The 129145-nt window shown below is 33.4% G+C and overlaps 2 pseudogenes; both read left to right on the top strand.

Moving 5' to 3' along the window:
- The first annotated feature begins 9257 nt into the window (after window positions 1-9257).
- On the top strand, window positions 9258-44914 carry LOC149556888 (putative methyltransferase At1g29790; annotated as a pseudogene).
- An 8232-nt stretch (window positions 44915-53146) lies between these two features.
- LOC149556887 (putative methyltransferase At1g29790) lies at window positions 53147-81817 on the top strand (annotated as a pseudogene).
- Window positions 81818-129145: the final 47328 nt, after the last annotated feature.

Here is a 129145-nt window from a genome sequence, read left to right as displayed (position 1 = left end):
AATTGGTAAAAGATGAAATGTCCATTTCTAGAGTTTGTTTTTGTAGAGGAGGCCACTAGTTTTAGTTATGCAAGGATTTGTCTCAGGCACCTAGTTTTTAGTTTCATTTAGTTGGGGCAATCCATATTGATTTCCAGTGAAATGGTAAACTGAGTGAATGTAAAAAAGTAGCTATGGGCAAGTTTTTTCACATCTAGGGTAGTTAAATTAAAGCATTATTAGCATTTCATGATGCTTTAGATATTTTAGTAATAGAATGGTTTTCATCATTGAACAAGAATATTTTGAGTTTGTTACAAAATAATGATGAAAACCAAATCAAATCTCATGGGTAGAAAGATGAGAGAGGTTTTACAATAGAAAAGAGTGAGGGTTCAAGTGGACACATGTCATCTTCAAATCAGATCTAGAATGCCATTCTCCTTCTATATCTTTCTCTTTCTCATCCATTGTAGAGGTTGGCAATATTCAGTGTGAAACCACATTGTTGGATCTAGAGTTGTGATTCCACCATATCGTTCAACAATTTCTTTTGTAATGAACAACAAGAATTAAGCATGTAGATAGTTCTAATATGTTAGGTAGTTTTACATTTCATTTTCATGCATCTTATTGTATTTGTTTCAAAGAAATGAATGAAAATGTAGCGACAAGTTAATCTTCATTTTGATATCTTGTCTCCCATTCATGTTGTTTGTGATCTTTTGTGTTTTGTAAACAATGGGTATGAAGATTAGTTGCAATATGTTGATTTATTTTTCTTATGACTCAAGGAGTTATGTAAATGATTGATTCATGATCATAGGATTGCAAATCTCATGGAGGGATAGGTCGAGTATGAGATTTAGAAAGATGTAGATGTCTGATTCATAAGGTGGATAGATAGATTAGGAAGTCCTAATGTATGGGATATGTCAATGACTTTCAGGGATGTATGTTAGGGTTTTGTGTGATTACCCAATAGATAAGGCACTGATCAACTACAAGATTAGAATGTTATGTTTGTGTGATGTTTTGCTGAAATCAACATCATTAATCAAATATTTTTCCATTTAAATGTTGAAGAACTGAAATCTTATGCCCTCATTTAGCTTAGAAATTTCTTTGGTCATGTTATTAGCTAGTCCATGTTTGAGATCTTTGCATAAGTATTAGAAGATTAAGGGTTTTGATATGCTTTGTCAATTTTCAAGTGTATGTTTTAGCATTGGTACCATATAAGTGAATCAAAGGTACACCCACCTAGGTTTTGTAAAGCCTAAAGTAGAAGAAGGGTCTAGCCTTATAGTTGGCCCAATGTCTGAAAGGGTATGTTGAAGATGGGAAGTAGCTACCCCTAGGTGTATCTTGTTCTCATCAGGGTAATTTGAAATCATGTTGTTTCAAAACACCAACAACAAAAATGGTCACCCTAGCTACCTATAGCTCTGCCTCTAAGGTCTAGATCCTTGCATCATGGTCATCATCTCCCCTAGAAGGCTTCTCTGCCTATGCCTATAGCTAATCTAATCTCTCATGTCTCAATGGATGCTCCTCCTCCTCCTCCTCCACCTCCTTAGTGGCCTACATCTACCTCTTCCCAGATTGAGAACTATCCCTGACCTCCATTTGTCTCCTACCTTTGTCTCCACCTCCACCTTTTCCATCACCTCCTTCATATCCCCCTTATGAAGGTAGGGCATACAATTCTATAAATCATTGAAAAGGATGTATTTGCATCTTGTATAGGTAAGTTGGTTCTACCCCTGCATCAAATACATCTAGGCAATAATCCCAAGGAGTTTTCACCAAGGTTGTTGTCTCTCAGATAGTCATCTGATAGTCCAGAATGGGTAACCAGCCTTGTACCTCATTTGAGTGAAAATGAGCATAGGTAGTAGTCTCCACTAAGATCACCTATTGCTCTATAAAATGACACCATACCTAGCTGATCACAAATATCTCCATGATCTTTGAGTGCCTACCCACTAATGGTCTACTATATTGTATATACTCTAGTACATAGGCATTAGACCATCTATGACACTCTTGAAAATACATTGTCAACTCATCAAAAATCTACCTAGAATAGGTAACATCCCCACTATGGGTCTATGGGACAAATCCTATACATCCAAAAATGTAGGGCTGACTCTACTCCTGTGGCTACACTCATGGTCAGATAACAACAATGTGTTCCCATGCGTAGATCTATGTTAATGCCACTCCACATGCCCAGGAGTGACCCTCATGGTACACTATCTCATGAAGCTCATGATACATTTTTGCAAGAGTACCTAGCCTTCATGCCATCCTATGAGGCCACACAATCAAATTTTCTATGAGCCAACCCCATCCCAATGGAAAGCCCTTCTAGCTCCTATCTGTCACCAATACCTAAGCAACAAAAGAATATAATAAACATGGGAGTGGGTAATCATCCCCATTCTCATCAATGAGTCACTCCCAACTCAAACAATGGTCTAAGAAGGTCACATCATGAAACATCTATTGCATTACTACTCGCCCCTCTACCAAGGTCTGATCATAGTACACCTGTGACATATTACCAAACCTATCATTTATATACCTCACATTAATATCAAAACTTGAAAGCATAACAAAGCAATCAAACATACAACTCATCAGATCACCATGGCAAGGAACTCAAAGGATGTGATACACATCCTCTAAGGTGACCAAGGCCTCTCTAGTCAGCAAGTAAAAGGTTTTATGCTCACTACGCCACTACTTAGCAAGCACAATTAGCAATCCATGATTCACCTATATATGGGGCATCTGTGTAACCCATCTCAAGCCCATGCTAGCTATGGTAATAGTCTCATCATCTATTAGATACTATACAACATAAAACCCCACAACTTTGGGGGCTCTGATAAGAAGGGTTGGAAACACTATCTACAACACAAGACATGCAAACATCAGTAGCACATCAAAAAAATGACCAACACACAAAAATTCAATGTAAAACTACTTCAAAACGCTATGCGACATTTCCTGCTATATGTAGGTGATATAAAATGTTGATTAAATGTCGTGTGACATTTTTTTATATACATATGTGATACATTTATGTCATGTGACATTTCACACCAGTTTGTGCAACAAATGGGTATGTTCCATACGACACAGTCTTGACTAGTTGTGCGATACTTTTTTCAATGCAAAGTATCATGCGATGTTTTTTGAAGTAACTGTGCGATACTTTTTAAAATTTCACACAATATACCTCATTTCACTTCTAAAATGTGTGAATAAAGGTCAAATAAGCTTAAAAAGTGATAAAAAGTTGAAAACTTACTAGTGCCTCATAGTTGGCTAGCCGATTGTGCAACAAGCTGTGCTCAAAATAATGTCTGTGGTTCAAAATGCCCACTAACACCATTTTCTCTCTCCAAATCACTCTAATCTCTCAAAATTCACAAAAGACAAAATGAATTTGAAAATGACACTTGAACCCCTTTTATATCGTTCCAACCTCATTTTGACCTAATTTTCAAACTCCTCAAAATTTTGTACAAATTGCACCCCTGGTTAATTTTGACATCTTGGATCCATTTTCGAGATTAAAATTGGAATTTGAGTTCATCTTGATAGTCAAAATTTAATTTTAAAATTATACCTTCTTCTAAGCAGTTAACTGACCTTTTTAGGTCTAATCTTCAAATCTTCACTAGGGTATCTTCATTTCTCCATGTCTTCATCACTTTTATGCTTCATATCTACTTCAATTAAGCTTTTCATGTCTAAAATCACTTTTCTACTTCATTTGACCTAATTTTTCATTCTTTATTCTTCATGGTCAAACAATCTAGGGCATTTGGTCATTCCTTAATAGTCATTCTTTGGTTCTAATCATCTATTTGTCATCTTGGACATTGCTATATCTAAATTTGTTCATATCTTGCTCATTTTTGCATCCCCTTACCTCATTTAAATTTTGATCTTGAGGGGGCATAAATGCTCTATCATCACTTGCTACAACTATATATTTCTCAAGAGCATATGATTGATCTTTTCATTTTCTCTCGATCTATCTACTTTATTGGGTGTTAGAATTCTTCTTGAATTCTAACATTGTCTTTTCCTAGTATTTAGTACTATCATTATCAAGTTATACATTCAAGATTTCCTATCTCCTTCTAAATTTCATTCTTCAGAATTAGATATCTCTATCTATTGTTGCCTACTTGGCTTCTATTTTCTTTGACATAATGTGTTCCTAGATCGATTGCACATTAGGAAAAAAGAGGCAAATGTAATCACCTAAAAATGGTCATCTAGATTATTAGCCCCTTTCTTAGCATTTTAGATAATTTAATTAATCATTTACCTAGACCAAATTGCTAATAATCAATTAATTTGATTATAACCTATAGTTTGATTGTGCTATTCTAAGTTCATCATTTTATTAAAAGAACATGTCCTCTTTTAATTAAATAAAAAACCCCATTCATTCAACCCACTTAAAGTGCACACATAAAGTCATTTTTCTATCTTTCAAATTAAAAGAAAAGGCTTTATAAATTTTGTTTTATATGGGAAGTCAACCTCTATTTTATTGGTTGACTTGCTTGTGCACATGGATCATTCCTATTTTCAAACCCCACCGCCTATCATCCATCATCTTGACCTTGATCTCTACCATTCATACGACTTTAAAACAAAGAGCTCTCCCCTTGTGAAAAGATCCATCCACCTTTTAAATATTGTTATGTTGCAGGTTTTCTAATAGGTCTCTTTGGAGCTTTGTGGAGAACTTCCATTTTCTTGTCTTCATTCTCTCATTCCATCACATTCTAGCTTAATATCATGTTGCACGTTAGTTTAGTTTCTCTTCTATAATGATTTATCTCACATAGCTTAACTAGGTTGGTGGTAACACTCTCATATATGCTTAGCATAGCTGCATTTTGCATACTCATTCTAGTTTAGTCTTCATTTTCATTTCATTTTTGAGGCATCCTTCATAGACATTTGCACTCTTGCATCTCATCTTAAGAGAATCTCTCATTGCATAGTTTACTAGCAAGAAGAGCATTCCTAAGGCTCATTTGAGAGCCGTTACATTCAAATCATACTCTCTTTCACTCCATGGATAGGGAGCTCTAAGACGACATCCAAGTATTCCAAACTCATGGAATCTCTTAGATATAATGGTTTAGAGTGTGATACATTTATAGTGTACATTATCATGATGCGCTTAAAGTATTTTTCAAGAGAAAAGGGAGAAGGAATACATGAAAGTAACTACCTAATCTATTCTAAGGAGGTGATGCATCAAAATAGGGTGTTCAGACCAATCTCTGGCCATTCATGCACAATACAGTGATCATGACCATCCAAAGATATATAGATTCAGACTTGCTTTAATCTGTTAGGTACATACAGATCAGACAACCAAATGAGTGACACAAGGAAGAAGACTTTGCTTCTTATCATTTATAGGCCAAAAGAGATACAAAATTTTAGATTATAGATATCAATAGTACATCAAAGAGAGGCATACAAAGCTTGCATAGTACATCAATGGCTAAAAGAGATAAGATAGGATGTCATATAATTCAGAGGCAAAGAGGGCATTTAAAGTAGCATGCCAAGGAAATACTAGAGAAATAGAGAAGATCCAACCCTAGGAAAGAGTACAAAATCTACCTTTATAGTGTAAGCATAACTTAGATAGCTTCCACCCTAAGATAAAAATTCAACCACTACATTCAAATTTACAAAGAATAATTACTACAAAACTAGAAAAGATCTTATCACAATGCAAATCTAGATGCAAGAAGATCATTTATCCACCAAACAATCTTTGAGAAGACAAGAATAACAACCATTAACCTTCTAGATAAGTAGATGGTTCAACCAGTGGCGATGAAGTGTTCTTTTTCATTTATTAGACTTGGGGAACAATGAAAATGGTTTTAGGAGATCAAAAATATTGGATCTATCATCAAAGAGCTACTTCACTTTTCATCAACTTTCCAAATCACATGGAAAGCATAGGTCAACCATATTCAATTGTCACTATGTACCTTTCCTGCTACCTGATTGGTGTAAGGAAACTTGCAAGAAAGAATATAACCATTTCCACATAACCCATAACATATCTAAAATAAATATGTAATTGAAATTCATATGCAAGAGAATAAACAATAGACCCACAAAAATATGACACAAGATATACCCTAGGAAAATCTCATTGAGGGAAAAATCGAGCCTCCAAAAGTATCCATCACCATGTATTATTCAGCAAAAAACACCATTGCAATACAACCATGGAAGCCTTCATAGTCATAGCCACAACCAAGAAATCTATGTGAACAAGCATGAATCCATGCATCCCATGCCATGCTTCCAACCTTCACAAATGTTCCCTTGGCTAACCTATCAAGCCTTGTCCTAGTCGACTCTTTCCTTTTTCCCTTCTCACACCAACAACTACCATTGTGCCTACTTATATAGTAGCAAGTCTCACAAAACCACCATGTGGTATTACATAAACCATGGGCTAAAACCATGTGCAACCTAACCCCTTGACCCCATATTTAATATTGGAATTTAAATTCATTTGCCTAATATTAAATAATTACATAAAATATTATCACAATCCTACAATACAAGTCATCAAGTATATCCCATGGAAATCTTTACATGTTGCATGTCTATCTAGGTCTAGAATATTACATAGTAAAATATAATAATATTATGCAATGTGTCACTAATACATTTGGCATCGATTTGTGATGGCTATGTGTCACAATTACGATAGAAATGTGTCACCACTGTGACAGTAATAGAAATGTGTCACCACTTATGATTCCTGTGGAGGAAGTGTCTACACTCATCAAACACCTACTTTCCTAAACTTTTTGAATGATGAGATTTCATTTTTGGACCACAAACTAGACATGCAAATTTTCCCTTTGTTTGAAGACCTACAAGAAAATGATATAATTGGATTATTAAATATGTTGATTTTTATAATTAGAATTATCGTGCGCAACTTGAATTCACTATAACATACCACAAAACTGTGTTAGCCCTGGGGCATCATGTATTGTCCATGCAAGTATTGCATGGAATTGAAATTGTCTTTGTCCTATTGGTCTAGACACGTCATACATAGTGACACCATTCCATAACTCCACCAACTCATCAATAAGAGGCTCAATATATACATTCATATCTTTTACATAATATTTACCTACTTGAATGAATAGTAACATTACATAATTATTGTGAACATTTTACTGCAAGATTTGTAAGTACATGTAAATTAATAACTATCAAATGATAAGATACCTAGAACAATCATTTCCAACATAATGTGCTCCCTCTTTATTGACATCCATGAAGGAATTTTATTGTTAATAACAAAAATAGGCCACATCGAGTAAATAGATCTCATCTGTCCAAATGGATTGACACCGTCCGCTGCCAATGAAAGCCTGAGATTATGAGGTTCTTATTTGAAGTGTTGCCACTTTTCCTCTATGTGCATAAATATCGAACCATCCATAGGGATTCGAATAATGTCATCTTGACTTCTATTGTGTGCATGATAATCCATAAATTGAGCCAAGCTACTACACCTGAATACTTGTCGCATCCGTAGAATAATGGGGATGTAACGAGGAACCTTTTAGGCACCTTTATTGTTAGTCAATATGTTTGATATCTACTCGTATGACATACAAGGCATTATGTTGCAAATTCATGTTCTTTATAATATATAATATGATCATTGGGACAAGCATGTATTACTTCATACTCCATTCCAATATCTTTCATAACAGCAGATAATTCTTGAAATGAGCGAGGTATAATATTTGATGGTGGTAACAGAAACTCGCCTATCAATCTACAACAAAAAGTATAAGTTGTTAATATAAACAATATTAGTGGTACATTATTCACCCTTTGTTAACTATAAAGACATATATGACATACCTTAACATATGTGACATTGTTATATTGGATAAACCATTCATAACCTTCAAGTTCAACAACAAGAATACAATAGAGAGAAGTGTTGTTTGGGAGTCTTTGTATAGGGGCTTGTATGCCTTCTCAAGTAGAGGTACATTGAGGCTATCATCATCATCATGATTAGATATGCTTGGACTAAATGTGTCATGGATCAATGTATTTATACCATCATCTTCAATTGTGTTTTTTGGCACATGATCATCATCTTCCATTGGATCATTATCTTCACGTTGGATATTCGCACCTCCATGTTCCTCCACTTCAAAAACCATATTCTTCGAATTGTTGTGGTTCATATCATGTACTTCCCTAGGGAGATCAACCTATATAAAATTGATTAACATAAATAAACCATGATAATAAACTCATCATCAAGTGATTTCATATGTATATAAATTGTTAAAATGATATAATGAACAACTTACAAGTGGATGATAGTCATGCCCCCCTTCAATGTGACCATTCTCCCTACAATGTCTCTTAATTGTTTTGATTAGCAGTCTTCTATGGTTTAAGCCCTTACAAATTTTGCAAGGACAATAACATTTTCCATCACTTTTTCTTTTCAAGTTAGACCACAATCTAGCGATTGTCTCCCTATTTTGTTCTTCACTTATATTATCTGACATGATCGTTCTTCGCAGGAAGCAAAAATTGAGCTATGAAAACTTTGGTCTACAACTTTCACAAACTAAGCAAAACTGTCAAAAGTACAAAAATCTTCTTAGACCTAGCTAAATACTTTAATATTTTAAAAATACTTTCTTTGACTTTATTCCTAAGACATTTAACCCAATCACCTTTTATAACATTCAGTCAATTGCTCTAGGAAAATTTGTGGATAAGATTATTTGTAAAACTTTGACCAACTGCTTGAAGATCTTATTTCAAGAGACCTTACAAAATTAAGCCACTAAAAGAAATTTCAAATGATATAAGCTAAAAGTCTTCTTAAAATATACATTAGATTAAAAATATACAATTTTCATACCCGAGCACGTGGTTATAACTCGTGCAACGACCTTCTTGATTAGCTGTAGAAGCTCTCTAGCAATCAAATTATACAAGCTACAAGGCCTAACAGCAATTTCAAAACATATAAGTGACAAGGCAAGACATATTACATGACATGGCAAAAGGAACAAAATTTACAAGCTTTAGCAAGACATATTAAATGACATCATAGTCCAAGAGAGATCACAATTGCAATTAAAAGATATATAGTTAGATAGGGACATCCATAGGGCATATTGAAAAATGGAGCAATGAGATCTGGTGGGGGTGAAATAGGTGGCCAAACACAAATGAACAACATAGCAGTGACAGATGCAGATGGAGATGCAAATGAGATGGATCGATGGTGGGCAGTGTCAGTGGGGTCGTGTTTTGGAGTTGGATTTGCCAGCGTGATTGCAATGTTGTGCTTTCACCTAAAATCAAGGTACAAGTGTTTTACTTTGATGGATAGTTTTATCCAATATTTTTTTGAACACTGAATTCATGAAGGTTTTATGTTGGTCCTAATGTATTTGAATTTTTTATATTTAACTTCTTACATACAGTTAGAAGTCCCACGAAGTAGTTGTTATATGGGTTGAACTGATTCTTCCTCTCCTTTATTTTATTGACCAAATTTCTCAAAATTAATTGTTCACATATTGCATTTGATTCCAATTTTCCCTAAATGCTTGCAATTGATTATTAAAGATATAAAATTTTGTTAACAATCAAGATAATTCTACACAATCATATTTTATTCAAGAAGCAACTTCTTATCACTTTGAAAGGTGACCAATATTTGGTGGATCTACACAATAAAATATATAATTCTTGCATAATTTCAATAATAAGTATAATGTATGTGAGAATTTCAAAATACATTTCAATTGCCCCAAATACATATTCTTGATAGAATCTTCTTAACAGTTTGCATTTCAAGAGTGCAAACATAAGAGCTTATTTGTACTGAATTAAATATGATTAATGTTGTTTTTTAATATTCTTTCTACTAAAAATTGTTTTGGAGCTTTGGTTAGCAATCTGTAGCAATATATTACAAAGATTACAACAAGTAAAACATGGAGGCTCTTCAATATATTTCCAGTGACAAGAAATTTGTAACTGTCTTGTTAACTGGCTCTATTCTGCTATCTATATGTCTTGCCAATAATATTTTAGTATTTGTGGACTTTTCAAAGAATGCACTAAGTGATGTCACTCCTACAAATCTGGTCAAATGTTCTCAATTGAGAATTTTGAATTTGACTCAAAATTATTTCAAAGGTGGGGTACTAGAAGAGTTAGGGAATCTTCCTCTACTTGAGACACTAAACCTGAGTAAAGAAAAAATTGCAAGCTATTATTCCTCCTCCTATTGCAAATTGCACAAAACTTTGAGTATTTGACTTGCAAAACAAAATTCAGGGGTGTATCTCAATTTGGATTGGAGAACTAGCAGAGTTACGATTTCTCAACTTGTCTTTTAATGAGCTGTAAAAAATTCTCTCACCAAAGTTGTTTACATTCAAGAATCTTCAAATTATAGATTAATCTCATAATAATTTATGAGGACTGATTCTTGAGAGTTCAGGGATGTTGAATGATACGGCAAATGTGACACAAAGTGAAAAACAAAGCTCTCTCTATCTTCATCTAGGAACTTGATCGTTACTGCCATTTTTATTGTAAACTATCCCTTTCTGGCCTCTTTAAACCTCTTATTTATGAATCCTTCATCAAACCACCAAAAATTACATATATTTGGTGCTTTAATCGTTGGTAGTCCATTCTTCTTTTCACCCAAATTTACCCCAATTCTTGGAATGGACTTTGCAAAAAGCTTCTCCATTCCACCCAATGCCCAACTGCAGAGCCCATACCATGATCTTGGAATGGATGTCGGTGTTTTTTTTGTGATGTTTCTCAACTTGGTGGAATAGCTCCCTCAGCAAAAGAAAAACACTCTCCATTAATTTATTGTCCATAAAATTGAACATTTTATCAACCCTAGTCTTCTTACTCGTCCCATGATAAGAATTTTGTTGTTTGGTGCAAGTGAGAGTGAAAGCAATTTCCATCACTCCAATTGCAAAAAGCCTCTCAAACAAAAATGTGGTTACCAAATCTAGCTTGTATCGAGGATTCAATTTTGGGGGCACACAAGACAAACATTCTCAATCATTATCAACCTAATTGATGGTACTTACATGGCACTTTTGGCAAGGATCGCTAAGAACTCCCATCACATCACTATCGTTGCCTGCATGCCTCATTAAATGGATGAAGCTGGTGGTGGCCAATAAAAGAAAGGAAAGAAATAATCACAATGGATGAAGTTGATAGGTGCCCAATCGGACATGGTGTTGACCTCTTTATTGCCTTGTCTTCTCAAATGTGATAATTTGCATCTAGAGAAGCTAATTCTGCATTAATTTGATCTATGTAGTTCTACAAGTGTTAAGCTGCCATGTCCCTTTTATTATTGCATTTACAATTATTTGTGAATCACCCTCAACATGAAGTTTTCTAGCTCCTAGCTGCTTTGTTACTCACACTATTGAGATAGTAGCCTCTAGCTCTGAAACATGCTTTCTACCATCTAAATCATACTCCATGATCCATCATCAAGATGAAAGAGTTTAACGAACCAAAAATTGGATCATGGTGTATGATTTGAAATGTTAATTATAAAAATAATGTTACACAATCAAATTCCAAAAACATACTACAGAATTCAATGTGGATTGTGGAAGCCTGCTATCTTTAATTAGAAATATACTTATGAGCTCTACATTCATTTACTTTTTTCAAAGTTTACCTCAATTATCTTTTATTCAATTTGCTGCATATATGCATCTGATTAATTATTTGGACCTCTTGCAACAAAACAAAATTTTAGTTTACATAAGATGACTTTTGTTCAATGGATTGATATACGTTTAGATTATTGGTATATGATTTATTTGCTAAGGAGAGATCAAGGGTTTTTCTATTCATCATTTTATGGAAATCCTAGATAAGGATAACTATGACCCTTGACAAAATAGTTGCTTGACACATCTTAAGTTGCTTTATCTTTTGTATTATCTTTATAGACTTATACCAGAACCAACTATACCTAGGACACAATCAACATGGGGAACTAATATCAACCATTTTGTAAGACTAATTAATTCCAATGTTGATTCAGACATTGTGTGTTGTATTAGACCTTCATTACCCATTCACGCTTGGACCATAAATCTCTCCATTCCCAAATAATCTTGGTACAAATTGCCTCATTCCCCTTGATTGTTAATGTTTTTCCTAGAAGTAAGGATAAACAACAACAAAGAACACAAAAAAGGTACCAAAGACACAAGACATTTATTGTGGGAGAACACTTCAACTTGAAGGGAAAAACCCAACCACACTAGGAAAATATATCTTTTATTGATATAAAAATGTTCAAGTACAATGCTTTCAACTTGATATGTTATCTCAACACACAAAGCAATCACATATATATAATTGAGAGACTCTTCATATCACAACCAATGTTCTCTTCAATTTCCAAATACAAGTCTCTTCATATTTCCAAATGCATGACACATGTCACTTCATATAATATTATCTCAAATATCCAACTATAAATAGAATCCATAGGTATTATCTCAATTTCAATACATAAAGAAAAATTAGAGATAAAGATTTCTATCACAGCTAAAATCTTTAACATTGATGATGCCAGAGTTCATTGCAAGAAAAAACAAGTGTGTGATACAATGTTTTTAAGGTCAGGTGCATTAGTAAGTACAAAAATATTACATAAAAAAAGCCAAGAGATTGCAATAAATTGGGAGGAAGAAGAAACCAATGAATGTGTACAAGTTTATTTCTGAGCATTTATAATAGGTTGCTAGGAGTAACTTAAATCTCACCATTCATCTCTATTGGGATTATGCAGATGCCTGTTAATTTCCACAATACCTCTTAATTTCCACTTGCAATAATATTCTTCCTTGTGGAGAAACTTGGTTTCTTCTAAATCAATGTGGTATTTTATATTGAAACAATGCTTAAAAGTGCATATTAGTTTATGTATTCATGTGTAATGTCAGAATTGTGTTCTTTATTCCTGAGAGCAATAAAGTGGATAGTTTCTCCAATATTAAGGGAACCATATGAACAATCAATTCTATAGACAGCTAAATTGAAAATTCACAAGTGGTTCTCTCTAGACTCTAATCTTGCATAGCAAAGATCACATTCCTAATCATCTAGTGAATTAGGCATTATATTGATGCTTTTTCCTCTAATATTTTTTAGATCTCATTTGAGATTTCCTTTGACATAAGTTTATGGAGTTGCAGTGTGATAGAAAATTGCCTTTAATAGCCCTTCCTTGATATTATTCATTTTCTAAAGCTTGATTTTTCCATTTCTATCAAGTGTTCATGAAAAACAACATATTTACCTTTATCTTTAGACATCTTATCATCACCATGCTACCCAAAAAACAATTCTACTAAACATTAATGCTTCAAGAGAATTTCAAGTCTACATTGAGGTACAAATTAACCAGAGATGTCTGACCTAAGATAAGTGTTTGAAAATAATCAATACAAATCTAAGTCGATTGCTAGGGAATTTAAAGAAGCCAAAAGATGAAACAAGGGAACTGTGGATACTCACAAAATAATACAAGACCTAAGGAGAAAAATTGAGCAAAACCTACGGCGGGTTGGCTTGTGAGGCTTTCCACTCTATCTGCTTCTTTAGTAGCTCCATTGCTCCCCTTCACTAGCAAAACCAAAGCCAACTCAGTCCAAAAATGGCCTTGCCTCAAACTTTCCCTAAATCATCCATCCATTTGTTGACATTGCGTCTGGTAGTGGAAGGGGTTCAATATCAAATGAGGTGTTGTTGTATAACAAATGAGCAATGTTTTCTTTTTTTTTTCTCTTATATCCTGTTAGCGTCGTAATTGTGATGTCATTGGGCTATAATTGAAAAAAAGAGCCAAAAACACATTACATTTTCCTACTATCGCAAATTGACATCGCAAATTGACCCCTAATATATTAGTGTGTGCAACACCCATTATCTCAACAATTGGTTCAGTGTTCCTCTCTGTCTAGCTTGGCAGGTGAAATTCTTTATATGTTTTGGTCAACACTAAACTCACAATCCTATGAGCATCAACTATGGTCAAAACCCTTTATATCACCTTTCATTCATAACCCTGACTTGTACAAGCCTACGATAGCCAATACCTCGTAGCATCGAGCACATCCTTCATTCTTTTTACAATCCTTCAACAAAAACAAGACCCTACAATCTCATGATAGAAAGGTGACCCTTAATACCCCTGGCATAAGGTTATGGTACCATTATTCTTTCCTTGCAATACCACATCATGGTTGATTTGACCTTTACTATCTTATAATCACAGTCCATCATAATATCGGTAGCCATGGCAATAATCCTTGTGATCCTATGACCACAGTTTGACTATCATTTATTGTGACCTTGGGAGGTGTCCTCTGTGCTTGTGACCTTATAGTTCTAAGTTCATACATCCAACTTTCCCTTTTGTAGCGTCAGCAACCTAGGAAGTCAACCCCATGATCCTATGATCATTGACCCTTGTGGCATCAGAACACATCCTTAAGACACCTATGATCTTACGATCGCTTACTCTCATAACATCAAGCAAGATCCTTCTTTGGCTTGTGATCTCTCAACTATCTACAATGTCATGACAACCTAACCACTTGACCAATAGGAGCCTCACAACATCTTTTATCACTACTTGATTCGCCCAAAGATCCTCTAATACATGAGCTATCATAAGATCGGGACCATACCATCTTGTCATGGCTCTAGGATTTAAAATATAATATAAAATTAAATTTTGTGACCATTGGTTGGGTTTAAATATTTTGAAATCACTCCTTAGTGGGAAGGCACTTTTGGTCAACATTTCTAATGACTCAAGGGGGACGCAAGCCTACTTGGCATATTATTAGTGTAAATAATTATTATTTACACTTTACTTAGGATAAATGAATTATTTAATTATTTCTTAGGTTAGACACCTAGGAGTTTGCATACTCATATGAGTTGTCTTGTTGACAACATAGGAGTAAGCAACTCCAATATAGCACGTGGTGTCTACATCACTGGAGTCTACATAATTAACTAAGTTGTCATGATTGACAACACAGTTGTTCACACTCTCAATTTAGCACATGGTGTCTATAACATAATTTTACATGATACACCTTTGTAGGCTTATCCTCTCATCATCTCACTAACTCCTATGCTTAATGGAGGATAACCCATTCCTAGTAGACATGTGCTTAGTTGTGAGGCTTATCATATTGCTAACTCCTAGACATTCTAGATGCATCATAGAGGCATTTATATACAGGCACCTCTAGTGTAGATATCATATCAATTATAATTAATTGAATATCATATTGTTATTCTAATCATACTCTATTGTCTTTTTGTACTAGTTATTGTGCTTCTTGGACTTGGGTGAATTTTGCCTTAAGGACAATTCTTACACAAGGATCAATTGAGCTATGGAGTCTCCAAAACCATGAAACCTCATCAAATTCATCACTTCTACCTCATTCTAAGCCATAGACATGCCCTTCTACCTCTGTAACTTTGCAAAATTGGAACCACAACTCTTTGCAAAAAAACATATGCTTGGCACCTCTTGAAAAATAGAAAAACAAAAAGCAACTACTCTAATTATGTATAGGAAACCTCATCATTTTTTCATAAATAGGGCTTGAGATATATTTGATTTACTAGAATAGGAAAAATATCACAATTAGGTTTGCTTAACTAGGAAGCATTGGCCTATTTACAATTGATAATCACATAGGGACCACTCCATAAGGCATCAAATTTTGAGTGTCTCCCGACTTTTTCTTTGTCTATGTCCCATTTGAGAAAAAGATCACCTTCCTTGAAATTTGTGACCTTAGCCTTCTTATCAAAGCTCCTCTTTATTTTTTGCTAATGTATTTGTAAGGTCTATATGGCCTAATTTCTTTTTTGCTCTAGCTCTATTAGTTATGCCATTCTTATAGACATAGCATCATTTTCAATTAGTTCCAATTGATGAGCTAGCTCAAGGGTAGGAAACTCCAATGAGATAGGAAGTCTAGCTTCCCTTCCATATACTAACATGAATGGAGAATTTCCAATAGCCCTCTTAGGAATTATTCTATCAGCCCACAGGGCCGTCCTCAATTTTTGTTGCCAACATCTTTGATTATCTTAAATAGTCCTCTTGATGATTATGATCAAATTCGTATTGGATGACTCAGCCAAAAAATTACCTTAAGGGTAGTAATTGGAAGATGTGCTTAATTAAATGCCATGATTAATTTCCCATGCACAAATCTAAGCTCCTATAAATTATTTTGCATTGTGTGATATTATAGTGGAAGGAGCACCAAATGTGGTGATAATTGCATTAAGGAATTGCACAACTAAAGCCCTTGTAAAGTAATTTGTTATAGCCAAAATCTATATGTGACCAAAACTAGAAGGAAAATTAATAGGACCAATAAAATATAATCCCCATTGAGCAAAAATATTATTGACTTGGATGGGGTGAAGTGAAGGGCTGCAAGTCTCTATTTACTTGAGAAGAAAGCACACTTCTCACACTTCCTTACATGTCTGTAGGAGTTATGAAATAAGGATGGCCAGTAGTAACCAGCTCTCATGATGCTCATTGTAGTGGTTCTTGTTGAAAATTTTCCACCATAAGGACCATCATGAAGCTCCTTAATCATTCTCTTTGATTGCTCTACATCAATACATCTTAGCAAAGCTCCATTGAAGTCCTTTCTAAAAATAACACCATCAACTATAGCATAAGGAATAGATTAAAATTTGAACTATCTTCTTTTTGCTTTATCCAACCCTTGAGGATATCCATTCCCAATTAAGAAGGTCTTCATGTCATCTATCCAACTCCTTGGATTATCATTTCTCACCTCCTACTATTTTGCCAACAACAAGACAACTTCCTCATCAGGTTCGTGAGATGAGATCATCTATTTGTACAACCACTTTCCTCTTACTAGTTTGGTAATTTAGATGTCCACATCATACTCCATCACCTTAGTGACCCAACCTACCCTTTTCTTGCTAATATCTCTGCTCAATAGAAAATCTTTAACACTTGCATTAGGGACAAGCAACTAGATTTTTCTATGAGATAGAAGATGTATGAATTTCTTCAAAGCTCTTATGTCTACAAGGGCCTACTTTTCCACATACTTGTGCTTATTTTCATACTCTTTCAGCCCTTCACTAAAGAAAGCAATAGGTTGCTCTTTATTCTTATCATTTAATTGAGTCAAAACAATAGAAATACTTGACTCACTTCCTAAGGTGTAAAGAATGAAATCCTTATCAAAATTTGGATTGATGAGAGTATAGGTTGAAGCTATGGATTCTTTGATTTCTTCAAAACTTTCTTTCCCTTCCTTGGTCCATGAGAATATCATGTTCCTTTTAAGCATGGTTGTAAGAGGTTTCACCATGGTAGCTAAATTAGGAATGAATATTCTCACAAAATTTATTCTACCAAGGAAATTTTGCAACCCTTTCTTCTGACTAGGAAGGGAAAGGACAAGCATTTCCTTTGTTATTTCTAGATCAATGGTTAGATCATCCTTAGATACAATGAGTCCTAATAATTTCCCTTGATTAGTGGAAAAGACACACTTTCTTGGATTCAAAGATACTCCATAATCTCTAGATCTTATGAATACTTGTTTGAGATGACCAAAATGCTCTACTACATGTTTTGAATATACTGCAATATCATCAAGATGGACCAACACAAACCTTTCAATCATTTTTTTTCTCCATTTCCTTTTGAAATGTGGCACTTGTAGTTTTTAGTGAAAAAGGCATTTTACTATAGGCATAGGTGCCCCATTTGGTAGTGAAAGAAGTCTTATATTTGTCAACTTCTTTGACTAACACTTGATTATAACCTGAGAATCCATTTAAGAAAGAGAATCTCTCTAAACTACTAACTTTGGATAATATATGTTCCATATAAGGGAGAGGATGATGATCTTTAAGGGAGGCTTGGTTAAGATCCCTAAAATCTACACATAGTCTAATTTCTCATTCTTTTTGCTAACAAGGACAAGGTTTTCCACCCAAGAGGAGTTCTTAATAGGGAAAATGATATTGGCCTCAATTAATTTGGACATCTCATTTTTCATTAGTGGCTCAATCTTGGGATTTACTAGTCTGCTTTTTCCTAACAAGCTTGGCATTATCAACTACTATAAACTAGGGTCAAAACCATTTAAATCATCATATGTCCAAGAAAATACATCATTAAATTATTTACATAGATAAACATAACTTTCTCACTCAATTTAAGAACATACCTTCCCCATGTTTAGTGTCCTTCATCAGTAATTGGAACTGGCATATGATCTCCTTTGTTTGCAGCAAGATTCATGCCTCTATCTCTTGCTTGGTCATTAGGATTGAAGACACTCTTTAAGGTAATGAGACCCTTAGGAAACTTATTGGATCTAAGTTTGATGATTTGATCACCATATTGCTAATGCAATCTCGACTAATTTCTATTTGAGAACTTTGCTTCATTCTAGAAGAAACTCACAGTTTATGCATTATATTCAAAGACCTGCCAATTGATATTATTATCAGGGAAAACGGGTCTAACCACCACTTTAATCTTCTTCGTGTTCACATTTTTTAGGCTCCTTGGGAAATCATAAGATGCACTCACTATTGCAAGTCTATTAGCATGTCTATTTCCTTTCCTATGGATGCTATGAATATTAAAGGCATTGAATCTTTCAAGCAAATCCCATATTCTATATTTATAAGATCTAAGCAAACCATTCTTAGTAACATTTTGATTCCTCACTTGATTGACCACCATCTCACTGTCTCCATATACACTTAATGCTTGAATTCCTCTTTTTTGAGCAAGTAAGAGACCCTAAACCAATGCCTCATACTCGAGCACATTATTGGTACAACTAAATTGAAGCCTAAATGAGAAGTAGTACCTTTCTAGTGCAGGAGAAACCAACATCACACCAGCCCATGATCCATTTTTATTTCTTGATCCATCACAATACATACTCCATATCCCACTTGTGTCTTCCTTGATTTTCATTAAGTTGGGAACAAGAGCATTCTTTTCTAATATACAATAGGTTTCAGGGCCTGCCTCTAAGGTTTCTAACATAGGATCAAACTGATGTGCATTAGCCCTATTAAGGTTGGTGTTTGAAGTTTGGGGGTGGTCAATCGGTCTATTCTGATTATGAGAATGGTTAATAGTTATATTTTGGTTGTAGGGGACATGACTCTAGTTTGGGGGTCTACCATGAATGGGACCTTGACTCTATAGTTGGAGAGGCTTATTATTTTGAGCTTGTTGCCTCTTCATAGTCACCAACTCATTTCCCATCTTTTGTACTACTACACTATTATCCTTCATCTTCTTTTCTTGATCCTACATCCTCCTATCCAAATTTTGCATCAATGCTTGCATCATGGCCTTAATCCTATCAACTCCATTAGAGGATGTGGAGGGTATTGGGACCACAACAAGAGGCTGACTTACAAAAGAAATATGAATCAGGGCTATAGTAGGCTGATGATTGGGTATTGTTGAGATGTCATTTTGCATAGTGCTTAATGGAAGGAATCATTTTGAACTCCTCTCTTGAAAACCTAATCTAGGATCTGTACACTCGAAAGTGTCCCACTCTAAACCCTTCTATCCAAATGATTCCATGAGTTTGGAATGCTTGGATGCCAGCTTAGAGCTCCCTATCCATGGAGTGCAAGAGAGTATATTTCAAGAATAAGAAGGCTCTCAGATGAGCCTTAGAGATACTCTTCTTGCTAGTAAACCATGCAATGGGAGGTTCCAAAGACAAGATGCAAGAATGCAAATGTCTCAAGGAGTTCCTCAAGAATGCAATGCAAATGAAGATTAAGCTAGAATGAGAATGCAAAATGCAGCTATGCTAGAATATGAATGAGAGTGTTACAATACCATTATTAAGCTATGTGAGATTAAGCTACATGTAAAAATGAAAGCTAAGCTAAGATGCTATGGTATGAGAGAATGTAGACAAGAAATAGAAGTTCTCCACAAAGCTCCAAAGAAACCTGTTAGAAAACCTGCAGCATAACAATGTTCAAAAGATCGATGGATTGAGGGGGAAAGCTCTCTCCCTTTTAAAGATGTATGGACGGTAGAGATCAAGATGAAGATGGTGGATGATCAACGGTGGAATTTGAAAAGAGGAGTGATCCATGTGCACACACAAATCAACCAATAGAATATAAGTTGACTTGTCATATAAGACAAAAGTCACAAAGCCTTTTCTTTTAATTGCAAAATAGAAAAAAGACTTTATGTGTGCACTTTAAGTGGGTTAGAAGAATGGGGTCTTTTATTTAATTAAAAGGGGACATGTTCTTTTAATCAAATAATGAACTTAGGATAGCATAGTCAAACTATAGGTTATAATCAAATAAATTGATTATTAGCAATTTGGTCTAGGTAAATGATTAAATTAATTTAGCCAAAATGCTGAGAAGGGGGCTAATAGTCTAGATGACCATTTTTAGGTGATTACATTTGCCCCTCTTTGACTAATGTGTGATCGATCTGGGAACACATTATGTCAAAGAAAATAGAAAGCCAAGTAGGTAGTGGTAGATATAGATGTCTGATTTCGAAGAGTGAAATGCAGAAATAGATAGCAAGTCCTAAATGCACAGCCTGATAGCAGTAGTACTGAACACTAGGAAGATGATGTTAGGATCTTAAAAGAATTCTAACACCTAGCAAAATGAATATATTGAGAGCAAGTGATAAGATCAAACAAATGCTCCTAAGAAATAGATAGCTGTAACAATCAGCAATAGAGTATTTTTGCCCCCTCGGGATCGAAATTGAAATGAGGTAAGGGGATGCAAAAAATTGGCTAGAAATGAGAAAATTAGAATATAGCAATGTCCAAGATGACAGATAGATGATTAGAACCCAAGAATGACTATATTAAAAAATTGATAAAATGCCCCAGTTTGACTAGAGTTGACCTTGAAGGACATAGCATAAAAATTAGGTCAAAACGAGTAGAAAGGTGATTTTAGACATGAAATAGTGAATTTAAGTAGATATGAAGTATGGAAATGATGAAGACATGAAGAAATGAAGATGCCCCAGTGATGATTCAGAGATTAGACCTCAAAAGGTCAGCTAACTGCTCAGAAGAAAGTAGAATTTCAAAAGACAATTTTGACCATCAAGGTGAACTCGAATTTGGATTTCGATCCCGAAAATGAATCTAGGACGTTGAAATTATTTAAGAGGTCAAAAATTTTATATAATGTGATGATAAGATAGAAAAGAGATGAAGCGAAAGATTAAGAAGGTGAAAAGACATGAACAAGAAGAAAGTAAAGAAATATATGAAAGGAGTTAGCTGATATGTCCACAAAAAGATGAAGAGAGAGCTCTCCCCATATGCAAGAATGCAAGACTAAGCTATAAAATGAACCTAAAATGCAAGCTAATATGCAAAGTGGTTTACCAGCAAGAAGTGCATAACATTTAGACTCTTAATTTCATCATTGAGCATTTATTAGGGACATCATGAGATCATACAACCATCACTAGTATAACTATGAGGATATGAATATGATCAATATGAGATAGGTATGTGGAAATCCAATCTAAGCATCAGAGACATGTAAGTCAAGATAACTACACGATTAGATTCCCTAAGTTTAATTTAGCAAGATTACACCTGTATCAAGGCATAAGCGCCGGGATAAACCCTGAGTGCGGTCTTGCAAAAACAATCAAGGATGATACATTTATAAGTCAAAGTGTTGAATAGGACAAGCATGAATGCTTACAACACTATAGACAAACAAAAGTATACCCACAAGCAGAAATCAAGAAAATATGTCCCATGCCCCCAGTCTTCTAGTCAATGACATCCTTGAAAGACTATTAGGGAGGGAACACCTGGCAAAGAAATCATCATAGACAGCACACAAAGTAGATAAAGATCAGCATAGCTCATTCGTTTAAGTGTTAAAGTGTGTGTGTGTAAGTCACTTGGCCATTTCTTCCAGACTTGATTCTGATAGTGAGATATCGCGACATCGGAGACCATAGGTAAACTATCTGTAAAGTGTTAAAAAACACTTGATGTCAAAGTGGGGGAAGTGTTGAGAAACACTATTTTGTGAGTTGTCAAAGAAACCCTAATCCACAAGAATACCTCAATAGGCTAAGTAGCTATGCCCCCAAGATGAGGACAAGAAACAATTCCAAGCCAGGAAATGTGTAGCGAAGTGGATGATTGAGATTGATAGACATAGGTGCAAGGGTTTCAAGTAGCACCTGTTTCCAGGATTTCACCACTTTGACAGTTTTTTTTTTTCAGAACCTTTTTCAATTTTTTTGTATTTTTCAATTTTTGATTTTTTTGGTGATACATCAAAGTGAGGTTTTCACTAAGATGATCATTTTTTTAGGACATTTTCTAATTTTTAGGATTTTTTCAGCATCATATATGATTTTTTTTGGAATTTTTAGAATAATTTAGAGATCACTAGTTCTCAAGCAAGATCACATTATTTTCTCCCAATGTCTAGCAAGTTGTAGGACATGATGGAGCAGAAAGTTGGTGGATAGACAAAGATAGATAAGAAAGGAGTATGAAGCAAGTGAAAGTGATCCTCGAGGGCTGACTCCTCAAGAGTACCCAAGCTAGGGAAAGAGGTGAAATAGTCATATGAAGCATGTTTTGGATAAGCAATGGAAGAAATGAGCAAGATAGCATGTAGGATAAGCAGTGGAAGCCAATGAGGAAGATAGAATGAAAGCGTGTAGTCCAAAAGAGTAGCCATGTCAAGAGACCTATAAGAACCATGTTTCATTTATTATGATCAAGACCAAAGGGTCAACTAGATAGTATAGCAATGAGATAGAGCAATAAGAATAAAGCTCAAGATAGAGGCTATAAGTGAATGGGAGAGCACAATAGAAAATCTGGTGGATAAGATAGCCAATATGCAAAGATAGCTCAACATTGTCAAGATCAAAGAGAGAAGAGGGGATAGATGGATGATGAAAGAATTACACATGATGCCTGTTTGCCGGGTTTTCATCATGGTACTTATCTAAGGTGCCACAAGAAGTAGTTTTCACCATAGGATAAATTTATTTCTCTTTACTTTTGCTACCAAGGTGCCACAAGATGTGGTTTTCACTAAGGCACATTTTCATTTTTTCTTTTTCTTTTTTCTTTTTCTTTTTTTTTGAATTTTTTTTTGGATTTTTAGAAAGAGCTCAAGCTGTTTGTGTATAGTGCTCCTATAGAAAAGATAAGTCATGATAAGCTGAGACCATAGACTTGTATGCTCAAAGATGTTGATAGGGTGATGAAAGGGAAATAGTAGTAGGAAGAATATATGGAGGATAAGAGTTCATGTATAGAAAGTTAGGTGTAAGCTTTAGAGGATTTCATGTGGGTAGCTAAAATATTGGACAAGATCAACATTGACACACACCTTGAAGGGTATTGGAACAATGGAGGAATCATGGATGAAGTAGCTTGAGGTTTAGATGCATGAGGTGGTAGAAGAGATTTGGAAAAAGTTGGAGTGGAAGGCTTTGGAATATTTTTAGGAAGATTTTTGGAAGAAGATGGAATGGAAGCCTTTGGAAGTTTGAATGTCAACTTTGAAGTATTTTCAATATTCAAGTCTTTTAAAAGAGACTTGGGAATCCATATAGCTTTAGATTTTCCTTGTTCTTTGGGTGCTTGAGATTGCATTTCTTCAATGATGGATTTAGGAACCCACATTTTTTTTGGTTTAGCTCTTTGAGTAGTGGACCTTTGCGGTCTTTTTTGTGCATTCTCCTTCTTAGCATTCACATGTCGATTAGATGGGACATAGTGATCTTTCTTTTTCAATGGATTCTTATGTTTATTCTCACTTCCAAAGGACTTGGGATTTGTGGATGAATACGACTGATATGACTGGTTTAGATGTATAGATGGGTGAAAAGTCATCAAGGATGAGTGTCTTTGTTGATCTTGAGGTATGATGGGAGAGCTAGGGAATGAGGTAGGAGTGAATGTAGGAGATGGAGGAACATAAGGCCCCAAAATGGATGGAAGGTTTGAATGCTTTAGCTTAGATGGATAAGGACCAAGGATAGATTTAGAAGATGCAAAAGGATAGTGGGAAGGGATATCAACATCTTTAGAATGAGCAACATGGTCAAAGCCATCAATAGACTCATAAGTACCTTTGATAGGAACAACATTTTTAATAGAAGCACTTGAAGCTTGAGCACAACTTTGAAGTGGATATGGAGAAGTAGAACATGAGGGGATGCTTTGATCTTGACAAGTAGCTTTGGATAGCATATGAAGAGAACTTTTCTCATAATTTTCAGTAAGCTCGAGGGAGATGATGGAAGTGGTATCTTCATCATACTTAGGAGGTGGACAAGATATAGAATATGGAGGGGAAAAATCTTGAAAGAGATGAAAGGGTGCTTGATCTTGATCTTTCTTGACATTTATAGCTTTTTCTTTTTGAGAGTCTTCTTGACATGGAGCCACTTCTAAGGACAAGGGAGAATAAAGAGTGAATGGAGTAGTGCTTGGATTAGACATAGTAGTGCATGAAGGTTGAGGATGTTTAGGATTAGTAGCATGGAAAAGGTTTGCAGCCAAGTGAAGGCTAGCTTGAGTTTCTTTTAGAGGTAGCCCTTGAGGATACACACAGTCAATGTGGAAAGCATTAGGTTCTTTATTTGATGGAGGCATGTTGAAAAGCTTTGAAATGTTAGGAGATGCATGAATGTTCGAAGAAGTGGAAGATGTAATGGAGCCACTACTAGACATAGGTTCATCAACATAATCTTGCTCAAGAGAAGTATCCTCAACACATGAGACACTAGAGGTTCCAATAATTCCATTATCAATAAGATCTTGGATTTTATGTTTTAGCTCAATGCAATCTGAAGTACTATGCTCATTATGTTGATGATAAGCACAATAGATATCCAAGAATGGGTTTCCATATGAGCTAGACTTCAGTAACATGATGATCTTATTGCCAAGAAGTTTTTGCAAAGTGTCATCATAAGAATCTTCCAAGGGAGCAAAAGTTCTATCAAAATTATGTCTAGAGTCCTTTTGTTGTTTCTCATGTGAATGGTATGCATCCATGTCTTCATCATTATCTTGGTCAAAGATAGGTCCATCATGAAATTTTGGAATAGGCTCAAAGTAGGTATCACTTGCTTGTCCTCTAAAGAGGTCTTTAGATCTAGAAGATGAAGACATTTGATGTCTTGAAGTAGAGTATGTAGACCTAGAAGAAGAGGATGACCTCAAAGAAGGTGACTCACATGCATGTAAAGACCTTAAGGAAGATTCATGTAGTGATGCAATCTTCTCCTCTAACCTTTTCTCAAGTTTAAACTTCATTTCTGTCATGCGTTTAGAGAGATGAAGGTAAGAAAGATCATTTGTCTCTTCTAGTTCTTTGTATTGTGCATATAGATCTTGAAACTCTTTACTGACATGGAGAATATCATGATCATCTAGATTTTGTTGAACTTTGGTAGCACAAGGTTTAGATCCCATAGTTTTAGATGCAAAGTCAAGCATAAAAGAGCTTAGAAGATAACTTGATGTTGAAACTATAGGAGGTAGAGTGTTTACTTGCCAAGATAGTAGAGAGAGATTAAAGTGACTTGTCAAACAATATGTCCAAGAAACTTACGACATGAATGACTCAAGTCAATAGCTAGGCAAGATGCCCAAATAGCCAAATAGATAGAGCAAGCGGGGTGACAAGTGAACAACTCTCCAACCCAAGAGTGTAGTCAGAAATCAAGGTAACCATTTTAGCAAAAGGATAACTAGCAAGAAAACATAGACCATGAAGATAGGAAGACCATGAGCACTAAGAACAAAGAGCCACTTTAAGCATGTTCAAGAACTAGAGACATAGAAAGTAAAATTCAAATGATGAGACTCCTCTTAGCAAGCAACACAAGAAAAATGTTAAGACTTGATGCTTTGACTTGGTTGACAAAGTTTGACAATAGCTGATAGCATAGCAAGTTTGATGTTCAAAAGCAATTTCTTTCCAAGCAAGATAGTGACACATGGAGTAGTCTTCAAACAATCAAGCAAGGGACAAAGCAACCTTGCATGATACAAGCATATGTGAGGTCTTAAAAGAAAGCCGTAGAATTATTGTCATGTGTATGTTCAAAAGATTTTCATAGGTATAGCACATTCGAGAACACATCAAGCAATATCTACCTAGAAGTCATGGTTCATTACTCAACAACTTAGCCCACGCTTGATGCTCCTTCGCCTCACACCAAGTGGTTGCCCACAAGAGATATTGGCTTTGTCATGGAAATGCTATAAGCATAACCAAGGGAACACATATGGTGAGTGTAAATCTTGGGGTGATCCGGGTAGTCCACTAGGATCAATCCTTGCACCAAGAAGTTGAGTGGCTAAAAAGGGTAGTTACTAACTTAGGGTGTTTAGATAGGGCTTCCGTTCATAGTGTTCCTCTTGCTCCCAATTACGGGACACCTCACCTTGCGATGAGTAACCGATCTCGCGATCACAAGAGTACCTTAAGCATTCTTGCCTAGTGATCTCCTTATGGTCGAAATCCCATAAGCGATCACACTAGACGAAGATAAACACTACGTCTACCAAGGTTTTGTGTCCTTGATAGCCTTGAGTTTATAGTGGGTTGGAAGAGCCAGGTAATCGGCTTGTTCCCACTTGGGTCGTTCCTCTCAGGTTGTCCGAGAGCAGGCCCTCTAAAGGATTCTAAACTACACAAAGAGTGGATCAACTTTTGGAAGTCAAGATTTCTGATTCACCACGAGGGTGAAGAGCATAATCTCCTATTCCAATAATTTTCTCCCAAACATGCCAAAAATGTTCAGTTACCTCTTAATCTTGAAATCAAATGGTAAGTCAAGATTTCTGATTCACCACAAGGGTGAAGAGCATACTCTCCTATCACCAAAAGATCCCAATTGTAAGTTTTAATGTGCCTAAAAATAAACAACTAGTATATGCCGCACATGTAAAAGTAAAGAACAAGAAAAATTGGATTTTTATGCATTGGGCAGCCCTACAAACAATGTTAGTAGCCCTTGCACATTTGAAGCTTTGACATGCGTTCTTTTTATGCAATGTTTCAATTTTATTTTTTTCATAAGGATGGCAACCTGAAATCACAACTTGTTAGCAACAAAAGTTAGTATGAAATAACATAAAAATCTGCAATAAAAAGTTGTGAGTTGCTTCAAAAATCTAATTTATCTTCCAACCAAGTACATGCAAAGAAAGTGCAAGTTAATCACAAATGCTTTCATTTTTACTCTTTGGTTTTGACCTAGTCAACAAGATTGGACTTTTTTGCTATGATTTCGTATCCAAAAATGAAAATAAAAAGAAGAGACCCCTATTAAAAATCAGAGAGCTTTCCAAAAATGCAAGAAATTTTAAAAAATCTCTTCATTTGCTCCCTAGAGATTGATTTTGTTAAAACAGGCCAAATTTATCAAATCGAGTTTTTGATCCTTAATACGATCTCAAAATTCAAAACACAAAGAAAGAACCCCCATTAGAATTCAAAAAGCTTTCTGAAAATGTAAGTTTTTCTAAAAAATGCGCTGATTTGCGATCAAAAATGGCTTTTTATAAAAAATAAAGAAAAAATCATAACTTCCGAAAATCATGTCAAAATGCTTTGAAAATCGGACTAAGACATTTTGAGCATATACCCAACCTGAAAAAAAAATTTCAGAACCAAACTCTAAGCGGTTTAAAAGATATGATCAAATCTTTAAACCAACTAAGTTTTTGGCCTTCAAACCAATTTACTTATGGGTTGGCCTTAAAACCAAAGTGATAATTCTACAAAAGCATTTGATTAGATCCAATATGCTACTATAAAAAACCAGAGATAAAAAATGAAAGCAAATGGAGCTAGAACTTGATTCAAGCCCCACGGTGGGCGCCAAAAATGTACACTCGAAAGTGTCCCACTCTAAACCCTTCTATCCAAATGATTCCATGAGTTTGGAATGCTTGGATGCCAGCTTAGAGCTCCCTATCCATGGAGTGCAAGAGAGTATATTTCAAGAATAAGAAGGCTCTCAGATGAGCCTTAGAGATACTCTTCTTGCTAGTAAACCATGCAATGGGAGGTTCCAAAGACAAGATGCAAGAATGCAAATGTCTCAAGGAGTTCCTCAAGAATGCAATGCAAATGAAGATTAAGCTAGAATGAGAATGCAAAATGCAGCTATGCTAGAATATGAATGAGAGTGTTACAATACCATTATTAAGCTATGTGAGATTAAGCTACATGTAAAAATGAAAGCTAAGCTAAGATGCTATGGTATGAGAGAATGTAGACAAGAAATAGAAGTTCTCCACAAAGCTCCAAAGAAACCTGTTAGAAAACCTGCAGCATAACAATGTTCAAAAGATCGATGGATTGAGGGGGAAAGCTCTCTCCCTTTTAAAGATGTATGGACGGTAGAGATCAAGATGAAGATGGTGGATGATCAACGGTGGAATTTGAAAAGAGGAGTGATCCATGTGCACACACAAATCAACCAATAGAATATAAGTTGACTTGTCATATAAGACAAAAGTCACAAAGCCTTTTCTTTTAATTGCAAAATAGAAAAAAGACTTTATGTGTGCACTTTAAGTGGGTTAGAAGAATGGGGTCTTTTATTTAATTAAAAGGGGACATGTTCTTTTAATCAAATAATGAACTTAGGATAGCATAGTCAAACTATAGGTTATAATCAAATAAATTGATTATTAGCAATTTGGTCTAGGTAAATGATTAAATTAATTTAGCCAAAATGCTGAGAAGGGGGCTAATAGTCTAGATGACCATTTTTAGGTGATTACAGGATCAACTCCAAGGTTTCAAGTGATTTTGTGACCTACTAGAATCCACTCAATTGAAGATAAATGTATTTTTTTACAAGGTGGCCTTTGTTGGTTCGAAAAATTTGGATAAGATATAGAATCTTATTGCTATTTCAAAAGAATAAAACACACAAAAAGAAATATATATTTATATTTTTCTATTTTTAATGAATACAATCTAACAATGCAACTATATGAATTCCTAAATTAACCAAGTGTTTGTAAAAGAAAATAACAAAGATAGGGTAACAAGAAGTTTAAGTAAATAACATGGAAGTAAAATCCTAATAGACATAAGCCATAGAAACAACACATCTGTGAGTTAAGCCTTTGAAAAGATCAGTGGGTAACCAATGAAAATAGGAGCCAAGCTTTGTTAATTCCATTGATGCAATCATCGATGGGAATTCAGTAACCATAAGATGTTTCACTTTTCATCAAATTGCAAGCCCATGAAACGTGCAATCATGCAAGAGAAAAAGCTATGTATGAACAATACGGCGATCTCTTCTAGAACTAAGTACGTCAATAGAATTTGTACACCTATAGCACAACCCTAGAATTAAAAGATCACACAACCAGAATAATGCAATATAACTATTGACTCAATTACACTTCATGAACACACATTCACAAAATATAACACACTTAGGCAAGAATCACTACACTCTAAATGCAAGCACCAATAGCATATAGTATTGCATCAAAATAATGGTGGCCTAGAATACATATTACATTCCTAAATTTATAGGAAATCATCTCCTCAATTTGTGTTGAGAGTGAGAGATCTCTTTATGCAAATATATGCTTCTAAACTAATAAAACAAATCTATTTATGTACAAACTGACTCTCTAATAGGTGCCAAGTAGGACTCCATCCTTATTTATATCATTTAATGGATGCATGAGCCTTTACATGTCTTTAAAAAAAAAATCATGAGAAAATAAGAAGAAGAAAGCCATTAGATGATGTAGGAGTCTTTGGGGGTGCCAAAAATAGAAGCTCAACCTTCTTTGGATGTTTGTAGGAGTTAAAGTACCATTAGAATACATTTTCAATGCATGGAAAACTCTAAATTTGGAACTAGCAGTTAACTCTTGGTGAACCTCTAAATTCTTCAAAAAATTCCAGCGTACCTTTGAAGTAGTGAACCTAGTGCACCTAGCACACTTGCGCACCTTAGAAGCTCAATTCGCTAAAAAATCAAAGTTCTCAATTTTGAAAATGTTTTTTGGGTTTTTCTCCAATGAGGTCTAGAATCACTTTTTGTCTACTTAATTTTCCCCTTTTGATGATTTATACCCTCTTTATAGCCAAACATTTCCATAAGAAGTGCACCTCGAAAGCTCAGAAGCTTGGAAGCTCAATTCACCAAAAAATTGAAGTTCTCTGTTTTGAAAATGGTTTCTAGGTTTTTCTTAGATGAGGTCTGGGATCACTTTTTATGTACTTAATTTTCCCCTTTTTGATGATTTATACCATCTTTATAGCTGAACACTTTCATAAGAAGCACACCTCGGAAGCTCAAAAAAAATTTTGAACTTGTAAAAAAATGTAGAATTTTTAAATTGCAAGTTGTTTTCTTCTATTTTGAATGTTAAGGGGCCCTTCTTCTAGTGCCACTTATGTTGCTTCATCTACTTGAAATTCCAAGGCACCTGTGTTGAATTTTGTCATTAATTTTTTCATAAGATGATGAAACTATTCTAGCTCATGTGTCTAACCTCTGTATCTTTGATTTTTTCTTCTCTCCAACTGCCTAATCCTTCTAATTCAAAGACCAAGTGATCCAGATTATCCAGAATGATCAAATGTTTGAAACTTTTCCATATATTTTTAACAAGATTTTCTAGGTCTTTTTAACTAGCTTTTTTAGAGGTCTCTAGCTCAAAATTTCAAGTTGAAACTTTCATCAGTCCCTAAAATTGGGTAGGTGCTAAAATTAGATTTTTTTGTTCTTCTTTCCACTAGTGTAAATAGTTTTGAATTCTAACCTCTAGGTCAAAAGTTATGACCCTGAAAAATTAAGGACACATTTTTATCTACACAGAGAAGCAAACATTAATTAGCTCATGTTAAAAGACCCAAATGAGGACTCCTTAGGACTCAAACTAAAAAAATTGGGTCAACACTAGTGAGAATAGATAATTTTCCCCCAATAAGCTAGTTTTTTTGCACTAAAAATCACCCTTTAACACTCAAATTCTTCAGATCTAACCTCTAGGTTTTTGAGTTAGAGGAATAGGGCTTGACATAGATTTTAGGTGGAGTTACCAAAATAACCTAGGCCCTAGACTAGAGGTCTAGGAAACAAAACAAAATTACTAAGAGGTCCAAGAAATGGGGTGTGCATTGTGAAACCTCAATAGGTATGTCAAGGATGAAAGGCATTGGGGGCCTTGGAGCTAACTTCCCTCCCTATGTCAAAATATTTTCCACTCTTTTGGAAACCTCATAAGCATTTGGTAGAGTGTCCCCTTCCATATATTGTAGAGTAGCAGGTAATATCAATGTTGAAGGCTTTGAGGTAATACAAGAATGCATTACCAATAGAAGGCTTCACTACAGTAGATATTCTATCCTATGTCTTATGAAATATATAATCAAAACTAGTTTCATGGGGTGCCCTCTTGATTGTTGTTAGATGTTCTAAAAGTGATAGATGATCACATTTGTCTTCAAAATGCTTGCATAGGGCTTCCCCTAACCCATCCCAATCAGCAATAGAGTTATGAGGCAAACCTCTATACCATTCTAGCACTTTCTCTTTCAAGGATGAAGCTAGAAGTCTAATTGCTACATCATCCTTAGTGATTCTATGAATATTGCAAATGTTAGACACCTCTTGAATATGCTCAACAAGGGAGATGGAATTTTTTCCAATAAACTTAGGTATACTTTTAAGAGTTGATACTAGTATGTTGTGCCTTTAGGCTAATAGAAAGGGACTTCCACCATTAAAGGTGGTGAAAGCATGAGATCTAGCCATGTAAACATGTGATCTATTAATATGAGTAGAAGGTATTCTAGATTGAGACCCAACAACAAGAGGAGTGGAAATGGATATTGTAGGGATATGTGTTACTGTTGCACTCCTAACTGGTGATAGAGATACCATGTCCTTTCTTCTTAGGTTAGAAAAAGAAAGCTCTTGGTATTGGAAATTACCTCTAGAAGGTGCCCTTGTGTGTGTCTTGGGTATGAGTTACAACAAATTTAGTCTAAAACTAGATTGTGTTTGAAGCTTGGAGTTGACAAGTACCTTTGAAGAATGAGCCTCTTGAAGGATTTATACTGAAGGAAATACTAACTCCATAGCATGAAAATGGAATCTTTCTTTGAAGCCAGTGAACTTTAAATGTTTTAATATATGGTCCCACTGGGCGTGCCAAAAACTTGTTGTTAAAAAATCTTGCACCCTTGTTCGACATTTTTACCTAAGAAAAACCTTGTGAAACATGGAAACAACCTCCAATATGTGGGGCTTGAACTATGAGGTTGAGTCTCAGAAGAAAACTGACTTCCTCTACTATCAGGATGCACTTAAATTATTCTTGAAAAGAAAAAGGAGAAGGAATACATGAAATTAACTACCTAATCTATTCTAAGGAGGTGGTGCATCAAAATAAGGTGTTCAAACCAATCTCTACCAATACATGCATAGTATAATTATCATGACAATCCAAAGACATATGGGTTCTGACTTGCTTTAATCTATTAGCTACATATAGATCAAACAACCAAATGAGTGACATAAGGAAAAATTCTTCACTTCTTATCATTCATAGGACAAAAGAGATACATAAATGTAGATTATAGATATCCATAGTATATCGAAGAGATGTAGACAAAGCTTGTACAATATATCAGTGGCTAAAAGAGATAAGACAACATGTCATATAATTTAGAGGTAAAGAGGGAATTTATAGTAGCATGCCAAGGAAATACCAAAGAAATAGAAAAGATCCAACCCTAAGAAAGAGTACAACATCTACCTTTATATTGTAAGCGTAACTCAAATAGCTTCCACCCTAAGATAAAATTTAACCACTACATTCAACTTTATAGAGAATAATTACTGTAAAACTAGAAAAGATCTTATCACAATGCAAATCTAGATGTGAGAAGATCACTTATCTACCAAAAAATCTCTGAGAGGGCAATACTGATGACCATCAACCTTCTGGCTGAGTAGATGGATCAATCGATGACAATGGAGTGTTCTTTTGCATTTATCAAGCCTGGTGAACAATGAAAGTAGTTGCAGGAGATCAAAAACATTGGATCTATCATCAAAAAGCTACTTCCCCTATCATCAACTTGCTAAATCAAATGGAAAGCATAGGTCAACCTATTCAACTATCGCTCTATACCTTTCCTACTACTTGATTAGTTGGGAGTTCCTCTTTGTCCAACTTGGTGGGTGAAATTCTTTATATGTTTTGGTCAACACTGAACTCATGATCCTATGAGCATCAACAATGATCAAAACCATTTATATCACCTTCATTCATAATCCTAACTTCTATGATCCTACGATAGCCAATAACTCATAGCATCAAGCCCATCCTTCATTCTTTTTACGATCCTTCAACAACAACAAGATCTTATGATCTCACAATAGAAAGGTGACCCTTAACACCCCTGGCATAAGGTTGTGGTACTATTATTCTTTCCTTGCAATGTTATGACATGGTTGATTTGACCTTTATGATCTTACAATCATAGTCCATCATGATATCAATAGCCATGGCAATAACCCTTGTGATCCTACGATCACAGTTTGACTATATTTTTTCATGACCTTGGGAGGCATCATTATTTGTGCTTACAAATTTATAGTTCTAATATCATATGACCAACTTCCCATTCATAGCATTGATAATATAGGAAGTTAAACCTGCAATTCTATGATCATTGACCCTCATGGCATCAAAACACATCCTCATAGCTCCTATGATCTTAGGATCGCTTAGTTTCATAACATTGGGCAAGACCCTTCTTTGGCTTATGATCTCTTGACTATCTATGATGTCCCAAAAACCCAACCACTTGACCAATAGGAGCCTCACAACATCTTATCACTGCTTGATTTTCCTGACAATCCTCTGATACATGAGCTATCGTAAAATTGGGACCATACCATCTTGTCATGGCTCTAGGATTTAAATTATAATATAAAATTGAATTTTTTGATTGCTGGGTGGGTTTAAATATTTTTAAATCATCCTTCATGGGAAGGCACTTTTGGCGAACAATAATCACTAGGCAATTCGATCTCTACTATTCTCTCTCACTCGGTCTTCACTACACTCAGTCAATATTTCATTTTCTCATTCATATTTTTTGGTCATAACTATCACTTAATTGATATCATTTTCTCAATTATCTCTTAAGTTCCTTAATCTTTTGCTTCATTGATCTAGTGAAACTATTACTCGATCATGCTTAGTATTTTACTCACCTTCTTGTCTTATATTATACACATCAACTCAATTGTCTTCTCCACTTCATATTATGATCAAATAACACATTATCTTTCTAGATACTAATTGATCAAGTGTTTTTTATAATTCCATCATACTTACTCCTCTTTACTCAACAACTTGACAAGCTTACCTTGCTATCTCTTCTTTTCAAATCTTCTTCATCAATCAACTGATATGGCACTCTATATTGTTAGAAAAAATCTTACCAGTAAGGTTTGACATCAATGAAAACAAAATAATTATTCCAATTGTAGTTTCTAACAATCTCCCTCTTTGGCATTGATGAGAACACCTTGAGTTACATGCAAATGCAAAAGAATTTCTCATGATTTTTCACTTGCAACTATTGATCTCTAAGCCTATGTTGTCTGTTAGTGCCCAAACACTTAGTTATTTACTAAGCAAGGATGAACAGTCATTATTGTGACCAATTCATTTAGTAAAGCCTAAGCATAACAAAGGACTTGTTTATTTTGTATCAAGCAAGTAAGTGATTGCCAAGCGCCCCACTTTAGACTTAGCATATATTGTTGTTTAGTGTGGAGCCTGATCAGTCCCCAAGTGGGAGATTGTTAGATTGTGGTGACTGATCAGGAAAGTACTGTACATACTTCATAAAAAAAATTTTGGAAGTAGCCGACATGGTAGCCAACATATTATGGCCGACATGTTATAACCCTAAAGCGGTTTAACACTTGTATAAAAAGGGCTTAGGGTTGGGTATTTTTTAGATGTGGTGATACGAAATTGGTTCTTGCGGCGGTATTGAGCTGTAAGGGATTACGGATTGTAATCAAGTTGCTGGATTGTAATAAGATCGGACTTGCTGTTTGGTGGACGTAGCCCAGGGATTGGGTGAACCACATTAAATCTTGGTGCCTTGTGTTTATTTCTGTGTGTTCTATTATTTTTTGTTATTGGTTATATTTGCATATAGTTTTTATTTCTGTCCGTGGTTTATCCTAACAAGTGGTATCAGAGCCTAGTTATTTTTTCAGTTATCCTCTGCAGGAAAGTCTCACGGTTTAGTGAGAGTCTCACGGTTGAGTGGGAGCAATGGCAGATGATGGTAAGCTGAGGGTTGATAGGTTTAATGGGCAGAACTTCCAGTTATGGAAGATGCAAATGGAAGACTATTTATATTAGAAGGATTTATGGAAGCCGTTGGAAGGAAAAGCCAAGAATCAGGGAACTATGTCAGAGGCTGAATGGGATCTTTTGGATAGAAAGGCACTCGGAAGCATTCGGTTATGCTTGGCACCATCGGTGGCATTTAATATTACAAAAGCAAAGACGACAGAAGATTTGATGAAAACCCTAGCGACACTGTATGAAAAGCCCTCCGCTTCAAATAAGGTATTTCTCATGAAGCGTTTATTTAATATGAAAATGGCAGAAGGTGGATCTGTTGCAGATCATTTAAATGAGTTTAATACTATTACTAGTCAATTATCTTCTATGGGTATCAATTTTGATGAAGAAATTAGGGCTCTCTTGATTTTGTGTTCTTTGCCTGAAATCTGGAATGGCTTGGTAATGGTGGTGAGTAATTCTGTTCCTGGATCAAGTACCCTAAAATATGATGATGTGATCGGTGTTATTTTAAGTGAGGAAACTCGTAGAAAATCCTCAGGTGGATCTACATCAAGAAGTGCTTTAAATGCACAAAGCAGGGGAAAAATGACTGAAAGAGGAAGTAACTCTGGAAATTGTGGGAAATCAAGAGGAAAGTCAAAGGGGAGGAGGTCTCAATCGAGAGGACCAAATGATTGCTGGTACTGTGGGAAACCAGGGCACAAAAAGAAAGATTGTTGGACTCGAAAGAAAAATGAAGGAGATAAATCAGATGGAGACAAAGAGGCAAATGTGGTAAGTAATAAATCCAAAGAGGATGCTTTGCTTCTGTCTTTAGAGAGTGTTGATGATTCATGGGTTTTAGATTCTGGTGCTTCTTTTCATGCTACACCTCACAGAGGTTATTTCATTGATTATGTCCAAGGGGATTTTGGGCTTGTTTATTTGGGGGATAATGAACCTTGTCAGATTGTTGGAAAGGGAAAAATTAAGATTAAGTTGCAGAATGGGAATCATTGGCTACTACATGAGGTAAGACATGTTCCAAAGCTGAGTAGGAATTTAATTTCAGCAGGGCAACTCGGTGATGAGGGTTGTGTAATTACTTTTAATGATAAAAATTGGAAGGTTTCAAAAGGTTCCCTTGTAGTAGCAAAAGGTGTGAAAGTAGGCACCTTATATCTTTGTACAGGTCATATTAATCCTTCTACTTTGATTGTTTCAGAGAAAAATGAATATTCAGGAACAATTACTGCAGTTGAGCAGGGAGAACAAATAGCTGCTGTAGATTCTGATACAGCGTTGTGGCACAATAGACTTGGGCACATGAGTGAGAAAGGTATGAAAGTACTTCATTCAAGGAAAGTTTTACCAGGTCTAAAATGTGTGAATATGGATTTCTGTGAAAGTTGTGTGTATGGAAAACAAAAGAGAGTGAGTTTTGTAAAGACAGGGAAGGAAAACAAAAAGGAGAAATTAGAGCTTGTGCATACAGATGTATGGGGACCGGCTCAGGTATCTTCCCTTGGTGGCTCCCATTATTATGTTACATTTATTGATGATGCAACTAGAAAAGTATGGGTTTATTTCCTTAGACAGAAATCTGATGTATTTCAAACTTTTAAGAAATTAAAATGTCTCAGATCTGATAATGGTGGTGAGTATTGCAGTCATGAATTTGAAGATTATTTCTCCACTAATGGTATTCATAGAAAAAAAATTGTTCCAAGGACTCCACAGGAAAATGGAGTGGCTGAATGCATGAACAGGACTATAATGGAGCGCGCAAGGAGCATGAGGTTGCATGTTGGGTTGCCCTTACACATGTGGGTAGAGGTTGTCAATACTGCAGTATATTTGATTAATAGAGGTACCTCTACTCCTTTGGGCTGTGGTATTCCAGAGGAAGCATGGACTGGTAAGAAGGTGAGTTATTCTTTTCTCAAGACCTTCGGTTGTGAAGCTTTTGCTCATTAGACTCTGAAAATAGAACCAAGCTAGAAGCTAAATCAAAGAAATGTGTCTTTGTTGGATATGGCATTAATGAATTTGGCTATAGGCTTTGGGATTTTGAAAATCATAAAATTATAAGAAGTCGGGATGTCATATTCAATGAAAAAGTGTTGTACAAAGATCTGTTTCAGCAACATGAGAAGAAAGAAGATGATTATGTAGTGCTGGATGATACTCCAAAAGCTGATGTTCCAGCCATTCCTCATGATGTGCAACAATTGCAACAACAAATACCACACACACCAGTGAATGTTAGACGGTCAACAAGGCCAATTAGACCTCCACAAAGGTTTTCTCCCTCTTTGTATTCTATTTTACTTACTGATGCTGGTGAACCTGAAAGTTATGATGAAGCTGTGCAGGTGGATACTAAGATTCAGTGGGAGTCTGCAATGAAAGATGAAATGGACTCTTTGCTGAAAAATAAGACATGGGATTTGTGCAAGTTGCCTACAGGTAAAAAGGCTTTACAGAATAAATGGGTTTACAGGTTGAAAGAAGAGGAAGGAGGTAAGAAAAGATTTAAGGCCAGGTTAGTTGTAAAAGGATTTGCACAGAAAAAGGGAATTGATTTTGATGAGATATTTTCTCCTGTTGTTAAAATGACTTCTATTCGTACTGTTTTAAGTCTTGTGGCTACTGAAGATTTGCATTTAGAGCAGATGGATGTTACAACAGCCTTTCTTCATGGTGATTTGGATGAAGAAATATATATGGCTCAGCCACAGGGTTTTGAGGTCAAAGGTAAGGAGAACTTAGTGTGCAAATTGAAGAAAAGTTTATATGGCCTGAAGCAAGCACCTCGGCAATGGTATTTGAAATTTGATAGTTTTATGCATGAGCATGGATATAACAGGTGTCATTCAGATTACTGTGTTTATTTTAAGAGGTTGGATGATGATAGCTACATTATTTTATGTCTATATGTTGATGATATGCTTATAGCTGGGTCTAACATGCATCATATTAAGGGGCTAAAATGCCAATTAGCACATGCATTTGCTATGAAGGATTTGGGGGCAGCAAAACAAATCCTTGGTATGAATATTTGCAGAGATAGGAAGAATAGAACATTGACGCTATCTCAAGCTGATTATGTTGAGAAGGTGTTGCAACGTTTCTCTATGGAGAATGCTAAAGCTGTCAGCACACCTTTACCTGGTCATTTGAAATTGACTAACGAGATGTGTCCCAAGACACAGGAAGAGGAGGATAAGATGTCCAAGGTACCCTATGCTTCAGCTGTAAGAAGTTTGATGTATGCTATGGTATGCACTAGGCCAGATATTGCACATGCAGTGGGAGTCGTTAGCAGGTATATGAGTCATCCAGGTTTCGAGCATTGGAATGTTGTCAAGTGGATTCTCAGATATTTGAGAGGAACATCCAATAAGTGTTTACACTTTGGGGGCTCTACTACTGATTTACAGGGCTATGTTGACTCAGATTTGGCTGGGGATATTGATACCAGGCGGAGTACTATAGGTTATGTCTTTACTGTTGGTGGGGCAGCCGTGAGCTGGGTTTCTAGGCTACAGAAGATTAATGCTCTCTCCACTACAGAGGCAGAGTATGTTGCTGCTACAGAGGCAGCCAAAGAGATGATATGGCTTTAGTTCTTCTTGGAAGAATTGGGACATCCTCAGAAGGATAATTATTTCTTCACAGATAGTCAGAGTGCCATTCATCTTGCTAAGAATTCAGCTCTGCATTCTAAGACCAAACACATACAGTTGTGGTACCATTTCATTCGGTCAGTTTTGGAGGATGGACAGTTAAAGCTGGAGAAGATACATACCAATGAAAATCCAGTAGATATGTTGACAAAGGTTGTCACAAGGGAGAAGCCGAACTCCTCTTCAGCTTCAGTTGGTCTTTTAGACTAAATGTGAATAAAAGAACAGTAGTGTCCAGGGTGGTTTGATCCAGTGGGAGCCCCATGCGGCAGTTGTATTGCTACAGGATCAGTCTCCAAGTGGGAGATTGTTGTTTAGCGTGGATCCTGATCAGTCCCCAAGTGGGAGATTGTTAGATTGTGGTGACTGATCAGGAAAGTACTATACATACTTCATAAAGCGATTTAACCCTAAAGCGATTTAACACTTGTATAAAAAGGGCTTAGGGTTGGGTATTTTTTAGATGTGGTGATACGAAATTGGTTCTTGCGGCGGTATTGAGCTATAAGGGATTACGGATTGTAATCAGGTTGTAATTACTGGATTGTAATAAGATCGGACTTGCTGTTTGGTGGACGTAGCCCAGGGATTGGGTGAACCACGTTAAATCTTGGTGCCTTGTGTTTATTTCTGTGTGTTCTATTATTTTTTGTTATTGGTTATATTTGCATATAGTTTTTATTTCTGTCCGTGGTTTATCCTAACATATATGCAAGCCAAGTTATTTTAGTCGAGATTGAATAAATTAGGAAGATAATATTTGCTTAGTAATAGAGAACATATGTATATAAAACCCTAGTGCTAGTATGAATAACAATGATGATCGAGTGTTAGGATATTTAGATACCGAGTAATTCAATTTTGTCACATAAGTATGTAATTGTACAAACAATTTTGTGAACCATTCTAGCCAACTTCCATATGGGATTTAATATTTGTAGAAATGGATTGTGTGTCATCACAAAAGGTAATGATCCCAAGGAATATAAATCAACCAATCAGAAAATTAGTAATAAATGACAAAAGATGATGAATTTTAAACTGTCGATTAAGATCTAGAACTTTCACAAAACATCTATTTAAGGAGGACTCTAACCCTAGAATCAATATGTGTGTGTGTGAGTAATAGAGTAGAATGTGCATGTGTGAACAAACAAACAAGTGTAAGAAGAAAATAAGGATAGAACAAAGCAAGAAAGGTTAACTCTAGAATTAGTTCAAACAAGGGCAATCGAAGCAGTAAAGGACTAAAAGGAGATATCAGATTCAGAGATCAGATCAAACAATAGACAAAGGACATCCAAAATCAACTTGTAGAGAAAACTGAGGATCAGGTATTGAATCAATTTTGAATCAGGGAAAATCTCATAACCGAGTGACCCTAATAGGTTTAAGTAAACCTCCTAGCAGAGTCCTTACTTAATTGTAAGTAGGACTTAACAATCTTAAATATTTTAACAAGGTAGACCCTTCACAAAGTAGATCACATATTATGATCAAATATTGTAACCATAATAGGTTAACTTTATTGTTGCAATGGTGAAGATTTATGGGTTTCTTCCCCACCCCATTTTTACCTTCACATCAAAGTGTTTTTGGGTTACCGAATCATTTATATTATATGTTGAATCTTTCATGATGTGATGTGTTTCATTTACTATTCAACATCGTGGTTTTAATGTTCGATCTAAGATATGAGATGAATTAGGTGTGAATTCAATAATTTGGTTTTATGAGTTAAAGTTTAAGATCTTGATTCACGTCCCTCTCAATTTCATATTTCCCAATAATCCTCCCAACACTACTAGACTTTTGGAAAATAAATAACTGCATGACTAAACCTTTCTTTTAGTCACAAAACTAAAACTTTTAGTCACGTGAATAAAACTAATCAAGTTTTAGTAATGTTTTTCAATTTACATGTATAAGTTTCTAAATAAATGACTAGTTAAGTCATCAAATAAAACCACAAGGTTAAACAAGTATAAGTGACTAAATAAATGATTAAATGAGTGATTTAATAAATGACTAAACAACTGGTCACTAATAATGAGTAACCCAAACACATGATTGAATAAGTGATCAATGATCAAATTATCATACTAATACATTCTTTTATTTATTTATATTAATTGGTCAGTAATGGAGTTTGTTTCCTATCAATACATCATTATCAACTAACTTCCTCATTTTTTTATCTCAACTAATATTAAACTAGAAGTGAACTCAAAATCTCCCCAACCTACTCTCAAAATCCTCAAAATATATCTATGAACTCCTTAAATCTATTTATAGACTCAAATTTTATTTATAAATTAAAAAAATTATCTAAGCTCTTTAGTTATAATACAACATTTCATCTTACTACAAAAAATGTTCCATTTCTATAACTAAATAATTTGTACCAATATTAATTTAAAATGTCTAGAGAAACATGAGTATATTTGATACACAGGGCTTGATAAGTATCTTCCCTATAAGAATTTTTAGTAGGATATGGAACTCATAAAAATATAATGGAAGGATATTTTATTAGATTGTTAAAACTCTCTCTCTCTCTCTCTCTCTCTCTCTCTCTCTCTCTCTCTCTCTCTCACACACACACAAACACACACACACACACACACACACACACACACACACACACACACACTTTTAGTAATGAATCTTAAGTATCTTCTTTCTATGATTTTTCTTTCTAGGATCATAGAATATGTATAATTTATCTAAAACATCTTCATTCTCCTTGATTTCCAAAATGAGATCTTTATAATAATGTATAGACAAAAACTCAATAGCTCTCCTAAGGTTTGTGTCTATAAATATAAAATCTAGGCAATTCACTACATTTTTCATGATTTATACTACAAAAGAAATGCAATAAAATACCAAAACACTTTAAAACACTAAATAAGCTATAATTTTCAAGCATTTCATTGATTTATATTTAGAAATGAACACATACAACATGATATATATTGAAAAAGAAATATGTAAAAGAGTATGAGAACTTATCAAATACTAGTTAAGCTATAAACTTTAGTGACTAAAGTTGTTGATTGGGTGTCTCTTTCTTTATCTGAAATTTCACACTTCTTTCAAATACACATCTCACAACTTTGAATTGTCATTTTCTAGTTTGACCTAGTATGGACAGCTTGTATAAAGAGAAGTCACAAGATCAAATCTTACATGAGTGTGTGTATGCTTCATTTGTTATGAATAAATATTTTATGATTTAAATGATAAGTTATTTTATACTTTATGAAAATAACATTCAAAAGGAGAGAGTTACTATGTAAATATATTTTAAATACTATCATATATTTTTATTGTTATCAATAAAATTTATAATATTCAAAAGATAAATTATTTTTAAACTTTTTGAAAATAACATTAAGAAAATAGAGAGTCAACTAGTGTTGGTTTTAGAGAAACTTTTTAGTTTTTTAACATAGGGGAATTGATTGGAGTTCAAGATAAGGAGAAGAAAAAGTGTAAAAAACTAAAGCAAAAATTAAAATTTGATGAGTCTTTCTAATCATTGGAAATTTTTTTAATGTATATATTGCAAAGCCCTCAAAATTGGCACTTTTCTGATAGATTTTATAGACTGACAAAGCCTAGATTTCTCTAGATATATTTCATATGATAAGTTTTCTACCATTTTCATGGATTGGAGATTCCAATAGATTCATCTAGAAGAAGAAATTTAGGAATGTTATGGCTTTAAAATTTGGATGAGGAAAAAATTAAGGCCTGCAAAAACATTTGTTAAATTTGATTTGGATATGACCAAGGTTTTCTTTTACCATCCAAAATTTGGATCTTTTGTTAATTCCAACATAATAACACATTCCTTTTTCTAGATGTCTATTTTTTATTTATTTAATAAATTAAAAATTTCAACTATTTTTACAACCCAACTTTGCTCATTCTCATAGAAGATGCTTGAAGTTTTACTTTGAATTTTATATAAGTGGTTTCTGTTTATGAATTTAGATAACAGAAAAAAGAATTTTAAGATTTTCTACTCAAGTTTCATCACTTTGTATGGTATTTTATGTATTCTCTACTTGGCTTCCATTTGGACTACTGTCCAAAAAAAAAACAAAAACAAGAAATTGCCTTTTAAATTAGTCATTAGATATAAGCCCATTAGCCAATTTATATGCCCATCCCATGCATGGTACAAAATTATGATGCCTTGTACTTCATGTCACCTATCACCAAATGTATAACTTTTTAATTTTCCAACAAATTACAATGAAAAGCATTCTCCTCACATGTTCACTTTCATACTAATATTTTTTATATTTTTTTCCCTACATTTTTTCAAAGAACTTTAGGAGGTGAATATTAAATGTTAACATATTTTTGACAACTTAAAGACATATCTTTTTTATATTAAATCATTTATTTAGTAGTAATTTTTAATCTTTTAATTAAATTTATTTTAAAAAATTAAAATTAATATATATTTATTAAATTTAAATTTAAATTTTATTTATGTATATCCTTTTAATATATTTATTTTAAAAATATCAAAATAAACATATCTTTAATATTGAATTATTTTTATAGATTTTATAATGTTAATTAAATTGTTAAATAAAATTATAATCTTAATGTTAATTTATGACGATAGGGTCTTTCATTTTTTAGATAAAAAATAAAAAATAATGGTGTTCTTATTTTTTCCCTCATTTTCAATGTTTAGGGCACAATGTGAGCTTGGGGTCGAGCACAATCCATGCCTCCTATGTGCTGGTGGAGGACAAAGAAAAATATATGGAATGAAAAGATGAAGATCTCTACTCAGAGAACACAATCCTCACTTAGAAGCTCATGCTTCATGGATGCGAACCCCTTCCTTTTCATTTTTATTTTCCCTAGGTTTTCCCAAATTACCAGGAGGCATTTCTATCTCTTGAAAGCATGTGGAGAACTCCCCCAAATTCTTCCATCATCTGGATTGCCTACACCTGCAAGGACTCTGCTTACCTGATCCCAACATCAAGGATTGAAAAGATTGTTTCAATCTATAGTAGAGGAAGAAAACTTGATGGTTGGACCCTGACAAATCACTTGATTTCTCCATTATTGAAATTATTTCTCTGATTAAGAATACTATCAAAATTGGGCTCGATATTGGGTGCAACACCAATAAATTTGCAGTCCAAATGCATCAAAAGATTGTCTAAATTGTCATAAATTCCATGAATTTCTATGGCCCTTTCAATTATTTTATCTATTCTATAATTGGTGTGTTGTTTTACATCACCATTAATCATCGATCACACTTCTTTAGTAACACCTTGGACATTGTTCATTTCATGCATGTTCTAAGCAACTAGATTCCTACCAAGTTGTTGGAAATTATGATGTGTGACATTTAAAGGGTTTTGATGCCAAGGGGATTATTTGGCTAGTTCATTTCTTCTATCTTGATCATCACCTAGAGATTTATGTTTCCATGATTGAACATTTGGCATTCAATAAGCTCAAGTGGGTTGTTTGGAAAAAGATGGATAGATGGGATGATAAGGACAAAATTATATTTATGTTGTCATGGAGAAATTGATTGTGGGGCATTGATTATTATTTTCAAGGCATCTACACAGAGATTTTAGTTTGTGGGGCACTTAAGAAAATGAATTACTGTCTATGTCAAACATCTATTAGCCGAGTTCTGCAACAACTTGACTTACAAGTGAAAAAGATTACCATGTAATTTTGCATAATCCAAGAATAAGTTTGATGTTAAATAGAACAACATTATTATTATTATATAACATAAAAGATAAAAAGTTACAAATTTTAAGCTTGGCACCATAGTCATTTCTTTCTATTATATGTAATCTATCAATTCTAATTATTTTTTGAGGATTAAAATTATCACCAACAGTCATTTTAATCACATTTGTGAGCCTTCATTGTGCATCATTCATGTATGTTGATAGTTAGAGTTGTGTTCTAGACAATATTCTTTATTATTAACCATTTTCATTTTGTATTATTCTACAAAAAAAGAAAAAGTTCCATACATCTCAAGATATTGTTATGTATTATTAATCATTTTAATGTTATGTTATTCTAGAGAAAAAGAAGGTCCATAAAGTTTTCTGTCTACCTACTATATAGAAAAGTTTGGGTTCAAGTTTGGATTTCGCACACTTATTATGGAATTGGAGGAAGCTTGATTGGATTTTTGCATGCATTTGACTGCCATATGATATGGTATATCACTATAACTCATTTTTGAAGTCACATAGTTTTGCATAAAGAGAACTCTACTAGACTTATATTCTTATTCTTCTAATAGATAACTCTACAATTTTATAGATATTTCAGGATGTGGAGGATGTGGAAGATATTTTAGGATGTGGAAGAGGTAAATACAAATTAATTATTGTGTACAAAAAGTGTCACACTTTTATAAACCATTATTCTTGAGAATACCCATGAAAGACGGCATCTCAAGAGGTGACTTATAACTCTCTATTTATGATGTGCAAAGGCTATGAGATGGTGGCTCTTAAATGAACCAAACTATGCAATGCAATGCAAATGTAAGCTATTCTAATGAAATGCAAGCTAACAAAGAGAACTAAGCTAAAGCATAAAGGAAAAATAACTAAAAAGTATGCCATAATGTAAGTAGAATGAGAGCTAAGCTAAAATGCAAAAATGCAAGAATTCTCCAAGCCTCCAAAATCACCAAGAAAACCTGTAGCATAACAATAGCATGAGAGACTAAGATCCTTGAATGAGGAGAGAGCCCTCCCTTTTAAAGAAAAATGGACGGTAGAGATTAAGAGGCAAAAGAGGCATAATCAAGGGAGGAGAATGCATCTTAAGTGATTCATGTGCACAATCATCTCCACCAATCATGATGAGGAGTTGACTTTTGAGAAGGTTTCAAATTTGTGGAGGAGAACTAAATTTATTTTTAAAATAGAAGATTCCTCCCACCCAGAAAATTGTGCATTCATGTGTAGACAAAAATTCCTTTTCTTTTATATTTAAAATAGGAATAATGTTTTATATGTGTGCAACATAAGATAAGAGATGAATGGGAATTTTATTTAATTAAAAGGGGGACATGTTCTTATAATTAAATATAAACTTAGGATAAAGTGGTCAAACTATATGATAAAATCAAATAAATGGATTTTTATATATTTGATCAAGGATAAGCATTAGATAAATTATGCAAAAATACTAGAAAGAGGCTCATAGTCTAGATGACTATTTTTGGGTGATTACAATTATCATTAGTAACCAAATTGTCTTATGGATTTGTAATATTTAGAGTCTTTAATTTTAAATGTTCTTCAATGAATTGCCAATATAAACCCTCCTTCCTTTTATTTTCTTTTAAAGAGTAAAAGGGATATCTTGGGTCTCTCACTTATGAAATATAAATACCACATACATACATCAATCCACTAACACTAGAACTATAATTTCATTTCTTAATCCATATAATTCAAAAAAAAACTATCAATAAAAAATTTAGCATCCAAAAACCACAAGGGATACTGCAACTACTAAAAATCAAGTAGAGGGCTACACTCCAACATGAGACCTGTCTAAAACTAACATTTGCACAAAAGGAAGGTGGAACAATTAGGCCAATAGAAATATATACAATTATCATATGATTATTTTCATCTAAAATGATTTAATTTTATAAACTATAAACAAATAAATTTTTTGTTCTTCTTATATATATATTTTAAAACGAATCTTAATTATCTCTTATTTCAAAACAAAAAATATATTTGACAAATTAATATACGAAGAAAATTACTCGCTAGGCATGGATATGCTTTTTTAAATTGGTTGATGCATGTGGTCACTTGTGACCTATTGTAATATGATTCATTGAGCCTAAGCCAATCTACACCTAGCACTGGAACCCATGTCTTTGCTTCTCTATCAGAAACAACTGATAAATCTACACCTGATCTACTACATCTGTCCTCGCTAGTGATGCTTTCCTTGTTACTATAGGTTTCGTAGCCTTTGTTGTTGGTATTTATATTTCCTCCACCACTTTAGCCTCTACCTATGACTCTAGCTTTGCTGGCCAATCTAATTTTGATGGCCTATAGCTTATGAAGGCATTTATGGATCCTGCCTATGCATTGGTTAGATAAGGCTAGTGAGTGGTAGATAAGGCTAGTGGCTTTCTGGCTACGGTAGATCTCAATAGTGGTGGGTGGCTATTTATCTTATATAGAAATGTCTAGGCTCTTCAATATCTAACAAGCTTATATCAATATTAGACTCATTTTTAATTTATTTTTAAGATTTGTTAAAATGTAATTAGTCCATGTATTAGACAACTTAATGATTTTACAACTCTGTAATTTGTAGATCTTACGCATGATCAATTAAATCTTTGTTTTACCATATTCTTGTAGAAAATGAGAGGAAGACCAATGTTGATCATCCTATAAGAATACAAACTATGAGACTAATTTTCTCATAATAATTAACATACCAATACAGTTTACATTATAATTTTTAATTATAAAATAAAATATGATTTTTATTACAACTACTAAAAGCTATAACAATTAATCATTTAATATATTTAATTCATTGATATGCTTCTTCATAGTATGGGCTTGATTTGGCCACATTATTTATGCTAATCCTAACGAGTGATGGGGAAGATCATAAAATATTTACCACTCCCCATTATGTTTTTATAATATAATATTTCAAGAAATGAGCAATTATATGTATACTATAAATACTAGCGCTTACTAGACATGTTTTATACAATGTTAGTAGAGACTAATTTAAATGCATAATAAGAGAGTACATAGTTCAATATTTGATAAATATATTAATATATCTTTTTAAATATTTTTAATTTTTAATTTTTTTTCTAACACAATCACATTGAGAGACATTTTGGATAAAGTTCAAATCTATCATAAAAAAATTAAATTTTCTCAATATAATATTTCTATAGTGATTAGGTTTTTAATAAATATGGATTCTCTTTCTCTAATTTGTCAACTGTGACTTTAGAACAAAAAAAAACTTGGAAGCAAGTGGCATGAGATTTCAATTCAAACCAAAAAAGCTAGTAATATAAGACTTTTTTTAGATCTCTGGTAAATCTCTTTAATAGTTCAAAAAATCCTCAATTAGAACTGAAACCCATTTACTTCTTTATTTTTTCCATTCTACAACTCTTAGGACTACATAGTGTAAGGCTTCCTTCAATTGATTTTTTCAATTTAAATTTTTATTTCTAGTGTAAGGCTTGCTTCAATTATAAATTGAGAAAATTAATCTCAATTGAATAAGAGTGAAATGAAATATCACAAGGAATTTTTTTATCTTGATTTGATTGCTCTCTTATGCGGTTGAATAATCACAATAAAACTACCTTCCTATTAACTATCTTTTAGATAACTTTCCCCTTAGATTCACTAATGTTATATTTTTTTAAAACACTAAAAGATTATTATATAACACCTATCAACGCACAATTTTTTAAATAAAATGGCATCCATATCAATTAATATCTTGTGAGAGTCGGTGGATTTTCAATATATCTTCAATAACTAGTTTGGGTTTCTGAAATCCAATTTGGATTCTTGAAGACTCTAAAAGTGTTGTAAAGTGCCTTGGGGTGAGCTAATACCCATTTTCTTAGCAAGGTGAACCCACAATAGTGGGTTACACTTTTTTGGACGAAGAAATCCCTCCAAAAAAGTGCGCACAGGAAAAATCATCTAAAGAGTTTTGATAGAAACAAAAATTAAAAGTTTCTATCGAAATTTTAGTTTCTATCGAACCTTAGTTTCGATCAAAACTAACTAAATTTCTTAGTTTCGATCAAAATTGAAAACTCATGAGTGGGTAAGGAACCGCACACGGGTTTCTTGTTTCGATCAAAATTGAAATAAAGTTTCGATCAAAACCCTAAGCCGCATGAGATAAAAGGGGGCGTAGGCTATTGTCTACTCATTATTTCGATCAAAACAAAGAGAGAGGTTGGCATCCTACCCATCAACCATCCGAAAAAGGTATGAAATACTTGTTTTTTCCCTTCTTATGTTGTTTCAATTAAAATTTATGTGTTTTTAGTATTTAAATATATGTTTCTTTGTATATTTTATTATTTTTTATGTATGCACTTTCTATATATGCATGCATATGTATATATTCATGTGTGTGTGTGTGTGTGTGTGTGTGTGTGTGTGTGTGTGTATATATGTATGTATGTATGTATATGTGTATATGTATATGTATATATATGTATATATTTATGTGTATATAAATGCATATATATGCATATATATGTATATATTCTAATGCTATCACTCACCATAACACTAAATCATTTTCCTATTCGTAACATTAATTTTAACCATATCCTAAAACCTAAACCTAACCTAGGTAACAATAACTATATCTCTAACCTAAATATGACCCTATATAGAACTATATCTTCAACCAAAAATCTAATGTTAACATTAAGTATGAAACAAATCCTAACCTCAACTCTAGATCCTTACTATAATATTTATCCTAACCCTTAGGCTAACCTTAACCATAAATAAACCCATATACATTGTAAATTTTAGATGTGTTAGATTGAGAGTTTTGAGCTTATTTCCATGATGTTTGATCTTTTCTCAACTTATCAAATATTTATAGATAGATATAGACATTTTCATGATAAACATTACATGTACTATGAATCTTGGCTTCATTAATAAATATGATTACATTAAGATGTCCTCTTGATTCAGTCATCACCACTATATTTTTAATATATTTGATATGAAATAAAATTCTATAAAATAATAGATAATATATTAATATTACCTTCTTTTATTTCTTTAATAAAGTTTATTTAAGTACACTCTAACTATTTTACCTAATCTAAACTCTAAAATTAGCCATAACCATGACCTTTAAAAAAATATCTAACACTAATTCTAACTTCAACTATAAGCTTTACTCCAATTTTAATCATAACTGAAATGCTAACCCTAATTTTTTAAAACCCCAATCTAATTATTTCTCTAACCTAAGATGATGCTAAAATTAACTATATATCACTAATCCAAACCCTTACAATGTGGTCTAAAACCTCAAACATAAAGCCTAACGTTGACCCTAGCCATAACCCAAACATAAAACCTAGGTATGTCATTTTAACCCAAACCCTATTCATGACCAACCATGATGTAAACCCTAACCTTAACCTTAAATAATATTTTCAAACAATATCTAAACCTCAACCCAACCAAATTTCAATTCTCTCCCTAACTAAGAAATAATATAAACACTAATCATAACCCTATCCCTAATAAAAGCCATAACTCTAACCCTACATGGTGCATTATATGAATCCTAACACCAGCCTTTATTATAGCCTTAACCATAAACCTTGACCTTAACTACAATCTTAATCATAACCAAAGTTATGCTAACAATAATCCTAAGAAAAGTATTTCTCTAACCTAAGAATAATTCTAAACCTAACTATATCACTAATACAATTTAACCTAACCCAAACCTTAATCATAATGTCAAACCTGACCTTGACCCTAAAGCTTAATATTAGTAGTAACACTTACGCTAGCCATCCCCAACCTAACTATATTTTTATTCCAACTTTTAACTCTAATTTTCTAACCATGATTTAAACAACCACACCATAACCTCAATGCAAAACCCTAAACCTAAACTTTATCCTAGTGTGTGTGTGTGTGTGTGTGTGTGTGTGTGTGTGTGTGTGTGTGTGTGTGTGTGTGTGTGTGTGTGTGTGTGTGTGTGTGTGTGTGTGTATAGATCTATATGCATATATGTGCATGATATGTATATTTGCACATATCATGCACATGTGTGTGTATATATGTGCATATGCACATATACACACACACACACATGATCTATATGTGAAAATATACATATCATGTGTATATGCATATATCTATAAATACATATATATGCATATTTACTTCGTGGACCTAAATTAAACTTGACAAGTTTATGTGCACACTTATGTTTAAAACCTTTGAACATTCAATCTAACTTAGATAGAAATATAACTTGCACACATAGTTCTTAAAAGGTCCTTGAGTTACAAACATTATATATAACAACATGTGTGTTTTAAAATTTAGTTTTTTGAAGGTACATCTTCATTTATGTTTTAGGTCTTCTATATATATGTACACATGTACACATGTTTAATTTTATTAAAACAATTTAGATACAAGTTTTTTAATTTTGTCAAATTGTACATACATATGTTAATATAAATTTCAAGTTTATTAAATGCCGTACATTTTAATTTAAATTTTTAGGTTTACACATTATACAGACACCTACATACATTGACACATGGCTGATCAATAGCCTTTTATCCCCCCGAGCAGCCTGTCCCCCTCGAGCAGCCTATACCTGAGCCTGAGTAGCCTATCCCAAGCCCTAAGCAGCAGCCTATACCTGTGCCCGAGCAACCTATCCCGAGCCCTGAGAAATATCCTATCCACCCTTAGCAACATCATGTCCCTTGTGATCAGCTACCTATCCCACCTCAGGAGCTCTATGATCGCACTAACTAGGAGATTCATAGACTTTAGGAATCCCTGACTAGTGGCACATGCTCTAGTGTCTATAGTGGTACATGCCAGAGTATCTTACGTAGCCTAACATTTATTTGAGATGAGATTCATGGCGCTACCCCATATTTTGCACAGACTATACAGACTATCCTTGACAGTAAGAGACGAGAGGTCTCCTCTGGTCTTTCACTCCAGGAGGTGCAGGGCTTGGTGCCCAAAGATGTCCTCAAGAGGGAATGTTTCCCTCATTATCTTTCACAAAAGTATGTGAAGGGGTATTCTCCCCTTAAGTTTATAGATCCAAAGATGGCTGCATTGATATACCCACGCTTCCTTGCTGCCCATGGTCGTTATCCAAATAATGACCAAATTTCACTCTATTTTTCCTAGCAACTTTATGTAGAGGTTCACTTATGCAAGGCGGTGAACTACACAAATTTACCAAGACATTTAGGATAGGAGTGTGGTAGACTGGCTGATAGGCAGCCAAGTCATCCCTCACCGGCACATAGATTGATTGTCGAAGAGAGGGTGTCTATTATTTCCCCTATGTTAGGTCCATCAGCTAATGAGGCCATGCATAGCACTTAGTTACGTGGTGTCATTCAGGGAGTTGGAGATATTGCAATAGCTATCAAATCTATTTCCAATGATGAGGTTGGTCAGTATTTGATGTCTTGTCAGCGTTCCAGATCATCATCCTATGCTTCATCTTCAAGAGACTTGTACAGTGCAGTAAGCATCCCTTCAGTGGCTAGCTTAGAGGGTCTCACTAGAGTGTTGGCATGAGATACTATGATTGGTCTAGGTGAGGATCTATTAGATACATATAGATTTGTATTAGAGCATCTTGGCATACCCATATGAGATGTTCGAGATCATGTCCATGGTAGTACTAGGACACATCCTCAGCCATATTCCTCTCATTGATTAGGTAGTGGTCATGGTGGTAGTGCACATGATGATCCATCTACTAACCACTCTTTTGCTCTAGAGAGACATATACATACCACAGACCCTTCAGCCAATGTAACAGGGCAGGCTCAGAGTTTAGATGTGGGCCGATGTTGATTTGAGCTTGTCAACCATAGGATGGATGGACTTGTTGACACATGATGATTCTACTTCTATGCCATCTCATCTACATAGTCCACTTGGCTCATCATTATTAGGACATGTGCCAATCACTAGTTATGGGGCTCACATAGATGTAGAGATGGACCTTGATGTGACACAAAAAAATCTGGATGCATTAGTGGACATGATCGATGCTAGACAGTCTGAGCATTATCAAATGCCACCATCTACACAAGTAATTTTTTTTTGTTCATGCTAAAATTTCAATCCTTTGAAACTAATTTAATTTACACATGTGCATGCGTGCACATGTATGTATATCATGCACATAGATTTTTAATCATAGAGAAATCTTAATTTGATGTGTTGCAGGTGCACATGTACAATATAGGGGGACATGCCTCTTTTTACACCAGCTTTGATGCCAGATCATGTACATTGTCAAGACTCATTGGATGATGTCAGTAGTGGATAGCTAATGTTTATTTATGTTTTGATTATGTGTACATGTATTTCAATATCACTTTCTCTTAATTAAATGTATGTGTGTATTGATATCACTTTCTGTTGAATTTATATATAGGGGTCAGCAAATCCTAGTGAGCACCTTGATAGTCAGTCTTCAAATTGTGTTGTGAGGAGGCATGGCAATGATAGTCTTGCACCTGATGATCTATAGTTTTTATTATCTAGATGATTTGTTCTAGACTTTCATCCAGAGAGACATTCATATATTAGATAGACACTTTATATACAAACATGATGCATGTTATATTTATATTTGATTTGATATAGATGTACCTAGATCTGCATGTCTACATGTGTGCACACTATTTATATATGATATTATCTTCTGATAGATCTCTAGATAGATACATGTTTTTGTTATTTGTTCTTGAGATGATTGATACATGTTACATTGTGTTGTGGAATCTAATACATTATATGTCTAGATCTAGTATATTATAAATTGTTTCTATCTAAGATATGTAAGTAATTTATTTAGAGATCTACACATGTAATATATTGATTAAATTTAGTTATATATATAAATAGTTCATGTAATTTAAATGTCTGGTAATATATCATGTATTAAATCTTCAAGTATCAGGTAATTAGTTGTACATAATTCCTAACTTGAGTAAATCTATAGAACTCATCCCTTTTATTTGTACACATATCCTAGAATTTTATCCCCCTAAGCCCAATCTTCTAATTCAAGTCCAACTTAAAACATGTACATGTTCAAAATTTAGTTAAACAAATCGCAATTTGAACTTGAAAGCTCAAATGTCAAGTAATTAGTTAAATCAAAAGCTCACATGTCCTAATTAGTTAAATTGAAAGTGTACATGTGTTCTAAAATTGACAAGTTAAATGAAATAGAAAGTTAAATGAATTCAAGACATTGAGTTAAAAATGAAAGAGTAAAAGTTCAATTTAGAAAATTAGTTATTCCATTAAATTTCAAATTGATCAAATGATTGTTCAACCAAATTTCAAGTTGTTCTTGAGTTACATTGAAATCCCACATGTTAGGTAATTAGTTAAATCAAAAGCTCACATGTCCTGAAATTGAAAGCACATTTCCTAATTAGTTAAATTGAAAGCATACATGTGTCCTAAAATTGACAAGTTAAGTGAAATAGAAAGTTCAATATAATTAATTTTACAGACTCCTAATTTCATCCCCTTAAGATAAGTGGTGTTCGAATTTCTTTCCCTCAAGGTGCACATGTCATGTAATTAGTGTACACACATACATATAAGTTCATAATTTCTATAATTAGTTACTTTATGACAATTTGAATTCAAGACATTGAGTTAAAAATGAAAGAGTAAAAGTTCAATTTAGAAAATTAGTTATTCCACCAAATTTCAAATTGATCAAATGATTGTTCAACCAAATTTCAAATTTTTCTTGAATTGGATTTCAAATTAGGAGTTGTTTCTATCTCATATCAAGTGGATCAGCTCGTTCTTGGATAACATTTAATATTTTCTCATGATCATCAATATGGAGCCTCCACTTACGTATTTTAGGTCCTTTGACTAGATGAAGAGTTAGACTAGTGGCAATAACATGGTTACTATATTGATATACCTTATTGTTAGGTTGATAATCGGTGAAATGAATCCCATTTTTAAGTACTTTTCTTTGCTTCAAATATGGGGTACAACAACAAAACTTGCACATGTACACATTTAAAAAATACATCAATCTTGAATTTAAGTCAAAGAATTTGAATTCATAAAAAACATAGATACTTGACATACATGTACATAATTCAACTATATACTAACCTATGGGAAAAATAATTTCATCACTTATTTCAGTCTTTGTTAGCTTCTCTCTTTCCATGGTGCAACATAATAAATAATAGCTAACACCTTCTACATTTTTCGATTCTGCCATGACTACAAAAACATTTCCTACACAAACTTATATATGTCAAAATTCTGGATACATGTCATGTACATAAGTACATATATATAATAAAAATTAACCAAAATTATGAAAAATTTATACATGTACATGATCCAGGTATATATATAGTTCATACATACCAACTCTGATCAATCCTAAAATATGGTTATAATCACTAGAAATCAATGGAATATCATCATAGTTTTCGTCCTCAAACTCATTCATATTAATAACATCTAGTGGCACCAAAGTCCATTCACCTACATATCCACGTTCTTGATTAATGCAACCATCATAGTCTTCATCAATACAATCAAGACAAAAACATGAGTATTCTCCTATGTACAATGACCACACATTACTATTTGTACTCATAATTGAATGCAAAGATCATGTCTTCTCTACCCTCTTGCATGCATGCATTGATCTTCTATCAACGCCTGAATGTAGACAAGGTCCATAATTTAGTTAGAGATCATCTAAGGTAACATATTAAATATAAATTTAAGATTCAATTAAGAATATGAACAAATTAATTTATATATACCTGATACCTCCCAAAACACTCTAAATGGTATGACTCAATCCGCTTGTGATGATGTGTTATCTATATTTGTTGGCACCGAAAAATGTGTTTTGCACCACTCAACCACATCATGAGCATTATTAATGTGATATCCTTTATAGTCCAATTGATACTTTCTTAAAGTACATTTGATACAAGCTCTTGTACCATCATGCTCACCCTTTCCATGTCCACTCTCAAAAAAACTCCAAATGTATGGTATATTAAGGTATCGATGATATCTACATAATGCATAAAATGGTCTAGCTGATTTAAATTGTGTTGCACATCCATCTGACCATACAAAATGTTTTTCTATTTTAATGTTTTTATTTTTCAAATATTTTGAGCTTGTTGCCTCTTCATAGTCACCAACTCATTTCCCATCTTTTGTACTACTACACTATTATCCTTCATCTTCTTTTCTTGATCCTACATCCTCCTATCCAAATTTTGCATCAATGCTTGCATCATGGCCTTAATCCTATCAACTCCATTAGAGGATGTGGAGGGTATTGGGACCACAACAAGAGGCTGACTTACAAAAGAAATATGAATCAGGGCTATAGTAGGCTGATGATTGGGTATTGTTGAGATGTCATTTTGCATAGTGCTTAATGGAAGGAATCATTTTGAACTCCTCTCTTGAAAACCTAATCTAGGATCTGTACACTCGAAAGTGTCCCACTCTAAACCCTTCTATCCAAATGATTCCATGAGTTTGGAATGCTTGGATGCCAGCTTAGAGCTCCCTATCCATGGAGTGCAAGAGAGTATATTTCAAGAATAAGAAGGCTCTCAGATGAGCCTTAGAGATACTCTTCTTGCTAGTAAACCATGCAATGGGAGGTTCCAAAGACAAGATGCAAGAATGCAAATGTCTCAAGGAGTTCCTCAAGAATGCAATGCAAATGAAGATTAAGCTAGAATGAGAATGCAAAATGCAGCTATGCTAGAATATGAATGAGAGTGTTACAATACCATTATTAAGCTATGTGAGATTAAGCTACATGTAAAAATGAAAGCTAAGCTAAGATGCTATGGTATGAGAGAATGTAGACAAGAAATAGAAGTTCTCCACAAAGCTCCAAAGAAACCTGTTAGAAAACCTGCAGCATAACAATGTTCAAAAGATCGATGGATTGAGGGGGAAAGCTCTCTCCCTTTTAAAGATGTATGGACGGTAGAGATCAAGATGAAGATGGTGGATGATCAACGGTGGAATTTGAAAAGAGGAGTGATCCATGTGCACACACAAATCAACCAATAGAATATAAGTTGACTTGTCATATAAGACAAAAGTCACAAAGCCTTTTCTTTTAATTGCAAAATAGAAAAAAGACTTTATGTGTGCACTTTAAGTGGGTTAGAAGAATGGGGTCTTTTATTTAATTAAAAGGGGACATGTTCTTTTAATCAAATAATGAACTTAGGATAGCATAGTCAAACTATAGGTTATAATCAAATAAATTGATTATTAGCAATTTGGTCTAGGTAAATGATTAAATTAATTTAGCCAAAATGCTGAGAAGGGGGCTAATAGTCTAGATGACCATTTTTAGGTGATTACATTTGCCCCTCTTTGACTAATGTGTGATCGATCTGGGAACACATTATGTCAAAGAAAATAGAAAGCCAAGTAGGTAGTGGTAGATATAGATGTCTGATTTCGAAGAGTGAAATGCAGAAATAGATAGCAAGTCCTAAATGCACAGCCTGATAGCAGTAGTACTGAACACTAGGAAGATGATGTTAGGATCTTAAAAGAATTCTAACACCTAGCAAAATGAATATATTGAGAGCAAGTGATAAGATCAAACAAATGCTCCTAAGAAATAGATAGCTGTAACAATCAGCAATAGAGTATTTTTGCCCCCTCGGGATCGAAATTGAAATGAGGTAAGGGGATGCAAAAAATTGGCTAGAAATGAGAAAATTAGAATATAGCAATGTCCAAGATGACAGATAGATGATTAGAACCCAAGAATGACTATATTAAAAAATTGATAAAATGCCCCAGTTTGACTAGAGTTGACCTTGAAGGACATAGCATAAAAATTAGGTCAAAACGAGTAGAAAGGTGATTTTAGACATGAAATAGTGAATTTAAGTAGATATGAAGTATGGAAATGATGAAGACATGAAGAAATGAAGATGCCCCAGTGATGATTCAGAGATTAGACCTCAAAAGGTCAGCTAACTGCTCAGAAGAAAGTAGAATTTCAAAAGACAATTTTGACCATCAAGGTGAACTCGAATTTGGATTTCGATCCCGAAAATGAATCTAGGACGTTGAAATTATTTAAGAGGTCAAAAATTTTATATAATGTGATGATAAGATAGAAAAGAGATGAAGCGAAAGATTAAGAAGGTGAAAAGACATGAACAAGAAGAAAGTAAAGAAATATATGAAAGGAGTTAGCTGATATGTCCACAAAAAGATGAAGAGAGAGCTCTCCCCATATGCAAGAATGCAAGACTAAGCTATAAAATGAACCTAAAATGCAAGCTAATATGCAAAGTGGTTTACCAGCAAGAAGTGCATAACATTTAGACTCTTAATTTCATCATTGAGCATTTATTAGGGACATCATGAGATCATACAACCATCACTAGTATAACTATGAGGATATGAATATGATCAATATGAGATAGGTATGTGGAAATCCAATCTAAGCATCAGAGACATGTAAGTCAAGATAACTACACGATTAGATTCCCTAAGTTTAATTTAGCAAGATTACACCTGTATCAAGGCATAAGCGCCGGGATAAACCCTGAGTGCGGTCTTGCAAAAACAATCAAGGATGATACATTTATAAGTCAAAGTGTTGAATAGGACAAGCATGAATGCTTACAACACTATAGACAAACAAAAGTATACCCACAAGCAGAAATCAAGAAAATATGTCCCATGCCCCCAGTCTTCTAGTCAATGACATCCTTGAAAGACTATTAGGGAGGGAACACCTGGCAAAGAAATCATCATAGACAGCACACAAAGTAGATAAAGATCAGCATAGCTCATTCGTTTAAGTGTTAAAGTGTGTGTGTGTAAGTCACTTGGCCATTTCTTCCAGACTTGATTCTGATAGTGAGATATCGCGACATCGGAGACCATAGGTAAACTATCTGTAAAGTGTTAAAAAACACTTGATGTCAAAGTGGGGGAAGTGTTGAGAAACACTATTTTGTGAGTTGTCAAAGAAACCCTAATCCACAAGAATACCTCAATAGGCTAAGTAGCTATGCCCCCAAGATGAGGACAAGAAACAATTCCAAGCCAGGAAATGTGTAGCGAAGTGGATGATTGAGATTGATAGACATAGGTGCAAGGGTTTCAAGTAGCACCTGTTTCCAGGATTTCACCACTTTGACAGTTTTTTTTTTTCAGAACCTTTTTCAATTTTTTTGTATTTTTCAATTTTTGATTTTTTTGGTGATACATCAAAGTGAGGTTTTCACTAAGATGATCATTTTTTTAGGACATTTTCTAATTTTTAGGATTTTTTCAGCATCATATATGATTTTTTTTGGAATTTTTAGAATAATTTAGAGATCACTAGTTCTCAAGCAAGATCACATTATTTTCTCCCAATGTCTAGCAAGTTGTAGGACATGATGGAGCAGAAAGTTGGTGGATAGACAAAGATAGATAAGAAAGGAGTATGAAGCAAGTGAAAGTGATCCTCGAGGGCTGACTCCTCAAGAGTACCCAAGCTAGGGAAAGAGGTGAAATAGTCATATGAAGCATGTTTTGGATAAGCAATGGAAGAAATGAGCAAGATAGCATGTAGGATAAGCAGTGGAAGCCAATGAGGAAGATAGAATGAAAGCGTGTAGTCCAAAAGAGTAGCCATGTCAAGAGACCTATAAGAACCATGTTTCATTTATTATGATCAAGACCAAAGGGTCAACTAGATAGTATAGCAATGAGATAGAGCAATAAGAATAAAGCTCAAGATAGAGGCTATAAGTGAATGGGAGAGCACAATAGAAAATCTGGTGGATAAGATAGCCAATATGCAAAGATAGCTCAACATTGTCAAGATCAAAGAGAGAAGAGGGGATAGATGGATGATGAAAGAATTACACATGATGCCTGTTTGCCGGGTTTTCATCATGGTACTTATCTAAGGTGCCACAAGAAGTAGTTTTCACCATAGGATAAATTTATTTCTCTTTACTTTTGCTACCAAGGTGCCACAAGATGTGGTTTTCACTAAGGCACATTTTCATTTTTTCTTTTTCTTTTTTCTTTTTCTTTTTTTTTGAATTTTTTTTTGGATTTTTAGAAAGAGCTCAAGCTGTTTGTGTATAGTGCTCCTATAGAAAAGATAAGTCATGATAAGCTGAGACCATAGACTTGTATGCTCAAAGATGTTGATAGGGTGATGAAAGGGAAATAGTAGTAGGAAGAATATATGGAGGATAAGAGTTCATGTATAGAAAGTTAGGTGTAAGCTTTAGAGGATTTCATGTGGGTAGCTAAAATATTGGACAAGATCAACATTGACACACACCTTGAAGGGTATTGGAACAATGGAGGAATCATGGATGAAGTAGCTTGAGGTTTAGATGCATGAGGTGGTAGAAGAGATTTGGAAAAAGTTGGAGTGGAAGGCTTTGGAATATTTTTAGGAAGATTTTTGGAAGAAGATGGAATGGAAGCCTTTGGAAGTTTGAATGTCAACTTTGAAGTATTTTCAATATTCAAGTCTTTTAAAAGAGACTTGGGAATCCATATAGCTTTAGATTTTCCTTGTTCTTTGGGTGCTTGAGATTGCATTTCTTCAATGATGGATTTAGGAACCCACATTTTTTTTGGTTTAGCTCTTTGAGTAGTGGACCTTTGCGGTCTTTTTTGTGCATTCTCCTTCTTAGCATTCACATGTCGATTAGATGGGACATAGTGATCTTTCTTTTTCAATGGATTCTTATGTTTATTCTCACTTCCAAAGGACTTGGGATTTGTGGATGAATACGACTGATATGACTGGTTTAGATGTATAGATGGGTGAAAAGTCATCAAGGATGAGTGTCTTTGTTGATCTTGAGGTATGATGGGAGAGCTAGGGAATGAGGTAGGAGTGAATGTAGGAGATGGAGGAACATAAGGCCCCAAAATGGATGGAAGGTTTGAATGCTTTAGCTTAGATGGATAAGGACCAAGGATAGATTTAGAAGATGCAAAAGGATAGTGGGAAGGGATATCAACATCTTTAGAATGAGCAACATGGTCAAAGCCATCAATAGACTCATAAGTACCTTTGATAGGAACAACATTTTTAATAGAAGCACTTGAAGCTTGAGCACAACTTTGAAGTGGATATGGAGAAGTAGAACATGAGGGGATGCTTTGATCTTGACAAGTAGCTTTGGATAGCATATGAAGAGAACTTTTCTCATAATTTTCAGTAAGCTCGAGGGAGATGATGGAAGTGGTATCTTCATCATACTTAGGAGGTGGACAAGATATAGAATATGGAGGGGAAAAATCTTGAAAGAGATGAAAGGGTGCTTGATCTTGATCTTTCTTGACATTTATAGCTTTTTCTTTTTGAGAGTCTTCTTGACATGGAGCCACTTCTAAGGACAAGGGAGAATAAAGAGTGAATGGAGTAGTGCTTGGATTAGACATAGTAGTGCATGAAGGTTGAGGATGTTTAGGATTAGTAGCATGGAAAAGGTTTGCAGCCAAGTGAAGGCTAGCTTGAGTTTCTTTTAGAGGTAGCCCTTGAGGATACACACAGTCAATGTGGAAAGCATTAGGTTCTTTATTTGATGGAGGCATGTTGAAAAGCTTTGAAATGTTAGGAGATGCATGAATGTTCGAAGAAGTGGAAGATGTAATGGAGCCACTACTAGACATAGGTTCATCAACATAATCTTGCTCAAGAGAAGTATCCTCAACACATGAGACACTAGAGGTTCCAATAATTCCATTATCAATAAGATCTTGGATTTTATGTTTTAGCTCAATGCAATCTGAAGTACTATGCTCATTATGTTGATGATAAGCACAATAGATATCCAAGAATGGGTTTCCATATGAGCTAGACTTCAGTAACATGATGATCTTATTGCCAAGAAGTTTTTGCAAAGTGTCATCATAAGAATCTTCCAAGGGAGCAAAAGTTCTATCAAAATTATGTCTAGAGTCCTTTTGTTGTTTCTCATGTGAATGGTATGCATCCATGTCTTCATCATTATCTTGGTCAAAGATAGGTCCATCATGAAATTTTGGAATAGGCTCAAAGTAGGTATCACTTGCTTGTCCTCTAAAGAGGTCTTTAGATCTAGAAGATGAAGACATTTGATGTCTTGAAGTAGAGTATGTAGACCTAGAAGAAGAGGATGACCTCAAAGAAGGTGACTCACATGCATGTAAAGACCTTAAGGAAGATTCATGTAGTGATGCAATCTTCTCCTCTAACCTTTTCTCAAGTTTAAACTTCATTTCTGTCATGCGTTTAGAGAGATGAAGGTAAGAAAGATCATTTGTCTCTTCTAGTTCTTTGTATTGTGCATATAGATCTTGAAACTCTTTACTGACATGGAGAATATCATGATCATCTAGATTTTGTTGAACTTTGGTAGCACAAGGTTTAGATCCCATAGTTTTAGATGCAAAGTCAAGCATAAAAGAGCTTAGAAGATAACTTGATGTTGAAACTATAGGAGGTAGAGTGTTTACTTGCCAAGATAGTAGAGAGAGATTAAAGTGACTTGTCAAACAATATGTCCAAGAAACTTACGACATGAATGACTCAAGTCAATAGCTAGGCAAGATGCCCAAATAGCCAAATAGATAGAGCAAGCGGGGTGACAAGTGAACAACTCTCCAACCCAAGAGTGTAGTCAGAAATCAAGGTAACCATTTTAGCAAAAGGATAACTAGCAAGAAAACATAGACCATGAAGATAGGAAGACCATGAGCACTAAGAACAAAGAGCCACTTTAAGCATGTTCAAGAACTAGAGACATAGAAAGTAAAATTCAAATGATGAGACTCCTCTTAGCAAGCAACACAAGAAAAATGTTAAGACTTGATGCTTTGACTTGGTTGACAAAGTTTGACAATAGCTGATAGCATAGCAAGTTTGATGTTCAAAAGCAATTTCTTTCCAAGCAAGATAGTGACACATGGAGTAGTCTTCAAACAATCAAGCAAGGGACAAAGCAACCTTGCATGATACAAGCATATGTGAGGTCTTAAAAGAAAGCCGTAGAATTATTGTCATGTGTATGTTCAAAAGATTTTCATAGGTATAGCACATTCGAGAACACATCAAGCAATATCTACCTAGAAGTCATGGTTCATTACTCAACAACTTAGCCCACGCTTGATGCTCCTTCGCCTCACACCAAGTGGTTGCCCACAAGAGATATTGGCTTTGTCATGGAAATGCTATAAGCATAACCAAGGGAACACATATGGTGAGTGTAAATCTTGGGGTGATCCGGGTAGTCCACTAGGATCAATCCTTGCACCAAGAAGTTGAGTGGCTAAAAAGGGTAGTTACTAACTTAGGGTGTTTAGATAGGGCTTCCGTTCATAGTGTTCCTCTTGCTCCCAATTACGGGACACCTCACCTTGCGATGAGTAACCGATCTCGCGATCACAAGAGTACCTTAAGCATTCTTGCCTAGTGATCTCCTTATGGTCGAAATCCCATAAGCGATCACACTAGACGAAGATAAACACTACGTCTACCAAGGTTTTGTGTCCTTGATAGCCTTGAGTTTATAGTGGGTTGGAAGAGCCAGGTAATCGGCTTGTTCCCACTTGGGTCGTTCCTCTCAGGTTGTCCGAGAGCAGGCCCTCTAAAGGATTCTAAACTACACAAAGAGTGGATCAACTTTTGGAAGTCAAGATTTCTGATTCACCACGAGGGTGAAGAGCATAATCTCCTATTCCAATAATTTTCTCCCAAACATGCCAAAAATGTTCAGTTGCCTCTTAATCTTGAAATCAAATGGTAAGTCAAGATTTCTGATTCACCACAAGGGTGAAGAGCATACTCTCCTATCACCAAAAGATCCCAATTGTAAGTTTTAATGTGCCTAAAAATAAACAACTAGTATATGCCGCACATGTAAAAGTAAAGAACAAGAAAAATTGGATTTTTATGCATTGGGCAGCCCTACAAACAATGTTAGTAGCCCTTGCACATTTGAAGCTTTGACATGCGTTCTTTTTATGCAATGTTTCAATTTTATTTTTTTCATAAGGATGGCAACCTGAAATCACAACTTGTTAGCAACAAAAGTTAGTATGAAATAACATAAAAATCTGCAATAAAAAGTTGTGAGTTGCTTCAAAAATCTAATTTATCTTCCAACCAAGTACATGCAAAGAAAGTGCAAGTTAATCACAAATGCTTTCATTTTTACTCTTTGGTTTTGACCTAGTCAACAAGATTGGACTTTTTTGCTATGATTTCGTATCCAAAAATGAAAATAAAAAGAAGAGACCCCTATTAAAAATCAGAGAGCTTTCCAAAAATGCAAGAAATTTTAAAAAATCTCTTCATTTGCTCCCTAGAGATTGATTTTGTTAAAACAGGCCAAATTTATCAAATCGAGTTTTTGATCCTTAATACGATCTCAAAATTCAAAACACAAAGAAAGAACCCCCATTAGAATTCAAAAAGCTTTCTGAAAATGTAAGTTTTTCTAAAAAATGCGCTGATTTGCGATCAAAAATGGCTTTTTATAAAAAATAAAGAAAAAATCATAACTTCCGAAAATCATGTCAAAATGCTTTGAAAATCGGACTAAGACATTTTGAGCATATACCCAACCTGAAAAAAAAATTTCAGAACCAAACTCTAAGCGGTTTAAAAGATATGATCAAATCTTTAAACCAACTAAGTTTTTGGCCTTCAAACCAATTTACTTATGGGTTGGCCTTAAAACCAAAGTGATAATTCTACAAAAGCATTTGATTAGATCCAATATGCTACTATAAAAAACCAGAGATAAAAAATGAAAGCAAATGGAGCTAGAACTTGATTCAAGCCCCACGGTGGGCGCCAAAAATGTACACTCGAAAGTGTCCCACTCTAAACCCTTCTATCCAAATGATTCCATGAGTTTGGAATGCTTGGATGCCAGCTTAGAGCTCCCTATCCATGGAGTGCAAGAGAGTATATTTCAAGAATAAGAAGGCTCTCAGATGAGCCTTAGAGATACTCTTCTTGCTAGTAAACCATGCAATGGGAGGTTCCAAAGACAAGATGCAAGAATGCAAATGTCTCAAGGAGTTCCTCAAGAATGCAATGCAAATGAAGATTAAGCTAGAATGAGAATGCAAAATGCAGCTATGCTAGAATATGAATGAGAGTGTTACAATACCATTATTAAGCTATGTGAGATTAAGCTACATGTAAAAATGAAAGCTAAGCTAAGATGCTATGGTATGAGAGAATGTAGACAAGAAATAGAAGTTCTCCACAAAGCTCCAAAGAAACCTGTTAGAAAACCTGCAGCATAACAATGTTCAAAAGATCGATGGATTGAGGGGGAAAGCTCTCTCCCTTTTAAAGATGTATGGACGGTAGAGATCAAGATGAAGATGGTGGATGATCAACGGTGGAATTTGAAAAGAGGAGTGATCCATGTGCACACACAAATCAACCAATAGAATATAAGTTGACTTGTCATATAAGACAAAAGTCACAAAGCCTTTTCTTTTAATTGCAAAATAGAAAAAAGACTTTATGTGTGCACTTTAAGTGGGTTAGAAGAATGGGGTCTTTTATTTAATTAAAAGGGGACATGTTCTTTTAATCAAATAATGAACTTAGGATAGCATAGTCAAACTATAGGTTATAATCAAATAAATTGATTATTAGCAATTTGGTCTAGGTAAATGATTAAATTAATTTAGCCAAAATGCTGAGAAGGGGGCTAATAGTCTAGATGACCATTTTTAGGTGATTACAGGATCAACTCCAAGGTTTCAAGTGATTTTGTGACCTACTAGAATCCACTCAATTGAAGATAAATGTATTTTTTTACAAGGTGGCCTTTGTTGGTTCGAAAAATTTGGATAAGATATAGAATCTTATTGCTATTTCAAAAGAATAAAACACACAAAAAGAAATATATATTTATATTTTTCTATTTTTAATGAATACAATCTAACAATGCAACTATATGAATTCCTAAATTAACCAAGTGTTTGTAAAAGAAAATAACAAAGATAGGGTAACAAGAAGTTTAAGTAAATAACATGGAAGTAAAATCCTAATAGACATAAGCCATAGAAACAACACATCTGTGAGTTAAGCCTTTGAAAAGATCAGTGGGTAACCAATGAAAATAGGAGCCAAGCTTTGTTAATTCCATTGATGCAATCATCGATGGGAATTCAGTAACCATAAGATGTTTCACTTTTCATCAAATTGCAAGCCCATGAAACGTGCAATCATGCAAGAGAAAAAGCTATGTATGAACAATACGGCGATCTCTTCTAGAACTAAGTACGTCAATAGAATTTGTACACCTATAGCACAACCCTAGAATTAAAAGATCACACAACCAGAATAATGCAATATAACTATTGACTCAATTACACTTCATGAACACACATTCACAAAATATAACACACTTAGGCAAGAATCACTACACTCTAAATGCAAGCACCAATAGCATATAGTATTGCATCAAAATAATGGTGGCCTAGAATACATATTACATTCCTAAATTTATAGGAAATCATCTCCTCAATTTGTGTTGAGAGTGAGAGATCTCTTTATGCAAATATATGCTTCTAAACTAATAAAACAAATCTATTTATGTACAAACTGACTCTCTAATAGGTGCCAAGTAGGACTCCATCCTTATTTATATCATTTAATGGATGCATGAGCCTTTACATGTCTTTAAAAAAAAAATCATGAGAAAATAAGAAGAAGAAAGCCATTAGATGATGTAGGAGTCTTTGGGGGTGCCAAAAATAGAAGCTCAACCTTCTTTGGATGTTTGTAGGAGTTAAAGTACCATTAGAATACATTTTCAATGCATGGAAAACTCTAAATTTGGAACTAGCAGTTAACTCTTGGTGAACCTCTAAATTCTTCAAAAAATTCCAGCGTACCTTTGAAGTAGTGAACCTAGTGCACCTAGCACACTTGCGCACCTTAGAAGCTCAATTCGCTAAAAAATCAAAGTTCTCAATTTTGAAAATGTTTTTTGGGTTTTTCTCCAATGAGGTCTAGAATCACTTTTTGTCTACTTAATTTTCCCCTTTTGATGATTTATACCCTCTTTATAGCCAAACATTTCCATAAGAAGTGCACCTCGAAAGCTCAGAAGCTTGGAAGCTCAATTCACCAAAAAATTGAAGTTCTCTGTTTTGAAAATGGTTTCTAGGTTTTTCTTAGATGAGGTCTGGGATCACTTTTTATGTACTTAATTTTCCCCTTTTTGATGATTTATACCATCTTTATAGCTGAACACTTTCATAAGAAGCACACCTCGGAAGCTCAAAAAAAATTTTGAACTTGTAAAAAAATGTAGAATTTTTAAATTGCAAGTTGTTTTCTTCTATTTTGAATGTTAAGGGGCCCTTCTTCTAGTGCCACTTATGTTGCTTCATCTACTTGAAATTCCAAGGCACCTGTGTTGAATTTTGTCATTAATTTTTTCATAAGATGATGAAACTATTCTAGCTCATGTGTCTAACCTCTGTATCTTTGATTTTTTCTTCTCTCCAACTGCCTAATCCTTCTAATTCAAAGACCAAGTGATCCAGATTATCCAGAATGATCAAATGTTTGAAACTTTTCCATATATTTTTAACAAGATTTTCTAGGTCTTTTTAACTAGCTTTTTTAGAGGTCTCTAGCTCAAAATTTCAAGTTGAAACTTTCATCAGTCCCTAAAATTGGGTAGGTGCTAAAATTAGATTTTTTTGTTCTTCTTTCCACTAGTGTAAATAGTTTTGAATTCTAACCTCTAGGTCAAAAGTTATGACCCTGAAAAATTAAGGACACATTTTTATCTACACAGAGAAGCAAACATTAATTAGCTCATGTTAAAAGACCCAAATGAGGACTCCTTAGGACTCAAACTAAAAAAATTGGGTCAACACTAGTGAGAATAGATAATTTTCCCCCAATAAGCTAGTTTTTTTGCACTAAAAATCACCCTTTAACACTCAAATTCTTCAGATCTAACCTCTAGGTTTTTGAGTTAGAGGAATAGGGCTTGACATAGATTTTAGGTGGAGTTACCAAAATAACCTAGGCCCTAGACTAGAGGTCTAGGAAACAAAACAAAATTACTAAGAGGTCCAAGAAATGGGGTGTGCATTGTGAAACCTCAATAGGTATGTCAAGGATGAAAGGCATTGGGGGCCTTGGAGCTAACTTCCCTCCCTATGTCAAAATATTTTCCACTCTTTTGGAAACCTCATAAGCATTTGGTAGAGTGTCCCCTTCCATATATTGTAGAGTAGCAGGTAATATCAATGTTGAAGGCTTTGAGGTAATACAAGAATGCATTACCAATAGAAGGCTTCACTACAGTAGATATTCTATCCTATGTCTTATGAAATATATAATCAAAACTAGTTTCATGGGGTGCCCTCTTGATTGTTGTTAGATGTTCTAAAAGTGATAGATGATCACATTTGTCTTCAAAATGCTTGCATAGGGCTTCCCCTAACCCATCCCAATCAGCAATAGAGTTATGAGGCAAACCTCTATACCATTCTAGCACTTTCTCTTTCAAGGATGAAGCTAGAAGTCTAATTGCTACATCATCCTTAGTGATTCTATGAATATTGCAAATGTTAGACACCTCTTGAATATGCTCAACAAGGGAGATGGAATTTTTTCCAATAAACTTAGGTATACTTTTAAGAGTTGATACTAGTATGTTGTGCCTTTAGGCTAATAGAAAGGGACTTCCACCATTAAAGGTGGTGAAAGCATGAGATCTAGCCATGTAAACATGTGATCTATTAATATGAGTAGAAGGTATTCTAGATTGAGACCCAACAACAAGAGGAGTGGAAATGGATATTGTAGGGATATGTGTTACTGTTGCACTCCTAACTGGTGATAGAGATACCATGTCCTTTCTTCTTAGGTTAGAAAAAGAAAGCTCTTGGTATTGGAAATTACCTCTAGAAGGTGCCCTTGTGTGTGTCTTGGGTATGAGTTACAACAAATTTAGTCTAAAACTAGATTGTGTTTGAAGCTTGGAGTTGACAAGTACCTTTGAAGAATGAGCCTCTTGAAGGATTTATACTGAAGGAAATACTAACTCCATAGCATGAAAATGGAATCTTTCTTTGAAGCCAGTGAACTTTAAATGTTTTAATATATGGTCCCACTGGGCGTGCCAAAAACTTGTTGTTAAAAAATCTTGCACCCTTGTTCGACATTTTTACCTAAGAAAAACCTTGTGAAACATGGAAACAACCTCCAATATGTGGGGCTTGAACTATGAGGTTGAGTCTCAGAAGAAAACTGACTTCCTCTACTATCAGGATGCACTTAAATTATTCTTGAAAAGAAAAAGGAGAAGGAATACATGAAATTAACTACCTAATCTATTCTAAGGAGGTGGTGCATCAAAATAAGGTGTTCAAACCAATCTCTACCAATACATGCATAGTATAATTATCATGACAATCCAAAGACATATGGGTTCTGACTTGCTTTAATCTATTAGCTACATATAGATCAAACAACCAAATGAGTGACATAAGGAAAAATTCTTCACTTCTTATCATTCATAGGACAAAAGAGATACATAAATGTAGATTATAGATATCCATAGTATATCGAAGAGATGTAGACAAAGCTTGTACAATATATCAGTGGCTAAAAGAGATAAGACAACATGTCATATAATTTAGAGGTAAAGAGGGAATTTATAGTAGCATGCCAAGGAAATACCAAAGAAATAGAAAAGATCCAACCCTAAGAAAGAGTACAACATCTACCTTTATATTGTAAGCGTAACTCAAATAGCTTCCACCCTAAGATAAAATTTAACCACTACATTCAACTTTATAGAGAATAATTACTGTAAAACTAGAAAAGATCTTATCACAATGCAAATCTAGATGTGAGAAGATCACTTATCTACCAAAAAATCTCTGAGAGGGCAATACTGATGACCATCAACCTTCTGGCTGAGTAGATGGATCAATCGATGACAATGGAGTGTTCTTTTGCATTTATCAAGCCTGGTGAACAATGAAAGTAGTTGCAGGAGATCAAAAACATTGGATCTATCATCAAAAAGCTACTTCCCCTATCATCAACTTGCTAAATCAAATGGAAAGCATAGGTCAACCTATTCAACTATCGCTCTATACCTTTCCTACTACTTGATTAGTTGGGAGTTCCTCTTTGTCCAACTTGGTGGGTGAAATTCTTTATATGTTTTGGTCAACACTGAACTCATGATCCTATGAGCATCAACAATGATCAAAACCATTTATATCACCTTCATTCATAATCCTAACTTCTATGATCCTACGATAGCCAATAACTCATAGCATCAAGCCCATCCTTCATTCTTTTTACGATCCTTCAACAACAACAAGATCTTATGATCTCACAATAGAAAGGTGACCCTTAACACCCCTGGCATAAGGTTGTGGTACTATTATTCTTTCCTTGCAATGTTATGACATGGTTGATTTGACCTTTATGATCTTACAATCATAGTCCATCATGATATCAATAGCCATGGCAATAACCCTTGTGATCCTATGATCACAGTTTGACTATATTTTTTCATGACCTTGGGAGGCATCATTATTTGTGCTTACAAATTTATAGTTCTAATATCATATGACCAACTTCCCATTCATAGCATTGATAATATAGGAAGTTAAACCTGCAATTCTATGATCATTGACCCTCATGGCATCAAAACACATCCTCATAGCTCCTATGATCTTAGGATCGCTTAGTTTCATAACATTGGGCAAGACCCTTCTTTGGCTTATGATCTCTTGACTATCTATGATGTCCCAAAAACCCAACCACTTGACCAATAGGAGCCTCACAACATCTTATCACTGCTTGATTTTCCTGACAATCCTCTGATACATGAGCTATCGTAAAATTGGGACCATACCATCTTGTCATGGCTCTAGGATTTAAATTATAATATAAAATTGAATTTTTTGATTGCTGGGTGGGTTTAAATATTTTTAAATCATCCTTCATGGGAAGGCACTTTTGGCGAACAATAATCACTAGGCAATTCGATCTCTACTATTCTCTCTCACTCGGTCTTCACTACACTCAGTCAATATTTCATTTTCTCATTCATATTTTTTGGTCATAACTATCACTTAATTGATATCATTTTCTCAATTATCTCTTAAGTTCCTTAATCTTTTGCTTCATTGATCTAGTGAAACTATTACTCGATCATGCTTAGTATTTTACTCACCTTCTTGTCTTATATTATACACATCAACTCAATTGTCTTCTCCACTTCATATTATGATCAAATAACACATTATCTTTCTAGATACTAATTGATCAAGTGTTTTTTATAATTCCATCATACTTACTCCTCTTTACTCAACAACTTGACAAGCTTACCTTGCTATCTCTTCTTTTCAAATCTTCTTCATCAATCAACTGATATGGCACTCTATATTGTTAGAAAAAATCTTACCAGTAAGGTTTGACATCAATGAAAACAAAATAATTATTCCAATTGTAGTTTCTAACAATCTCCCTCTTTGGCATTGATGAGAACACCTTGAGTTACATGCAAATGCAAAAGAATTTCTCATGATTTTTCACTTGCAACTATTGATCTCTAAGCCTATGTTGTCTGTTAGTGCCCAAACACTTAGTTATTTACTAAGCAAGGATGAACAGTCATTATTGTGACCAATTCATTTAGTAAAGCCTAAGCATAACAAAGGACTTGTTTATTTTGTATCAAGCAAGTAAGTGATTGCCAAGCGCCCCACTTTAGACTTAGCATATATTGTTGTTTAGTGTGGAGCCTGATCAGTCCCCAAGTGGGAGATTGTTAGATTGTGGTGACTGATCAGGAAAGTACTGTACATACTTCATAAAAAAAATTTTGGAAGTAGCCGACATGGTAGCCAACATATTATGGCCGACATGTTATAACCCTAAAGCGGTTTAACACTTGTATAAAAAGGGCTTAGGGTTGGGTATTTTTTAGATGTGGTGATACGAAATTGGTTCTTGCGGCGGTATTGAGCTGTAAGGGATTACGGATTGTAATCAAGTTGCTGGATTGTAATAAGATCGGACTTGCTGTTTGGTGGACGTAGCCCAGGGATTGGGTGAACCACATTAAATCTTGGTGCCTTGTGTTTATTTCTGTGTGTTCTATTATTTTTTGTTATTGGTTATATTTGCATATAGTTTTTATTTCTGTCCGTGGTTTATCCTAACAAGTGGTATCAGAGCCTAGTTATTTTTTCAGTTATCCTCTGCAGGAAAGTCTCACGGTTTAGTGAGAGTCTCACGGTTGAGTGGGAGCAATGGCAGATGATGGTAAGCTGAGGGTTGATAGGTTTAATGGGCAGAACTTCCAGTTATGGAAGATGCAAATGGAAGACTATTTATATTAGAAGGATTTATGGAAGCCGTTGGAAGGAAAAGCCAAGAATCAGGGAACTATGTCAGAGGCTGAATGGGATCTTTTGGATAGAAAGGCACTCGGAAGCATTCGGTTATGCTTGGCACCATCGGTGGCATTTAATATTACAAAAGCAAAGACGACAGAAGATTTGATGAAAACCCTAGCGACACTGTATGAAAAGCCCTCCGCTTCAAATAAGGTATTTCTCATGAAGCGTTTATTTAATATGAAAATGGCAGAAGGTGGATCTGTTGCAGATCATTTAAATGAGTTTAATACTATTACTAGTCAATTATCTTCTATGGGTATCAATTTTGATGAAGAAATTAGGGCTCTCTTGATTTTGTGTTCTTTGCCTGAAATCTGGAATGGCTTGGTAATGGTGGTGAGTAATTCTGTTCCTGGATCAAGTACCCTAAAATATGATGATGTGATCGGTGTTATTTTAAGTGAGGAAACTCGTAGAAAATCCTCAGGTGGATCTACATCAAGAAGTGCTTTAAATGCACAAAGCAGGGGAAAAATGACTGAAAGAGGAAGTAACTCTGGAAATTGTGGGAAATCAAGAGGAAAGTCAAAGGGGAGGAGGTCTCAATCGAGAGGACCAAATGATTGCTGGTACTGTGGGAAACCAGGGCACAAAAAGAAAGATTGTTGGACTCGAAAGAAAAATGAAGGAGATAAATCAGATGGAGACAAAGAGGCAAATGTGGTAAGTAATAAATCCAAAGAGGATGCTTTGCTTCTGTCTTTAGAGAGTGTTGATGATTCATGGGTTTTAGATTCTGGTGCTTCTTTTCATGCTACACCTCACAGAGGTTATTTCATTGATTATGTCCAAGGGGATTTTGGGCTTGTTTATTTGGGGGATAATGAACCTTGTCAGATTGTTGGAAAGGGAAAAATTAAGATTAAGTTGCAGAATGGGAATCATTGGCTACTACATGAGGTAAGACATGTTCCAAAGCTGAGTAGGAATTTAATTTCAGCAGGGCAACTCGGTGATGAGGGTTGTGTAATTACTTTTAATGATAAAAATTGGAAGGTTTCAAAAGGTTCCCTTGTAGTAGCAAAAGGTGTGAAAGTAGGCACCTTATATCTTTGTACAGGTCATATTAATCCTTCTACTTTGATTGTTTCAGAGAAAAATGAATATTCAGGAACAATTACTGCAGTTGAGCAGGGAGAACAAATAGCTGCTGTAGATTCTGATACAGCGTTGTGGCACAATAGACTTGGGCACATGAGTGAGAAAGGTATGAAAGTACTTCATTCAAGGAAAGTTTTACCAGGTCTAAAATGTGTGAATATGGATTTCTGTGAAAGTTGTGTGTATGGAAAACAAAAGAGAGTGAGTTTTGTAAAGACAGGGAAGGAAAACAAAAAGGAGAAATTAGAGCTTGTGCATACAGATGTATGGGGACCGGCTCAGGTATCTTCCCTTGGTGGCTCCCATTATTATGTTACATTTATTGATGATGCAACTAGAAAAGTATGGGTTTATTTCCTTAGACAGAAATCTGATGTATTTCAAACTTTTAAGAAATTAAAATGTCTCAGATCTGATAATGGTGGTGAGTATTGCAGTCATGAATTTGAAGATTATTTCTCCACTAATGGTATTCATAGAAAAAAAATTGTTCCAAGGACTCCACAGGAAAATGGAGTGGCTGAATGCATGAACAGGACTATAATGGAGCGCGCAAGGAGCATGAGGTTGCATGTTGGGTTGCCCTTACACATGTGGGTAGAGGTTGTCAATACTGCAGTATATTTGATTAATAGAGGTACCTCTACTCCTTTGGGCTGTGGTATTCCAGAGGAAGCATGGACTGGTAAGAAGGTGAGTTATTCTTTTCTCAAGACCTTCGGTTGTGAAGCTTTTGCTCATTAGACTCTGAAAATAGAACCAAGCTAGAAGCTAAATCAAAGAAATGTGTCTTTGTTGGATATGGCATTAATGAATTTGGCTATAGGCTTTGGGATTTTGAAAATCATAAAATTATAAGAAGTCGGGATGTCATATTCAATGAAAAAGTGTTGTACAAAGATCTGTTTCAGCAACATGAGAAGAAAGAAGATGATTATGTAGTGCTGGATGATACTCCAAAAGCTGATGTTCCAGCCATTCCTCATGATGTGCAACAATTGCAACAACAAATACCACACACACCAGTGAATGTTAGACGGTCAACAAGGCCAATTAGACCTCCACAAAGGTTTTCTCCCTCTTTGTATTCTATTTTACTTACTGATGCTGGTGAACCTGAAAGTTATGATGAAGCTGTGCAGGTGGATACTAAGATTCAGTGGGAGTCTGCAATGAAAGATGAAATGGACTCTTTGCTGAAAAATAAGACATGGGATTTGTGCAAGTTGCCTACAGGTAAAAAGGCTTTACAGAATAAATGGGTTTACAGGTTGAAAGAAGAGGAAGGAGGTAAGAAAAGATTTAAGGCCAGGTTAGTTGTAAAAGGATTTGCACAGAAAAAGGGAATTGATTTTGATGAGATATTTTCTCCTGTTGTTAAAATGACTTCTATTCGTACTGTTTTAAGTCTTGTGGCTACTGAAGATTTGCATTTAGAGCAGATGGATGTTACAACAGCCTTTCTTCATGGTGATTTGGATGAAGAAATATATATGGCTCAGCCACAGGGTTTTGAGGTCAAAGGTAAGGAGAACTTAGTGTGCAAATTGAAGAAAAGTTTATATGGCCTGAAGCAAGCACCTCGGCAATGGTATTTGAAATTTGATAGTTTTATGCATGAGCATGGATATAACAGGTGTCATTCAGATTACTGTGTTTATTTTAAGAGGTTGGATGATGATAGCTACATTATTTTATGTCTATATGTTGATGATATGCTTATAGCTGGGTCTAACATGCATCATATTAAGGGGCTAAAATGCCAGTTAGCACATGCATTTGCTATGAAGGATTTGGGGGCAGCAAAACAAATCCTTGGTATGAATATTTGCAGAGATAGGAAGAATAGAACATTGACGCTATCTCAAGCTGATTATGTTGAGAAGGTGTTGCAACGTTTCTCTATGGAGAATGCTAAAGCTGTCAGCACACCTTTACCTGGTCATTTGAAATTGACTAACGAGATGTGTCCCAAGACACAGGAAGAGGAGGATAAGATGTCCAAGGTACCCTATGCTTCAGCTGTAAGAAGTTTGATGTATGCTATGGTATGCACTAGGCCAGATATTGCACATGCAGTGGGAGTCGTTAGCAGGTATATGAGTCATCCAGGTTTCGAGCATTGGAATGTTGTCAAGTGGATTCTCAGATATTTGAGAGGAACATCCAATAAGTGTTTACACTTTGGGGGCTCTACTACTGATTTACAGGGCTATGTTGACTCAGATTTGGCTGGGGATATTGATACCAGGCGGAGTACTATAGGTTATGTCTTTACTGTTGGTGGGGCAGCCGTGAGCTGGGTTTCTAGGCTACAGAAGATTAATGCTCTCTCCACTACAGAGGCAGAGTATGTTGCTGCTACAGAGGCAGCCAAAGAGATGATATGGCTTTAGTTCTTCTTGGAAGAATTGGGACATCCTCAGAAGGATAATTATTTCTTCACAGATAGTCAGAGTGCCATTCATCTTGCTAAGAATTCAGCTCTGCATTCTAAGACCAAACACATACAGTTGCGGTACCATTTCATTCGGTCAGTTTTGGAGGATGGACAGTTAAAGCTGGAGAAGATACATACCAATGAAAATCCAGTAGATATGTTGACAAAGGTTGTCACAAGGGAGAAGCCGAACTCCTCTTCAGCTTCAGTTGGTCTTTTAGACTAAATGTGAATAAAAGAACAGTAGTGTCCAGGGTGGTTTGATCCAGTGGGAGCCCCATGCGGCAGTTGTATTGCTACAGGATCAGTCTCCAAGTGGGAGATTGTTGTTTAGCGTGGATCCTGATCAGTCCCCAAGTGGGAGATTGTTAGATTGTGGTGACTGATCAGGAAAGTACTATACATACTTCATAAAGCGATTTAACCCTAAAGCGATTTAACACTTGTATAAAAAGGGCTTAGGGTTGGGTATTTTTTAGATGTGGTGATACGAAATTGGTTCTTGCGGCGGTATTGAGCTATAAGGGATTACGGATTGTAATCAGGTTGTAATTACTGGATTGTAATAAGATCGGACTTGCTGTTTGGTGGACGTAGCCCAGGGATTGGGTGAACCACGTTAAATCTTGGTGCCTTGTGTTTATTTCTGTGTGTTCTATTATTTTTTGTTATTGGTTATATTTGCATATAGTTTTTATTTCTGTCCGTGGTTTATCCTAACATATATGCAAGCCAAGTTATTTTAGTCGAGATTGAATAAATTAGGAAGATAATATTTGCTTAGTAATAGAGAACATATGTATATAAAACCCTAGTGCTAGTATGAATAACAATGATGATCGAGTGTTAGGATATTTAGATACCGAGTAATTCAATTTTGTCACATAAGTATGTAATTGTACAAACAATTTTGTGAACCATTCTAGCCAACTTCCATATGGGATTTAATATTTGTAGAAATGGATTGTGTGTCATCACAAAAGGTAATGATCCCAAGGAATATAAATCAACCAATCAGAAAATTAGTAATAAATGACAAAAGATGATGAATTTTAAACTGTCGATTAAGATCTAGAACTTTCACAAAACATCTATTTAAGGAGGACTCTAACCCTAGAATCAATATGTGTGTGTGTGAGTAATAGAGTAGAATGTGCATGTGTGAACAAACAAACAAGTGTAAGAAGAAAATAAGGATAGAACAAAGCAAGAAAGGTTAACTCTAGAATTAGTTCAAACAAGGGCAATCGAAGCAGTAAAGGACTAAAAGGAGATATCAGATTCAGAGATCAGATCAAACAATAGACAAAGGACATCCAAAATCAACTTGTAGAGAAAACTGAGGATCAGGTATTGAATCAATTTTGAATCAGGGAAAATCGCATAACCGAGTGACCCTAATAGGTTTAAGTAAACCTCCTAGCAGAGTCCTTACTTAATTGTAAGTAGGACTTAACAATCTTAAATATTTTAACAAGGTAGACCCTTCACAAAGTAGATCACATATTATGATCAAATATTGTAACCATAATAGGTTAACTTTATTGTTGCAATGGTGAAGATTTATGGGTTTCTTCCCCACCCCATTTTTACCTTCACATCAAAGTGTTTTTGGGTTACCGAATCATTTATATTATATGTTGAATCTTTCATGATGTGATGTGTTTCATTTACTATTCAACATCGTGGTTTTAATGTTCGATCTAAGATATGAGATGAATTAGGTGTGAATTCAATAATTTGGTTTTATGAGTTAAAGTTTAAGATCTTGATTCACGTCCCTCTCAATTTCATATTTCCCAATAATCCTCCCAACACTACTAGACTTTTGGAAAATAAATAACTGCATGACTAAACCTTTCTTTTAGTCACAAAACTAAAACTTTTAGTCACGTGAATAAAACTAATCAAGTTTTAGTAATGTTTTTCAATTTACATGTATAAGTTTCTAAATAAATGACTAGTTAAGTCATCAAATAAAACCACAAGGTTAAACAAGTATAAGTGACTAAATAAATGATTAAATGAGTGATTTAATAAATGACTAAACAACTGGTCACTAATAATGAGTAACCCAAACACATGATTGAATAAGTGATCAATGATCAAATTATCATACTAATACATTCTTTTATTTATTTATATTAATTGGTCAGTAATGGAGTTTGTTTCCTATCAATACATCATTATCAACTAACTTCCTCATTTTTTTATCTCAACTAATATTAAACTAGAAGTGAACTCAAAATCTCCCCAACCTACTCTCAAAATCCTCAAAATATATCTATGAACTCCTTAAATCTATTTATAGACTCAAATTTTATTTATAAATTAAAAAAATTATCTAAGCTCTTTAGTTATAATACAACATTTCATCTTACTACAAAAAATGTTCCATTTCTATAACTAAATAATTTGTACCAATATTAATTTAAAATGTCTAGAGAAACATGAGTATATTTGATACACAGGGCTTGATAAGTATCTTCCCTATAAGAATTTTTAGTAGGATATGGAACTCATAAAAATATAATGGAAGGATATTTTATTAGATTGTTAAAACTCTCTCTCTCTCTCTCTCTCTCTCTCTCTCTCTCTCTCTCTCTCTCTCACACACACAAACACACACACACACACACACACACACACACACACACACACACACTTTTAGTAATGAATCTTAAGTATCTTCTTTCTATGATTTTTCTTTCTAGGATCATAGAATATGTATAATTTATCTAAAACATCTTCATTCTCCTTGATTTCCAAAATGAGATCTTTATAATAATGTATAGACAAAAACTCAATAGCTCTCCTAAGGTTTGTGTCTATAAATATAAAATCTAGGCAATTCACTACATTTTTCATGATTTATACTACAAAAGAAATGCAATAAAATACCAAAACACTTTAAAACACTAAATAAGCTATAATTTTCAAGCATTTCATTGATTTATATTTAGAAATGAACACATACAACATGATATATATTGAAAAAGAAATATGTAAAAGAGTATGAGAACTTATCAAATACTAGTTAAGCTATAAACTTTAGTGACTAAAGTTGTTGATTGGGTGTCTCTTTCTTTATCTGAAATTTCACACTTCTTTCAAATACACATCTCACAACTTTGAATTGTCATTTTCTAGTTTGACCTAGTATGGACAGCTTGTATAAAGAGAAGTCACAAGATCAAATCTTACATGAGTGTGTGTATGCTTCATTTGTTATGAATAAATATTTTATGATTTAAATGATAAGTTATTTTATACTTTATGAAAATAACATTCAAAAGGAGAGAGTTACTATGTAAATATATTTTAAATACTATCATATATTTTTATTGTTATCAATAAAATTTATAATATTCAAAAGATAAATTATTTTTAAACTTTTTGAAAATAACATTAAGAAAATAGAGAGTCAACTAGTGTTGGTTTTAGAGAAACTTTTTAGTTTTTTAACATAGGGGAATTGATTGGAGTTCAAGATAAGGAGAAGAAAAAGTGTAAAAAACTAAAGCAAAAATTAAAATTTGATGAGTCTTTCTAATCATTGGAAATTTTTTTAATGTATATATTGCAAAGCCCTCAAAATTGGCACTTTTCTGATAGATTTTATAGACTGACAAAGCCTAGATTTCTCTAGATATATTTCATATGATAAGTTTTCTACCATTTTCATGGATTGGAGATTCCAATAGATTCATCTAGAAGAAGAAATTTAGGAATGTTATGGCTTTAAAATTTGGATGAGGAAAAAATTAAGGCCTGCAAAAACATTTGTTAAATTTGATTTGGATATGACCAAGGTTTTCTTTTACCATCCAAAATTTGGATCTTTTGTTAATTCCAACATAATAACACATTCCTTTTTCTAGATGTCTATTTTTTATTTATTTAATAAATTAAAAATTTCAACTATTTTTACAACCCAACTTTGCTCATTCTCATAGAAGATGCTTGAAGTTTTACTTTGAATTTTATATAAGTGGTTTCTGTTTATGAATTTAGATAACAGAAAAAAGAATTTTAAGATTTTCTACTCAAGTTTCATCACTTTGTATGGTATTTTATGTATTCTCTACTTGGCTTCCATTTGGACTACTGTCCAAAAAAAAAACAAAAACAAGAAATTGCCTTTTAAATTAGTCATTAGATATAAGCCCATTAGCCAATTTATATGCCCATCCCATGCATGGTACAAAATTATGATGCCTTGTACTTCATGTCACCTATCACCAAATGTATAACTTTTTAATTTTCCAACAAATTACAATGAAAAGCATTCTCCTCACATGTTCACTTTCATACTAATATTTTTTATATTTTTTTCCCTACATTTTTTCAAAGAACTTTAGGAGGTGAATATTAAATGTTAACATATTTTTGACAACTTAAAGACATATCTTTTTTATATTAAATCATTTATTTAGTAGTAATTTTTAATCTTTTAATTAAATTTATTTTAAAAAATTAAAATTAATATATATTTATTAAATTTAAATTTAAATTTTATTTATGTATATCCTTTTAATATATTTATTTTAAAAATATCAAAATAAACATATCTTTAATATTGAATTATTTTTATAGATTTTATAATGTTAATTAAATTGTTAAATAAAATTATAATCTTAATGTTAATTTATGACGATAGGGTCTTTCATTTTTTAGATAAAAAATAAAAAATAATGGTGTTCTTATTTTTTCCCTCATTTTCAATGTTTAGGGCACAATGTGAGCTTGGGGTCGAGCACAATCCATGCCTCCTATGTGCTGGTGGAGGACAAAGAAAAATATATGGAATGAAAAGATGAAGATCTCTACTCAGAGAACACAATCCTCACTTAGAAGCTCATGCTTCATGGATGCGAACCCCTTCCTTTTCATTTTTATTTTCCCTAGGTTTTCCCAAATTACCAGGAGGCATTTCTATCTCTTGAAAGCATGTGGAGAACTCCCCCAAATTCTTCCATCATCTGGATTGCCTACACCTGCAAGGACTCTGCTTACCTGATCCCAACATCAAGGATTGAAAAGATTGTTTCAATCTATAGTAGAGGAAGAAAACTTGATGGTTGGACCCTGACAAATCACTTGATTTCTCCATTATTGAAATTATTTCTCTGATTAAGAATACTATCAAAATTGGGCTCGATATTGGGTGCAACACCAATAAATTTGCAGTCCAAATGCATCAAAAGATTGTCTAAATTGTCATAAATTCCATGAATTTCTATGGCCCTTTCAATTATTTTATCTATTCTATAATTGGTGTGTTGTTTTACATCACCATTAATCATCGATCACACTTCTTTAGTAACACCTTGGACATTGTTCATTTCATGCATGTTCTAAGCAACTAGATTCCTACCAAGTTGTTGGAAATTATGATGTGTGACATTTAAAGGGTTTTGATGCCAAGGGGATTATTTGGCTAGTTCATTTCTTCTATCTTGATCATCACCTAGAGATTTATGTTTCCATGATTGAACATTTGGCATTCAATAAGCTCAAGTGGGTTGTTTGGAAAAAGATGGATAGATGGGATGATAAGGACAAAATTATATTTATGTTGTCATGGAGAAATTGATTGTGGGGCATTGATTATTATTTTCAAGGCATCTACACAGAGATTTTAGTTTGTGGGGCACTTAAGAAAATGAATTACTGTCTATGTCAAACATCTATTAGCCGAGTTCTGCAACAACTTGACTTACAAGTGAAAAAGATTACCATGTAATTTTGCATAATCCAAGAATAAGTTTGATGTTAAATAGAACAACATTATTATTATTATATAACATAAAAGATAAAAAGTTACAAATTTTAAGCTTGGCACCATAGTCATTTCTTTCTATTATATGTAATCTATCAATTCTAATTATTTTTTGAGGATTAAAATTATCACCAACAGTCATTTTAATCACATTTGTGAGCCTTCATTGTGCATCATTCATGTATGTTGATAGTTAGAGTTGTGTTCTAGACAATATTCTTTATTATTAACCATTTTCATTTTGTATTATTCTACAAAAAAAGAAAAAGTTCCATACATCTCAAGATATTGTTATGTATTATTAATCATTTTAATGTTATGTTATTCTAGAGAAAAAGAAGGTCCATAAAGTTTTCTGTCTACCTACTATATAGAAAAGTTTGGGTTCAAGTTTGGATTTCGCACACTTATTATGGAATTGGAGGAAGCTTGATTGGATTTTTGCATGCATTTGACTGCCATATGATATGGTATATCACTATAACTCATTTTTGAAGTCACATAGTTTTGCATAAAGAGAACTCTACTAGACTTATATTCTTATTCTTCTAATAGATAACTCTACAATTTTATAGATATTTCAGGATGTGGAGGATGTGGAAGATATTTTAGGATGTGGAAGAGGTAAATACAAATTAATTATTGTGTACAAAAAGTGTCACACTTTTATAAACCATTATTCTTGAGAATACCCATGAAAGACGGCATCTCAAGAGGTGACTTATAACTCTCTATTTATGATGTGCAAAGGCTATGAGATGGTGGCTCTTAAATGAACCAAACTATGCAATGCAATGCAAATGTAAGCTATTCTAATGAAATGCAAGCTAACAAAGAGAACTAAGCTAAAGCATAAAGGAAAAATAACTAAAAAGTATGCCATAATGTAAGTAGAATGAGAGCTAAGCTAAAATGCAAAAATGCAAGAATTCTCCAAGCCTCCAAAATCACCAAGAAAACCTGTAGCATAACAATAGCATGAGAGACTAAGATCCTTGAATGAGGAGAGAGCCCTCCCTTTTAAAGAAAAATGGACGGTAGAGATTAAGAGGCAAAAGAGGCATAATCAAGGGAGGAGAATGCATCTTAAGTGATTCATGTGCACAATCATCTCCACCAATCATGATGAGGAGTTGACTTTTGAGAAGGTTTCAAATTTGTGGAGGAGAACTAAATTTATTTTTAAAATAGAAGATTCCTCCCACCCAGAAAATTGTGCATTCATGTGTAGACAAAAATTCCTTTTCTTTTATATTTAAAATAGGAATAATGTTTTATATGTGTGCAACATAAGATAAGAGATGAATGGGAATTTTATTTAATTAAAAGGGGGACATGTTCTTATAATTAAATATAAACTTAGGATAAAGTGGTCAAACTATATGATAAAATCAAATAAATGGATTTTTATATATTTGATCAAGGATAAGCATTAGATAAATTATGCAAAAATACTAGAAAGAGGCTCATAGTCTAGATGACTATTTTTGGGTGATTACAATTATCATTAGTAACCAAATTGTCTTATGGATTTGTAATATTTAGAGTCTTTAATTTTAAATGTTCTTCAATGAATTGCCAATATAAACCCTCCTTCCTTTTATTTTCTTTTAAAGAGTAAAAGGGATATCTTGGGTCTCTCACTTATGAAATATAAATACCACATACATACATCAATCCACTAACACTAGAACTATAATTTCATTTCTTAATCCATATAATTCAAAAAAAAACTATCAATAAAAAATTTAGCATCCAAAAACCACAAGGGATACTGCAACTACTAAAAATCAAGTAGAGGGCTACACTCCAACATGAGACCTGTCTAAAACTAACATTTGCACAAAAGGAAGGTGGAACAATTAGGCCAATAGAAATATATACAATTATCATATGATTATTTTCATCTAAAATGATTTAATTTTATAAACTATAAACAAATAAATTTTTTGTTCTTCTTATATATATATTTTAAAACGAATCTTAATTATCTCTTATTTCAAAACAAAAAATATATTTGACAAATTAATATACGAAGAAAATTACTCGCTAGGCATGGATATGCTTTTTTAAATTGGTTGATGCATGTGGTCACTTGTGACCTATTGTAATATGATTCATTGAGCCTAAGCCAATCTACACCTAGCACTGGAACCCATGTCTTTGCTTCTCTATCAGAAACAACTGATAAATCTACACCTGATCTACTACATCTGTCCTCGCTAGTGATGCTTTCCTTGTTACTATAGGTTTCGTAGCCTTTGTTGTTGGTATTTATATTTCCTCCACCACTTTAGCCTCTACCTATGACTCTAGCTTTGCTGGCCAATCTAATTTTGATGGCCTATAGCTTATGAAGGCATTTATGGATCCTGCCTATGCATTGGTTAGATAAGGCTAGTGAGTGGTAGATAAGGCTAGTGGCTTTCTGGCTACGGTAGATCTCAATAGTGGTGGGTGGCTATTTATCTTATATAGAAATGTCTAGGCTCTTCAATATCTAACAAGCTTATATCAATATTAGACTCATTTTTAATTTATTTTTAAGATTTGTTAAAATGTAATTAGTCCATGTATTAGACAACTTAATGATTTTACAACTCTGTAATTTGTAGATCTTACGCATGATCAATTAAATCTTTGTTTTACCATATTCTTGTAGAAAATGAGAGGAAGACCAATGTTGATCATCCTATAAGAATACAAACTATGAGACTAATTTGCTCATAATAATTAACATACCAATACAGTTTACATTATAATTTTTAATTATAAAATAAAATATGATTTTTATTACAACTACTAAAAGCTATAACAATTAATCATTTAATATATTTAATTCATTGATATGCTTCTTCATAGTATGGGCTTGATTTGGCCACATTATTTATGCTAATCCTAACGAGTGATGGGGAAGATCATAAAATATTTACCACTCCCCATTATGTTTTTATAATATAATATTTCAAGAAATGAGCAATTATATGTATACTATAAATACTAGCGCTTACTAGACATGTTTTATACAATGTTAGTAGAGACTAATTTAAATGCATAATAAGAGAGTACATAGTTCAATATTTGATAAATATATTAATATATCTTTTTAAATATTTTTAATTTTTAATTTTTTTTCTAACACAATCACATTGAGAGACATTTTGGATAAAGTTCAAATCTATCATAAAAAAATTAAATTTTCTCAATATAATATTTCTATAGTGATTAGGTTTTTAATAAATATGGATTCTCTTTCTCTAATTTGTCAACTGTGACTTTAGAACAAAAAAAAACTTGGAAGCAAGTGGCATGAGATTTCAATTCAAACCAAAAAAGCTAGTAATATAAGACTTTTTTTAGATCTCTGGTAAATCTCTTTAATAGTTCAAAAAATCCTCAATTAGAACTGAAACCCATTTACTTCTTTATTTTTTCCATTCTACAACTCTTAGGACTACATAGTGTAAGGCTTCCTTCAATTGATTTTTTCAATTTAAATTTTTATTTCTAGTGTAAGGCTTGCTTCAATTATAAATTGAGAAAATTAATCTCAATTGAATAAGAGTGAAATGAAATATCACAAGGAATTTTTTTATCTTGATTTGATTGCTCTCTTATGCGGTTGAATAATCACAATAAAACTACCTTCCTATTAACTATCTTTTAGATAACTTTCCCCTTAGATTCACTAATGTTATATTTTTTTAAAACACTAAAAGATTATTATATAACACCTATCAACGCACAATTTTTTAAATAAAATGGCATCCATATCAATTAATATCTTGTGAGAGTCGGTGGATTTTCAATATATCTTCAATAACTAGTTTGGGTTTCTGAAATCCAATTTGGATTCTTGAAGACTCTAAAAGTGTTGTAAAGTGCCTTGGGGTGAGCTAATACCCATTTTCTTAGCAAGGTGAACCCACAATAGTGGGTTACACTTTTTTGGACGAAGAAATCCCTCCAAAAAAGTGCGCACAGGAAAAATCATCTAAAGAGTTTTGATAGAAACAAAAATTAAAAGTTTCTATCGAAATTTTAGTTTCTATCGAACCTTAGTTTCGATCAAAACTAACTAAATTTCTTAGTTTCGATCAAAATTGAAAACTCATGAGTGGGTAAGGAACCGCACACGGGTTTCTTGTTTCGATCAAAATTGAAATAAAGTTTCGATCAAAACCCTAAGCCGCATGAGATAAAAGGGGGCGTAGGCTATTGTCTACTCATTATTTCGATCAAAACAAAGAGAGAGGTTGGCATCCTACCCATCAACCATCCGAAAAAGGTATGAAATACTTGTTTTTTCCCTTCTTATGTTGTTTCAATTAAAATTTATGTGTTTTTAGTATTTAAATATATGTTTCTTTGTATATTTTATTATTTTTTATGTATGCACTTTCTATATATGCATGCATATGTATATATTCATGTGTGTGTGTGTGTGTGTGTGTGTGTGTGTGTGTGTGTGTGTATATATGTATGTATGTATGTATATGTGTATATGTATATGTATATATATGTATATATTTATGTGTATATAAATGCATATATATGCATATATATGTATATATTCTAATGCTATCACTCACCATAACACTAAATCATTTTCCTATTCGTAACATTAATTTTAACCATATCCTAAAACCTAAACCTAACCTAGGTAACAATAACTATATCTCTAACCTAAATATGACCCTATATAGAACTATATCTTCAACCAAAAATCTAATGTTAACATTAAGTATGAAACAAATCCTAACCTCAACTCTAGATCCTTACTATAATATTTATCCTAACCCTTAGGCTAACCTTAACCATAAATAAACCCATATACATTGTAAATTTTAGATGTGTTAGATTGAGAGTTTTGAGCTTATTTCCATGATGTTTGATCTTTTCTCAACTTATCAAATATTTATAGATAGATATAGACATTTTCATGATAAACATTACATGTACTATGAATCTTGGCTTCATTAATAAATATGATTACATTAAGATGTCCTCTTGATTCAGTCATCACCACTATATTTTTAATATATTTGATATGAAATAAAATTCTATAAAATAATAGATAATATATTAATATTACCTTCTTTTATTTCTTTAATAAAGTTTATTTAAGTACACTCTAACTATTTTACCTAATCTAAACTCTAAAATTAGCCATAACCATGACCTTTAAAAAAATATCTAACACTAATTCTAACTTCAACTATAAGCTTTACTCCAATTTTAATCATAACTGAAATGCTAACCCTAATTTTTTAAAACCCCAATCTAATTATTTCTCTAACCTAAGATGATGCTAAAATTAACTATATATCACTAATCCAAACCCTTACAATGTGGTCTAAAACCTCAAACATAAAGCCTAACGTTGACCCTAGCCATAACCCAAACATAAAACCTAGGTATGTCATTTTAACCCAAACCCTATTCATGACCAACCATGATGTAAACCCTAACCTTAACCTTAAATAATATTTTCAAACAATATCTAAACCTCAACCCAACCAAATTTCAATTCTCTCCCTAACTAAGAAATAATATAAACACTAATCATAACCCTATCCCTAATAAAAGCCATAACTCTAACCCTACATGGTGCATTATATGAATCCTAACACCAGCCTTTATTATAGCCTTAACCATAAACCTTGACCTTAACTACAATCTTAATCATAACCAAAGTTATGCTAACAATAATCCTAAGAAAAGTATTTCTCTAACCTAAGAATAATTCTAAACCTAACTATATCACTAATACAATTTAACCTAACCCAAACCTTAATCATAATGTCAAACCTGACCTTGACCCTAAAGCTTAATATTAGTAGTAACACTTACGCTAGCCATCCCCAACCTAACTATATTTTTATTCCAACTTTTAACTCTAATTTTCTAACCATGATTTAAACAACCACACCATAACCTCAATGCAAAACCCTAAACCTAAACTTTATCCTAGTGTGTGTGTGTGTGTGTGTGTGTGTGTGTGTGTGTGTGTGTGTGTGTGTGTGTGTGTGTGTGTGTGTGTGTGTGTGTGTGTGTGTGTGTGTATAGATCTATATGCATATATGTGCATGATATGTATATTTGCACATATCATGCACATGTGTGTGTATATATGTGCATATGCACATATACACACACACACACATGATCTATATGTGAAAATATACATATCATGTGTATATGCATATATCTATAAATACATATATATGCATATTTACTTCGTGGACCTAAATTAAACTTGACAAGTTTATGTGCACACTTATGTTTAAAACCTTTGAACATTCAATCTAACTTAGATAGAAATATAACTTGCACACATAGTTCTTAAAAGGTCCTTGAGTTACAAACATTATATATAACAACATGTGTGTTTTAAAATTTAGTTTTTTGAAGGTACATCTTCATTTATGTTTTAGGTCTTCTATATATATGTACACATGTACACATGTTTAATTTTATTAAAACAATTTAGATACAAGTTTTTTAATTTTGTCAAATTGTACATACATATGTTAATATAAATTTCAAGTTTATTAAATGCCGTACATTTTAATTTAAATTTTTAGGTTTACACATTATACAGACACCTACATACATTGACACATGGCTGATCAATAGCCTTTTATCCCCCCGAGCAGCCTGTCCCCCTCGAGCAGCCTATACCTGAGCCTGAGTAGCCTATCCCAAGCCCTAAGCAGCAGCCTATACCTGTGCCCGAGCAACCTATCCCGAGCCCTGAGAAATATCCTATCCACCCTTAGCAACATCATGTCCCTTGTGATCAGCTACCTATCCCACCTCAGGAGCTCTATGATCGCACTAACTAGGAGATTCATAGACTTTAGGAATCCCTGACTAGTGGCACATGCTCTAGTGTCTATAGTGGTACATGCCAGAGTATCTTACGTAGCCTAACATTTATTTGAGATGAGATTCATGGCGCTACCCCATATTTTGCACAGACTATACAGACTATCCTTGACAGTAAGAGACGAGAGGTCTCCTCTGGTCTTTCACTCCAGGAGGTGCAGGGCTTGGTGCCCAAAGATGTCCTCAAGAGGGAATGTTTCCCTCATTATCTTTCACAAAAGTATGTGAAGGGGTATTCTCCCCTTAAGTTTATAGATCCAAAGATGGCTGCATTGATATACCCACGCTTCCTTGCTGCCCATGGTCGTTATCCAAATAATGACCAAATTTCACTCTATTTTTCCTAGCAACTTTATGTAGAGGTTCACTTATGCAAGGCGGTGAACTACACAAATTTACCAAGACATTTAGGATAGGAGTGTGGTAGACTGGCTGATAGGCAGCCAAGTCATCCCTCACCGGCACATAGATTGATTGTCGAAGAGAGGGTGTCTATTATTTCCCCTATGTTAGGTCCATCAGCTAATGAGGCCATGCATAGCACTTAGTTACGTGGTGTCATTCAGGGAGTTGGAGATATTGCAATAGCTATCAAATCTATTTCCAATGATGAGGTTGGTCAGTATTTGATGTCTTGTCAGCGTTCCAGATCATCATCCTATGCTTCATCTTCAAGAGACTTGTACAGTGCAGTAAGCATCCCTTCAGTGGCTAGCTTAGAGGGTCTCACTAGAGTGTTGGCATGAGATACTATGATTGGTCTAGGTGAGGATCTATTAGATACATATAGATTTGTATTAGAGCATCTTGGCATACCCATATGAGATGTTCGAGATCATGTCCATGGTAGTACTAGGACACATCCTCAGCCATATTCCTCTCATTGATTAGGTAGTGGTCATGGTGGTAGTGCACATGATGATCCATCTACTAACCACTCTTTTGCTCTAGAGAGACATATACATACCACAGACCCTTCAGCCAATGTAACAGGGCAGGCTCAGAGTTTAGATGTGGGCCGATGTTGATTTGAGCTTGTCAACCATAGGATGGATGGACTTGTTGACACATGATGATTCTACTTCTATGCCATCTCATCTACATAGTCCACTTGGCTCATCATTATTAGGACATGTGCCAATCACTAGTTATGGGGCTCACATAGATGTAGAGATGGACCTTGATGTGACACAAAAAAATCTGGATGCATTAGTGGACATGATCGATGCTAGACAGTCTGAGCATTATCAAATGCCACCATCTACACAAGTAATTTTTTTTTGTTCATGCTAAAATTTCAATCCTTTGAAACTAATTTAATTTACACATGTGCATGCGTGCACATGTATGTATATCATGCACATAGATTTTTAATCATAGAGAAATCTTAATTTGATGTGTTGCAGGTGCACATGTACAATATAGGGGGACATGCCTCTTTTTACACCAGCTTTGATGCCAGATCATGTACATTGTCAAGACTCATTGGATGATGTCAGTAGTGGATAGCTAATGTTTATTTATGTTTTGATTATGTGTACATGTATTTCAATATCACTTTCTCTTAATTAAATGTATGTGTGTATTGATATCACTTTCTGTTGAATTTATATATAGGGGTCAGCAAATCCTAGTGAGCACCTTGATAGTCAGTCTTCAAATTGTGTTGTGAGGAGGCATGGCAATGATAGTCTTGCACCTGATGATCTATAGTTTTTATTATCTAGATGATTTGTTCTAGACTTTCATCCAGAGAGACATTCATATATTAGATAGACACTTTATATACAAACATGATGCATGTTATATTTATATTTGATTTGATATAGATGTACCTAGATCTGCATGTCTACATGTGTGCACACTATTTATATATGATATTATCTTCTGATAGATCTCTAGATAGATACATGTTTTTGTTATTTGTTCTTGAGATGATTGATACATGTTACATTGTGTTGTGGAATCTAATACATTATATGTCTAGATCTAGTATATTATAAATTGTTTCTATCTAAGATATGTAAGTAATTTATTTAGAGATCTACACATGTAATATATTGATTAAATTTAGTTATATATATAAATAGTTCATGTAATTTAAATGTCTGGTAATATATCATGTATTAAATCTTCAAGTATCAGGTAATTAGTTGTACATAATTCCTAACTTGAGTAAATCTATAGAACTCATCCCTTTTATTTGTACACATATCCTAGAATTTTATCCCCCTAAGCCCAATCTTCTAATTCAAGTCCAACTTAAAACATGTACATGTTCAAAATTTAGTTAAACAAATCGCAATTTGAACTTGAAAGCTCAAATGTCAAGTAATTAGTTAAATCAAAAGCTCACATGTCCTAATTAGTTAAATTGAAAGTGTACATGTGTTCTAAAATTGACAAGTTAAATGAAATAGAAAGTTAAATGAATTCAAGACATTGAGTTAAAAATGAAAGAGTAAAAGTTCAATTTAGAAAATTAGTTATTCCATTAAATTTCAAATTGATCAAATGATTGTTCAACCAAATTTCAAGTTGTTCTTGAGTTACATTGAAATCCCACATGTTAGGTAATTAGTTAAATCAAAAGCTCACATGTCCTGAAATTGAAAGCACATTTCCTAATTAGTTAAATTGAAAGCATACATGTGTCCTAAAATTGACAAGTTAAGTGAAATAGAAAGTTCAATATAATTAATTTTACAGACTCCTAATTTCATCCCCTTAAGATAAGTGGTGTTCGAATTTCTTTCCCTCAAGGTGCACATGTCATGTAATTAGTGTACACACATACATATAAGTTCATAATTTCTATAATTAGTTACTTTATGACAATTTGAATTCAAGACATTGAGTTAAAAATGAAAGAGTAAAAGTTCAATTTAGAAAATTAGTTATTCCACCAAATTTCAAATTGATCAAATGATTGTTCAACCAAATTTCAAATTTTTCTTGAATTGGATTTCAAATTAGGAGTTGTTTCTATCTCATATCAAGTGGATCAGCTCGTTCTTGGATAACATTTAATATTTTCTCATGATCATCAATATGGAGCCTCCACTTACGTATTTTAGGTCCTTTGACTAGATGAAGAGTTAGACTAGTGGCAATAACATGGTTACTATATTGATATACCTTATTGTTAGGTTGATAATCGGTGAAATGAATCCCATTTTTAAGTACTTTTCTTTGCTTCAAATATGGGGTACAACAACAAAACTTGCACATGTACACATTTAAAAAATACATCAATCTTGAATTTAAGTCAAAGAATTTGAATTCATAAAAAACATAGATACTTGACATACATGTACATAATTCAACTATATACTAACCTATGGGAAAAATAATTTCATCACTTATTTCAGTCTTTGTTAGCTTCTCTCTTTCCATGGTGCAACATAATAAATAATAGCTAACACCTTCTACATTTTTCGATTCTGCCATGACTACAAAAACATTTCCTACACAAACTTATATATGTCAAAATTCTGGATACATGTCATGTACATAAGTACATATATATAATAAAAATTAACCAAAATTATGAAAAATTTATACATGTACATGATCCAGGTATATATATAGTTCATACATACCAACTCTGATCAATCCTAAAATATGGTTATAATCACTAGAAATCAATGGAATATCATCATAGTTTTCGTCCTCAAACTCATTCATATTAATAACATCTAGTGGCACCAAAGTCCATTCACCTACATATCCACGTTCTTGATTAATGCAACCATCATAGTCTTCATCAATACAATCAAGACAAAAACATGAGTATTCTCCTATGTACAATGACCACACATTACTATTTGTACTCATAATTGAATGCAAAGATCATGTCTTCTCTACCCTCTTGCATGCATGCATTGATCTTCTATCAACGCCTGAATGTAGACAAGGTCCATAATTTAGTTAGAGATCATCTAAGGTAACATATTAAATATAAATTTAAGATTCAATTAAGAATATGAACAAATTAATTTATATATACCTGATACCTCCCAAAACACTCTAAATGGTATGACTCAATCCGCTTGTGATGATGTGTTATCTATATTTGTTGGCACCGAAAAATGTGTTTTGCACCACTCAACCACATCATGAGCATTATTAATGTGATATCCTTTATAGTCCAATTGATACTTTCTTAAAGTACATTTGATACAAGCTCTTGTACCATCATGCTCACCCTTTCCATGTCCACTCTCAAAAAAACTCCAAATGTATGGTATATTAAGGTATCGATGATATCTACATAATGCATAAAATGGTCTAGCTGATTTAAATTGTGTTGCACATCCATCTGACCATACAAAATGTTTTTCTATTTTAATGTTTTTATTTTTCAAATATTCAAAAAATGTCTTAAAACAATGTTCCACAAAATGTGTGTCATGTTCTTTGTCATCACTAATGTAAAAGTGATACTCTTTTTTAATGACTCATGCTTGATGTATACTTTCCACACCATCCAGATCAATTTGTGCATGTCGATAAGACACTTGAACCATAATAGTAACCTGCTCTGTATAGTAGTATTCTACTTGAAGTTGTTTTTGAGATACGAAAGAGTAATTCTCTGCAAAGTCAACAATAGATAGAATTGTTCCAAGTGGGAAATTTTCTCTTAGTGTTTCAAATTGTTCTACTTGCCACTTAGCAAAAAATGCATGGTGTATATATGGTTGAATCAATTTATGAAAATTTGACACAAATTCTCTAGCTGATATCTCATCCTCTACATATTCTAACCTTGTTGATTCTTTTCCAGCTTTTGTTTCTGACTTTATGTACTTATAACTCTTACATTTTACCATCATTTTCGTATTAGTATCTTCTTCTCTCAAAGGAAATTTAGTCAAGTTACCACATGTTTCACAAGTTCCTCTTATGCAATCTATTTCACCTATTGCACAATCATTTGGTTTGTCACATAAGATCGATGTTATGAATTGACTCGGTCATTTAGGAAAAGAATTTTGAGAAGTTCCACCACTTTCTTATATCATCTTTTGAAACCCTTCATAGTACAAATCAAATTCAACATGATATCGACAACAACATGTTTCAAAAGATGTATTTATCTTCACAAAATAGGGCTTCAATCTTTCAAACATTGTTTGTCCAATCTTTATGTTAGGATTTAAATTACAAAATGAGAGATACAATTCATGTTGAGTGACATCCAACCAATGTTTTGCGTGTTGAATATATTCCTTAGGCCCAATCCTCTGCTTGATGATATCTCTTCTATTTGGTGAAGGACGAGTATTATCAATCCAAAATTGAATAACTAAGTTCTTAACTATTTCTCCAATCCAGTTAGATTGAGGATCTCTACACACTAGTGCCCAATTGCCTTCTAATGTACTATCATTCAAATTGTTTCTCCTTTTTAGATAATGTAGTACTATCTTTCACCTATACCTAAAATGAGATGATAATGAAGAGATCTGTCTATTTTGGGATGTTTTCTTATTTAAAATAGATGTCAGTATCACTCTTCGTGCAATGGATTTATCTACAGATCTAGTTTTTTTCCCAATGGAATGTAACCCTTCCTTAACACTTTCAACAATATCATTTTCTAGTTTAGAAGTCCTCCTCTTTTTTATACTTTTATCTATACCCAATAGTCTCAGTGGCTCTTTTAATTCATCTTTAAGAAGTGAAATTGTTAATAGTTGAGTTTTCTCCACTATTGATAGATTCTCAAATTGTGCAATTATGTCTTTAGACTTTTTATTCAATTTCCTCTTCGTAGTATGTGTAGGTTGATTAAAATATTCTCTCAATTTTTCCATATCCATTTCAATTAAATGATCTATGTTTCTATGATTAATTTTTCTCTTCAATCTTTGAGCTAGATTAACATTGTCATTTGATGTTTGATCTCAAACTGCACAAGAAAAAATGAAACAAAGTCTTAAGATACAATATCTTTAGGGGACATATATGTATACATATATACATGTTTAACTTGAGTGAAATATTATGTACTTGATTAAATTATCTAACCTTTAGATGGTCTTTCTTCAATATCCATTGCTTCATCTTCAATTTCCTCATTTCCAACATTTTCATCATCTACTAGAGTTGCACATGCACAAAATAACAAATAAAATCAAGTAGGTTTATAAGGGGAAATATAGCTCACTAAATTTAAAAATTAAACATATAAAGTTTTATAGAGACCTAGAAATCTAGAGAGATCTATATTATATACTTGCAAGAGATTCACATGTACCTATTTGAACTTGGGATGAACCTTCTCCAATGTCGGTAGGTTGTCCTGGTTGACTACGTCCTAAATAAATTCATTTATTTAAATTTAATCATAATCTAATAAACCTTAATGGACTATAAATTATTAACATAATTGAATAAACAAGGTAATTCCTATGCTAAATAAATTCATAATTTAAATTTATTCATAATGTAATATTTACCCTAAGGACTAAATATGGACATAATTGAATAAACCCTAATGGCCTAAATATGAACATAATTTCAAATAAACTCTTAATATTAAGTTAATAGTAATGCTAATTTAAGATAAATATCATATTCTTAATTGGATTTAAACCCTGATCCTAACTAATTAAATACATTGGAAAAAAGATTGTGCATGTGTACCTGATCTAAGATAGTATCTCGCTAGCGTTTTTCGACAATTTTCATCTTCTTGTTCCTTAGCTCTTCTTCATGCATATTTACTTGCTATTTTATCTTCATTGCCCATGTCATAAATTCTTCCTCCAAAATTCGAAAATAGGTTGAAGTTTGTCAAATATTTCTTTCTTCCCAATTCAAAAGCCAATAACTTGATTTCACATAAATGTAAATTCAAAAAAATGAAACTCATATTTATATTTTAAAAAAAATCTTTAAAAAAACCTCCTTATTAGCCGACTAGGGAAAAACCCCTAGGGGTATACTAGGCAAGATCCCACATCATGTTTCTATAGTTTTGATCAAAACTACCAAAGTACTTTCGATCAAAACTAGAAAGTAGTTTGTTAACTGCACAGTTAAACTGCCCATAGTTTCGATAGAAACTAAGTGATTTAGTTTCTATCAAAACTTCGGAAAAAAGTTTTGATAGAAACTAAGTTTCTATAATCGAAACTAGCTAGATAGAAGGCTATATGAATAGTTTGAAGTTTTGCATGACTGATCTAAACTAGCTTTCTAATGACTATGAATTTGGTGCTTTTCAAAATTTTTAGGTATATATTTTTTAACATGAATTGAATATAGGTTTATTATAAAAAATAAACTGAGATATTCGATGCTCATGGAAAAATAGTAAATTAAAAATTAAAATTTTAAAAAATAAGTACGGTCTCCGTACTTGAGTCACCTTTCAATCAATTTTTTTTTTTGAAATCGGATAAATATATAATAAGTTACATGTGTCAAAAGCCACGTATTCCTAAATTAGTGTTATGCCAACTTTAAACTACAATAAAATATGAAATACTAACGATAAAGATATAAGACCAACTCTACAGTATAAGTATGGATGTTAACAAACTAAATTCAAAAGAATCACATTGATATCTATTGTAGAAAAAAATTATCTGTGTCGAAAATAGTGTCACTCTTTAAAAATTAGGTTTTTGATATCATACCAATTTTCATAGGAGAAAAAATAATTCAATAAATTCAATTTTTAAAAAATTAAAATAAATATATTTAGAATGTAGACACAAAATCCTAAAAGACTCTAGTTTACTTCATCTTCAAATTCCTAACCATTAAACGGGAATTTGCATTTGAAAGTTAAAGTTTTCTTGAAAATTTAGAGTTCAGTGTCAGTTTAGGAAAAAAAGTGTAACCCACTATTGTGGACTCACTCAAGAACATGGTCTTTTTTATTATCAAAATAATATAAAGTAAGATCCAATATACGCTACCTAAATGCTAATTCATACTTTAGAGTTGAGAAATTCTTTGTATGTGCAACATTTGTTATTTATGAAATAGACATTTTGTAGTTGTAGCAAAGAATTGCATCAAAGATACATGATTTTTTAAAAGAACTAGATACTTGGCTAAGTCTATCTAGTATTTATTCAAATTATATTAAGTCCTCATGGATTCATAAAGTGGTGTTTAATTGCAAAGAATTGTCTTATTTACTCTTACATAAATATTTGTCTGTAATATGTCTATTATGGACATTAGAGAACCATTAGAAACAAACATCTTCCAAAATCAATTGACCCACCTGTAAATATCAATTTACCATACTTAGCTTTGAAAAATACATAGAATTGGTAAGTACCAAATAATAATGTCCCTTCACTTCTCCATACCAATTCCACTCTCTGTGAGGAATAACTACTCAAGATTGATGAGATGAAAGATGGTCAGATTTCTTATCTACTTCTAATAAAGGAGTACTATTTCTTCTACCAAAACCCCTGATCAGTGGTGTTGGCACTAGATTTTTTAGGCAATGTAAATTATATCGACAATTTCCATCAACCAAATTTTATTTCACAAGTAGCATTGTGATAATTTTTTAGCAGACTTCACCTTGATGTAAAAGCCTATAAGCTAATAAATTAGGGCCTACGCATTTGGTAGAAATAATTTTTCCTAAATTCATCTTAAAGAAGTTTTCCCCCTCAAATATGTCTTTCTTTTTACTATTTTTTGGCTCAAACATAGCCAAAAAGTGGTATTTTCCATCTGAGCTTCATTTTTTTTATTTTTCTCTTTGATCTATGACTAAGGTACTTGATGTCTAACTCAGTTATATTAATCACTAGTTTTCTAGTGGAAGAGACTATTGGTTTAACAATGTTTAGATACCAAGCAATCTCATAGTCATTTTAGAAAGATGGAAGTCTGGATCTTTGATTTTTCATAGACCATTAAACTAGATTGAGGTGGACAAGTGCTGGTGATGAGGAAGCTTCAAGGTTATTAATGTGGAAGTTATTGTCTCTAGTGACATGAGAGTTTGAGTCTATAAGAAAATTTACAAAGGAATCCAAATTGGGATTAATCCTAGGAGCACCAATGTGATCCACTAAAGAAAGTTGGGAGCCAAACTAATAAACCCTACAAAGTATTCATTAACCATGTTAGTTTGGTTAACATAAGTGTGTACCACAACAACCCCCATTTCACAAGATATGTCAGAAATAGAATCCCATTCATACTCATTTGAATCAATAGTTTGATTGTGCACCACAAGATGAGAAATGTTTCTTTTGACTCTTTCTCTATTAGGATCTTCAGTATCTGACTCATTGAACTTAGGCAATCTAGAAGTGGAAGCTTCAACACTATTATCAGTAGGTACAAACTCTTCTCCCCAAAGAGAGAAGTCAATGGAACAAAATCCTCCTGTGGGAGGGTAGTAGTCATGGGTTGAACCTTGTCATCTGAATCATTAATTGTGGGAGGTTCTTCATCATAGATAGGAATGTTTCTTTCAACACCATAGCCTAGACCCATTTTTTATTTCCTTTTGTGTGACTCATAGGTTCAATAAGAGCATTCTTATTATCACTCAAAGTTTTGTATCTAGGGTAACCCATTTTCTTAAGGAATTAATAACACTTCCCATATATGTTAGTGGAAATTTGTATGGCAAGTATGACTTAATTAACTGGATCTTCTTCCCTCTATATCCAATCTCTTATAGCTTGGTCTTCTTTTTCTTCTTCTAAGAGAACCAAAGACTGAACAAATGTGCCATAGATAGTCATAGCTAAACAGGTGGGTTTCATGTCAGGAGAAGGTTTCCCATAAGATCGAGAAGAAATCAGTAACACATAATTAGATTCCAAGGTGTATTACCCAACACTAGTACTCATCATCTTTATCATCTTCTCACATTCATAAAGTGAGGATCTAATATAACTAGCAGGTTTATTATGTGGCACTAATGACTTAGCAATAATGATCACATTAATAAACATAGAGTTATCCCCTAGAATCATGATCTCAACACCATTGAAGATAAATTTTATGCATTGATGATAATTTAATGGTACAACTTTCTTATCATGAGTCCATGGTCTTCCTAATAAAAGGTTATATGCAAGTGAAATGTCAAGGACTTGAAATACCACATCCTTCTCCATAGGGCCAACTCAAATAGGTAGCACAATAAGATCTTTAGAATATTTTTCAACCTCATCATAAGCCTTTATGGTATTTTTATGCCTAGGGTCAATAGAAAATTCAACTAATCCTAACTATTGAACCACACTAAAAGAAACAATGTTCAACCCTGCACCATTGTCTATCAATACTCATCTGACTCAGATATAATAAATTTGGACTTCAATGTGTAGGGATAGGTTATGAGGATGACTCAATTCTTTGTCATCTTCTTCAAAGAACATAAGGTAATGTGATGAGGAAATATGATTCACTGTAGCTTGGAACTTATTTGCATCAATATCCATGGGAACACTAGATATGCACAAAGATTTTTTTAGGATCTCCTTATGCAAAGGAGACAATTCTAGAAACTTAGAGATAGATATATGAGTGTGGATTCATCACAATTGACTCACAAGGTCATAACTGGACACAATGGAAGTAGTAGGTTTATTAGAAGAGGAAGCTTGTTTAAGATCATTAGGCACCTTAAGGATAACCTTAGACTTCCCCTAATGTTCAGTGTCTCACCATGAGAAGAAGAGGAATCCACCACTCTACGAAAAACCCTAGGTCTAGTGTCATCAAAGTATTGAAAGGAATTGCATGTTCTCAAGAACTCTTTAGGTCTGTCACCATCCATGTTGTGATTAGGATCCTCATTAAATTTGGTACCCGTCATGTGGACATTCTCAATAGGCTCAAGCATGTTGGTAACATTGTCTGTGTTGGGATACGTGTAATTAATCTTTGCATCATTGTCTTTCTTGTTAGCATTGGATGTCTCTCCTTTTTCATACTCAAGAAATGGTTTCTTAAAATCCTTATGATCTAAACTCTTAACCAATCTATTAGTAACAACCTTCACTTCATCAATAAGATCTTCTATGACATCCTTAAGTATAAAATAATTATAAGTATTGTGACCCTTATTTCTATAATAATTGTAGAATTAGTCATCTTTCAATGAATCAGGTTTAACATGTGGGTCATAGGGTCATGAGTTTTTAGGTAGTGTAAAAAAAAAATTTGTAAGAAAGGTCTTCAAGACCACATCCTATGAATAAACCATTGCAGTATAGGCACACCTAGGCCTAGAAGGATTTTTAGACTTGTCAAAAGATTGTGACTTGTTGGAAGCATTAGACCTTATTTTTTAGCAACACATATAATATTGGTTAAATGAAAGGTAGGTTCCTTTTTCTTAGGAACATATACAAAACCATCATTGACAACATACTTATTCTTATTTCATGGTTTACTTTTTATCCTTTTTGTTCCTATTGCCATTCTTATCTTTGTTTAGGACAATATCTCCCTTCTTAACAACAACATCTTCAATTCAATAAGTGCTTTAAACCGTGTCATTGGACATGGTGAATAAATTTTTTCTAAGATCATAGTATAATTTTGGTGTAAGAGCATTAAAAAATAAATCAATCTTTTTACTTTTTGGGATTTGACAAGGTATCTAGAATGCAATCCTCTCCATCTTTATAGGTATGTGGGAAAATGTCATCATTTTCTTTGTTTGGTATTACCAAGATCTAACATGGTAACTAGGTGTTGTATTTTGTATGAGTAATGTTGGATGAATCTTCATGCAAGCTCATCAAAAGTCTCAAGAGAATGTGATAGCTTAGTAAACCATTTCATTGTGCATCTCTTCAAACTCCTAGAAAACAACCTCATAAGATATGTGTCCTCATGCACAAAATCCATGCTAGGAGCATATAAGTGTCTCACATTATCATGTGGACCACCATTACCATCAAACTTGTCATATTTTGGAACCTTTATTTCCCTAAAAAATGACATCAAGTAAAGATTCTTATCAAAATGAAGAGCACATATAGTTTCAAAAAATGAGGTTTTAGGCTTCTCTTTTTCCATTTGCATAAGTGCGAGTTGGTTTCATAATTCTTAAAGTTCTTTCTTTATAAGCTCATTTTTGGTTGGCTCTTTCTTTTGTATAATTCATTGGATACCAAAATCATATGGTATTCTCCAACCTCTATTTATCATATATGTGAAGTATTGATTACCATTTTTTTTCTAAATCATTGAATATGAGCTTTTGGAGATATTCATCTTGTTGGAACTTCATGAGGTCCTTACTAATAACTTCATTGTCTACTCCACTTCCATGATGAGAAGGTTTTGAGAATCTAGGTGGTGATGTATATCCCTCAATGCGTGATCTTGGAGTTCTTGGATGAGTATTTTTTCCATTATTACCAAAGTGTGGGTGATTTGCAAAAGGATTTCTATAAGTAGCATTGGTATTTTAGTTCTCAAAGTTATGTTTGTGATTTTTGAGCATGGTTTTTGTGAGTATTAGTCTCTACATGTAAGTGAAATGCTTCCCTAGAGGCTATACATCTAGATTCCTCAAGCATTTCTTTTTCTAGCGTAGCTTGTTTTTCCTTAAACAAAAATAAGTCCTCCAAATGATGGTTTCTTTCTTCTTGGTTCATGGTGAGAGACACACTATTCACATCTCTATGAGTGTCAAGGGGAGTATTAGAAAATCTACCTAAGTGGCTACGAGGATCATACTAGGTGGCCTATTTTTCTTCCTCTTGTTTGTCAAAGATAAGTTCTTGCTTGAAATATAGCTTATATGAATGCCTAGTGAGAGAAGGTAATTGTTCAAAACTAAAGGAGGGATAATTTCCTTGACCACCTTGTAGCCTATTCATAAAAAAATATGTAAGAGTAAGTATCTTAGCACAAATTCTTTTGGGAATTTAACTCGTATAGCCAAGATGTTCACTTGTCAAGAAATGTAACAAAGAGAGAGTAGCTTGTCAAAAGTGCCCAAAACATTTACAACACTAGTGACTTGAGCCTATAGTAGGGAAAGAAGCCCAATATAATGTAGCCAAGAAACTATGATAATTGATTTTTGACAAGTGAACAATCCATGATGTTAAGTTCACATTCAAGAAGCCAAGCTCATCTTTTTAGCTTAAGAGGCTACCAAACATGTATATTTTAGACAAGATCACAATAAGATCAAGTATGAATACCCCTATTCAGCTATAACACATGTAAAGACTCCATTTTTCAAGCAACTAGACACAAGTGACAAAAATTTAGCATATAGGATCATATGGTAGTTTCTATAATAGTCAGACAATTGTTTTGAGTGATATGATAGTACCTGAAAGGTAGTGCAACAATTTTCAGAATAGTAGTGTGACATATTTTATAAGGTAGTGAAATACTTATGGAAGTCTAGAAGTGTCATACAATATATTTTGAAAGGGCAATGTGGTACAAGTTCAATGGAAAAAATACTTTGTGACTTTGTGCTTAAAACACCTATGTTTTGACTCAAATTTTTGCATGTTTAGCTAAGATAATAGTTAAACAGAGCATTTTTCAGTTTGCAATAGCAATAATGTGACATTTTTTTAAAAACAATAATGGTGAAAACATATGTCTTCAAGCAATTGAGCAAGGGTCAAAGAAATCTTGTCAATACAAGCACTTGTGAGGTTTCAAAGAAAAAAACCTATGAAGACTATTGTCATGTGTATGCTCAATAAATTTCCATGGATCTAGCACAAAATGAGAACATGCCAAGCAATATCTACCTAAAGATCACAGTTCATTACTTAATACTTTGGCCCACACTTGGTGTCCCCTCACCTCACACAATGTGATTACCCACAATAGATGTTGGCTTTGTTGTAGAAGTATTATTAACACAACCAAAGGAACATATATGGTGAGTGTAACATCTTGGGTTGATCCAAGTAGTTCACTAGGATTGATCCTTGTACCAATATATTAACTAGATAATAAGGGTGGCTTCTAAATCCTAAAGTGTCTAGAAAGGGTCTCGTTTACAACACCTCTCTTGCACCTGATACTACGACACCTTATCATATGATAAGTAATGGACTACATGACCACAAGAGTACCTTAAGCATTCTCAACTAGTGATTTTCTCATGGTCCCAATCAAACAAGTACTCTCCCTAGGTGAAGAGAAGTGTTATGCACCCCAAATCATTGACCTTTGTTAAGGGGTTTGTGATTATAATGGGTTGGGTTAGCTAGATTTTTCTCATTCCCACTTCAGATCATTCTTATTGGTATCTTTCCACCAATAGTAGGCCTTCTAAAGGTATGAATCTCACTAGGAGATTAGAAAAAATGAATCCACACCAAAGAGGTCAATATTTCTAATTCACCTTAGAAAGTGAAGAGAATACTCTCCTATTCCTAAAAGGTGTAGAGCATACTCTCCTACCAATTATGATTCCCTACTCACAAGTTTTATGTGCCTAATGAAATTAAATGACTAATCTAATAGTGTACTTGAAAATGAAAGCATTCACATAAAAACTTGTTTTTTTATTTTTCCTAGGCAGCTCTACAAACATGTGGTTAGTAGCCCTTTTATCTTTGACAAGCGTTCTTTTGGTTTTAGCAAGCAAGTGAGAAACCCCTACAAAAACAACAAGGTTAGGGCATCAAAAGGTTAGAAAATTTGAAATAAACCTTGAAAGACCATTAATTAGGCTATTATGAAACCATAGAATCTGAAATGAGAAGCTTCAAGATTGAAAAATGCAAATTAGGAACCAAATTAGATAATCAAGACTAACTGGGTGATACTTCTTGCTATAGAAGTATCATACAACACTTCATTGTATAGTCAGGCAATGCTTTCTTCTTGGGAAATACTCTATGTCAGTGCAAGTGACATAATACATAGTACACATGTGACATAATACATAATAGTCATGTGATACAATAACTGTTAAAGTATCACACAATAATAGAGGAAAGAATCATACGATACTAGAAGAGTATCGCACAATAGTAGCAGAAAGTATCACAAGATATTGGAAAAGTATTGTATGATATTTTTGTCTACAATAATAAAAACCTAAAACAACAAGCCCAAAAATGGTGAAAATGTAGTAACAAGAGCTAGAAAAGGTTTTCCATCCCCATGATGGGTGCCAAAAATGTATACTCAAAAGGAGTACACTTCTCTATGTTCTTTTATCCAAGGAATCTCATAGATTTATAATCTTGAATAGTGACTTAGAGCTCCCTAATAATGACATGTAAAGGATTTAAAAGGAAGTTTTGTGGTTCTCAAATGAGCTTAGATATGTAGCCCCTTGTAATGTACACCATTAAATAAGAGATTCAAAGACAAGAGAGATGATGCTAGTTTCCAAGAACCTATGCAATGCTATACAAATGAAGCTAAGATAAATGGATTGAGAAATGAAAACTAGCTAGCAAGAATGAGAGTGTTGCAATCCTTCTATTAAGCTAGATGAACTAAATCTAAAGTATAAAAGAGAATCTACACTGATTCAAGCATGCTATTAAACTAGTATGGAGTGAAAATGAGAGGGTGGGGCCACAAGATCTCAAAAGCTCCATAAAGTACCTAGGATTCCTACAACATAATGTTAGTACAAATCATGAGCATTATGAGATGAGGAGAGAGCTTAAAGATAGATGCATGATAGAGATTAAAGGACAAGAGGGATCTAATGAAGGGTGGAGGATGAAAGTTTAATGATCCATGTGCACAATAATTTCCACCAATTGTAATCAAGAGTTGACTTTTGTGTCCCTCACATGAGACAAAAGCCTTTTCTCTTATTATTTTTTTAAGTGGGAATAATATTTTATGTGTGCACAACTTAGGATAAGTGGGGAGTGGGGTATTTTATTTAATTAAAATGGTACAAGTTCCTTTTAATTAAATAATGACTAAGGATATAGTTTTCAAACTATAGTATAAAATTGAATAAGTTATTGTTTGAAGATTTGATCAAGAATGAGTGATTAATAAATGGACAATGTTTCTAAGATGATCATGTAACAAGTAATGCATTTCCTTCAGATCATTATAGAAAATGACATCATGTGAGTTGACAATAGAAAACTTGATCACAAATGTCATCAAGGCCAACTGAATAATACACATGTGTGCAAAATTTTCAAAATAAAGATGTATTGTTACATCTAGTATCTATATTATTGGCACTCTTTGTTGAATTATTGATGGGAACTAGACATGTAGTGTCTGATGCTTTCTATTTCTAAAGTTGAAAGATATTCGGGTGATATTAAACATAGTTTGAAAATTAGAGACAATAATAGGTCTATATTTGAATAAGTTCCATCAAACCCCTTTATTTCTCAATTGGAGACACATGGTAGAATATTTTGGTATTGTTTGGGCTACATGATTGATGACATGTCATCCAACCTAAATTCATAAAAGGTATAAATATAGGTACAAAGATATATCTTGGGTCTAGTATCACAACCCACATATGGTCTTGGTGAAATCTTTGGAGAAGGAAACCCAAGAACTATTTGACAAAATGCTCATAGATCTCAAACTCATATCATGCCCACAATGTTGAAGTGGTATTTCAAACACTTGATGATGGTGGCAATAGAGAATTCCATGGCGACTTCTAATAGAGAAGTGCATGAGTGCACTGTGCAGTTTAAGCTCCAATAAAATTACAAGTTTTGTTTCAACAAATGTGGACAACATGCAGCAAAATGTGTGCATTATGATTCAACATATAGTCACCACAACACTAGAGGTTACATGACATCAATCCTCTTCATAATAATAATGAGTAGTGCACTTCATAATGGTTTCAATCACACTAAGGAAGATGTCAGGGTCACACAAAGAATGGTATGGTTGCCTATCAAACTACATAGATTTGGTTATGATCACAGGAATCCAATTATAATGGAAATGTTCTAAGAAGTTGAGATAGGAATTAAAATCATTCCACAACACCAAAGAAGAAAATCAAGCCTCATCACAAGAAATGATTGCAGGTTGTTTGATGAATTGCATTGATACTTAGTTTCGATTCAAGTCTACATCATGACTGACATTTTAAGGAGCATATATACCCTGAATGGTGAATAGCACACATAGTCCCTTGAATGAGGATCTAATCAAGTATGGAAGGTCAGGAAAATATATATATAAGAGGAACCATATACATGCACCATATGCTTGACCAAATTTCTAAAGTTTATTCAATAATGTTGAAGATATTAAGCAAGAGAGGTCTACTATAAGGATCTCAACATGTACTCTTCAATTAGTGGAAGCCATCCAAATTTAGACTTTGATAGTGATCAAGACTCCTAATAGCCCATATGGTGTCCATATGTCACTAGCTATGTTCGACGAAAGAAGATAGATATGCAACGTGTCCCTAGTCACAAATTTTCAAAAAGGAGGCATGCATCAGATGTTTGACAAAATGCTAACATTACTCCACCTATCTTAGTACATATGTAATGGTGATTTAAATAGTCCATGACTAACTCCTATGAATCCTTTCTCTCAATCTAAAGACCAATGCCATCATCATGACACATGTTGATCTAAAGAAATGAGAAGTTGGGAAATGTTTAATCAAACTAAGGAATCATCTATAACAAACCCAACTATAGCTGACCTCATGAACTATCAAGTACAAATAGTTCAGAATATTTAGATCAAAGGAGAATACATCTGCATAATTCTAAAGGCTCATATTGTGTACATGTAGAAAACATGTGAAGGTCACCCTTTGTATGTGTTGACGATGTCTCGGTATTGATGACTATGATATTAACCCAAGACACCACCATTATAATATTAGTGTTGAAGACAAGAAAAAACCTAAGACCTTTGCACTAACTACTAGTTAGAAGCTTCACATTGATGCCAAACACCAACATAGGTGTATTGATTATAAGATACCTCATATTCTAGTCTAACATCAAAGTTGGAAAAGATTGAGTTTAAAAGACATAAAAGAGAAGTTGAAAAGGCAAGCATGATAAGGGAATTAGCAAGAAACACTCATATAACTAAAAGGCCATTGTTGGAGAACTGAATGGTTATGAAGGAGTTTATTTATTGTTAAAAAAAATTAGCACGAGGGTTCTTTTTTTCTGTAAGAGACAGGGAGCTTGAGCAGGGGGAAGGAGTTTTGTTTTTCTATATTTTCATTATGCATGTTAAGAGTTTGAGTTTTTGTAATAGATTTAGCATAGGTTGTGAGAAAATAAAATATGAGCATTCTTATTTGTGTTGTTCAAGACAACAAGGGTTTTATTCTGAATTGAAGCATTTAGTTATTTTTCCTCTAATTATAATCAATCAAAGTATTGTTGTATTTGGTTTTGGGCATCATCTTGCATCTTGTGTTAAATAATGGAGGGTTGTATATCAGATTATTTGCAAACATGCCTATTACAGGAATTGGGATTATTTAGTGTTCTTTTTTATTTCATTTTGCACTACATTTGCATTAGTAGCATTCACATTGCATTACTAATTTTGAGGAGTCATAGGAAATGTGAATTCTTGGGGTTGGCTAGGTTTAGAACTGCATTCTCTAGGGCTAGCTTGGTTTTTCCTCTTTTGTTCTTAGGTTAAGAATGTACCCAGTTAGTTTAGCAATAAAACAAGATTCATTGAGTATCATTCATTAGGGAGTTGTACCTTTCAATTCAGAGGAAATCTATCAACCTACTGATAGATTATCCAATTGCTGGTATCAAATTATTTCTCACAGATTTGGGAATTTAAGAGTTAAATTGAAAAGAATAATCTATTTACCAACAAACCTTGTTAAGCCACAAGGAAAAGAAAGAATAACTAAAGAGAGAGCATGAGAAGAAATAGGTATTACATACTATGAGAGATATTTTTGTTGATGCATTTGGCATAACTAACTTAGATGGTCAGCATCCAATTTTGGATCAACTAGTGTATATAGTTGATAAAGTTTAGGCAAAGGATATAGAGATCAATGATAAATTGATGCAATGATCTAAAAGAAGATTTGAACATAAAGTTTTGGTGAAAGTCTCTCATGAACTTTTAAATAGATAGGAAAATCTTTCCAAGTTAGTCACATAGTTAAAAACAATTTTGAAGACCATTTATTCATTGTATATGAAGTTGTCTGATATTGATGCCTCTACACTGTAAAATCAAAATTCTATTAATCTAGTAAATGTTGATATGAGGGGGTAAGTATTATTTCATTGGGAAAGAACACAAGTTCAAGTTCACTCTCATATACTAAGTTGAGAACTGGTCAGCTCAGGTTAACCAAGCTCACGGCTAGAGGCAATGAGATAAGGAATAAGTTAATTTTAATTCAATATGAGTTATTACCCCATTACCCCATTTGGAAATCATTTAGAAAGAAATTTCTATTGCATAGAATATTCTAAAGAGGGACAGACATTTTGTACATATTGAAGGACTAATTGATCTATCTGTCAAGATAGAAATTTAGTTTGAAGTTTTGGCAAAAATAAAAGAACAATAGAATAAAGGCTATGCTAACATTTTAGCAAACCATAGACAATTTTTTGATAAACACAAGATAACCCCTATAGCCCCAAGTCATCAGTGACAAAAAAAGGGGGAAATAGAAATGGGAATAACATCAAGGAGGAAATACAATTACAAATCAAATGTTACAGCATAAGAGTTTTATAGATTCATATTATAATCTCAAGGGGAGTATTTATGAATGTAATGACTATATATGACAAAGTGTTTTTTCCACTAATGTCAAAGGGGGAGATTTTTTTTCTCTAAGCCTATGTTGTCTATTAGTGTCCAAAAAATTAGTCATTTACTAAGAAAGGATGAATGGTCATCATTGTGATTGAGTCATCTAGTGAAGGTCAAGAATATATAGGACTTGTTTATTTTGCATTACATCTTGAATATGTCTATGGTTATCGAGCACCCCAATTAAGATTGAGCACATATGTAAGCTGATATATTATAATAGAGACTTAGTAAATAGAAGAGATATTTTTTGTAAGAAAATAGAGATGAATATGTATATAGAAGTTGAGTGATAGTATGAATGTTAGCGATGATCAAGTGTCAACACATTTAGATGTCGAGTAGTTTAGTTTTGTCATATGAGTTTGTAATTGCACAAAAAACTATGTAAATTATTTTGGCTAACTTTCATATGATATTTAATGCTTGTAAAGATAGTTAAGATGGAGATTACACATCATTACAAAAGGTAGTGAACACGAGGAATGCAGATCAACCAATTAGAAAATTAGAAAGAAATAGTAAAAGGAGATGAATCGTAAGTCATTGATTCAGATCTAGAACTTTCAAAGAACATATATTTATGGAGTATTCTAACCCTATAATCTATATATGTGATAAGAAGATAAGGATGTGAACATAGATATGATATGCATGTCTAAATGAATGTACAAGGAATGAAGCAATCAAGGATAGAAAAGAGCAAGAAAGGCTAAGTCCAAAAGGAGACCGGACAAGGGAAATTGAAGTAGTGAAGGATTGAAAGGAGATATCAAATTAAGAGATTATATCCTAGACAATTATGTAGAGGAGATCCAAAATCAAATTCTAGAGAAAACCATGGGTCAGGTACTGAATTAAATTTTAGCAAGATTGAATCATGAAAAATGTCTTACCAGAGTGATCCTAACAGATCTATCTAAACCTTCTAATAGATTCCTTAATTAAAAGTGTGAAATATTTTAAAAGGGTAGGTCTTAACAGTCTTGAAGCTTTTAACAGGGCAGACCCCTCATAGGGTAGATCATATATTATGATCAAACATTATAACCCTAATAGGTTAACTTTATTGTTGTAACATTGAAGATTTGTGGGTTTCATCCCCACCCTAGTTTTACCTTCACATTGAAGTGTTTTTGGGTTACCAAATTATTATTTTTATGTGTTGAATCTTTCATGGATGCTATTTATTCATTTACTATTCAACATTTTTAATGTTAGATCTAAGATATGAGATAAAGTAGGTGTGAATTCGGTAAGTTAGTTTTGTAAGTACAAGTCTAAGATTTAGATTCACCTCCCCCCTCTTAATATCTTGTTTCCCATGTGGTCCTTCCAACAATGGTACATATAGCATATTTATCGGTTAGAGAAATTGTGAGGTTGCATGGATTTCCCAATGATATTTTTTCTAATAGAGATACTAAGTTTATTGGTAATTTATGAAAAACACTATGGAATTAGTTGAATAATAAGTTGAAATATGACTCTACACTTCATATTCCACAAATTGGTGGACAAAATAAAGTTGTGGATGGAATCTTGGGTAAGTTGTTGGGGTGCTTAGTTGGAGATAAACTTGGACATTGTAGGGATTTGGTTTTGGCACAAGTAGGGTTTGTATACAATAGTTATGTGAACATGATTACTAAGAAGATACCTTATGAGATTGTTCCAGGCATGCATCCTAGAGGAGTTATTGAATTGAGGAATCTTGATCATGAAGAATGAAGGCATGCTAAAGAAAAAGGGTATACTAATTTCATGATGAGTTTGCATGATAGAGTGAAATATAACTTAGAGCATAGTAGTTAGAAATGTAAGGGTAAAGAAAATATAATAAACAGACATAAGGATTTTTGAGTAGGTGATGAAGTGATGGTTCATTTTAAGAAAATCAAATTTACTCCTAGAACTTATAATAAGTTGAAAACAAGGAATTTTATGCATTGAAATATTTTCAGTAAATTCAATAGAGCTAATGCTTTTAAGGTTGAGTTACCTAATGACATGGATATTTTACCTATATTCAGTATTTCTTATATTAATGATTATTATGAGTCTAATGATGAATCAATTAACAAGTGTAATTGTCCTATGAAGAAAACATATGGGATTGAGAGGATCTTGGAAAACATAGTTAGTAAGAACACCATAGGGAAGGATTACATTAAATATTTAGTTTAATGGAAAAATAAACTAGTTGAAGATAGTGCATGGATTTCTCAGTCTAAGTTGTATCAATCTAATTTTTCTTATAGTATATAGGTTTCCTGATATGATCATATATTTTTAATCTATGCCAAGTGTTTGATGCGGGAACATCTTGGGTTCATTGGAAATATTGCATTAACCAAAAATATTTGCTTTATTTTTTGCTTCCAAATAGTTGATCATGTAACTAGTGTTTTTGTTCTTACTTTACTTTATCCACAAGCACAATTTCATAAAGTAAAGTTATCATGGATCTCACACCATTGATCATGGTTCTTAATGTTTCATTATTGGCATGTTCTCATTTATTCTTCCTTGTGATGTGTTCTTCATTGGTACCTCGAGTATCATGTGGAGATTTTTTGTGTAAATTTTGTGTGTGCATGCAATATTATGTGGATTTAAATTTGTATTCTTAAATATCATATAGACCTATCTCTAATCTTGCATCTCTTCATTTTCGTAAATATTTGGTCACTAAATTTCCCTTATGGGATAAAACCTATATGTTGTAATATGTTTCCTTATTTTTGGAAATTGTAATCTCTCAATTGACCTATATATCATGATGGATACATTATTTATTAGAGTAATAATGTATTTTCTTATTAATTAAATCATATTTAGTTAATTATTAAGTCACTTATTATCTCTAGTTTACTTAAGCTAAACTTTAGACATATAATAATTAATTCTTTTATTAATTTATTATCATGCAACCTAGGCTTTATCTTTTAGGTTTTTGATCTCGTTTATAAGGATGATCTCTCTTTTTAATATGATTCATTAAATATAATTGCAATTTAGTTTTTGAGCATCAAGAATGCCTCATCTATGGATATGGGAATTCAAGCCTCTATAACTTTTGCTTCTCTCTTTCTATGATAGGTGTTTGCATGCAGGTGATTCTTGGGAGCTGTGGGGTCGATCCGTCATCAACTTCAACATGGTATCAGAGCTCCAGACCTTCATGCCCTTCTTATGTTTATGAGAGGTTAGTTTTTTTTTTTTAGATGTGTTTTTTATTAGATCTGGGGGTCATTTGGTGAATTTTGAGCCCAAATGGACCTCGCTGTCGGATTCATAGCACCCAAAAACCCCTATTTCCATATAAAATTTGTCCAATTGGATGTAATTGGTTGGTAAGGCAAAAAAATTGCTCCTAGATCTAGGTACACTTCTCGAGGAGATGATTTTTTTTTTAATAAAAAAATTAATCACAAAAAAAAACACTTTATTAAAAAAATGCATGTTTTAATTAAAAAAAAGGTTTCAAAAAGCACTTTGAAAAGGCCACACTTTCTTTTATTTTATTTTTTAAAAAACCATCAAGTGATGTCTGCATCAATGAAGGATGCATATGTTAGCAAGGTATTGATGCATGTGAAAGAGTGACATCAGCAATTTTTGAGCCAAAATTTGACAGCCTTCAAATTGTCTCTTCTTTGATTTGTTTTGTCCTAAAAAGTTATCTGTGGTTTTTTTATTGTATCTTGGTCATACAGAAGTATTTTTGATAAATATTGTATCATCAAAAAACTCTTTATGAGCCCTTCATGATGGTCTAGGTTATTTTTACTTTTGATGTTGTTTGGTTTCCTATTACACAATCAAAGCCAGGGGTTCTATTTTGTACTCTGTGAGACATATCTTGAGCATCTGATCTCCGATTTGGGAATTCTTTATATCATTGAAAAGGTCTTTATGTAATCTTTCTAGTGATTCTAGTTGTTTTAATAGATTCTACTCCATTCATATTCAATTTTTTTTTCTTTTTTGCACTCTGGTGGATATCTTGGTTCTTTCAAGTCTAGGGATCAATTTTGTTGCTTCAGATGATTCATAATTGGTTGTACTATTTGTTGTACTATCCTTATATCTCTTTTGATCTTTTTTGACATCCTTTTTAGTATTTTTCAAATGAACTGAGATAAAGTACCACTCTTTGTTTTTTTTAACTGGCACTACATTATAAAGTACCTTTGGGGGTTTCATGTTGGCCATATTCACCATCTTCCTTTGCTAAGGGAGTGTTCCTTCCACGAAATTAGCCTCATAATGTGTCAATGACATGTGCCATTATAGATGTTTGTACTTTTTTTTCAATCTCGATGTTCCTAGTTCTTTTTTCTACAAGATATATTTCATTTAGTTTCAGTGTTCTTCCCACTCAAAATTATAGGGGGGTTATGTTGGTTTTATTACTTTCTTGGTTCAATGGAGTGAACTATGTATTCAATATTTGATCATATGTACTGGGTGATTACAGTGGTTGGATACCTATGTATTTTAGTAAGATGGATCATTTACCATATAGAAATTCTTTCATTCCTATTTTTGGAGGCCATGAAGATACCTTTCATCTTTGATTGATCATCTCTTCAAACTTAGTCGTCTCTACCTAGTCATCTTCTATACATTGCAAGTTCTTCATATCAATAGTTTGGCAATGTTTTTAGCTTCATGCTTTAGTGGTGTTCTTCATGATCATCTTTTTTTCTTCTTGATTCGATGGAGTGAGTTATGTAATAAGTATTTGATCCTATGGACTAGGCAATTGTAGTGGCTAGATATCTATGCATTTTGGCAAGATGGATTATTTACCATATAAAAATTTTTCATTCCTATTTTTGGAGGCCATGAAGATACCTTCCATCTTCAATTGATCAGCTCTTCAAACTTAGTCTTCTCTACCTAGTCATGATCTATACAATGGATGTTCTTCATATCAATAGTTTGGAAGTATTTGCAGCTTCATGCTTTAGTGGTGTTCTTCATGATCATCTTGTGTTCTTATCTTCTAGGAAATTCCCTAGTTTGGAGGGTTCTTCAATCCTTCACTAGTTCTTTTTAGCATTATTTTGATCTCTTTTTACAGAAGGGTTTTCCCCATGTAACCTCTATTTCTCCTTTTTTCAGAGATTTGGTTGTGCTTTGGTACCTAATCAGACCTTTTTGTTAGGCCAAATATCATTTATGTATAACCAACACCTCTCAAGATAACCTTAGTCCTCTCATCAACATATGAATCATATAAGTTAGGCTCGTTATGTTTTGGTTTCAAAATTTGAATCCTTCACTTACGGGCTCAAGCATGTGACTAACATTGTTGATGTTTGGTAAGTGTAGATGATTTTAGAATCTCATTTTTTGTATTAGATGTTAATGTTTCTCCTTGCACATATTTTGGAAGAGGATCCTTGAAATCCTTGTGATCATCATTTTTTACAAGTCCATATGCACCAAACTTCTTACTCTCAGGAAAATCTTGAATAATACATTTTAGTTTGATACAATTATTAGTACTATGACCCTTATTTATATAAAAATTGTAGTAGTGATCATCTCTCCACCATGGAGTTTGACATTAGGTTCATAGGGTCTTGAGTTTTCAAGTAGCATAATGATCTTATTAATAAGAAAATATTTTAGGATCACATCATAAGAATCTCCCAAGGGAGTGAAATTACATTTGGATTTTGATGTCTATGTAGATTTAGGCTTGTTGCAGTCATTGGGCTTGGAAGCCTCTTGTTGTTTAGTTATTAGGATAGCACTAGCTAAGTTGAATATAGGTTCCTTAGTATTAGGCACATTAACCACCCCAAAAAAATATTTGTTCTTATTCCAAGGTTCCATTTTATCTTTTCCATTTCTATTTCCATTATTAGACTTGTCCTTGTTCAAAGTTATTTCTCCCTTCTTGAGTGCAATGTCTTCTATGTGAAAGACACTCTCAATCATTTTACTAAGTATGAGGAATACTTAGTTCCTATAGTCATGGTGCAATTATGGTATAATATTGTTGACAAAAATGTTAATTTTCTCACCTTTAGGAAGTTGAGGATATCTAGAATATAACTTTTTCCACCTTTGCAAGAAGGTAACAAAAGGTTCACCCGGCTTTTGCTTAATGTTGCATAAGTCAAGCATCATGATAGGATGTTAAATATTATAAGAAAAGAGTTGAATAAACCTTTAAACAAGTTCATTGAAAGACTTAAGTGGGGGTGTGAACTTTGTGAACCTTTCCATAGCTTGACCATTTAAACTGCTTGGAAACAATCTCATGAGATAAGTATCATCATGCATAAAGTCCATACTTAGAGCATAAAATTTCCTTATTTGGTCACGTGGATCCATGTGGATCCCCAATTCCATCTTATTTTCCATGCTTATGGATCTCAATATCTCAGGGAAAGACATCATGTAAAGACTCTTCTCAAAATTTCATGCACATATAGATTTCATAGCCAAGAAGGGCATAGGTTTTTCTTTTTCTTTCCTCAAGTTTGATACTTCAGTTTTCAATCCTTGTATCTCTATCATGGAAATTTAAAGAAGAGTGGGCTCTTTCTTTTGAATCAATTTCTTAAAGTTAAAGTTATGTGGCAATTTCAATAAATGCATGAAGTATTGATCTCCATTTTGTTCTAATGTTGTCAACATAAGTTTTCGGAAATGATCATCTTGCTGAAATTTTAAGAGTTCTTCTTCAATGACATAATTATCTACTTCACTTTATGTTGAGATCTATGTGAATCATGTCCATGGTTGGAAGATCTTGTTGGGGACTCAAAACCATTAAGAAGAGATCTTGGAGTTCAAGGAGGAGTGTTGTTTCCACTATTTCCATTATTTCCAAAAGGGTTGACATTAGCACTGTTATCTCCAAAGATGCTGGCATTAAGCCTAGCTGCCATGATGTTTTCTTTTTCATCAATATAAGCCTATATTTCTCTTTTAATTTATCTCAATATGTTGTTAGAGAGGTTGTTTAAGAGTATACTTATTCCTCCCTAGACATGGTGAAAGACAGACTATGTTTAGTCCTAGGAGTTTCGAGTGAGGTATCCAAAGTACTACCAAAGTGGCTAAGTGGATCAAACTAAGTAGGAAATTTATCTTCTTTTGTTTGGTCAAAGATAAGTTTAGTATCAAAGTGTGGATGACATGGATTCCTAGTTGGGTAAGGTGATTCTTCAAAGCTAATAAGAGGATGACTTCCTGGACTAATATGGTGCCTAGTAGTACTCAGCATGAAAGAGAATGTACTCAACTAATGAGACAATGCAAGATGGCTTGATATCTAAACTTAGAAAAGTAAAGTATGCACTTGTCAAATATAGTGAGTGATAGAAGATCAAAGTGACATGTCAAGAAAATGGTCCAAGCGGATGAAAAATACCTTATGTAGGACACTTGAAACTATTGGAAACTACAATTGAAACAATTGTTATGTTGTCATTGATGTCAAATCCAGTGATGACATATGTTTCTATATGATCTAATGTCATATATATTTGATTGATGAAGAGGATTTGAGAAGTTTCTCATAACAAAAGCACCTGGAGGAAACGTTGAGTTATGAAAAACAAGCTAGTGGATGTTTGATTAGTAAGACTTTGACAAGATAATTTTATTGTTTACATTATGAGGTCAAGAGAAAAGATTGAAAGATTGCATCAGCTTGACCAAGGAATAAAACAAAAGATTAAGGAACTTGAAGTTCATGTAGAGGGATGCTAGTGTTGATCAAGTAACAAAACAAAGAAAGTTGAGCACTAGTACAAGCTAAGTGAAACTTAATGTTGACTAAGCATTAGTATCAACTGAGTAAATAGTGTTAATATTGAGAAAGGAATCCAGTGATGACCAAGTGCTAGAACCTAGTAATGACTGAGTGATAGTATTTTGAATGCATATGAGAAATCGTGATTTCTAGCTGACTCAATTTGATTTCTTGGGATATGAAAAGTGTGTTGAAGATAAGGATTGACATGTTGGATTATTTAATAAAAAGAGATAATTAGGTAAGAAACCTAATGAACATATTCCATGAGAAATTTCTACAAAAGAAGGAGATGAGAAGATATAATGAATCTATTGAATTAGATCACAAACCCTAAGATCCATGGTGATTATGAGAAATGGAAAAGGGTTAGAATTACCTATTTAAGGAAGCACAGAGGTGAACTTTAAGAGATATGTGAAGAAGAGAAGAGATAAGAGAAGTTATGCATGTTTGAAAGATTTCTAGTAAGATGGAACAAATTTGTTGATGTTGATAAGAAAATCTAAGAAAAAGGCATGAGTTTGTTGTGAAGAGAAGGGTGATTGCTTGAAGAATTGTCAACCAAATCAAAGACATAGGTGACAAGGAAGGCTTATTAGGGAATCAGACTGAATAAAGATCTAAAATTGCAAAGTGACTTGTAATCATACAGATCAAACCCCAATATTTCCTTTCTAATCATTATAAATAGTTTGAAATCATTTTAATCAAGGTTGACCTAGCAGTTATTAAGGACTTAACAATCTGTATAAATCGTTTAACTTGGTGACATTCTAATGGAATGTTCTAAAGTCCTCTAGCAAGGCCACTCCTAATAGGGTGATTAAATCCTTTAACCTAGTCACATTTAATAGTATGTATTGTAACCTTTAACAAGGTTGGCTCCTAACAAGGTTCACTTTAGAAAAGTGAAAAAGTGGTGACATGTTGCTGGTGGTTTTTCCCAAATTAGGTTTCCACATTAAATCATATTATCAAAATTGTGTTGAATGCATTTTGGTTCAAATGTTTACATTCATCAAGTTTGTTATATTAGGATAGTGAACTACTAGTTAATATTGTTATTGAGATTACAGTAGAGACCAAGTAGTAGGACAATTAATACATAAAAGTGTTTGATTGTTCAATTGGTACTAATGGACCTTGAGTAACTAATTCACCTTCCCCCCTCTCAATTATTAAAAATATTCTAACAATTGGTATCAAAGCACTAGTGCTTATAAAGAGAAGTTTGAAGGTACTTAAAACTAAAGATTATGACTCATAAAAGGGAGGTACCAAATTTGAACAAGGAGAAATTTCTTGCATGGCAAATGCAGATGAGGCTACATATTCCAATATTGTTGATGTTGGAATAAACTTTGTGGACAATGAATATGTGAAGATAACAACTATTCCTCTGACTGCTCAACAACTAAAAGAAAAGCAAGAACATAATCAGGCAATGTTGGAGATTACTTCAGCCCTAAGCTATGTCAAGTTCAATGACATAAAATATTGTGACAATGAAAAACAAATGTGGGACATATTGAAGACCATATGTGGAGGAGATGAAAATATTTTGAGAGCCAAATAAATGAACATAAGAGGGAAATTTGATGAAATGAGAATGAAATAAAGTGAGAACATAGTTTTGTATTGCACAAGAATCAAGGAAGTTGTCAATGTTATTTGAGGTGGAAATGGAATGAATGAAGATAAGATAGTGATAAGAAAGGTATTAAGAACTCTACTTCCTATATATTTCATTAGGGTTTTTGCAATATAAGAGCTGAGATGTACTCCAGATAACAATTTGACTTTGGAAGGTGTAATTGATAGACATACTACTTCTAAGATTTCTAATTTTGATAAATACACACCTACTACCATTGAATCTAGTTTTATGTCATAATTGGTTCGTATCAAAAGAAAAGGCAAAAATGTGAAGATTGATAGTGACACTTCTTATGATGATCTTGATGTACTTGAAGCACTTATTGCAAAAATATTTGGAAGAGGTAGAGGTAGATACCAAGGTAAATTACCTATAATTTTTTTAATGCAACAAGGTTGGTCATATTGTTGCAAGGTGTCTAGACAAAGAAGATAAGGATGAGAGAAAGGAAGCAAGTACAAAGGAAGGAAAGATGACTAAGACTACAAGAAGAACAATGATGATAAAGGTAAAAGATCTTGTTATATTGCTAAAGAAGAAACTGACATTGAATCTAAAAGTGATGATGATGAAGTTGTGTATGTTGCTATGAAAGAATATTCTAACGAAGATGATAAAATTTCTCTATTCTCACATGTGAACAAAAGTTACATATGGGTAATTGATAGTGGTTGCTCTAATCACATGACTAGTGATAGAAGTAAATTTGAGGACATTGGATCATACAAAGGTGGTTGTGTTAAATTTGGTAATGATATTCCATGTATTGTGAAAGGTAAAGTGATTATTTAGTTGATTGACAAAATCAAGTGTGACAATGTTTACTTGGTAGAAGGACTTAAATACAATCTATTGAGTGTTTCACAGTTTAAAAAATCAAGGTATAGAGCTGAATTCCATCACAGAAAGGCCAAGATATATGATATGTTGATGGAAATTTTATTGGAAGTGGTGATCAAACAAGAGATAACACATTCTATCTAGATTTATCTGATTAGACATGTTTGTTCGAAAAAGATGTTTGGTTATGGCACAAAAGGTTAGGCCCTATAAATTTTGACAATTTGGTGAACATTAGTAAAATGAATAAAGTAAGAGGGTTGTGAAGAACTAATAAAGTATAAAAATGCTATGTATAAACAATGTCAGTTGGGAAAAATGACAAAGTCTAGTTTCAAGAGAAAAACATACACATCTAGTGATATTTTGGAATTGGTTCATACTGACCTATGTGGACCTATTAATGTTCAAATATATTGTGGAGATAAGTATTTTATTATGTTTTTTGATGATTATTACTCTAGGATGATGAATGTGATGTTTTTCAAAGCTAAATTTGATGCCTTTTAGTTATTTAAGTGGTATTTGGCCATAGTTGAAAAAGAAATAGGGAAGAGTTTGAAGTGTTTGAGATTTGATAGAGGTGGTGGATTCATTTCCAATGAGTTCAACACATTCTACAATGATAAAGGAATTAAAAGACAGATGTCAGCACCAAGGACCCATCCTTAGAATGGGATAGTTGAAAGGAGAAATAGATCATTAACAGATCATCAAGAACATTGATGGTGGAGAAGAATGTATTATATAAATATTGCAAAGAAGTTATCAATAATGATGTATATACCTTAAATAGAGTACAAGTCAAGAAAGGTACAAATGCTACACCTTTTGAAGTATGGTATGGTTATGCTCCTAAAGTAAAATATTTCAAAATATTTGGAAGAAAATGCTACATATTTAAAGATAATTGGAATTAAAAACTTGATGATAAGAGAGATGAAGGTATATTCCTAGGATATTCTACCAAGAGTAAACCTTACAAGTGTTTAAACTCTAACACTAAAAAAGTTGTAGAAAGAGAAAATATGAAAGTTGATGAATTTGCAGAAAGAAATGATGTTGAATGTAAGAAAGAACCTAAAGATTAATATACATTCATATATGTGGATGATGTTGCTCCCAGCACTCCTATTGAAAAAGAAAAAAAAGTTTTAATTTACCAGTAGACAAGGAATAATAAGGTGCAAAAATAGGTTTTCGAGCAACAAATAATGGGTGTCAAGGAACAGATAGAAGATGTCAAGTCACAGACAGATAATGTCAACCATTGTGTAGACAATCTTGAGTATGTAGAACCTAAAAAAGAGAGAGATAATGAGCCTGAGATTATTTTTCAAGATGAACCTATTGAAGAACAAAGAAGGAGACCACCTATACTAGCTAAGTATGTAAGAAGACATCATAAACCAGAACAAATTATTAGAGATGTAGAATCTAGTGTTATGAAAAGGAAGAGACTCAAAAGTGATACATGCTTACTTTGTGAATTTGAGCCCAAATTAGTGAAAGATGTTGTAGACAATGAAGATTAGATTTAGGAAATGAATGAATAAATTGAACATATTGAAAAGAACAACATTTGGACTCTAGTACCTAGACCAAAGGAAAAAAATGTGATTAGAACAAAGTGGGTTTTGAGGAATAAGCTAAATGAAAAAGGTGAAGGTATAAGGAATAAAGCTAGATTGGTATGTAAAGGATGTGCTCAAGAAGGATTTGACTATGGAGAAACTTTTGTTCTTATAGAAAGACTGGAAGGAGTCAGAACTCTACTTACATATTCAGCCTACAAAAACTTTAAGGTATATCGAATGGATGTTAAATCTGTATTTTTGAATGGTATGATTGAGGAAGAAGTGTACATAGAATAACCTAAAGGATTTGTGGATCTAGATGAGAATAATATGGTATATAAATTACACAAATCTCTATATGGATTGGAACAAGCTGCAAGAGCATGGTATGAAAGACTACACAATTACTTGGTGAAGTTTGGTTTTGAAAGGACAAGTGATAACAACAATCTATACTTGAAGATCAGTAAGAACAATGAGACATTATTATTTGAATTTTTTGTTGATGACATTATATTTGGAGGAAAAAAGCATTGTGCAAATCATTTGCTAATAAAATGAAGAAGGAATTTGAAATGTAAATGTTTGGTGAAATCAAATTCTTTGTTGGTTTGCAAGTATATCAAATGAAGCTTGATATTGTCATTACTTAGTCCAAATTTATCAAGGAGATACTAAAATTTTTGGAATGGAAGAATCAAGACTAGTGAGCACACCTATGTCTATAGGACATAAGTTATCTAAAAATGATGAATCTACTAATGTGAGCCAAACACTATACAAATCAATGATTGGGAAATAGCAATATATTGTTCATAGTAGACTTGATATTGCATTAGTTGTTGGGATAGTTTCTATATTTTTAGAAAATCCTATGGAGAATGATATGATGGCAGTGAAAAGGATATTGAGATATCTGAAAGATACAGAAGACTATGGATTGTCTTACAAGAAGGGTGATAGATTTCTATAGAAGGTATTCACTAACTCTGATTAGGAAGGAAATATTAATGACAAAAAAAGCACTAGAAGAGGTACATTATTTCTAGAAGAGAAATTGGTTTCATGGACAAGCAAGAAATAGAACTGTATTTTCCAATCAACAATTGAAGCCAAGTATGTGGCAATTGTAGTGAACCGTTCAAACATCATGTGGATGAAGCAATTATTAAAAGGAATGAAAGAAGAAATTACAAATCTAATGGTTATCTATTGTGATAACACAAATGCTATCAACATATCAAAGAATCCTATGATTTACACAAAAACAAAGCACATTGCTATCAAGTATCACTACTAGAGAGAACTAGTTCAAGACAAAGAAGTGGAGTTAGAATATGTATACACCAAAGAACAAATTGCTGACATATTCACTAGAGCCTTACCTAAATATGCCCATGAATATCTTAGAGGTAAAGTAGGGTTGATTCCCCTAAACAAAGCTACTTATGCTACAAAGAGGCATTGCATTAAATGTGCTAATCAGAATATCTTACACATTGATGTAGATAGTTCTACTGTAGGAGGTGCCTAAGGTATTCAAGTAAAGTAAAGAAGAAGAACATCATAATAGATTAGTCATATATAGATGACAAATGACAAAATTCAAACCTGACATGTAATTATCTACATAACCAAGATGTATGAAGAATATGAAGCTAAGAGAGATAGTGTATTTGGCATTGTTGTCAACTAGGGAGAGATTGATGTATAAAAAACTAGAGGGAGACTATTTATACAAGATAGATAAAAATTGGTAGAAATATCTATGATAGAGGAAGTCTAAATTCAAAACTTAGAGAGAGTTTATAAGATTCCATGGATGAGAATCAGAAGTAAAATAAAGATATTGGTCACTTTTGGAAGTGAAATCTTCTAGATTGCATGGTAACAAAGAGGGAGATTGTATTCATAAAATAAGATATTTGAGGTGCTTCCATCAATGCCAAAGAGGGAGATTGTTGGAAACTATAGTTATAAACAATTGTTATGTTGGCATTGATGTTAAATCTATTGATGAGACATGTTTCTATATGATCTAAATGTCATATCTATTTGATTGATGAAGAGGATTTGAGAAGTTGTTAATAGAAAAAGCACCTAGAGGAAAGGTGTTATGAAAAGGAGGCTACAATGGATTATTGATTAGTTATACTTTGACAAGATAATTTGATTTTTGACATTATGAAGACATGAGAAAAGACTAAAAATTTGAATAAGCTTGACCGATGAATACAATAGAAGATTAAGGAACTTGAAGTTCATGTCGAGGGATGCTAGTGTCAATCAAGTGACATTATAGAGAAAGTCAAGCACCAGTACAAGTGAAGTGAAACTTAGTGTTGACCAAGCATCGGTATCAACTAAGTAAATACTATTAGTATTGAGCAAGGAATCTAGTGATGATTAAGTGTCAGAACCTAGTAATGATTGAGTCACAATATTTTGAATGCATATGAGAAATCATGATTTCCAATCGACTTAGCTAATTTCTTGGGATATGGAAAGCATGTTGAAGATAAGGATAGATGCATTGGATCACTTAATTCAAAGAGAGGATTAGGTAAGTTACCTAATGAGAAAATTCCATGAGAAGTTTCTAGAAAAGAAGGAGATGAACAGATGCGATAAATCTATTGGATTAGATCACAAACCCTAAGATCTATGGTGATTATGAGAAATAGAAAAGGAATAGAATAACCTATTTAAGGAGGCACAAAGGAGAACCTTAAAAGATATGCAAAGAAGAGAAGAGAGTAGATAATTTGTATGTGTTTGAAAGATTTCCAGTAAGATGGAACAAAACTATTGATGTTGATAAGCAAATCGACGTAGAAGGCTTAAGTTTGTTGTGAAGAGAAGGGTGATTACTTGAAGGATTTTCAAGAAAATCAAGGACAAGGGTGACAAGGAAAGATTATTAGGGAATCACCACATGAACTAAATAGAGATTTGAAACTATAAAGTGAGTTGTAATCATACAAGTGAAACCCTATTATTTTCTTTCTAATCATAGTAAATAGTTTGTATTGAAATCATTTTAATCAAGGTTGACCTAATAGAAATTAAGGACTTAACAATCTATGTAAATCCTTTAACTAGGTGATATTCTAATGGAATGTTCTACAGTCCTCTAATAAGGCCATTCCTAATATGGTGACTAAATCCTTTAACCAAGTCACATTTAATAGTGTGTATTGTAACCTTTAATAGGGTTGTCTCCTATCAAGGGTCACTTTAGAAGAGTGAAAAAGGGGTGACATGATGCTAGTGGATTTTTCCTAAGTAGATTTCCACGTTAAATCCTAGTGTCAAACTTGCGTTGAATGTTTTTATGGTATTTTACATTTCAAATTGTTGCATGGAGTGCATCTTAGCTCTTGTATTACAAAAACCCTAATAGTATTTATAGAAAGTAGAGTTCTTAATATCTTTCTTATCACTATCTCATCTTCAATCATTCCATTTACACCTTGAATAGCATTGACAACTTCATTGATTATTGTGTAATAATGCACTATGTTCTCACTTTTTTTCTTTCTTATTTCATCAAATTTTCCCCTTGGGCTATCTAAATTGGTTCTCAAAACATTTTCATCTCCTCCATATATGGTCTCTAGTTCCACATTTGTTTTGCACTATCACAATTTTTTATGTCATCAAACTTGGCATAGCTTAGGGCTAAAGCAATCTCCAACATTGCTTGATTATGTTCTTGTTTTTCTTTTGGTTGTTGAGCAATTAGAGGAACATTTGTTATCTTTACATATTCATTATCCAAAAATTTTATTGCATCATCACTAATACTAGATATATGTATCCTCATTGGATTTTCCATGAATAAAAGTTCTCCTTGTTCAACTTGGGTACCTCCCTTTTGTGAGTCATGATCTTTAGCTTTATGTACCTTCAAACTTCTCTTTATTGACATTGGTTCTCTAATACCAATTATTAGAATGTTTATTAAAAATGAGAGGGGGGGTGAATTAGTTACTCAAGGTCCAATAGTACCAATTGAACAATCGAACAATAAAACACTTTTTTATCTTACTTGTCATGTTGCTCAATCTCTACTATAATCTCCATAACAATATTAACTAGTAGTTCACTGTCCTAATATAATGGACTTGTTGAATGTAAACATTTGAAATGTAAAACAGCATAAAAAATATTCAACACAAGTTTGACACTAGGATTTAACATGGAAACTTGATTCAAGAGATAAGTTAGTAGCTAAATAGCTAGTTAGATAGATAAGTGAAGTCAAGTGAACAACTCTCCCAACCAAGTATGTAACCAAGATGCCAAGGTAATATTTTTGAGCCTAAGAATTCCCAAATACATAGATTTTAGACCAATAAACTAGGTTGGACTAAACATACACACCTTATATCTGCTAAGAACAAGTTTGAGGTAAGACAAGCTAAGTTCAACAACTGGGAAAAATAGCTTAGGAAGCTAGATGAAAGAAGGACAATAATAAATTTGTATGATACTTCTTAGTAAGAAGGATGATAATTTAGGTCAATGTGATACTCTAGAAATAGATAGTATGGTAGATCTTATGAGGTACTACAAAATTTGGCAAGGTTGTATGATACTATTCACTAGTGCAATGTGATAGTTTGACAAAAAAGATAAAATGTAACTTATTTTTGCTCAAAAGACCTGGTTTGGTTGATTTTTGACCTATTAATCTAAAGTGATTAGTATAGAAGTGATGAATTCTAGTTTTGATAGTAAAATAGTGTTCTAAGAGAAATTTTTGATAAGCAATAGTAACACAAACATTTTTCTTCAAACTATTGGACAAGGGACAAAACAACTTTGTCAATACAAGCACTTGTGAGGTCTAAAAAGTAAAACCATATGAAACTACCACTTGTGTATGTTCAATAAGATTTCCACATGTCCACCACATGAAGAAAGACCTACCTAAGGTCACAAATCAATACTCAATAGATTGGACCATGACTTGATGCTCCCTTGCCTCACACAAAGTGGTTGCCCACAATTGATATTGGCTTTACTATAGATGGGTTACCTATATCTAAAAGGAGAAAATATGGTGAGTGTAAATCTTTGGGTGATCTAGGTGGTCCACTAGGGTCAATCCTTGCACCAAGGTATTTAGAGACAAAGTAGGGTAGCTTCTAAATTATGGTTCTTAGTAAGTATTTCATTCATAACACCCCTCTTACACCTAATACAAGAAAAACACCTCATAGCCATAAGAGTACCTTAAGCATACCCACCCAATGATTTCATCATGGTCACAATCCCATAATTAATCTCACCAAGTGTTATGTATCCCAAGGCTTTTGCCTTTGTCAAGGGCCTTACAATTATAGTGGGTCAGATAGTTGGGTTTTGCTTGTTCCCACTTGAGTCATTCCTATTGGTATCTTCCACCAATAGTAGGCCCTCTGAAGGAAGTAATCTCACTAGGAGATTAAAACAAAGTGACTCCACAAAATAAAAAAGGTAACTGTAAGGTTCTCAAAAGAGAGATAATATCACAACTCTCAAAGCCCAAATGCTTCTTCAAGATACACTAAGCAAGTTTATTAAGATCACTAAAGAGTGAAATATCTCACTCATTTTCTTGATCCAATAAAGAGTCAAGATTTATTATTTTCCTCAAGGGAAAAGTGCATGCTCTCCTATCAAAAAGGGACCCTTGCTTGTGATTTTATGTGCCTAAGAAATGAAAGAGAAACTAGTATATACAAGCACAAGATAATTAAATGAAGACACAATGAATTTTTTTTTCTTCTGTGCTTGGGCAACCCTACAAATAAGTGTTAGTAGCCCTTTTTGAAATTTTTCATTTTTGCAATGCAAGAAAGTAAGCCCCTACAATACCACAAAGTTGGGGAATCAAATAATCATGAAAACTCAAAGTAAACCCTACAAAACCATTGTTAGAGGCTATTAGAAGACCAAAAAATTTGAAATGAAATCTTTGGAATACAAACTAGACTCCTAAACTCAGACTATACAAGTAGGTCAAATTGGGCGATACTTCACTAGCTAACAGAGGGTCATGTGATATACCCCAATGAAGCCAAGAAATTAAATAGTCTAGTATGACACAAAATACAAAACTACTATGATACTCTATAAGAGGCAGAATGATACATGATAGAGAAGCAGTATGATACACCAAAACTGATAAATTATCACACTACAGTATAATGGTGTATCGTACAATAGTATAGTGATGTATTGTATGATATCTCTAGTTGCAAAAAAAAATCAAAACCTGCAACAACAAAATCTAACAAAAACAATGAAAATGGAGTTTAACCCTTTAGTTTAGTCCCGTAGTGGGCTCATTAATAATAGAGTTAATTTCCATTTCTCTTTGTTGAAATTCCTTAATCATTTCTTTCATATGCCTAATTTGGGCTTGATTGAACATTGACTCCTAGGTGAGTCTTGCAGTAGTAAGTTCCACTTCTATATTCTCCATAGTCTATATTAAGACCATTCCTTTTTTGTTTTGTGAAAGGTCAATCAATTTTGGCTTATTTATTTTGAGCATCACCCAAGTGGCTAATGTCTTTGTTTTTGGATTGTAACATGTGCCTTGTAACTTATCCAATGACCCAAATTTTGATACAACAGTCAAATATTCTTGCTTTCATATTTGATCAAGTAGGAACAACTCTTTGAGGGTCAAGCCTAAAAGAATAAAGATAACACTTTTCTTCACAATCTCTCTAGCTTCTTCTTCATACATGTGGTGTTATCTAAATATAACTCACTCATCATTTTTTGTATTATTGTAGCATGTTGAGATTCATCAACTCATTCAAGTCTTTTGGCATTTTTCTCTTCAAAATCCTTCATTTTATATTTAATCCAAAATTCCTTGAATTCTTATGACTGCACAAAATGTTCATGTTCAATAAACCACAAAGAGATAGCCTCTCTCTCATCCTCAATGTTAATTGGAGAATCCATTTCCATTGTTTGAGCATAATATCCATGTCTTTCTTCTAAATACTTCAAGGAATGTCCTAAAAGTCCAAGCCCTTTTTCATCCTTCATGCTTTCAAGAACCTACATGATTTCCCTTAAAGCATCATCATTATAATCATCATATGAAATCAATGATATGTTAGACTCCTCCTATTTTTGGGATGTAGAGCTACTAGGGCTAGGTTGTACCTTTTTCTTTTTAACCTAAGTGGAGGATGTTGTGTCTTCAACATATTTTTCTTTCTCCTACTCAATATACTCTTGATATAATTCATCATAATTCTAAACATATTTTTCAATCCTTATCACTTCCAAATCTATGTTTGAATAGAGTTATGGCATGTCTTTTCTCAATCTTCTTTCTTCAATTGTAGACATGGCATGCTATTTCTTTAGTCTTTGATAGACTTGGACTAAGTCCTCACAATTTCTGATGACATTACTTTCCAAATTCAACTATTGAGTATATATGGCCTTAATACTTTTGATATGCCCCTTAGGGTCATATTCTCTACTCTTCTCATTTGTCAAACAATAGCCATTCTTAATATACTCAAGTGTACTTCCAAAATCATGTTCTATCCACTAAAAAAACCATCAAATTTTATAAAATGAGGAAACATATTGCCCTTCCTTCTAGGTTGGGCTATGTCCCTTTCTACCCACATCATCTTCCAAACAAACTCTAAAAACCCTTGTCTCTCTAGGAAAAACAGTGGCAACTAATGAGGAGGTTGTTTGCATCCATAAATCCTCAATAATGTGTACTTTGGTTTGGAAATCTAATCTCCCAAGTTGAAGAGAAAATCTTTATCAGGATGAGAATCTTTAGGCCTCAACATATTTTTTATTTCTTGAGGAATTCTTGTTATGGGCTCTCTAATCATCCTAATTATCCACTACAATTACACATCTCTTAAAATAGTGAAATTACCATCTTTGGCATGATTATTATAAAGGGGGCACCATAATTTGTTGGAACTATAAGAGGAGTAACTAAGAGGGGAGGGATGAATCAGTTACTACAAAAATATATTTTAGATCTCTTAGATGTCGATACAAATCAAAACTCATATTTAAACTATATTCTATTGTACCTCGAAAAACACATATGTACTCAATTTACACTAGCAGATATTATAACTTGGCAATAACTGAATAACATTTGTAACTCAACAAATGAAAAAACTTAAGATATTTTTTGTGATTAGCTTTAAGATTAACTTAGTTGCATACACATAAATAAATAGCATGAACACAAGTGACACAAATATTTAATGTGGAAACCTAATTTGGGAAAAGCCACCAATTGCAACTAGTTACTAATTTTCACTCCTCTAAAGTGAGCCCTATTAGGAGCCAACCCTATTAAAGCTTACAAAACACACTGTTAGGTGTGACCCTATAAGAGGATTTAATCACCCTATTAGGAGTGGCCTTGTTAGAGTTCTTTAGACACTTCGAGTAGAAATGTCACGTTGTTAGAGGATTTACAAATAGTTTTTAAGCCAACTCGGTTAAGAGATTTTGATCATTGCTACAATGGTTAGAGAGAAATAGTGGAATGACCTAATTTCTTATGTAACTAAATTGTTGATTGTAGATCTCAATTATAGCTTAAATACTTGATCCTTCCTAATTGAATGTATCTTTGCAGCTC

This window comes from Cupressus sempervirens, chromosome 5 (genome assembly GCF_028749045.1).
Source record: "Cupressus sempervirens isolate cs-2001-9-10 chromosome 5, ASM2874904v1, whole genome shotgun sequence".
Classification (NCBI taxonomy): domain Eukaryota; kingdom Viridiplantae; phylum Streptophyta; class Pinopsida; order Cupressales; family Cupressaceae; genus Cupressus; species Cupressus sempervirens.
Note: the sequence above shows the minus strand (reverse complement) of the source record. Positions and strands in the feature narration are given on the sequence as shown.